Raw genomic sequence first — 144,179 nt, 5'->3', positions numbered from 1 at the left:
CTCGTCCGTCAGTGAGTCACCGTTAATGGCGGGTCCCGGGCGCTCGAGCCGCCGTTTGAACCGGGCGCCGGTTGTTGGTCCCGGTCCCCGGCCTCTCGCTGCTCCTCCCCCGGCCCGAGGCCCCGGGCCCTGGGCTCCCCCAACCCCCCACAGGCCAAGGCCCGGGTCCGGCCCCTCCCCCCTCCCCCCCGCCTCTGCTCTTCCCTTCTCAAGGGGTTACTATGGTGATTTATTGCCTGTGTTTGTGTGTGTAGTGTGTGTGTTTGTTGTGTGTGTGTTGTGTTTGTTGTGTGTTTGTGTGTGTGTTGTGTTTGTGTGTGTGTTTGTGTGTTTGTGTGTGTGTTTGTGTGTGTGTTGTGTGTGTGTGTGTTTGTTGTGTGTTTGTGTGTGTGTTGTGTGTGTTGTGTGTGTGTGTGTTTGTGTGTGTGTTTGTGTGTTGTGTTTGTGTGTGTGTTTGTGTGTTGTTTGTGTGTTGTGTTTGTGTGTGTGTTGTGTTGTGTGTGTTTGTTGTGTGTTTGTGTGTGTGTTTGTTGTGTGTTGTGTTTGTTGTGTGTGTGTTTGTTGTGTGTGTGTTTGTGTGTGTGTTTGTTGTGTGTGTGTTTGTGTGTGTTTGTGTTGTGTGTTTGTGTGTGTGTTTGTTGTGTGTGTGTTTGTGTGTGTGTTTGTTGTGTTGTGTTTGTGTGTGTGTTTGTTGTGTGTTTGTGTGTGTGTTTGTATGTGTGTTTGTTGTGTGTTGTGTTTGTGTGTGTGTTTGTGTGTGTTTGTTGTGTGTTTGTTGTGTGTTTGTGTGTGTGTTTGTCTGCCGCACCCGGAAACCCATCGCGGCGCTCCTAACGAGCCTTGCGTTCGATCCAGCGCTTTATCCCGTCTTCGAGACGTGTCGGAGCGCTTCACAGGACACGCCGTAAAGTGAAGCGACTGTGTATTTATTGTGGGTGAAGCACGGCAGCCAATTGCGCACAGCGCGGTTGCAGTCTCCAGACCTAACTGGGAATTCCATGCGTCTCACCTTACACTCTGGAAATCCCGGAGATAGATTGTCGGAATGGAATGCTCTCGCTCTCTCTCTTTCCCGGGCGGCAGGCGTCCTAATGCCGGAAAGTATGAGGCGCGGGTTGGCAAGAGTCAAGGCTTGGGGTGGGTGTGGGGTGCCCCAGCGTGTTCTGGAGTCTAACCGGCTTAAACCCCATTGCTAGCGCTGTCTGGCAAGCTTTCTCGCCGCTTGTCCGGCCGGGACCCGCCCTACCCCGTTTAGGCTTTTTTGTTTAATTTTTTTTATTTATCGACTTCAAGATCCTCACACCCGCGTTCAATCCCTTCACTCCCTGGCACCTCCCTGGCACCTCTCCGACCTCCTCACTCCCCAATCCACCACCCGGCCGGCACCTCCGCTCGACTGGCACCGACCGGCCTCCTGCTCGTCCCTCGCTCCCTCCGCCCCACCATCGGAGGTCACTCTTTCAGCCACTACGCCCTTAACCTCTGGAACACTCTCCCTGAATCCCTCCGGCTTGCCCCGTCTCTCCCCTCTTTCAAGTCCCACCTGAAAATCTTCCTCTTCGACTGTCCTTACGGCCACCTCCTCCCCCCCCCCCCCCCGCTCAGTGCTCTGAAAAGCTACCCTGCGTGGAGGGTGCGATATAAGTGCAAGTTGTTGTGTGTGTAGCTTGTCTTTGCTGATCCTGCCCTTAGGGGAGAGTCTCAGGTACCTGGTACAGACAGGTTGGATGAATATTCTAAAGGTTTTGGTTGATTTAGTTTTGATCGTTCAAGGTGTATCTAAACAACATCCTGGGTGAAATGTCAAGTTCGCCTACAAAATGCAGTCACTACACTTTACAGTGAAGATTGTGAAGCGCTTTGAGATGTCTTGCCAACCTGTTGAGCCAATCGAAGCGATGTCAATTGCAAGGATTTGCTGGCGCCGAGCATTTGTAATCAATATTATACATAGCAGAAGATTAAAACGACGAATTAAACAAAAAAGTTTGCTGTAGAGTTCACCTGCACTTGTCATTCTAGCAGTGTAACTGCTTCTAAGTGTTATGGCACTGTACTTACATGAAGGTTGATGCGGAACAGGATTACACTTATGCAGGCATATCGAGCTTTGATGATTTTGCATTTTTTTTAAAAAAAATGTAACTTGTTTTGGAGCCATAGTGAATTATTTGGAGGTAAAATCAAAGAAAGTGTTATATTAACTTCAAAGAGGACACAAAGTTTCTTTCCAATTCTTATTTGTACGTAACAGTCCAGTCCAGACCATAGGAACCATTAAGATCTAAAGCCATAATACTTTGTGTCTGAAACCAACCTGCCCTGTCTCTTAAAAGGGCAATTATGGACTTTAGGAATATGTCAGCCCACAGAACAATCACAAAATAAAATCTGTGACAATGTTGAATATTAAAATAAATATTCAGACAAAAATAGATAACAAAATGATAATAATAATCCTTGCATTTAATATAGTGCATTATCACATCTTCGAGACATCTCAAAGCGCTTCACAGAATATACTGGAAAAAAAGTGAGTTAATTTTTGTGGGTGAAACATATGTATGGCATGGAAAAGGCAAGAAAGCATTGTGATACATTCACGCTGTATTTTTCCCCATATAATAACATCTTTGAATACTAGTAATAATTAACCCTAAGTCAATGACAGGAATCCTTAATAGTTCAGTTAAATTGATTTGAATAAACCCGAATGACGCTTTTTAATTGGTGTGTTTAATCTTTCAATTTTCTCGTATCTTCACAGTCACTGTACTAATAGATTTGTCATTGTCTTTGATGGACTTAAAATTAAATGCTTGTAAATCTTGTACTTTGAGATGCAGAATAGTTTTTGTACATGTATGATTTATTTTAACCTAATGATGTTTAATTTATTTTAGTGGTGAAACAAAATACAACAAAGCAAAACTTCTTCAAGGTAAGCTTTTTGATTTAAGAAAGTTCTGCTTTATCTGCTATTGGAAATATCTCCAGTTGATTTCTAATTGTAACGTGTGGATTTTATCTCAGACCAATCCTGTGCACACATAACTGATTTTAAAAAAGCCTTTTTTTCACCTTTGCTGAGGATACAACTACCGCTTTTCAAACTTTTCCTGCACTTTTTTCCATCACGTAGAATCCTTAGAAAAATAGTCTATTCCATAGTTTTCTGCTGACGCCACTGAAGCCGGATGCAAGGAGTTGTGCCTTTTTTGAGTGACTTATTTTTCCTTCAGCCATTTGACAAAGTACCTGACATATGTGCTTTCCTTTGACTGCAAGCCTATATCCTATCACTGTCCTATTCAGCACTGCTTCCCCAATGTTTCTGACAATACTCTTGTAAATTCTAGATGGATAAATGCATTTGTAGTGTTGTACTGAGTTATGCAGGCAAGGAGGGATTCAAATTCAATCGGAAACTTGCATCACACTTAAACAAGATGCTAAAGATTGTGAGTTTGAGGGTTAAGGTTGGATCGTTCCTGGAGGCTCAGAGGAAACTGTGACCCTATCATATGTTAACTGAAAAAAAATGAATAACACAAATTGAGAAAAAATGCAGATACGCTATTGTGCACAAGAGAATTGTACAGTAGATATCACATACCAGATTGTCACTATATTTATGCTTGTATACATAAATATCTTGTATATACATACCTCCCTCCCAATCCCAACAACCAGCTCGGGTGCAGATCACTGACTGTCCAGCGCCTTGGGATGTCCTCCTGACATGAAAGGCGCTGTACGCATATAATTTGTTGTTGTTGTTTGTCTCACACTGCTGTTTAAATAATGTAATTAAGAAAACATGCTTGTAATATTGCCAATCTATGTTCCTGACTAGGGCAGGGAGTGGACGAACCACTGTCTGATACTGGCTTTAAACAAGCAGAGGCTGCAGGCAAATGTCTCAGCGACGCAAAATTCACCCATGTTTTCTCAAGTGATTTGCAGCGTGCTAAACAGGTGGGTTTCATTCCTATTCAATTGGTTTTGATCAGTGACCAAAGATCAAAGGGATTCAGTTCCAAAAGCTAGGTCAGTTATATGTACATAGATTAAATTAAAATGGGGCCAAATATTTAATTGTATTTACAGTGAAAGCAACCAAGTTTATGTATGTTTTGTATTTAGCATTTAATAATTGTTATAGTTAGAAAGTAATGATTATTGAATTATTTGATGATTCTTTTTATTTCAGACTGCTTCTACTATTCTACTGAAAAATAATCATGGAAGTGACCTCGAATTGATTCTTGACCAGAGACTCCGAGAGAGAGTAAGTTTCGAGGTGTATAAAGCTAACAAAAGAGTTTTGAAAAAGAAAAATCCTTAAACATTTTAACCAATGTAGTTTTATTTGTTTTATGTAACAGATTGTACTCAACTTTAACAGGTTGTACTCAACTTGCATCATGTTCAGTTTCTATATTTTTCACAGAACTATGGAATTGCAGAAGGAAAGCCACTGAGTGATTTAAGGGCAATGGCAAAAGCTGCAGGACAGAAGTGTCCTTATTTTACACCACCAGGAGCAGAGACTGTGGAGGAAGTAAGTTATTTGTTACATGTTCTACCTACCTGTCTTGGAATATGTCGTGTAATTCACTAAACCCTAGAAATTTGGAGTTATTGAATTAGCTCACTCATATTGTTGGATTCAATAATATCTTATACAATTCCTTGGTATTTTTATGTACACAAGAAGCAACACTTTCTTATTTAGAGATAGTAACTCTTTTTGACTACTGAAATTTCTACTTTAAAAAGTAGAACTTTAAAAAGAAGCGTTTTCTATTGCATAACCACCCAAATGAACTCTAGAAATGTGAAATATTATGCATTTACAGTATTCTAATCAAACTACAATGTTTCACAATTATTGGTGATTTCCATTGTACTCTACTACACACATATGTATATGTCTGTGTATGTGTTTGCATTGGATTTGTTGAGCAATAAAATAAATTCTGTTCTAAATGAGGACTATCGTATTTCATATATCGGGCTGATTGGGAAATGTTGTGTTTTGTTTTTCAGGTACAGGCCCGAGCTAAGGAATTTTTTAATTTTCTGTGTGAGTTTGTTGTAAAAACTGCAAAGAAAAATGTTGTTGGAGTAGATCAGCTGAGTACAACTGCCAGCTGTTTGGGAGACTCACAGAGTGACCATGTTTCAGACTCCATTGGCTGTTCTACAAATTTAGATTGTTCAAATCCTCCTGACTGTCTGGAAGCGAATATACTAATAGTTAGTCATGGTGGATATATGATGCAGTGGGTTAGATATTTCCTGGAGGATCTAAAATGTTCACTATTACAGCCTTCCGACCCTATCAAAGCACTTTCTGTGAGTCCAAATACGGGAATAAGTAATTTCATAATTTCTCTTAATCTACTGGATAAACCTCAGGTTGAATGCCTTTACCTAAATAAAAGTAGTCACCTTGTTGACATCAGTACTTCACAGGAAGTATTAGTTGTCTGAATCAATGCTACTAATCTTTGCCATCTGTAAGTATTTTCTGTTATACTCATTTGCTTGTTTAAAATCCATTTAATTAACTTCAGTGATGAAGATAAGGGCATATTGTAGATTATAACTAGTCTGCCATATGTCTGGACCTACAGTCCAATATAAGGAAAAGTGCACTGAGAAAAATGTGAGTTCTTTGGAAAAATATTTTTTTGCTACCTGCCTATAGAAATATCTTTAATGCACAAGATTATGAGTAATAAATAGACATGTGATGTCCTCACTGAAAGGATGTAAAACTTGAAGGTGATATGATTCACTCAGTCAGACAAAATGGGTTGAAATGTGCAGAAAATTTTAATTTATAAATATTGTAGCTAATGATGCAGCTGCAAATCTTGCAGGGAAAAAACTTATTCTGGCCTTCATTCTAGATATTTTAGGAAGCATATTAATATGCATTTAGTTAAGATTTGAAAACTATCTTCAGAGGTTTGTCATTAATGAGTAGAGATTTTAAATGTATGTTTGTAGGTTTGGGGCAAATCTCTGAAACTCATGTACTGTATTTAAATGTTTGTCTTGTGTTGCAAACACCTTAAGGGATGTTAACTTGTACTTATTTATTTAAATACTTATTTAAAATATGCTCAGATCACATATGCTGTAATGAGAATGACCCATTGGTGCAATGCATGGATTGATGTATGCTGCAGTAGGAATCAGAATAAATACATTACTGAAATTCAAAGTAAAATGGATTTTTATTCAAATAAACTTATACTGATTATGCAAAGGAAAATCCCTATTAAGGGCAGAAAATATTTTGCTCTGATTTAATGAAGTGCGCTCAAAAGAGTTTGGAGATTTCGGTCAACGTCAGTTTAATTTCAATGGTGGACTGAATACAGTGCACAAAATACGGCAGATGCTGGAAATCTGAAAACAAAAACAGAAGTCGCTGGGAACACTCAGCCGGTCAGGCAGCATCTATGGAGAAAGGAAAGTGAGTCAACATTTCGGGAACACCCCTTGAGTTCTAACGAAAGGTCATGGACCCGAAACGATAAAGACAAACTGAATGCAGAGCACAGTTGACCTTATTACTGAGATGGCAACAAAGAGGTTCTGCTGTATAACTTGGCTCAATGTCTTTAGCCAAGTTAAGCGCTCCGGGACGCTACCCAGTATGAAGAGTTTGTGTTTCGTTATTTTCACCATTCCTGATCTTCGCTGCATGGCTAAACATTTGGCAAGATTCCTTACTCCACACGCCTCTGTTTACCTAGCAGTAAGTAGGAACCCGGTTGATAGTTGGTTGGCGGATCAATTTTCTGGGGGTAATAATCCATTCAAAAAAAATAACAAAGTCACTCAATCCACGACTGTTTGTAGTACACTGCTGTGAGCAATTGGCTGCTGCATTTCACTCACACATATACAGTCAATTAATTCACTTTACTGTATATTCTGTGAAACTGAGATGTCTCGAAGACATGATAAGGCGCTATATCAAATGCAAGTTTTTTTAATTGTATTGTAGTTTGTGGAGAAGCAGTTCAGGACTGCAGGAAAATCCCTGAGCTGCTCTTGTGCATCCTCTCCTGGGCAGTTTCCAAAAGGGCATTACAACAATTTGATGCTTTTTCTCTCTCGTGCCTCTTATTGTACGTTGACCAATTATGCGGTCACTGTTTTTGAAGGCAGACAAGATGCAGCAAGGCAAAGCGGCTTTGGAAGAATATTCCAGGGGAATAACAACAGCAGTAAATTAATTCCTGAAATTGTTCCAGTGAGCTCCTTTTGAGGTTCGAGCTTCCAGCAGGAAGACTTCTCTGCACATATTTGGTGGGGACGGCAGGTGGCAGCAAAGCACAAAGACTAAACTCCAGTAAGGGCAATAATCATTGATCCGTAGAGGAGACAAAATGATTCTATCATCACTACTTGAGATTTCTAAAGGAAAAAAAACACGTTCTGGCTGAGCAAATTATCATTTTTTTCCTTCCCTTACTACAATGTTACAATCGTCATGCTGCTGTCATAAGTGGTGTTCACAATTACTTATTTCTGATGGGGAGATGACTAGAGATGTCCGTGGTTCCTAATGTTTTGGAGAACATATTTCATAATATTTGCTGAAAATATTTAACTATGTGACCAGGTGAATTATAAGTTGCCTTCAGGAAGATTATGGTCAATTAAACTGATGGGCCAAAGGATGGCAGATGGAATCCTACTTAAATAAATATAAGGTAATGTATATCGAAACAAGAAGCAGCTCACACATGCCTACAATGAAGAGGTCTTGATTACCAGATGGAGAAGGAAAAGGCTTTGTGTTATTACTGATCATTCATTGACTGATGTCAGACAATGTGAAGCTGTTTTCAATAAAGTTGATCAAATTCTGAGTGCTGTTTTGATGCCATTTGGACTAAATTCAATTAAAGAAATCTAATTTGTCAGGTAACGGCAGAGCACCTGATCTATTAGAGGGCTGATTAACATTAGTAAAAACTGGATGGCTATAATGTGAATGGGGAGCAAGACCTCCACTTCTTTATGTGGAGTTTCATGACATTGGAACTGCTGGTCGACGGTAAGATCTGAAACTTTCTGAAGGAACTATGTGACAGTTTCTTGAAATGGTATGTCTACTATTTATCAGTTACTATTCAGGTGAGCAAATCAGTACAGTAATGTGGCTCTGAAAGGCAGTGAGCAAGGCTGGGAATAGTTTTATGCTGGATATATAATCTGCTGGTGTCATTTCAAAACTCTATCTGATAAATGTTACTTTCACCATTGTATAGTTTCTGCTTGAGGATATTGAGTGGTGTTTGAGTCGTTAGTTAATTTTGCCTTTTGTCAGTAAAATTTTTCCAAGTGCCTTCCATTGCTGTATTTGACGTTGGCTAATGATGTTTGACTTTGATATATTTAATTCCACTACTGTTAATAAAAATAGATGTTATTTCTGATAGAATTGTAGCGCTTCTGTTTGCAGGTGAAATTGTATTGTTGGCAGACTCGCCTCGGGATCGAAAGCATTGCACTCAATATTTACAAAGTGTGAAATGATGCCAGGTGCCCATAAGTTTGGTATTATGGTCCGCAAAGGAGATCTTGAATGGATAAAATACAAGGGGTATCCATTTCAATGGTTTTTTTATTGGTGTCTGGGAGTTATAGAAGATACTAATGTTTGCTTGTAGCCTGCCCTTCGGGATCTCTTTGGAAAGACAAAGGGCACTCTGGTCGTTCTTGTCTGTCTTCAGTGAAAGTCCAAATGCAGGTTAAATTTGTTGCGTCCAAATGTGACCAAATGGTTCCCCTTCATATCTCTGAGCTGACTCGACCTCACTTTGACCACCCTGGGACATCCTCCCAAAGTGAGAGGTGCTATATAAATACAACTTGTTGTCGTTATGGAATTTCCTGACTAAACATGTACATTAAACCTACGATCACTTTCTATATCAGTTTGCTTCTATCACTTGTTTGGAATAATGAAACAACAACAACAAAATTCCATTTATAGAGCGCCTTTCACGTTGGGAGGACGTCCCAAGGCACTGTACAGTTGGGTCAGGACCTGAGGATTGGGGGAAATGGTCAGGGTGAGGGGAGGGAAGGGAGGGAGCGAGGAGGGGGTAGAGAGTCGAGAGGGGAGCTGAAGGCACGGTCACAGAGAAAGGTCTTGAGAACGGCCTTGAAGGAGGAAAGGGAGGAGGCGGCGAAGGCACTAGGGGATAGAGTTCCAGAGCCTCGGGGCGAGTTCCAGAAAGTAAATGTGATGGACTTTTTTTATCTCTATTTTTCAAAATATGTAATATAACTGCTGGAAGTATTACACGCTTGGATAAAAATAATCTCTTATGACCATATGATGTAATATGTTAGTTTTGTCATTTTTGATACACAATGCCGTATACCACAACCAAAATTTATTCTCCTAAAGAATAATAATAATAATAATAATAATAATCCTTGCATTTGATATAGCGCTTTTCACGTCGGGAGGACGTCCCAAAGCGCTTCGAGGTTATATAATAAATAAATTCAAGGTCGCAGAAAAGGTATTTCCCACAATTTTCCCACAAGTAATTTTAATGTTTTCAATTTTGAGATGTTGGTTGATCTTGGTATGCTACGGATAGTCTGCTTTTTCTATGCTTGGATGAAGAGTATCCACATTCACGTTATGCATCCTTCACCCAGATATACCCATAAATTTGAGCATTCAAGCTTCTCATCAAGACTTTGAGCTTATAGTCTAGTTTTCACGTGTGCTGCACTATCAGAGCTGTCATCCTCTGGATGAGACATTAAATCGAGGTTCCATCTATCTATTCAGATGGATAATTTAAAGACCTTCTGCGACTACTCAAAGAGAGAGAGGAGTTTCTGCCGGTGTCACGGCCAACAGTATCCCAAATAAAATTGGTCATATTCTTCATGGTTGTTTGTGGGACCCTTGCTGTGTGTAAATTGGTTGCCAAAAATATGCCAACGCACATTCTTTGAATAATCTAAATTTCATCCAGGTTGTCCAACATCTAGCCATGTTGACATTACTACTTTTGGATACAATGCTTTAAGGACTTAGTCCTGTAGCTCAGTGGTTAGAGCACTCGCTTTGCAAGTGAGAGACCTGAGTTCAATTCCAGGCAGAGGGCGAAACCTTGGGCAAGTTTCCTTACTCCACACAGAGCCTAATAATAATCCCTCCAAAACCAATAATAAATTGGTCATTTTCAATCTACGACTGTTTGTGGGACATTGCTGTGCGCAATTGGCTGCCGCGTTCGCCCACAAATATACAGTCAATTCATTTTCCAGTGTGTTCTGTGAAGCGCTTTGGGACGTCCTCCCGACGTGAAAAGCGCTATATCAATTGCAAGGATTATTATTATTATAAGGACTTGCCCTGCTAACTAATTATTGAACTGAGTTGTAGTTTGGGGACCCCCCTGAGTGTGCACTGGAGTACTGCTGGAGTTCAAACAGCTAAAACTGCACAGCTTGCTATTGCAAGCACTTCCTGTAAAGCTTCTGGCCTCTTGCCCACCTAGGACCACCCTATTCGTTAGGAGTTTGTTTTTCAGAGTTATTGGGAGTTCAGTGAGAAGAGCAGACCCTTCAAGCAGAGGCAGCACCTTGGAATATCCTCCTGACGTGAAAGGCGCTGTACAAATGTAATTTTGTATTGTATCTGGTGAAAGTGGAAATATCTTTGAAATTCAGCACTTTTCATTGCCCATCTCAGCACATCATCACGGTAATAAAGACTGAGATGGCCTCACTATTTCGGCAAACCAATCAAGAAACATTTCTGTAAAAAAAATTCAACAAATTGACACCTGTTAACTACTGTATTTTTTGTTGCAAACTACTTGTGATACTTAAACAAATACTCAGTGGAAACCTTCGACACACTTGACAGAAGATGTCCATTTAATCATCATCTTTGGCCTAAGCAGAAAGGTATTTATTTGATGGATTGGCTCAGTTGTTTCTTAGTCAAAAGGTAAACACGCCAGCTTTTAGTTAACATTTCCATGCAGCTTTGGGGGAGTGAGAGGTGTGATCTTTCAGAAGAGTCATTGAACCACCGTACTGCCTGCTAGATATCAAATAAACAACAATAATTTGGTCACTCAATCCACGACTGTTTGTGGGACACTGCTGTGTACGACTGTCTGCTGCGTTTCACCCACAACATATACAGTCAATTCACTTTACAGTACACTAGGAAGCGCTTTGAGACGTCTCAAAGTCTTGATAAGGCGCTATATCAAATGCAAGGATTATTATTATATAACCCTCAGTTCCAGTCTGATGGAGCTGCTCTGGGTAATCACAGGATGAGTAGATTTATAATACTACCATATCCTCTGCAACCTTCCACCAATAATATGAGTAAAGCCTTTTTATTGCCAACTAGCTGATGATATGATGTTGAACAGGATATAACAGGTGTAGCAATATTGCACTTGCACTGCACTCCCCTCTCCATTTGCTCCTGTGTGGATCGCAGCACTGCACCACTGTTAGGTGCTCTGAGACGCTATCCTGCGTGGAAGGTGCTATATATGCACGTTGTTGTTGTTGTTGGATGTACTGTAAATTGTATTCTTTTAATCCACGGATACTAAGAGATATTGCAGTGTATGCATGTTTGGCTTTGGACCAGGAAGTGCATTCCTTTGTGTTTGCTCAATTACAATTTATTTGATTGTGATAATGATTTAATACCGTCAACATTTTTTATTGGAGCAGTTAACACAGACTGTTGGAAATCTGGGTTCCAGAACAAAGTGCAATCTGTATTTCTTATTGCATTCATACCTAAACCAGTTGTACAAAGCTTTTGAAGTAAAAAATATTTTTTTTCTAAAAAAGAACACAGAAAAAACTTATTTGTACATAAATATTATTATAAATACTTGAACCACAGCAATAATTTAAATAAATAGGAGATAAATTAGAGTAGGCGGTGCAAATTCACAGCTGAGAACAGACCAAACCAATATATTCTCAGAGCTAACGAGATAGAAGTCTTTCTCAACAGTGAAATGAAAAAGCAATTTACACCGCCTGTTCTTGATATTGTTGTGTTAATTCATTGTGTGTGCTTTAGATTTATTTTATATATTAAAAAATAGTTCTCTTGTAGCAGACTTGACCCTGGAGGTAGTGGAATCCACCAGATCTCACTTACATGGCTGTGAAATACATGAAATAAATAAGCAGGAGAGCAACAGTGCTTTTCTCTCTCTCTCTCTCTCTCTAAGTTGAGGATTATTTTCATTGGAGGTTTTTTTTGGGGGGTGGGGAGGGGGGAAAGAAAGTCTTTTTTTTTTAAAAAAAAGGTGGGTTCTCACTATCCTCTGCTCCTGGAGATTTTGGGGCTCTCTCTCTGAACAGATCGCATCCCAAAAGGGTCAGTGCTATCATCTTCTCTGTCGGGGGCTCTTCTGATGTAGGAGGACGTGATGGGCAAATGGTTCTCTCTGGGCAGAAACATGGAGAGTGGTGGCAATTCCCTGTTGGGGACGAAGGGACGTTTGTCCAAACTGAGGCTCAACACCTTCAGGTGTGTCAGAGAGTGGTACGCGTTATAAAAGGTCTGTAACAACTCCTCTTTAAAATTGCAGTCGTCCTCTCGATACGTCGTCTATTCAATCAGTCGAGGAGGGGGGGAGAGAGGAAAAAAAAAACACACACAGCATTAGGCACACATTTATCACAGGGGGGGAAGAGTTTAAAAAGCCAGAGGTTAAACACCAAATGTTAACCAGGTTTTTCTCTCGATGGTCCTGCTTTTTTTTTTAACTGTTATATTGATTTATTCCAAGGACTATCGTACAGAAGTGGCAGAATTGACAATACTATACTTAGAAGCGTTGTGCAATGAGATTCCCCCCCCCCCCCCCCCACCCCTCACCACCCCCCAAAAAAATAATTATTGCAATCCTTTCTAGAAGATAAAGTCAGATATTTACAGATCCCAATGCTCAAGTGCTGTAAAATGAGATTCTCTCTCCCCCCCACCCCACCCCCACAAGAAAAAAAAATAACTAATTATTTCTAGAAGAGTGGAGTCCAATACTTACAGATCCGAAAATGTTGCCTTGTGCATTCATACACAGGTACCTTCCCGTCCTGACACCTTTGATCACCACATGTCCTGGTTCCACCGCTCTTATCTCCAGCAAAGCTAAACCAGAGGGAATGGGAGGTATTAGGAAACTCTGGCACTCTCTGGGGGGGAAAAAAAACCCTTTAGGCTCCATATAGTATCCCTGTGATTATGGCTAAAACTTTAGAAGGCTTCAAAACTCTTGTGTGTGGCTTTCTGCCATTCGGGAAAGTTGGTTTAAGTTAAACCAAAGCCACTCAAATACTTTGTGACTTTAAGTGTGAATGAACTTTGTCACCCAATTGTGTCCAACAGTGGGTAAGTTACGAGTAAACTGACTGTAAACTCTTGAGTGCCACTGTCCAGTTAAAGTACAACATGAAATAAAACCTCTAAACGGTAACGTTCATCATTGGAAATTGGGTCAGTCACACATTTTAGTTGCACATAAGACTGTGGGACCAATGTTGAGGATTCAAGTTCATATTAGTGTAATAAGAAGTTACCAATGCACTATTAATAATCTTTGCATGTGATATAATTGCCCATTACAGTCTCGTAGCATTTCACAGAATATACTCTTAAAAGTGAATTGACAGTATAGGGCGAAAACAAGTTAATATCATCGTAATACTGGATTACTGGTACGAGTAAACGACAGCTTAACATTTAAGGTTTATTTTGCAGTAAGATTATGATGTGATCTCTCTAAAGTGTGGAGTAAATGGGTAAAACAGCTGTGAAATAGAGTCCAATAGAGCAAAATAGAGTGAAATAGAGTGAAATAGTGGCTCCAGTCCATCAGTTTTCTACATCTGTTTGGGATTGGCACTGTTCTGTGTTGTTTGACAAGTTCTCCAGAACATTGTGCGCGCGGTGTCACTTTTGCACACACCGCAGTGAGCAAACCGTGGGCAGAAAAGTAACATAAAGCCACACCAGGACCACGATTTTGTTTCGTTTTGTAAAAAAAAAAGGAGACACACACTTTAAACACCGAGCGCCGCAATCGCAAGTCCCAAATCTCTGCACAATTGAGAGTCCCCAAAAGTACAACCAATATAATCGCAGTGCGGAGCTGTGAGATGCAAAGACGTCTCTAATGATGATTATCATTATTATTATTATTATTATTATTTTTTTTCGCGAGGAGTGTCCTCCCCATCACCAGAGACTAACACCGCGGGTCTCACGGCCGAAGCGTCACACAGCGCAAAAGTGTAACGCGGGGGTTTCGCGCACTCACTGTAGACGTTTTGCGCGTTGGAGCCGTTCACTCTCCCGTCGGGGTTGATCTGCAGGTGTTTGCTGTCTCCCTCCGTGTACAGGTGTTTGAGTCGGATCTGGTGCCCCCATCCCAGCTCCAGGGGAGCCCCCGAGTCCCTGGTCACGGCGGGAGGGGGTCTGCAAAGGGAACGGGCGAGGAAGGCACAGCCCAGGATCAGACACAGCCAATTCGCACACCTGACGCCCATCCCCGGCTCTCGGCTTCTGCCCCTCTCTGCAACCGAACAGGGCATCGCACACCCGCCTCCGCCGCTTTTAAAGTGAAATGACATCAGGATCACCTTAAACAGCCGGAGCCAGTGGGGCTGAATGTCTCCAAGTATGCGCTTCCGCTGCGCATCCTTTACCGAAAGTGTCATCTGTGGGCTTACACGCCAGGGGGAGGGAGGGGGAGAGAGGGAGGGAGGGAGGGAGGGAGGGAGGGAGGGAGGGAGGGAGGAGGGAGGGAGGGAGGGAGGGAGGGAGGGAGGGAGGGAGGGAGGGAGGGAGGGAGGGAGGGAGGGAGGGAGGGAGGGAGGGAGGGGGAGGGAGGGAGGGGGAGGGATGGGGTTTGGCAGAGAGCAGCAATGAATGCTTCTGGTCCTTCAGCCCCAACGGGACTCTCACACACACACACACACACACACAGCACTTTCCTTTCCACGTGTTTCGCTTCTGCCGAAGTTGGGCTCCGAAAGGGATGACTCGAAAGGGCGTTTGTTGGAACAATCTCCTGTCCATTATTCATCGGTTTCTCAACCCCAAACCCCGTCCCGTCTGCGAAGTGATCTGTTCATAGTTTTTTTTAAAAATTTTTCAATTAAGACGGTCACTACTTTATGTTGCCTTAAACCTCCTATATTTCTCACCGCTGTCGTTTATTTGGTCCTGGTTTTATTTTATTTGCACCCATTTTGGTGTGGTGTGGGTGTTGCACTTTTTTTTTTCCATGCTCTTTCCCCCACCCCAAACCAGTGATCTCTCTCTCTCTCTCTCTCCCCCCTCTCTCTTTCCCTCTCTCTCTCTCTCTCTCTGGCAAACTCGTTTTATTTGTTTTGTTTTATTTGTCCCCCCCCCCACCACCACCACCACCACCACCACCATCTACTTCTCATCTCTGTGTACACAATCCTTTTTGCCCTCAACAAGTTTGTCTGTACTTTTGATTTTATTTGTTCCACTATCTGCAATGAAAAAAAAAAGAATGTCGTTCACCCCATTGAAGTCCACTCGATAAAGCACTTGTATCAGGAATCCCAACTCTTTCCCTCTCTCTTTCTCTTCCCAAAGTAACAGTATTTTCCCTCTGTGTACACTTTCAGCAAATGTAGAGGGCGCTAATGTTCTGATTGATCTTGTTCTGTTGGATCAGAATAACTACAGGTGGTTCCCAGATATTATACAGAGCATTTGCATCGAATATCCCTGACTTACACACTTAGACATTTTATTTATTGAACACAGTTCCGCAAAAAGTTTGTAACTGGTTTTTTTTTTTGTCATTTTTTTTTCTCTCCTGTGGGCTGAGTATTTATGCTCAAATGATAAACACTTAAACAAAATTGCACACATTGGGATTTCTCGATGACCGTTGCACAATATTGGACATTTTTGTATTTGTTTATACATATATATATATATATACTAAAATAAGTAAATTGGTATCAAAACACACCAGCCGGTTTAATGGTGAAATAAACATAATTTAAGGCTTAAATAAAATAAATCACAATTAATAATTACAGTTTAAGTAATAGTTTCCTTGGTTTATCTGAATTGGCTCGCAATGATATGAAGTAATGATTCATTGAGCAACTTTACAGTGTTGTAAAGTCACTGTTCTATGTTATTGCATTCTCTATCTTATTCACACACACTCTCTCTCTCTCTCTCTCTCTGTAGCAAAGGATAGGAAGTATATTTTCCCGAATTCCCACGTTAGGGGTTATCGGATTGTAGTTTCCACGACCATATAAATAGACCCTTCCTATTAACGTGGCCTTTTCACACAATGCTACGTGTGCTTTGCTAACTCCTCCAAGTCCTTGGGGACAGAGAGCCTACTATTCAGCCTTAATATTACTTCTGTGTCATTTCCAGAAATATAAAATCAGTGCGAGGTCATTCCAGGAAAGAGCCTACGTATATATTAACCACATGTACACCCAGTACTGACACTGCATTGAGTGTAGTTAGAATACAGTTTCATTTGTGTTGCCTTCACCCAATCCCAAATATTACCACACTCCTCCCAAGTCTGACTCTGGAACTTTATTGTGCCTTTATTTTCTCTGATATTCATTGCAATCCTCAGACACATATGCCAAATGCGTTGAGGTTAATGGGTTAAAATGAGATGAAATGAAACGTGTTGGAAACCGCGAACGACAGAATCGCAGTTAACTCTTTAAGGAACTGTGGAGGGATTTTCTGTAATGCAAATTTTCTAAAAGTAGATTTCTTTTTCATTTCGATTTTTTTTAAAAAAAAGCGTAAGCGGTGCGTGCTCCTCCAATAAACCATTTATAGAGGCGGTAATAATCCCACCTCCCCCCAAAAAATAATAATTTGGTCACTCAATCCACAACAGCTTGTGGGACACTGCTGTGCGAAATTGGGTGTTGGGTTTTGCCCACAAAATACAGTCTATTCACTTCACAGTAATACTCTGCATCAAGTGCAAGGATTATTATTATAGTGCCGTTCGTGTCAGGAGGACATCTCCGAACTCTTCATAGTGCTGGGTGGGCATCTGAGCTAGAGGTGTGGGATGGGGGGGGGGAGAGATAACCGAACCCACGGTCAAAGAGGGTGGCCGAAGGCACTGTCGATGAAGAAGGTCTTTAGACGGGACTTGAAGGAGGCAAGAGAGGGGGTGAGGCGGAGGGATTGCGGGATAGAGTTCTAGAGTGTGAGGGCAGAGATGCTGAATGTCCGACAATCAATGATGAGGCCGGAAGTACAGGGGACCTGAAGCAGGCCAATGCCTGCCGAGCGGAGGGAGCAGATAGGCTGATATATGGAGTTAGGAGATCACAGATGTAGGGCAGAGCAAGACCATGGAGGGCTTTGAAGATGAGAACAAGGGTTTTGAATTCAATTCCCTGAATCGAGTTCAAAGATTATTAGTATTATGAAGATAAAATGGACTGTCACCATTAGTGACTTTGGAACCTGGTTACCAAATACAACAAAGATATCTGCAAGCAGCACCTGTCTATCAGCCTGGCTTTGTGGGAATTTGGTGTAACCTAATATTGGGATACATAATCTTGTTTGCTTTAGCAACTGTTAGAGCGCAGTCAGCACTGACCCTTCCAAGTCTGTGCTGCATTAGCTGCCATTGTTGGCATCAGAATGCACTTTACCTCAGCAATAACATGAGCAACTCTGCTCCAGTACACGTCACTCAGACACGATTTCAATCCAAATTGGCAACTGTTGCCTCCAAGTGAGACTGATATCCTCTAACTCCCTTTTTTTATCTGTCTACAGCCCAAACTACCCACAAAGGCTGCCCCCCTCCCTCCCCCAACCTTATTTAACTCATTAAACAGCGCATTCTACCCAGCCCCAAAGTATGTCGTGGGTTCAGAACTAGTTGAGGGATTTAAGCAGGAACAAAGGTAGGTATAGAAAATATTGGAAGATGAATATCTCCACGTTATAGTACCAGATGGGTAACACTGAGAAAGTATTCTGTTTGTGGCTGAACCATTGGAATAGATCATTATTGTAAATGAGGGTTGAGTTATTTTTACGGTCAGTGATTTATAATGGCTGTAAGACTTTATCCTGCCTACAAAGCATATGTTGTAATCAGTGTATTTATATTGCAAACATTAAAAGGAATGTATAATTGATCCATTGTATAAATATGCCCAGTTGAACCCAAGAAGACCATTACAAAGCATTTCTTTTATTTCTTATTAAAATTATATTTGTGATTCATGTGAATTACAATATGTTGCAGATTATTTTCTGAATCAATCCGGACTGCCTCAAGAATGTTTAGGATTCGAGTGAGTATATTAATGGCAATAGTTTAAGTTCAGAGTTATGAAATTGATGGTTGAGTATTATGCAAATATTAGTAATACGTGAATTATTTACTGATATGTATTTACTGTGACATTTGGCCAGTTCCATTGTGATAATTGTGTAAAACATTTGCAACCTTTAAGTTCCATATTCTGCCTTTATTGGCTGGAAAGAAACAGCAGTTTATCAAAAAAAAAGTCTCGAGGTCAAATGTAGTTTAAATTTAGAAATCCGCAATGTACTGAATAGGGAGGTATATTCACCCTGGTGTCCCCTTCCCACCCTTTCCTTCTGTCCCTCCTCCCCCAACCAGAGCACTTGAGGCCGGAGGTCAGAAAAGTAAGGAGAGGGCGGATTTGTAGATGAGTTTGAAGATCTTAAATATGATTTGTGAGGAACCAATGAAGCCAGGATTAGGGAATATTTTGCACCAAATTTCCTGTAAATCTATATACATTGTACACCCCACTTATCTTCTGAGTGGCCAAATGACAGAGTGATTTAAGTCATCATCTCTTGTCTGAACTGCAGTTACCTAAAAATGTGAGATCAGTGGGATAATTAATGGATCATATGGACAATTAGCTCAGTCGCTCAAGCGGTCTTGGACGCTACCCTGTGTGAGGAGTGCTATATACATGCAAGTTTTTGTTGTTGCCAGACAAATCCTGTGAGTTGGAATGCCTCCCTCCAGCACATTCAAAGCAATGCATTATGAATTTCTAAATTGAAACCGCACGCTTGATCCCCAATATTTATCTTTCTGCAAACGTCTGTCTGAATTAGTAGGCTTTATAAATTCCATTTACCTGGTGGTTTGTGATGCTATGTATCCCAATGCCAAGGCAGGATAAACAGATTCTTGTCCTGATTCACGCAGTCCAATTTTCGTTTCACTTGATAAACCATTGCTGGTGTTTTCCTCCCTTCCCTGGTCACTCAAAGGGTTCATACATGCTACCAAAGCAAAATCGAATGAAACTAAATTCCATGAGTTTCATTACAAACAGCATGTCTTTTTATTTCAATACAAATAAATTCTTCTGTGCCCAGCACATACATATAAAATAAAACCATAAACAGTAATTTTCGGTAACAGTTTTAGTGGAGCTCTGAAAATGTACATTAGAAACGATCACTGAGTGATTTTTGTTCAATGTAAGCATTTTATAAAAATAAATACAGCCTCACGTTTGGTGGACGGTAAACTTGGAATTGTAGATCCACTGGAAAGGCACAAAGAGTAACTGAATGCTTCGAAAGGAAACGTTTCCACCATAGAAAAGTAAATCATAAATGTTTGTATACTTTTTTTTAGGTAACTGCAGTTCAGACTATAGATCACGACTTAACCTTAAACCATTTTGTTATTTGGCCACTCAGAAGATAAGTGGGAAGTACAATGTATATTGTATATAGATTTCCAGGAAATCTGGTGCAAAATATTCCGTAATCCTGACTTCAAGTCAAATTCAAGATCCTCAAACTCTTCTACAAATCCCTACACATCTTCCTCCTCCTTATGTCTCTGACCTCCTGCCTTACTCTCCTGCTTGCCCCCTCTGTTCGACAAACATCTATCAACTGCACATTCCTCACCCACCATCGGCAGATGAGCCTTCAGCTACACTGCCTACCTCTGGAATTCCCTCCCTAAACCTCTCTACCTAGTTCTCCCCCTTCATCTCTAATTTTCACCCAGTGAGTTTGTTCAAACTTAAAATACGTTTACATAAAACCAGAGCTCATATACCCAATTAACTGCTACTTGCACATCTAATGTAGTTTGGTAGCTAATCTTTAAACTACATCTGTTCTTGTCTACCAACTTCCTGAAGCACTGACGAAGATAATCTTATCCATCAACTTCCTCAAGCGCCAATAAAGGTAAATTACATTAAACCTACTTCATTCTCTGTACAATAGTAGGTGAGGGATCCATGCTGACGGAAACTGTGTTCTTTGGAAATCCCTTTTGGTTTTACTGCTGTCATAACTGGCCTACAATGAAAATTGGATGTTAATCACAAGAATATGCAAATCAATTTATGAAATAATATTTTGAAGTATTTCTCTACACTATAAAGTCCAGGTCAATCATCTCCGTGTCAAAGTCATGATTGTAAACCTGTTGAACTTTGATCTGTGTGATTCATGGCATTATCTGAACTCCTCTTTAAATTACAGCCGCACAGATAAAACGTTGTACTGTACCTAGTTATCAAACTTAATAAATCGTAAGAGTCATGGGATGTCATTGTTCCATTTAGGATGTTGTAATACAGTGGTAGACATTAATAACACTTGTGTACTGTGTTACTCTGATTACTACCAGGTCTCATATCCTGCAATCAGTGTTTGGTTTGTATTGACTTCCTTCACCAGATTTCCCACCAGTTCATAAAAGAATTTCTAAAAATATTTTGCTAAGGCTTAAATTGTATACATTGTGAAGATTAAAAAAAAACTAAGCTTGTTTCTAGGTCACAATTCGTTCAAACTTCAGATAATGTTCACAAACTACTACTAGAATGATCTTTTGGTTAATTATGTCTCAACCCTGAGATTCACTGCCATCTTGTTATATTTTGCTAAATATCTCTTATTCTACGTTCAACTTAGTTAGTGTAAGCATTCCATTATTCTATATTTAACACTAAATGCCACACGCACATTGTTTGATTCCAGGAATAATCATTCCCCACATTCTCAAACCAAGCTATGCCTTTCGTGTCAGGGCTTTTGACAGTGACCTTGCACTGAAGCTGAATTAGATGTTGGGGTACTTTGTTCCTGAAGGAATCTCAGATCTTCTAACAGTAGTCATTTTACCGTGGTGATTGAGTGGAGGGGGGAAGGAGGCTTCTAAGGTTTTAAAGGAACATGTCTGAGCATAATAAGAAATTGTATGTTTTGCCCACAAAATATACAATCAATTCACTTTAGACTACATTCTGTGAGGGGCTTTGATAGGTTTCGAAAACGTGATAAGGGGCTATATCAAATCAAAGTATTATTATTAGGGTTTGCATTTTTGGAAAGTGGAGAACCAATCATGTCACATGCTATCTTAGAACATTTTTAATATTTTAAAATGTTTTGGATGAATCTCATTTTTTTCTCGGTTTGTACCGAGGAACAACTGAATAAGACTCTTTGGTGTTAAATGAAATACTGTATCCCAAGTACTACTGTAGCACATCTGAAATGAAATCCTGTTATTTGCATTCTCAATTTGACAGTCAAAATTATTCATTGTATTAATTGCAATATAAGTAAAATTTTGATATCAAAGTAGATTATATCAGTACTGTACTATCAAAAATGAATCATGTATATCATAATATGTCTTCAAGATTAATATATTAAAGCACTACATTTTTGTATTCAGGTTTGGTTTATATACAAGTAATTTTTAACCAAATATACACACAGATATAGAGGTATGTAGACTCACACACACGCATATATATATACACACACACACACACAGAAATTGGGCTGTATAAAACGCTAATAAATGGACAACAGTATTACCAAATGTGCAAATTAGTCAGAGTAAATAATACCCATTATTTTGCTGCCTTCATAATCTTGGTAAAAAGTGGGTCACTGACATCTTAGTAGAAACTCGGTTTCCTTTTTTTAGTTTTCCATGTTTGCTTAATGCTATATACATCCCTTTGTGAACTTCTGATTCATAGGCGTTATAATTGTTAGGCAACAGGGTTTCCCTGAACTTGCATTCATCGTGAAAATTAACCTAGAGACAAAGAGAGAGAGAAACACAATGATATGTTTGTATCTTCACTGACTTGTAGATTGCTGAGTAAAATACAATTACTTGAATGACTAACATTAAATAATGGATCGAGCAGTGTAACTGTAACTGATGTAAATGGAATAAATAGCTTGTTGCTAATGGAGAATTAGACCTCTGCTTTTGTAGAAAACGTTAGATCTACCTTTGCAGATCTATCTTGATTTCAGCACCTGTTTAAGTCATAACAGAATGCTTGACTATTTGTGTTATCGTACAATCTATATGGAAAGGAATTCAACTTTTGACTTTTTGTAATTGCAATTAGTGTTTTGTCATTGCAAAAAAGTCATTCAATTTTAACATATTTCAAATTAATCCAAAAGTGCAACAACAACTGCGTGCGTTTTATAGAGATTACACATTGATGTGTAATATGTTTCACATAGATTGCTGATGAGACTTTGCATTATGTATCTATTTTCCATCATTTTAGTTGGTTTAAACAGTGGCAAATTCCATCCATGTTCTTTAAATGCCAATTTCATTGCATTCCACAATAAACCTATCAAGTGGGATTGTATATACTGGAGAGACCAGTCACCACTTAAAGTTCAAATGAAAAACATTTGTTAGAATTTGGCACCAAAGTTTGGAAAGGTCATCCATATGTTTCTTCATAAGCCTATGACACATGGAGCAATATTTTGGAGATCCAATTTGCCTTCAAATTATAAATAATGCAAGGATTATTACATGTAATGGACAATTAATGGAATAATAATAATAATCCTTCCATTTGATATAGCACCTTATCAAGCCCCCAAGACATCTCAAAGCGCTTCACAGAATATACTGTAAAGTGAATTGACTGTATATTTTGTGGGCGAAACGCAGCAGTCAATTGCGCACGGCAGTGTCTCACAAACAGTCGTGGATTGAGTAAACAAATTATTATTGTTAATAGTAATAATAATAATCCTTACATTTGGTATAACACTTTATCACATTTTTGAGATATCTGAAATCGCTTTAAATATTTATATTGAAATGCCTATTGCATATAATATTACATTGTACATATGCATATGTACAATATGCGATGGCAATATCTTAACAATAAATTCACAAAAAATAACGAGTTAGGGTGTTGCTAAAATATACAAGTACTGTATGTAGAATCATAAAATTTTACAGCAGGGAAAGAGGCCATTCGGCCTATCATGCCCGTGCCGGCTCTTTGAAAGAGCTACCGACAAGTCCCACTCCCCCAAAAAGTTCCGCCAGGAACTTTATATATCACATTTTTATTTGTTAAAATTGTGTAGGTATTTTTTCTGTTTAGCTGATGATTGTTTCAGTGAAGCAGACGCAAATCATATGACATTTGTAGTAATAATAATACTGTGACTATACCTACCGTTCCATATAACCTCCCCTTGTTATTCATTGCCACAAATAGGCCGCTCTTTAGTCCGTACAGCGTAACGACACCTCTTGAAGCAGTTGAAATTTGTAACAAACCTAAGTAAAAAAATAAAATAATAATAATCCTTGGATTAGGTATACCACCTCATCACATCTTTGGGACGTCTCAAAGCGCTTCACAGAATAAAGTGAATTGACTGTATATTTTGTGGGCAAAATGGAGTTGCACAACTTAATGCAGGCTAACCAGTATACAATGCATGTGACAGGCCCTTAAGACTTGGAACAGGTTTAACAAAATGTACAGAGTTAGAATAGGAGTTCCAATCCCTTCCTGACACATAGCATCATGTTCTGAGACTTCCCCACCCATCCCCCCCCACAAACATTTATTACTTGCTTCCCACTGGGCGATGATTTGAAATAGCACAGGATACTGTGTAGGGATTCACAGCTTATTTATATTTATATTGAACCAAAATGACTTGACAGTGGAATGATTACAAGACGTATCGAATCCAGTACATCTGACTTAAATACAGAGATTTGTCTGGACAGTAAACATTTTTATTACAACCCTGGAATGGATTGTATGCAGAGCTATTTGTGTGTGTGTATATAAATATACATATATATATATATACATAAAAACTATCTTATGGTGAAGTATTTTGGAAAGGAAATAAGGAATCTTAATGTAACAACCTAAGATTATGTCTACATTGCAGATGTATATGTTGTTTATTAATTCTCTACATAGAAAAAAGGGACATAAAATAATAAATAAATATGGTCCAATGAGTATTTAAAAATGTACATTCTAATTCAGATGATAACTCCTTTAACATGTGTAAAATATCAAGCATCCATTTTCTTAAAACTTAAATACACTTCCTTCCTCTGGAAACCTTTAATTCTAATTAAGTCACTAGTTTCATATACTGCTACTACTAATAATAATGATACCTAATTTAATATCTGAAATTGAATGCATAATGAATTCTAATACACTCTCTGACAGGTTGAATTCAGCATTAAAGCTCATTATTGCTGCATTTAAAAAAAATACAACTACTTGGAATAATTTCCAACACTGACTCACTGTACTGGCTCTCGCTATGAACACCGTTTATCCTCGCGTCAGGCAGGATCTGAAGGTGAAACCCGATGCCAACATTGCAGTAAAGTCGCCGCAGTCTCTTGATCCCCAGCAAATAGTCAGGACTGTCCCAGTTCAGCTCTGCATTGTGCCCTGAGATCCCAACCATAGACCTGGATAGCAAAGTCTGCCAGTGTGTTCCCGAGGTTCTGTTAGTCCTGGCTGTAAGTGGATACATGTCTATAGTCCCAGCCTGAAGAGCCAGTAGAGCCAATGCAGCTAACGTCCAGTGGATAGGTGCCTTGAAGGACATAGTGAGGAGCTGTCTTTGCACTATAGACATGCAGTTTCCCAGCTACACACGTGGTTCCAATTGATGGCCCTAAAAATACCACTGTTCTAGCTTTTCTTGCCTTGAGTATCCATACTGGGTCTTATTTTGGGAAGGCAGATTAGTATTGCTGACAAGGAACTGTTGCTTTGCAAGTTGGGAGAGCCACAGAGGAAATGCCAGGAAAGATTAGGCATTGGGTGTTCTGATGGGAGTTTTCCAGCCTATTGAGGACTCTGGGTTTAGATGTTGAAACCTTGAGATTCTTTATTGTGGGATCTCTGGATAGCCAGGGTTAGTTCAACTCATGTGGCCATTAGGGGTAAAGCTGTAAGGCACTATCAACCACAGCACTGATCTCCCAGGATTAGGGTGGGATGTCTATGCAGGAGATCCTGGTGCTCAAACGAGCTGCGGGGGAAATTGGAAATTAGGGCTAAAATGAGGTTTCAGTGAATGTTCCTGCAGGGAGCTGATGACATGACAGATCCCGATCTGAGTTGCTGCTCATTTATCTGGAACGTGGCTTCCTAAATTTAGACAAAGTGTAAAAATTCACTGCAGCAAGCTTCCATGCTCACTCAACATGCGACTTAAAGGGTGGAATTCAAAGCCCTGTCCTGTATGGAAGCTGCAGAGAGAGAGATGGTGATTGGTACCAAATTATGAACATCTCCAAAAGTGATTCAGAGTTTGAATGTATTTGTGGTCTGATGAGATACACAGGATCTCCACCCAAAATATTGGTGCCTGGTTTAATTGGGAAGATTCATCATACCTTCAATATAGGATCTGACCAGATAACTTTCCTGATTTGTATTATGTTGCGATTTGGTTTGTGCTGCAGTCTCGGCTCCATACATAAAGTCTGACATCTTTATGAAATGTAGAATCCAATTCTAATGTTCGTTTATTTCACTTTTATTTCAAGTGCCAGGTTGGCACTTGGTGTAAATGCAAGGAAATTGGTACAACTGTAAATCATTGCATTTATTCACGGGGGAATATAACAGTGGTTAAATGATGATGATATTTCCACTTGCTTTTTTTAAAAAAACAAAATTCCACCAATGATAATCGCCACTAGCCTAAAAAAACAGAGTTCTAGTTAATGCTGACAACTAAACTCTGTGGGTACCACATATGATGTCAACACGATTCAGTCTTGAACGTGAAACTGATGGGGAAGGAGGTGTGAAAGAACATTGGTGATATTGTATAATGCAATCCAGTACTATTTCGATTTTACCACATAAACAGTGTTCAAGATCAGGTTTTAAAAGCAACAGCCAAGAAAGATTGAGAGAGTTCTTAACTAGAGTCAGATGATTAGTTGGAGGCTTCCTCTTGCAGATGGAAGTTAATTCTCAGGCCCTCACTAACCTAAACTTTGGAACTCTGCCCCCCCCTCCACCACCCCCAATCCCTCTGCCTTGCCACCTCCTTCCCCTGTTTTAGATCACGATTGAAGCCCTTTCCTCTTAAACTGTGCTTACGGTCACCCCTTCCCTCCCTCAGGCTATTAAGCGCTTCGAAATGCTGCCCCGAGTGAAGGGCGCTAATATAAATGCAAGTTGTTGTTGTTGTAGGGTAGGAAGCTGCTCTCAATTCTGAAGTGAAGCTGAATACAATGGAACTTTATCAAAGAAACAACTGGGACCATCAAAAGTGTTCTTATTGATAGCAATTTATCCCACAGGTTCCAAACCTTTGTTGATGACTATCCGAGACAAAGGGTAACGTTTCTTATTAATAATAATTCTTGCATTGATATAGCACCTTATGTTGTTGAGACATCTCAAAGCGCTCCACAGGATATACTGTAAAGTGAATTGGGTGTATTTCGTGAGTGAAATTTTTATTAAGAATATTTAAATATTTATCAAGATAAAATCTAGATCTAGAAATGTGGTTTTGCTGAGCCAAAGCTTTGGAGTATTTGGGCAACACACAGTGAACATCCATAGGAATAGTTAACACACTGGGAAAGTGAGCTTTAAGAAGAACATAAGAGCATAAGGAACTTAAGCAAAAAAGGGAATTAGGTCAGTCAAACTCATTCCTTTCACAGATGATATGCAAATCTCCTTATATGGATCCAACCAACTTATTTAATTTTCCAAGAAAGATGAGCAAAAAAAAAATCTCTCCCGGTTCTCAAGATAATGCATGTTTCTGCTACACATGGGTGATGAATTCTTCTGATCTACCATTGACGATAACTTTACATTCAGATTTCAATCCTTGCTTGTGTAAAAGATTCTCTGTCGTATACTCTACCTCTGAGATTCTACCCAGGTGAAAGGCGCTATATAAATACAAGCTCTTGCTATTCAATGTTCTACCCTTGCTCAATGTACGGAGAATTGCAGGCATGAACCAGTCTGTTAATATAATTTAAATACAGTGCTCGTGCCACAACATCCTGCTGTGTCATTAGGCTGCCTTTGCTGGAATGGTGCTTCTACTTTCTTTAGTTAACGTCTGAAACCACAGGACCAATACAAGTGAGATGGAAAAAGCAGGATTAAAAAAAAGTAAGAAAGCACGAACAACCATGCGTAATTTTTCTGGTAAACCTAAACCACTGATGACAGCTTCACGAATTCCATTCTCTGAAACACAAAACTGCCCTCCCATCTTCGTCTTGAAAGAAGGCAGGGATCTCTGGAGGATCACATGCAGTCTTCTGTTATTTATGGTCCAACGCCACTTGCTGCAGTCTATTTGACCACTGCTTCTGTAAACTATGTGAAAACTTTTGTGTGAGTTAATAATAATAATAATAATCCTTGGATTTGATATAGCGCCTTATCACATCTTCGAGACGTCTCAAAGCACTTCCCAAAATATACTGTAAAGTGAATTGACTGTATATGTTGTGAGGGGAAACACGGCAGCCAATTGCGCACGGCAGCGTCCCACAAACAGTTGTGGATTGAGTGACCAAATAATTTTTATTTATTTATTGACTATTCAAATTTCAATTTAAAAATCATGTAACAATTATAAAATAATTTATTTTGCATTTTAAAAAATATTATTAAATCAAACCTGATTCTCTGTGTAACTGCCTGTGCCAGCTTATTATGATATTTACTTCCATTTTAATTGACACATGCTAAATATTTTAAATTCTTTAAAAGGGACGGACACATGAGGCTGATGCGATGAAGTGGCTAAGAATAATGTGTGTGGTTAAATTTAGTGAAACAGTCTTTTTATCATATTCCTTGATACTGCTTCTGTCTAAGTATCTACCTATCTCCGTTTTAGACATCCCTATTGATTTAGGATCTACACTTTTCTGTGGCACATTCCAAATCTTCAAGACCCTCTGTATGAATAAATACTTCCTGGCTTCTCTTTTAGCTGTCTTAGTTATGATTTGAAGGCTTTGCTCCTTTGTAAAGGGTTCCTCTGTCAGAGAGAAGAGTCGTTCATTATCTAAATTGTCACTTTCATTATTTTAAATACCTCAATGAAATTGTCCCTTAATCTCCTCTGCTCTGAGGAACAACAGCAGCAAATCGCATCTTATATAGTGCCTTTCACGTTGGAAGAACGTCACAAGACACTGAAACATAAATTTAAGTCTATTCAATCTCCATCAATAATAATAATAATCCTTGCATTTGATATAGCGCTTTTCACGTCGGGAGGACGTCCCAAAGCGCTTGTTGTCGTATAGAATAGAAGTGAATAGATGTCATTTAAAACCAATGAAAGAAGTCTAATGTTCTTCCAGAGAAGAGGTGGAATTTTCCAGATATTTTTTCCTTTGAATTGGCCGTGTATTTTTATCTTTTTTTTCTTTCACGAAGAGGCGACTGAGTGACTAGCGTCAGAAGTATAGTTGGATGGAATACAGTTTGGAGTGGGAGGTGGATTGGGCAAATTCTTCGAGAAATGGAATTGATGGATCCCGGATCTTGTTCTACTCTTTGCTTTCTATTTATCAATTCCATTTATCGCTTCTTTATTTTGAGCAGAGAGGAATTCTTTATTGACTTATTTCTAATTTGTTAAATTTCAGAATTTCCCGACTCCTCCCTCCACAAACTGTAGATTATTCTGTAGATTCGGATTGGCTCGCGCCAGCGCCTCCGCACTTCAGGCGCTGGCAACATCAGCCTCCACGGCTGCACGCTCAACCTCACTAAACCATCAGGAACCTGGGTGTCTTGTTCGACCCTGAACCATCCTTTCTCCTCCACATCCGTGCCATGACTGGCACTGCCCACCACCACCTCCGCAACATTGCCAGACTCCGCCACTGCCTCACCCCTCAGGCTGCCCAAACCCTCACCCACACATTCATCACATCAAGGCTCGACTACGGGAACTCTCACCTCATCAGCCTTCCCAACTCTTCCCTTCACAAGCTGCAGATCATCCAAAACTCTGCAGCTCATGTACTCTCACGAACCAAGCTCCGTGACCCCATCATCCTCGCCCGACTCGACTGGCTCCCCATCCCCCAGAGGATTGAAGATCCTCGTCCTCACTTTCAAGGCCATCTCTGACCTGCTGACTCCCTACCAATCTGCCTGCTCCATCCGTTCAGAGAGCTCCGGCCTGCTCCAGGTCTCCCGCCCTACCATCGATGGCCGGGCTTTTAGCCTCTCTGCCCCCACACTCTGGAACTCCATCCCACGGTCCCTTGGCCTCGCTTCCTCCCTCGCCTCCTTCAAGGCCAGTCTCAAGACCCTTCTCTTCGATCATGCCTTCGGGCACCGTCCCACCTCTCTGCCTTCCCTCACCCCTACACTACCCCTCCACCATGCTCAGGCCCCAACACCTGACTGTTCAGCGCTTTGGGACGTCCTCCCGACATGAAAGGTGCGCTATAATTATAATTTTGTTGTTGTTGTTGTATTCAGAACTCTACCACACTAAGCTTCATGAGCCAATCACTCCCATCCCTGCCCGGCTTCACTGGCTCCCCATCCCCCAGTGGATTGAGTTCAAATTCCTTGTCCTCACTGTTAAAGCCATCCACGGAACTTTTTGCTCCTATCCGCTGGAACTCCATCCCGGAGCCTCTCTGCCTCACCCCCTCCCCTGCCTCCTTCAAGACTTTTTTCGACCTGCTTTTGGTCACATCCCTCCAACTCCTACCCCTCTCTGATCCAAACCTGCAGCTTGGGTGCAAACCCCTCATTGTCCAACGCCTCAGGATGTCCTCCTGACGATATATATGCAAATTGGTGTTGTTCTTGAAGCCATTCCTAAAATCCTAATCCATTTCAGGCCAATAAAAGAGTTTTCCCTTGATGACCTCTCATAAAATATTTCCTCCTCATCCAAACTTAGTTTAAAATTAAATTTTTCAGTAAGTCTTATGATGTCAATTCCTTAGCTATGTTCCTCGGGTAACATTCTTTGTGGGGGAGGGAGATTATTGATGCATACATCTTTTTATTGCAAAACCAGTTTAAACGATTGACAATTTAAAATGAATAAGTCAAATAGTAAAATAATCTGGTTAGATTTTGATAGTTGATTTATGTTATATTTCGTGTAAAATAGTATGATTTAGCTTAGATTTTTTTTGTCTTACAGCTTGTTAGTGTCACTTAAGGACACAGGTCAGATGAAAACATTCAAAAGCATTGCAGAGAACAGGAAATGTTTATTGGGAAGGCGGAGAGAGAAATTGATGTTGGCAATGTGACTGTAATTGTGGGAGAGAAAAGTTGGCTCAAACAGACAAGCAATGACGTTAAGACAGAATATTTAAAGAGGGAAAAGCCAACAGTGTGTTGAGGAAAGAGAAACCAACAATGCAAAGTCTGAATAATGGTCTTGCTTAGTTTTGTCAATTAAGCGTGCGAGTTCCCAATTTGATGTCCCCAATTTGTGTTTGAATAATTTCTAATTGTTCCATATACATTTTACTTCGATCAACTATCGAACTCGATGACTAAAAATAGTCAGTGAAATAAAAATTCACTATTTACTGCAGTACTGATTTTATCGTTTGTTTACAAAATTATGCCACCTATTTGTTCTTTCTAGTTTCGAAATGACATGTGTTGTTTAGCCCAAATATTTACCCTTTGAGCTGGAATTTGGTTTGATTCTTCCCAGAAGGATGATTGTGATGAATGCCAACAGGACTGTCCCATGGAGTAGCTTTAAGCTAGGGTTCAGTAGCTCCTATTTCTGGGAAGTTAGATTTGTATACGTTTCAGTTGTTTAAACGGCATAAAAGCAGAATCCATGCTTATAATAATGCAGTGCTTGCTTGCTTGATATTAAAAATATTTATTTTGATGAGCAACCTTGGTGAGGAGTTCTGTAGCGTGTTGGTTAGAGCACTTGCCTCGCAAACGAGAGGACCTACATTCGATTCCTGGACGGGGCGAAACCTTAGGCATGTTTCCTGACTCCACTTCCTACTGTTTACCTTGCAGTAAGCAGGAGCCCGGTTGTTAGTCAATTGGTGGATCGCTTTCTGGGAATAATAATCCCTTCAAAAATAATAATAATAATTTGGTCATTCAATCCATGACTGTTTGTGGGACCCAGCTGTATGCAGCGTGCTGTGTTTTGCCCACAAAATATATTTGAAAGGTAACTTGTTTCAATGAACTACTATCTTAATTCCTGCAATTATCAGTACATGTGGGTCAAGGCCTGGAAAGGGGTAACAATTAGACTGAACAAAAGCTTGTAGTTCCACAGGTAATTATAGCCATAAAGGAAGATCAAAGGAGCCAATTCGCTGATGAACTCGAGCGAGTGTTGGTCTATTATCCTTGCAAAGTATCAGTGGATTAATAACATGATCTCACATGTGTATAAAATGCAAATCAAATACAAGGTTACATTTGTATAGTGCCTTTCACGTCGGGAGGGTGAGTGGTTGGGGGTGGGAGGGTGGTCGAAGGCACGATTGAAGAGGAAGGTCTTCAGACAGGATTTGAAGGAGGCAAGAGAGGGGGTGAGTCAGAGGGATTGCGGGATAGAGTTCCAGAGGGTGGGGGCAGAGATACTGAATGCCTGACCGCCAATGGTGGGGTGGGAAGTGTGGGTTCCTGAAGCAGGCTGGTGCCTGTCGAGCGGAGGGAGTGGACAGACTGATATGGGGTGCCCTATATTTTTAAAAAATAATTTCTTTAAAAATTATTAGACATTGTAATGGCATTGCAATTTTTTGGTCACTCTATATAACCAGATTTGTATTACAACACAATTGATAGGAGTAGAGAGAGGTGGATAGAGAGTTGCTTGTGTAAAAGAAGTACAAAGAGGATTATTGAAAGGCTAGGGAGGTGGCATTGAGATTAAAAAATCTGTCCATTTTAATAAACTGGGAGAACAGACTCTATGGACTGAATGGCTTCTGACTGTTCCTATTTCCTATGTTCCTGTTTTAAAGACCAATGAACAAAGATCCCATCCGATTACTACAGGAAGAGTTAAAGTGTTATCAGTTTCTCTTAGGTAATTGCATTCTTGCCTCGTACCTGTGGGTTTGTCCATAAATTGTCACTGCACTTCACAGTAAATTCCATGAAGCACTTTGAGATGGCTCGATGGCATGACAAAGCACTATATCAAATGCAGATTAAGGGTAAAGAAATACTTTAATAGATATACATTGGATTATATATATATATCATTGGCACCAATTAACTCTCCACTTTCATTTGCTAAATCGGATATAAATTCCAACAATCTAAACGTATGAAGCTGGTGCCTTTTATGCAACACGTTCAGTTTCGATAGCTTTTCCTTGTCTGTATGTATATATATATATATACACACTGTATGTGTGTGTATATATATATTATACATACTGGAGGTATGGACATGCAATGATGTATATCTATAAATCCTGTACTTTAACCAGCGAGTGGTGGAGGGGCGTTTGAATTGGAATCATACCATTCCTTTCTGTCAGCTAAGCGCATGGATTTTCATGTGATAGCTGACGTGGGCAGTCAGTAATAACTGGTGAGCTTTATGCAAAGCAAGTACAGTCCATTTGGTTGTCTTAATCATGTGAAACACATCAAAGTTTTCTTCATCTTGTGAATAGAGTAAAATAAGTCTCAGGTGAGAGGTCTATGTGAGGCCAACATAGGAACTATTGGGAGGGTGAGGAGGGGAAGATACAGTACCATGTAAAGCATTAACTCTCTTACCGTGGCATCTAAATTTATTCTCAATGTCCCAAATGCTTTTCACAACTATAAACCTCTTATTTTAAGTCAGCTCTTGGGTAAGATGATGGAATCATTGGAACAGATACCCTAGCATACACTCACCTCATTCCCAATCTTTTTTGCAATGTCATAGTGATCTGAAATAGAGCAGCGAAAAACTGCAATGGCACCAAACCAAAGGAACATTTGCTAAGGTTCTGTCTCCCTGGACTGAAGAACAGTGGCATGTGAAGTTCCGTCAGCATCTATCTTGTGTTACATGTCACAGTCTACAAGTATTTGAATCTCTTAACACATTGTATGTTCATTCAACTTGTGATTTAGATTTGTGAATTTGTTAACACATGGTATCTTTACTGAATATTGTGCAATATGTATTCCATGCATTCCAGAAACTGAACTGGAATTTGACGTTCAAACAGCAAAAATTTGATTCTAAGAACGTCAAAAGTTGTTTTTTTTTTTCGCTCAAATTTATCTCATTCAAGTTAGAGGAGTGTCAAAAAACAGCCTTTTCCTCCCCCATTATGCAATTTAGAGATTATTCAGTTCGGTCATTGATTATTCAAACTAAAGTCTAGAGATGATCAAATAGATTTTGAAATTCACAGTGCTTTTGGTGGAATATTGTAGTTGCTGGGGATTCCGATGCTTTAAGGAAACCATAATTATTGTAATATCTGAAGTAGAACACCATGATTTACAGGCATGTGCATGATTTTTTTTTAAAAAGCACTTCTTTCCCAAGCTAGTTAGTCTATTTTAATAATCCTATAATAATCCTTGCAGTTCATATGGTGCCTTTGCTGGGAATGAAAAAAATAAGATTCACACAACAGTTAATGATAGAACATGCAACCATCTAATATCATACTGCAAAGTACATAAAGACACTTAAAAGAAACATCATCAGCACCAATTAACTCTCTACTTTAATTCGCTAAATCAGATATAAATTCCAGCAACTTAAACATATGAAGCTGGTGCCTTTTATGCAACACATTCAGTTTTGATAGCTTTTCCTTGTTGGATCAATACTAAAATTACTGTAATATTTTAGTTTGGAGGTATATTGATTTGAATTTTAACTCCCACTGCTTTAACCACCTCACAAGTAAGTGTTCTCAGAATTGAGTCAGTACAATTAACGGTTTTGAAGTTGTTGGATAGTCCAATGGACGACCTTCACGGTTTTGAGTGTTACTTGAGTTTGGACATGCACCACTGATCTTTATTTGTTTAAAATCCAACAGATATTCCTGGAATTCATATATCTGCTTAATAGACGTCACATAACTAAGCACATTTACAGACCTGACCTCAGCCCTTGGCAGGAGTGATTTAGAGTGGGAAATGAAATCAGATTTCCTACTCCAAATTACAACTACTGGAAACAGTTTCCAGCAGTACAAAAGGTGAATCAATCAAGAATCAACGGTTTCCTAATTGTACCTAACAGAGAAGTGACCCAGCTAATTTTTACATGGTTAATATTTAATATGAATTCAGTTGAGATTTTGATGCACAAAAATAGATGAGCGGTTAAGATGGGAATCATCCTTAATGTACAGGAAGGTTAGGTGACCAGTAGTGAGAAAAGGTAGACAAGACCCTTTTTAGTGATCCGCCACCTTGTGGTTTGATTGAGAAATGACAAAATACTTTACGTAGTAAATTGATGGATTTAAAGTTATTGGATGGATGAAACAGTGACTGGATTAGTTTTTGGTTAAAATATATTGCATATTTAAATGTATATGAAAACTATAAACAAAGGAATGTAAAATTAATCCGATTGAGTACTTTTGAATTGTATTTTGGGTGTATTTTTTGGTGAGTATAAGATCTGGAAGCAGAACAGTCAGACCAGGAACTGTAGTCTAAAGCTATCTGCCATAGGAAACCTTTTACTGACCCTTCTACTTCAGAAGAGATATACTCATATTGACCCTTGATTTCACTCTTAGGATTGGTCTCTATATCAGGCTTTAAAAATCTTCTTTCAAGAAAAAATATGGACAAAAATCCTGCACATAAGTATCTTGAAGTTTTTCATTTTTTCCACAATTGAGTAGTGAGAAAACATTTTGGCTGTTTGTTTCTCAGAAAACCCATAGGTACCAGGATGGATCAAAGTCATGGGGGTCAGCAAATGACTTCTGAGTTATGGCATCTTGTTGCTGTGTTTCTGCTGCACCTTGTGTGCTGTAGACAAAACCATGTTAGAAATGTAGTTTTGCACTGGTTTGCACACGCGCAAGTTGAAGACGGCTACAAAAATGAAAATGTACTAGGACGAGGGAATCCTGCTACCTTAGATCTGAGTAGTTAGGAATTAGTTTGAAAACAGTCTCAACTTGCAGCTCCTGCAAGTGAATAAATACTTTATTTATAAGTGTGCAAATACGAACAATGATTCCAGTTAAATGTGATAACAATAGTTTACTTAATATGAATTTGGATTAGTGATAGAACAAATTATTTTTAAGGCAGAGGGATTTTACATGACTTCTACAACGAAGGATCTGTATAATGAAATGGACAGAGATTGGAATTTGTTTGAAACTTTTAAGAAAAAAATTAAAATGACACTTGTATTAAGAATTACAGCTGTGAATTTGAATATTTATGGTATATAACCGGTGTTGTAAAAAATGCAAGTATTATGATTCTGTTACAACTTACTGCAACCATAATAAATCCAAGTATTTGTTTAGATGTACACTAAGGTTTTAGAAAAGATCCTTTATTTCCATTGCAGCATCCCATTAGCCTGATTTCTTAACACATTTTATTCTTCATTCACTTCCTGCTTCCTTCCAACTTGGCTTGAGTGTACTTGACATATCTCAGTGACTGTTGTTCTTGATCGGAGTTTTGGAGGTCAGAGTCAGGGTAGACGACACTCGAAAAATCTGAGGTAGCATGTTGCTCAACTGGTAGAACATTTCCTCAGAGATACTCTGCCAAGATAAAAGTATTGGCATTACATGGTGGGGAGGCAAGTTAACAGCATTTAAGCCACACCAGAATAGGCATTACAATTTATTACATTGTAAGGAACTTGTGCTCCTCATCAATATCATGCGAATTGTAGAAAATGTACATTTGGATATAGAATCAGGAGAGTCAAATTTGGTTGTAATTCTTTCTCCCTCTCCCCTTTTCCATAGTTATATGATCTGCTGACTCTTATTGATCAGAATCACACATTAAATTGTACTCTAGGAGGATTCAGTATCTTTAGGAAAGGATGAAAAAGATTCCTCCCTTCCGACAGCCGGGTGTCTGACCATTGGAAAACACATTACCATGCTTGTTTGAGAGTAGGCAAACCAACAACAACATTTGTATAGCGCCTTTCATGTCGGGAGGACGTCCCAAGGTGCCGGACAGAGTACAGCATTTCAGACCCGAGCTGGGGTCGGGGCGGGGAAAACCAGATGATATTCCACATAAGCAGGAACTTTCTCTATGTCTGGAATAGAGTGCACACTCTCTCCTTAGAGAGATGCACCCTGTTTACCTAATGCAATGTGTTGGGCACAGGCTCACAAGAAGTAAGGTTTCGGAATGTGTTGCCATTGTGAAAACTATCCCGTAGAGTGGTTAGTGCATTTGCCTCACAAGTGAGAAGACCCGGTTCAGTCGCTGGGTGGGACGAAACCTTAGGCAAGTTTCCTTACTCCAAACGCCTCTGCTTACTTAGCAGTACGTAGGAACTCGTTTTTAGTCGATTGGTGGATCGCTTTCTGGGGGTAATATTCCCTCAAAAAAATAATAGTATCTCAGTGATCAGAAGTAAAAGTTCAAGAAGTGTCTTAGCTGTTATTTTTAAAACTTTAAAAGAAAAACGCACAAGGCACATTCTGCTGCTTCTTGGTTACTTTCAGAGCAGATAGATCAGATTCTGTTCACTGAAGTTTGGTATGTTTGCTGCTCCTAGAAGTGGAGAGAATTTAAAATTGATTTTTGGAGGAAAAAAAATCTGTTTGAGTCAGGATAAGGGCTACTAACGAGTCTGAAATCTATGTTATTTCTGCTGCTTCCCTAATTCCTACATCAGAGTGGTCATTTGCTCTCTGAAACTGCATAAGCTAACTCCGGCCAGGCTATTTTGCCCACAAAATACAGTCAATTCACTTTACAATATGCTCTATGAAGCGCTTTAAGACATCTCAATGATGTGATAAGGTGCTATATCAAATGCAAGGACTATTATTATAATGCAGTGAAACAATAGAAATCATGTGGAAAAACTGTCAATATTAGTGGTAGCACAAATAAGCAACTTTTATACTTTTCACATCTCAAGGGTGTTACACAATTAAATTGAATTTATCTGAAAAAGGATTAAAGATACAATATTATAAATGACAAAGTTCTGCATTTATTTTCCTGGTGACAGCACAGTGTAAATAAACCTTTCAGTGCTCCAGTCTGCTTGTTCAACTGGATCACTAAACACATTATCAGAACAACGAGTTCTCCATGTCTCTTGGCTAAAGTTCCTCTCTTACTCAAATTCAGCAACAAAAAAAAGATTAATTGGGTCATTGCTTTTGGCAGCTGTTCCAGGCACCGAATAGTTGCTTCGTTTGACTTAACAACTTAAAGGTAATTTATGTGAATTGCTGACGTGAGAAAGAGCCACAAACACAAGTTTAATAAAAAAAACTGTAAGAAATCCAGTTGTATAAACAATAGCATGCTTTAGAAATACTCCAGGCTCCCCAGCTTTTCTGTGCAATAGGCTGCAAACTATCCAGAACTCTGCAGCCAGTGTCCTCTTCCGTACAAGGCTCTGTTAGCCAACTGCCCCCAGCATTGCTCGGCTCCACTGACTCATCATCCCCCAATGGATTGAGTTCAAGATCCTTGTTTTTTCATTTAATCCCTCCGTGGTCTCACCCCACCTGAGCTCTGCAACTTCTTTCACATTTACCATGCCTGCCATTCCCTTTGCTTGGCCGCACTATCCTACTCCACAACCCTCATTCTATCCACCCCCAATTATTTGTTGCTCACTCTCTGGAATTCTGTTTCCAGGTCTTTCTGACTTGCTGCCTTTCTTTCCCTCTTTCAACGTATCAAAATGTACACCTTTCACTCCTTCAGTTCCCATCCTCATCTCTGGTATCCAGCCAGAAATGTCAAGTGCTTTGGGACATCCTCTCGATGCAAAAAGCACTACATAAGTGTAAATTGTAGTGTGTACATGGATACAGAGCAAAGGAAAGGTACAGTCCTGTTTATTCCTAACCACAATTCAAAACTGATGATAACTAGCAATAAATTTCCAGTTATACTAGAACTTGCTCAATCATATTACATCATGCCTCATTCCAGATCGTGCACACATTACAATAATATTTAAATACGTATATATGCAGCACCAAAACAAAGTTGTAGAATGTGGTTTGCATCTACTGTTTCCCCCATCACATATCTTAACCATGACATCTCTAGGAGGCATCTAATTCTCAGGAATTAGGCAAGCAGGATGCAACCCTCCAGGGAGAGTGTGCGCATACCACTCCAATAAATCTCTGGAATTTCCATATACTGTAGAAGGATGCAAGGTGTAAGGAACTTAGCTGTTTTCAATGTTTAACTGCCAACCCCACTATGAAGCAGAAATCAACACATTTGCAAACCACAGAACATTTCTTGAACTATAATGTGCTTAGAATTTAATGAAATGCAGGAGCTTCATTTCTCTTCATTTTCAAATGTTTGAATATTAGCTCTGGAGAATATAATCAGGTGTGTTTATACAAAAAAAAGTGTAAATACAAAATTAGATATTGTACCTGAGGTACAAGGAACTGTACTGTGCGAGACGTTCCTCCATCCCAGGATGCCATTTCCATCATAAAACCTGTCATAACAAAGAATCAAATTAGAGAACACTTAGGACAGCATGGGTTAATAAGACAGAACCAGACTTAGATTTGCAAAGGATACTATATACTTGATTGTAATAGAAATTTAACATGGACAAATAAAAATCATGGAAACTGATAAGTCCAGTAGTGAGGATCCGATAACTCTTGCATTTGATATAGTGCCTTTTTATTTTGTGAGGATGTTTCACAGAATTTTACTATAAAGTGTAATGATTGTGGATTTTGTACATGAATGCGACAGCCAATTGCGCACAGCAATGTCTCAAACAGCCATGAAGGGAATGATCAATTTTATCTGGGGGATTGTTGGCCAGGATACTAGGAGAAACTCCTCTTTTTTGAATAATGCCATGGGATCTTTAACATCCACCTTAACAATAGATAAGACCTCATTTTAATGTCTCATCCAAAGTACGGCAGCTCTGATGATGCATTTTTAGAACTATAATCTCTGGTTGTTCATGTTTGGTTAGGTTGAAAATCATAATCATTAATGTGCAACAAGTAGGATACTAGTCTGTGGAGTGAATTCTGGAGCTTCTTTACTCCCTCAACTTCACTCACTGCTATGGACTGTTGTCTTCATTTATTTAATGAAGGAAGCTTTGCAATTGAACTATTCATTTTTTTCTGCCTGGGAATCCTACCCGGACTAGACGGAGGGAAGTCAAGAATTATCATGATGCGTCTAAGATTGGCAATTTATTTGCATTATTTATAAGGATGTATAACTTACTAACCTTTTACACACTTGAACACCAGCTCTGCTCTTTTCAAACACCAAGGTATGGTCATCTCCTTGAACAAACACAAAAATAGACTCGCTCTCAATAACTTGAAATATTTATCAAAGACTTTTATAAACAGCTTTCATTTATTTTTCAAAAAAAGTTAAACACTGTTCCTGCATTGATTGTTTTTCATTTTTACACAGTTAATGTAACCTTTGGGATAAAAGTAAAATATAAACCAAGCTGTATAATGCTTTTCAGCAGAATTATTAGATGACATGCACCATTAAAGTTGTTGACAGCAATTTGCAAGATATGATTCAACATTATAGTTCTGATGAAATATTTAGGGATTGGTTAGATTATCGTTTACATTCCTATGCTCCAATAAAATGTGACTAATGTTATGAAGTTCAGACTGGCATTGTCCAGTTACCAGAACTCAAGAGATTACAGACTAGTTATCTAATATTTTATGAATTAAAGAGATGTGTGTTTTTGATGATATGAAAAAGCTTCTTCCCTTCCCCCAGTACCCCAATCTCCCAAGGTCACACACTTGCCATCATTAATGTAGTGTGGGGAATCATGAATGCTAATGTGTTCTATTTTACATTTGTCAAATGAGCAAACAGTAAAAACAAGGCAGCATGATTTACATGAAAGGAAATAATACTAATAGTGATATAGGACATTAAATGTAGCGGAATTTTCTGCATTTTCTTTTAGTGGAGGAACCCCAAGTAAATAAATCATTATTGCTGAGAAATTGTGCACACTGATGCACAATGAATCAAGTTATTTGATCACATTCTGTGCATATAATCAGGAAAGTTACGCAACTGTTATTGAAGCGAGTCTTGGTGGAAATCAGTCTTTCGAGATATTATTTAAGTAAAAATCATGGATTAGAGAACACGAAAGGTCACTTGCTTGGGAAGTACAATAAGACAAAAGTACGTAGTTTCACAAAAAGCAGATGGAATGAGTGTTTTGGCATTCCATAATGTTGCTCTTGGATCTCACTGCTTCCAGTTAACATTTAGCTTTACAAAATCCAATAATTTTGTTGTGGATCAGAAACTACAGCATTTACTGAGAGGAACTAAATCAGATCAACTTTTCCAAGATGACACAAAGATAACTCGCCTTCTACAAAACTGATTTACTCTTTAAACTAACATTGTCCTTATAAGAGTTTACTTGTTTCTACTATTACTATGTGATGCACATTTTGGAGTTTGTTCTTTTTCATTGTTCAGTTTTTTCAACGTATTCTCAAACCCACATATTCAATTTTACTACAATAATTGCTTGTCACTTCAATCCATTTTGATTATTTCTTCCTTAATAATTTTATTGGTTTATCTAATCAATTCTAGTTAAAGCATTTCAGGTAGTAACATCCAACCCAAATTAAATGTGATAAACACATTTAATCTTTAAATGTTGAACGTAAATTACTGTTCAGTTGTAAATTAAATATGTCAGAGTAGAAACAGGTGGAGGGTTGTGTGGAATATAAACACCGGCACAGAGTAGTTGGGCCGAATGAACTAGAATGGCCTATACAGACTATGTATATATCAATATAGTGGGGTAATAAGACAGATCTAATGGTGGAATATTGCATTCCCTATGGCTAGGTGGGGATGCTTTGAGACTATATTGAGCCTACTGCTAACAAACAAAGCATGCTGACAGTAGTTGTGAAATATGTAGCCCAGACATCTTTGTACTAAAAACAATTGAGAGAAGGATGCAAGACTTAAAAAAAAAAATACTAGCATGTGAACAGAAACAAACTTTAATTTTAATCACAAGCCTAAATTGCAATACTTGAAAATTGTTCTGGCCTCTCTTAGCTTTCTCGGACACTTAATTATTTTAACTTATTTATTTCCTTGCATCATATTTTCATGGCAATACGGTCCAGCTAAATAGATACATTCACTGAGCCATTTGGAGGAAGCTTAAATTTTCCCCACTTTTGAACCATATAATTTATATGTTTCTGTTACCAAAGTTGTTATTTGCATTTTACCAAATAAATCAGCTTTATCTTTGCTTTGTCTAAATGTTGCTGCTTACCTCAGACATGTCGTGCACCAACAAAAGAGGAATAGTTATTGTAGTGATGTCATGAGTGCAACAGACTTTCAGGATATTCCTTAGGCCCATAATTGCTGGATCACGAGCATTAATGTTGTTCGATCTCAAGTTATCATCTACACACAGATGAAAGACGACATGGACTTCAGAGAGATTGGAATGTCGTGAAATGTAAAATTCTCCTGCAGATTAAATGAAATTTTTATATTTAGCAAATTAAGTTGCATTGTTTATTGTAAATAAACAAAATAGTTGAAGCTCCGAAGGAAGAAGACATTCCGTCATTAACTCATTGTATTTGATGGTCCAACCTACCTGGCAAAATATTTGATGGATTTCTTTCAGCATTCTTAGACTTATCTTCATTACCTCCATTTCCATTTAGTAGTTCTTAGAAAATAAATTCGTAGTTAATTATTTTACTGATCTTTGCAACATAATGGCTATTTACTTCCATACACATAAGCAGTTTAGTATCTCAAATGTACCTGCTGTGAGGTTCTCCAAAATACATTCCAATGTTTTTAAATAAATCAGTAACTTGTAAAAACAGTACAATGGCTGCTTGTATATCCATCTGTCACTTTGATGAGATACCAGTTGTAATTTGATAGCTTATCTTGTTGACATTGTTGAGTTACACGCTTTCTAAAAACTAAGTATCACAAAATACTAATTGCAAATATTCTAAATAGCAATAGTGCTATTTTACCTTTGGATAATACAGGATGTAGAATATTCCTACATTTCTAATATCACTAAAAGTGTTTTGAAATGTGTGAAACTGCTATCACTTTCAAGGCACTTTGCTTCTTGTGATTTGCAAGTATGAGGTACATACTCTCGCAAACCAGACTACATAACGGCTCGCTTTTATTTTACAAAAAACAAACCAATTGAAGGTATACTTGAAATTCCAGTATCATAATCCATTAATAAGAACAACAATGAAATAAGAGAGAGACAAACAGAATTCTGAGCTGGAAAGAATTAAATGAATGACAGTTATCAATTAGCATTGACACCTATGCACTAAGCAATGAAGTGGTACGGAATGGATTAATACACATGATACCCCACATGCTGAATTTTCAAGATTAGCTTTGCTGGCAAGCCATCTGTGGAACAGAGTCCAAGCGGTTCCTCAAGAGCCAAGGGATGAAAAAATACACTGGGCTGTTTTCAAGCCAAGCAATTGGCAAAACAACTTTCGTTTATATAGTGCCCTTCATTCATGGTAGCGTCTCAGAGCGCTAAAAAGCCCGGAGATGGAGAAAAATACCTTGAAAAGGTCTAACAAAAAAGTTGTAAGAGGGTGTGAATATCTGGCTGAACTAAACTGTCCTTCATGATTAATAATAATCTCGGGTCACATATTTACAAAGGTTTAAAAAAGAATTTCCAAGTAAGCACATTGCAAGCATATTTCAATATATAGTCAAGCATTCAATCAATGATTAACAACCATGTCGGATATTCAAGGGATAGTCTATGCTGGTAGGATAGCCAAGTGACTGTGCAGCCACCTCTAGTGTTACCACTCCAACCTGGGGAGAAGCGGGTAAGGTATATGCGTAACCTCCAACATGTTTGACACACAAGAAGCAACAGTAGGAGCAAAGCACATTTAACATGTGCATCGTTATTAATGTATATATTTTAAGCAGCCCATTGTGTACGTAATAAAAGTTCTGTAAGATTATATTTGTGTTGCTTAATTTTTTTAAGGCTTTTAATTAATCTTTATATACACTTAGAATGTAATCTATCCATAATCATTTAATAAGGTTGGTTTGATTTAATGACTAGCTTAGCAGGGGTTAAAAGTAGCTTTGCTGGACCGGTTGAGGTCAGCTTCTGATTACATTTCATATTTTCCTGGGAAGATGGTCACTCCTCTGAGATAATGAGCAATCAGGTCCTTGTGCAGATGTAGGAACAATGAACCTTAGAAAGTAAAGGCTGCAGCCTCAGACACCTGTCTATCTCAAGGCTGAGAGAAACTCAAGCTGGAAAAGGCTGCAAACACAAGGTGTCCATCTCTCTTTCTCCCTTTCAGTTCTTTTCCCTTTGGAAGAGTCTGCTCAAGGTCACTAGCAGCTTGCGAAGGGTGGGGCTTCGTTCTGTAACAAGGGGAGGTGGATGGAGTTATAAACACTTAAATGAAAGATGTAACTTTGAAATAGGGGGAAGTCGTCGTAAAGGGTCAACCCTTTGTCCCAGTGGGATTGGGTAATATCGATCTTACTGTATCTAGGGTCTGTTAGAAGGATAAGCTAGGCTCGTTGTCCGACTCTTTGGCTGTCTATTATTCAATAAACATTGGATTATTACACCACCGTATTGGTTGTCTCCATCCGAACATCTTACAGTTTGTATTCCCCTCCTCTGGGGTTATAAATGCTGAAAACATTTAAAATTATTAATATATATACATAATTCATCACAGATTTCCTACTTGAATGAATGAGTATTTCTAATAGGTATGATGGAAATTGCTATAGTAACATTGCTTTAATTTAGAACTTGTAATGATTTCAAACACAATACATAATCAAACAAAATAGATAAAATTATGTGACATATTTCTCCTCTTACCAGCTTTTTCTTTTGCCTTCTTGTTACGTTGCGCACTTGCAAACAGTACAACTTGTTGAACAATCTCGAGCTGCTGTTCAACCCGAGGGAAATGGAAGTCTGTACACTCGTGGCTAACTGTTGCAAAATCTGACAAGTAAAAATAAATGCAAATGCACGTACGTAAAACGTAATCATTAGGCTTCCTATACTTAAAAGGAAAAATAAAAAAGCAGCAAACCACAGGTAAAAGCACTTTCCGAATTTTTAATAAACAGGAAATGTAATGATAATCTAAATGTGCAAACTAAATCTGCATTAAATATAAGCATTGTATTTGCTGCTTTCTTACAATACCTCCCACAAAATATACAGTCAATTCACTTTACAGTATATTCTGCATATTATAAGACGCTATATCAAATGCAAGGATTATTATATTATTACCTCGTTTGATGCCACTATAAGAATTGATGCGGTTATCAACGAGCAAGACAAGCCCACAGAGCGAGGTGGAGTACAATGACAGTGCTGTCTGGAGTCTCTGAAGTTTAACTCCACTTCGATGATTTTGTTTGTGCTTGCAAAAATCAAGGATATCTGCTCTCACCAATCGCAAGTTGTGCATTGTCTTTAATTGAGCTCCTGCAAGAAACATGGCAAAAATACTATTCTTTAAATGTAAAATCTTGAATATTTTAAATAGTTAAATAGCGAGAACACTCCCAAAACTTTAAATGTAAAATAATGGCTCACCTAAATGTATCGTAAAGCTTTCTTCCAACAGACTTTGTTCTTCAAATACTCGTTCATTTGGTACATTTGATTTACTTTGTTTAACTTTGATTTCCTCACTTTATAAGAGAGGAAAGAGATGAAATATATTAAAAGATCACTAAGTGTTAACATGGCAATCAGTTTGAAGCAACTGATTTGCTTCCTTTCCACCTGTGCAAGATTTGGACTCAAATTCTTAAATTGTTCAGTCTTTTTTGTTAGTTAGAAATGATCCCTTTTCTGAAGAAACACTCACATGAGTTCATGAAGGTCATAACACATTTCCATAATTACAGTTTAAAACATAGGGTAATGGTATGATTTTCATCAGATTGTATTTTTCAATTTATTCTAATTACTCTATCGATAATAACAATCCTTGTATTTGATACTGCAGTTATCATTTATAGGTGAACTCATCAGCCAAGCTTTGTATAGCAATTATCCACAAATAGCCAAGATGTCAATGATTAATTTTGTCTGAAGGATTGTTGATCGGAACGATGGGACAGAAAGTTCCTTCTCTTTTTGAATAGTGCCATGACATGTTTAACTTCCCCCTGAACCTCGGTTTATCATCTCATTCGACGAATGATCCCTCTTACAATGCAGTGCTCTCCCAGCACTGGAGTGGCAGCTATGCTGGAAACAGGAAGAAAGTCAGTTATTGCATATTTTAATAACAACAACTTGCATTTATACAGCAATCTCCACGCCGGGCGACGCCTCAGAGTGCTTAACCTCAAAGCTTTAACCTCAAACTTCAAAGAACACTTAACAACTGACATTTTGGTTGGTTGGTAAAGATCTCATGACCTGATAATTTTACAATAATATATCAAGTGTCATAAAAACATAAGGTTGTGTCAGCCTGGCTCAGTGGTAGCACTCTCGCTGCTGAGACAGAAGGTTGTGGCTTCAAGCCACACGTTGGGATTTGGAATCACGTAGTCTAAATCGACACTCCAATGCAGTGCTGAAGCAAATGTCAGAGTGTCAAATGTGCTGCATTGTCAGAGGTGACAATGTTAAACTGAGGTCCTGTCTGCCTGTTCAGGTGGATGTTAAAATTCTCATGGCTCTATTTGATTCCACTATCTCATTGCCTGGTGTCCTCACCAATAATTCCCCTTAATAACATGGCTTCGCAGTATAATCCTGTGAAGTGCTTTGAGACATCTTGATGATGTGATGAGGCGCTAATTTATTTAAAAATTACCTGACTGAACTGTTGTTAGGATTTTGCATATCTTGATGCAGTTTTATTACCCATTCTTGGTATTCTTGTTTCTGGATAGCCATTAATTGCTTAAGTTCATTGGCCCATTTATTTTCCAAAACCTAATAGTAGAAATTATAACAAAATACAGAAAAAAAATCAGTACAACAACAACTTGCATTTATATAGCGCCTTTCATGCAGGGCAGCGTGACGGTACTTAGATATGTATAAATTCTCAACAATGTTACTGAAGTTTAAATCTCTGCAACGACAGGCTTCTCTACCGTTAGCTTATTTGTCATGCATCAATATAGTTCATTGCGAAACTCACAAATACAGTGTGAAGATACTCAGCCAGAATAGTACCGTGACAGTGAATAGAGATCTTTATAGAAAGCAGTACTCAGTTAACTGCAGATTAATCAACACTAGAGATGAATATTTAGCTTTTCTCTTCCCTTTGCAGGGCTTTGTATTAGCACCTTCTTACTTTTTGATTTTTTAAAAAAGGCATAAAATGTACAAATTATCGAATCCCCAATAGCATCAGGTGACAAAATGGATTAAAGTATAAATTCCATTTTTTTCCCATGCTTACTAAAGATTAGTAAATCCTTTTATACTAGCATTTTCCTGTGCTAACAGAATACAGGATTGATGTTATGCTCTCTGCAGTCGGAATTGCATTACCTGCTGCGATTTGAAATGCTCGGCAGCAACTAAGTTTACGTCCTGATCTGTAAGGCTATTTCCTAGTTCTTGCATCACTTTATCCATTTCCACAGATTGTCTGTTCGGAAAAAAAAAGTAGAGGTATTGATTTAATGAGAAAGGATGAAAATGCCAAACCAAATACAAAAAAAAATACATGATACACTCTGGATCAAGATCACATCAGGACAAAATAAATTTGTTGCTGGAATCCAATGACTGTGCTCAGTGTTGTCCAGTTCTCTGTTTCCCTTTGTTGGCTGAGTTTTGAACGATTCTTGTCTGGGTTTTGATGGATTATGGAAGATGAGGTAAATAGTCTTGATGATTGATGAGGGAATATAATTTAACAGTCAATTATTATTCATAAATTTAAAAAATGCACAAACCTTTCCTGCAACTTCTTTAGTTCTATATCCCTTTCACTAATAAGTTCTGAAACTCTTACAAAGTAATTGTGTTCCAAATTGAGCAGAGTCTCAGAAGCTGGAGAATGAATCAGCTCATGATAAACATCTGCAAAGTCTTCATCCCAACTCGGCTCTTCGGGCCTTGCATGTTCCAATGTGGTCTAGGAAAAAAAAATGTAAATTTAAATATTTGTAAATATAATACAATTTGTACATTTTATTAAATGAAGATATTGTAACTCGACTTGACACATGACAAAGTAATAGGGGAAAACCAAATGAGCCGACCAACATTAAGAAGTTAAGCAGCTGTCCATAAACATAAATATTAGACAATATAATTTAAACTACTCCCGTGCTCAGTTTTTTCTGACAAATACACAGACTGACTAGATCTTAAGCAATGATGGCATTAACAATCATATTATTTCTACTAGACCCGAGTTACTGTGAAGATAATCACATTATAATGGTAGCCTAAATATTGATAGAAAAGAATCATTATTCATTGATAATAGAAATTATCAACTGATCTTCCAACTATCCTTAAAAATAATCTCAGTCAAGAAATGGTACCCTTCCAGCGTGACAAGTCACCACTGAAGTCGCTTCCCGGGTGCTGTGCACGTGCTCATTCATATCACCTCACCATTTTATGAGATCACAATATTTCAAAGTCCATTTCATAATCTTTCTTCATATCTCTTATTGTCTTTATTTCCCAAGTTACTATCTATCCTCTCCTATAAATGCTTAGATTTTACATTTGAGTGCATCCGGGGCAGTGCATGACATATTCTCAGAACACAATATTTAACAAAGTCAATCTTATAATTTAAAACCATACCTCATGATAAGCTTTAGCCCAGGCATCAGTTAGCTGTTCTACACCCATGTCACAATTTATAAATTTGTCTAAGGCCGTTTCAGCTTGCTGGTCATAACTTTTATTGGTTTCTTCCTCTATAAACTGGTCAAGGGCATTTTTTAAATCTGTAAAAGAAATGTTTTTTTTATTCATGATTTTTCCTTCCCCCCTCCCCCCCAAAAAATCACTTCAGTTGATTTAATCTATTGATTTCTTTTGGATCAGTCTAATCCGATCAACTACATTTTTAACAGAACATTACACAACTGATAATATTGCGTTTTGGGAATTATGCTTTAATCTGAAGCAAATGGAACTATCTGACAAGTATAGGCACAGACACGATGAGCTGAATGACTTTCTGTGCAGTAAATTTTCTATAGTTCTAAATGCACAAGTAGAAATAGGAAGTGATTTGCTTGCTACAATCAATTAGTGTAAAACTACTAGAGGAGCACAGACTCATTTGAAGGGTATTTTGTGTTCCAATTGAAATCTGGAGTTAAAAGGCAGAAAAATATTAATAGGAAACCTAGGATATCGTTGGAAGGATAGGGGCAGGAAAATGGACAGGCTCAGATCAAGATTAATTTTCTACATTTGGCAGAAGAAAGGATTCCTGGTTGAAAGGAAATGTGTAGGAGGGAGGACTCTCTCCTAATCAGGTTAAGGCCTGTAAGATGGGTGTCCAAAATAAAAAAAATAAGCTTGAGGATTGAGGGAAAGGAGAGGAACTTCATCCTAGGAGACCTTGCTAGACCTGTAAAAACTGTTCATGCTGCATCAAGTCTCTTTTACTTGTCTGCCCCATCAATTTAAAGGAACGTTGTATCTTCATTGAACAAAGGATTGTACATACTCAGATATTCAAAAAATTGATGTTAGGAGGGAGAATTGACAGCATGAAATACGGCACAGTAGAGCAGCTCGAGGTGAACTTTTAATTGATTGAAAAAAATATAATTTTACTTACCATTCTCAACAAAACATGGAAGATTGTGTAGGAGCATAAGCCGTCCATGTAAATCACTCATACTCCCTTTCATAGGGATCCTCAGGGGCGCAGTTAATATACATGATTGCTGTCCTGCCTTAAAATTAAAGATAAAATCTTTTTCCAAAGAACGAAAACTGGCAGAACTTTCTTTCATTCTTGTGCTCGTCAACATCTCTGCAGTTCTGAAATCAACAGTTAACATATACAGAATTTACTGTAAAAAAAAATATTTTGGGAATTTCCAGCATTTTTTTCTAAAACATTATAGGTAAATTACCCATTACAGGTAATTCAAGATAAAGCTGCTACAGAAAGCTTTCCTCTCAATCCATAGAAAATAATACTGCAATCTAGATCTATTGAAGTGACTACAGTGTTCTGAAGCAGAAGAATAAAAAATACTCCCAGTAATTAAATATAGAACATAATAATGATAATTATTGCATTTGGTAGAGTCTTTTCCGTTGGGTCGATGTCCCAGCAGTGCGGCAGTCAATTTACGCACAGCAATGTCCCACAGCCAACCATGAAATGAATGACCAATTTTATTTGGGGGATTATTGCCAAGACAATAGGAGAACCTCCCTTCTCTTTTCACATAGTGTCTTCAGATCTTTAACGTGCGCCTGAACAGGCAGATGGGGCCTTGATTTAACGTCTCATCTGAAGGATGGAACCTCTGACAAGACTGCGCTCCCCCAGCACTGTATTGAACTGTCAGTATGGACTCTTGAGTTCCAAGTCGCAAAGTGGGGCTTGAATCCACAACCTTATGACTCAAGAGATGGGAGTGCTACCAACTGAGCCAGACTGACGCACTACATAGGGACTAATACAATGATAACATAACTTTATCCTGATCTCATAGGCATTAAGCGAAAATAATGTTTTGTTCAACAATAAATAACAGTAAATACAGTGCTGTTAATGCACCTAGACTAGTATGGTAGAACCCCAAAAAAGTTCAATTTCCTTCAATAACTGTACTCTCCTCCCACGTCTCAGATCCTATGGTCATCATTACAACTCATAAAAGGTTATTCAGCTATGTCCCAACCTTAAAGTTTACAAGACTCAGTCTCATTTTGCAAAGTTAACAACTTTACAGTAATTCTGAGAAATGGTTTAAGATGTCATCCTGACGTCAAAGATGCCATAGTAAATCTAAGGATTATTACTAACATTTTAAAATTAACAATATCTGAAATTATATTGTTTAAAAGCAACTTTAAAATAAGAACATTGTATTTATAAGCTTTAGGATGACATCCTGAAAGATTTGCTCAATAAAAGTGTGGTTTCAATAATTTATTAACATTGCGTTTGATTCTAAAACACCAGTTTAGTTTAAACATCAACATCCTGATCTTAAAGTTAATGAGGTAATATAAAAATGTTAGTTTATGGAGTCTGGCCACAAATATCCAGAGCTACGTTTGCAAATATGTTGAAATGTGTTGCTGAGGGCAATCAAGCTCTTAAGCACCCAACAGTAAACAGGAAACTGACAGATAAGTTAAATAAACCATTTCATTTCACTAAGAAAAGGGTCATGTGAGCTAACGCTACCATTTAGACCATCGTATCATAGGATTACTTAAAAAATCTGAAAGGGTCATTAAGCGCAAAAATTACAGTTCTACATTATTTATTATGTCCTAATACCTGTCCTCTCACCAGATCACTCAGCCCCACATCTTTGTCATGACCCGCTCTGCCTTCCCCCATCTCTGCAACATCGCTTGGCTCCGTCAGCGTCTTACACCACAGGCGGCTGAGACCCTCATACATCCATTCATAACATCCAGGTTCGACTGCAAACTCCCTGCTTGTCAGCCTCCCCAACTCTTCAAGGTCCTCCATGGCCTTGCTCCCTCCTAACTCTGCGACCTCTTGATACCCTAACGACCTGCCTGCTTCCTCTGCTCAGCAGGTTTCAGTCTGCTTCACGTCCCCCGCCTCACCATTGGCGGACGGGCCTTCTGCAACTCTGCTCCCACCCTCTGGAACTCTATCCTGCAGTCCCTCCACCTAATACCCTCTCTTGCCTCCCTCAAGACCCTCCTCTTCGACCTTGCCTTCTGTCCCCCTCCTTGCCCCACTGACCTCCACCCTCCCTGATCCCTGACCCCCAGCTCCGGTCTGAGACACTGATTGTTCCATGTCTTGGCACTTCTTCCCGATGTGAAAATGTAATTTTGTTGTTGTTCTTCTCTCTTCAGGGGAGAAAGTGCTGTGACTCAAACGCTGGATTTTTAGTGGTAGGTGGGGGGGCCATTTGCAAGCAGATCACATTTAAGATAATTTGGTTACTTAATACTTGCATGCTAAGGGCTACGTGTGAGAGATTATTTCATGAGGGCCGCACGATGGAACATTACAATGATCAAAGCTGGGTATTTAAGCAGCTCAGAATTTCTGAACCAATAGTCTGCAACAGCTCACGACTAGACTAGTCAGAGAAATAACCTTTTCCATGCCATATTTCAAAGAGTCAAGTGAAAGCTGAATGGAAATCAAACCAAGTTGGTGTAAATCTGACGTAAAAGAGAAATTTTCCACAGGACGTAATAATATAGAAACCTAGTCTTGTGGAACTTGGGTATTGCTAGACAAAAAAATACCAAGGCCCATCTAGTTCACCTTCTACTATTCTGGTAGTTGTGATCTGAATGTTAAATGAAGCCTGCTAAACCACAAGCCAACATGATTTGAGTAAAAGACTCTAAAACTACAACCTTTATTTGGCTTTCCTACCTCCACTCGGTAACTGAACCACACACACTGGGAGACTTTACAATTCTGACCTCTCCGTGACATAAAACAAAAATTGTGGGCTGATTTGAGTCTGTATTGTCTCGACTGAGTTAGCTGATTTCAGCCAGGCTGACTGTAGAGGTATTTCAATTGTTCTTATCACTTTGGATTGGGTTGGGGGTAACCACAAAATAAACTTCCCACAGATCCTTTGTTGGAACTGTGTATATTTGGAGAGGTCAGGATAATGTTATGCTGTGTTATTCTCAATTGTCATGCAGCACTATTAAGGCACATCTAAATAATATTCACTTGGACAATGAATCAACAGTACTTTTAGACAATGCTTGATGGTGAAGTCATGTGATGGAGAGATAAGGAACTCAGGGAAGGTGAGGGTGGGATAGGGAAAAGGCAAAGGAGGGATTAGGAATCAGATATGACAAAAATGGGATTGGGAAAAGTCACAGGTGAGGAAAAGCTGGGTTGGGAAAAAGTCATAGATGAGGAATGGGGTGGGATTGGGAAGAGTCACAGGCAAAATAGGATGGGATTGGGAAAGGTGTGATTGGGGAGTCACTGACGAGATGAGAGTGATATTGGGAATAATGACTGGGAAGTACTGCTGCTTTTCATTAAAACATTTTAAAGCAACTTTCGCATCTGTAAATGGCCTTTGGAATTGCATCCCACGGTGCAATTCGCCTTGTTCCCTCAAGACCCTCCTAACATAACATAACATGTAGGAGTAGGCCATTCGGCCCTTCGAGGCTGCCCCGCCATTCAATCATGGCTGATCTTCTAATCTATCTCCAGCTAATAACCTGACCCTGCCTTATCCCCATATCCCTTAATCCCTTTTGCAACAAAAAATATATCTATCTCAGTCCTGAATATGTTCAAGGACTGAGCGTCAACAGCCCTTTGGGGTAGTGAGTTCCATACATTCACTGCCCTTTGAGTGAAGAAGTTCTTCCTCAACGCAGTGCGAAAGGGCTGCCTCTGATTTTAAGGTTGTGACCCCTGGTTTTAGTTTCTCCAAACGGGGAAACAATCTCCCACTATCTACTCTATCATTGCCCTTTGATGATCTTATAGGTTTCTATAAGATCCCCTCTAATTCTTCTATATTCTAGAGAATGTAGGCCCAAGTTGGTCAGCCTATCCTCGTAACTCATCCCCTTCATCCCTGGTACTAACCGAGTAAATCTACGCTGCTCCCCCTCCAAGGCAAGTACATCCTTCCTTAAATGAGGAGACCAAAACTGCGCACAGTATTCCAGGTGTGGCCCTATACAGTTGCAGCGAGACTTCCCTACTCTTAAGACTCTAATCCTTTACATAATGAACGCCAACGCACCGTTCGCCTTCCTAACCGCTCGCTGCACCTGCGGAGGTGGACGAGGGGGCAGCCCAAGTCCCTCTGTGGACGCCGACACGTTCCAATCCCTCCCCTTTCCTTTTTTTAAAAAAAATAACCCGCTCTCCTGCTGTTGCCACCGAGAGGCGGATGACTTCGCGCTTCCCTCCGCGACACATCGTTATACTTAATACGACTCTTCGACAGCGCTTTCGATCGGCCGCCCACACCCCCCTACACACCCCCCACACCTGATCCCAACCCCCAACTCGGGTGCAGTCCCTGAGGTCCTCCCCAATGAAAGGCGCTGTACACACATGTAATTTGTTGTTGTTGTTGTTGTTGTTGCTCAGTTCGGTGGCCTCTTACCCGCAGGTCAGACACAGCAGGTGCCGGGGGGGGCGGGGCGGGGGGCGGGGGGCGGGGGGGGGGCTCCCGGGTCTGGGGTACAGTGCCTTCTTCTGAAGAGACTCGTGGGTGGAGGTTTTTTTTTCTCTCTCTCTCTCACTCTCTCTTTCCTTCCTCTTCCTCTACGGGAAGGGGATGGACGGTCGGGGAGAGTCTCTCTCTCTCTCTCCCTCTCTCGCTCCGACAGCGTCGCCGCCGCTTTGCCGCCTCCCCGATGCCGAAAGCAGCCTTCAACCCGCCACCGGGGCTTTCACCCGGACTGCTCTCGGCACCAGTTTTCCTCGTACCCCCACCTTTCAGTCGAGAACAGATCGACAATTCTGACTCCCAATAAATTTATCTTTTTTTTTTGGGGGGGGGGGTTGGTGTGGAACCCGATATGGGAGGGAGGGAGAGGGCAAAGAGGGAATGTGGCTGAAGCTGCGAGTAGCGAATGTGCGTCCGGGAGCCGACCGCTGGCTGCCGAGCCCAGGCCGCGGGCAGCGACGGTTTGGCGTGTGAGCGGCGCCTGCGCGAGAGGGCGCGCGGGGCTTCCAGCACTTTCTGGCCGTCCCCCTGAGAGCCGTTGAGAGCGAGCGGGCGGGCGGCCCGGGCCGTCACTGAGCTGCAGTCCAGTCAGTCAGTCAAGTCAGTTAGTTAAGTCAGGTTATTTGTTTTATCAACACTTATGGCCAGACCCGCAAGGTTCGTGAGTAAACTACCAAAGCAGCTTATTTAAACTGGGCCCGAGATAAAATGGTCGGTCGGTCGGTCTGCGGGTGTTTTGGCCGCTGGTCCGTGTGTTCTGTGTTCGCGCCGTTGCTGGGAATGACTGACCGGGAAGTGCTGCCTTTCGTTGAAACGTCTCAAAGCAACTTTCGCGGCCGTTGGCGTTGAAACTCGCGGCCCGCGATCCCAGCGTCCGGTTGAACGACAACCGCTTTGTATTTATTTGGGTCGCGCCCCCCTCGCACCGCGCTCGACCGCGGCGGCGGCGGAGAAAGCCCCCGACGGCTGATCCCTTCCGCGCACCTTTTCTCTTCTCGCTCCTCTCCAGTTTGCCCCTTAGTTTGGCTTATGTTCCCCCCCCCCCAAAAAAAAAATGTACAGTCCATGCACTTTACGAGTATGTTCTGTGAAGCGCTATGAGACGTCTCGATGTGTGGCCATAAGGCTCTACATCCAATGCGAGGATTATTGTTATTATTATTATTGCCCTCATAAGATCACAGGATCGATCACAAGGTCCCCCCCACACCCTGACCATTCCCCCCCCCCACTGCTCGGGTCCCGACCCAACTGTCCAGCGCCTCGGGACGTCCTCCCGACGTGAAAGGCGCTCTACAAATGCAATCTTGTTGTTGTTGTTGTTGTTGGGCCCACCTGCGCTCATTCCAACAGAACACCCGCCCCCTATCATCCTCCCATCGCAACGTCACACTTTTTTTTAAAAACAATTCCAGTGCCCTGGCCTCCACCACCCTTCGAGGCAACCTGTTCCAGTCGTTAATTACCCTCTGAGTAAAGAGGGCATTTTGACTTATTTTTCTTTCCACTTGGTTGCTGTGGGCCCTCTGGCACTTTGTGACGTGGAACCATGACACAATGAGTTGGGAGGAATGTGTGCCTGCTTCCCAAGTCGTGGGCACGGATGGTTGGCCATGCTTTTAATAATAATAATAATAATAATAATAATCCTTGCATTTGATATAGCGCTTTTCACGTCGGGAGGACGTCCCAAAGCGCTTCACAGAACACACTGTAAAGTGAATTGACTGTATATTTGTGGGCGAACGCGGCAGCCAATTGCGCACAGCAATGTCCCACAAACAGTCGTAGATTGAAAATGACCAATTTAATTATTGTTTTTGGTTTTGGAGGGATTATCATTAGACTCTGTGTGGAGTAAGGAAACTTGCCCAAGGTTTCGCCCTGACCTGGAATTGAACTCAGGTCTCTCGCTTGCAAAGCGAGTGCTCTAACTACTGAGCTACAGGACTCCACATTAAGCTTTTCATGGTGAGCTGTGCTGCTCACCCAAGACGCTTTCAGGGAATTCCTGGTACCTTCTATTCACCCAGTGAGGATTCAAACCTGTACTTGTCAGATATCTGATGACCGTAAGTGATGATCTCCCTTGGATGGATGTAAGCGAGTTTTTCTTGCCTCAGGTGATGTGCTTGGTAATATCAGAATTGGTATATCATTCTATGGTGGTCTTGATAGTCAAGTTCTTCACCCAGGCGGGTCCTCAGTATACCAAAACAATGTTAATGACAAGACAAAAGACAGTCAAACAAACACACATTTTTGGGACGCTCTTTGGTTATATGTCAAGCATCCCTCTGTACATTACAAAAGTCACAAACATTCAGACTGATGAGCAGTGGGAGGTGTGCCAGATAGTGTTTGCAATGGCAAGCTATTCTGTTTCAGCAAATTAAATTCCAGTGGCGTTCAAAGGTAAATTTTGTGAACAGGAGGAACTGTTTGGATACTGTTCACATAGTGATTGGTTGTATGAGTCAGACACCTACTCACCACCTTTGGTCTTTCTTTATGTGCCTTGGGATGTCCTCCCAATGTGAAACGCATTGTATAAATGCAACAATGAACATTAGCTGGTTTTTCAACCCTCAAATGTATATCATTGCCAAACATGATGTGATCTAAATTGCTTCCCAAAGCATATTAAAAGTTATGTTTTTGGTTCCCACACCAGAGTCACACTCTGATAAAATTCTGTTTTACACATGTTGTTCTGAGTGGGCTGATTGACTACTTTAGACTCATTACTAGTTTCTCCAGCTTGTGAATCATTAAATACACTTTGTACAATAAATAAAACATCAGTGGATTATTCAAAAAAATTATTATTCCTTCCCTGCCAGCCATTCCCCGAAAGGGGCTCGGGACCACCCCCAAAACCGAAGTTTTAATTTTAAACTGTTTTTCTCAAGTGCAAAATATTTGTGAGTTTCTTGACTTGATCATGTTTAAAGAAGAAATTTAAGCCCAGAAATAATGTCCCAATACCTACTTTTAGGGTTTACTAAATTATCAGAAAGGGTGATTGAGGCCAAGTCACTGGACTGACTCATTGTAGAGTAGGTATGCTGCAAGGATGAGATAAAAAGGTCTTCTTCATCTGAACCAAATTTGTGACATTGAGGTTCTTCCATCCTCCTTGTTTACAGTCTGGATTTAATTTCTACAAAAAGATAGTATTGTCTCAAATGTCTTACATGTTCTCTCCACTCTCTGTGGAGTCCTGTAGCTCAGTGGTTAGAGCACTCGTTTTGCAAGTGAGAGACCTGAGTTCAATTCCAGGCAGAGGGCGAAACCTTGGGCAAGTTTCCTTACTCCACACGCCTGATAATAATCCCTCCAAAACAAAACAATAATAAATTGGTCACTTTCAATCTATGACTGTTTGTGGGACATTGCTGTGCGCAATTGGCTGCCGCGTTCGCCCACAAATATACAGTCAATTCACTTTACAGTGTGTTCTGTGAAGCGCTTTGGGACGTCCTCCCGACGTGAAAAGCGCTATATCAAATGCAAGGATTATTATTATTATTATTATTATTATGTTTGAATCATCGACTTTTCCCGCTGTCTGTAATGTATCCCCAGGCCAGCATCATTGCAGACAGCGGGAAATGTTTTCAAAATTAGCTCTCTTTATCCATCTATCTGTCCCTGTCAGTGAGTGATAGGAATAGACAGGAGGTCTGATGGATATAGAGAGGAAAAGAGGGATTCTTTTAGTTTATGGTTTTGAATTTCTTGCTGTCTGTAATGATTACTTAATGTAAAGTTTAAAAATATCACATTGTGTTCCTTTTATAAGTTCTGTGCCATTACATAAAACCTGGGAAAAGCAAAAGAGAGAAGACAATTTCCTCTAAATCTAAGAAATAATTTCCCTTTATTTTTAAAATTCTTTACATTAAATATCTTTATAAGTCTGAACATATAATTGTCTGGAAGTTATGAGGCACTCGCACAATTAAGTTTTGATGTCATCCTAATCTAAATATTGTCAAATCAACTGATATTGGTATAACTGGACTGAAGTCACTTAAGTTTTTGAAGATTATGCCTCTTTTTTAAAAAAAGTTTGCTTCGATGTCCAATACCTTGGGTGTCATTTTTATCCATGATCTGTATTCCTGTCAACAGATCAAAAAGAGTTGTCGATTATTCACAGTTTGGAGACTTTGATGATGAAGGTAAATATTCTGAACAAAAATGAAAAAAATTGCTTTGTTTTAGACTAACATGTAAATTCTCTCATTTAAAAACTCATGAATATCGAAATAAAGAAAATGATTGCAACCCATGCAGTTCTCCCCTCTGGCCGCCCGCCCCCCACACTTCTTGAAGTCCTGTTCTAACTCATTGTTGATTCAAGAATTGGTTTGATTCCTTTAAGTCAGGCTTTCAGCATTTCTGCCCCTATCCTACAACCCAGAGTCTCTTTGCCTCACCCTTTCCCTTGTCTCCTTCAAGGTCTGTCTCGAGACCTTTCTCTTTGAATGTGCCTTCGGTCATGTTTGCACCTATATCCAGCTTGCTTCCTACCTCTTAAATCTATCCAACCACAGCTTGGGTGCAAACCCTTGACTGTCCAACATCTTGGGATGTCCTCCTGACACGAAAGGCCCTACGTAAATGCAGTTGGTTGTTGAAAATATGTTTTACAGTGTTTTTCACTTGTGTAAATAACAGCAACAACTTGCATTCATATTGCCCCCTTCGTGCGAAAAGTGTCTTGGAATGCTAGGGTGTGTGTAATAGAAAGATAAGTGTGTATAAATGAAAGATGTACATCAATTTTTTTTGTTATAAAGATGAAGATTTTGCATGTTCATCAGCCCCTCCAAGCAAAAAGTCACGTGTAAAAATTAAAGAGGTTCAGCAGAAAAAGGAAAAAATCATCACAAAACCTAACAGTCAAGAAACTAACAAGAAGCCAATTCAGCAAAGGTGAGTTTGATTTGTCACGTAAGCAAGGTTTGGTGAGCATTAGTTATTATAGTGAATTTCTGTTTTGCTGTTGTACTCATCAAGAGGAATGTATTCTAGGAAATAAAGTAGATTCTCTGTGTACCCGTTTGTGTTAGCATTAACTACCGGTTACCAGATTAACTTCATAATATTAGCTTAATAGTCATAAGGTGATTTATGACTAGTAAGTATTCCCTGTTTTTAGACGATAAGCATTTGATTTTCCCTTTCTCTACATCTACCATATTCAGTATGCTTGATGTATAAACATAAAAAATTAAACCATCACTTTTTTAAATTGTATATTACAACAAATACAAACTACTTATTCATGTTAAAGAGTTTTTTTTTGGTCAGCCAGGTGGAAACACATTACCATGTTTAAGAGTATCCAAACCGGACTGAGAGTTCCCCATATGTATGCAACATAAGCATGGAACTATCCTGTGTCTTTAATTCGCACTCTCCCTGGAAGGACGCATTATATTTACCTAAATCCAGCGAGTATTAGGCATAGGTTCAAGAACCAAGGTTCAGGGGTTCCAAAGTTTGTGTTGGGTTATTGCTGGATCTTAACCAGCTAAAATCACAAAGGTTGCATTAAGAGTTGTGTCTGGCAAGGTTCCTGCTACTTGTCCAGCTAGGACCACCATACCCATTAAGGCTTTGGGTTGCAAATGGGAAGAATTAATCTTCCAAGCAAAACATGAGTCCATCTTCCAGACCTGTATCAGTCATAATTTTAATTTAGAGTCCTGGAAGCAGAACACACCTTCTCCTTGTTCAATTAATAATGTTGAAAATGAACTTTAAAATAATTGTTTGAATATGTTCAGCAAACAAATCAGTGATTGCTAACAAATATACTTCATCTATTAAATGAAAAATGAAAAATATAAATAATATTGTTCTTTGTAAACAATAATTTGGGGGAGAACAACAACACAACAACAAGATTCCATTTATAAAGCGCCTTTCACGTCAGGAGGACGTCCCAAGGCGCTGCACAGTTGGGTCATGACCCGAGCAGGGGGGAAATGGTCAGGGTGAGGGGAGGGAAGGGAGGGAGCGAGGAGGGGGCAAAGGGTCAGGGTGAGGGGAGGGAAGGGAGGGAGCGAGGAGGGGGAAGAGAGTCGAGAGGGGAGCTGAAGGCTCGGTCAAAGAGAAAGGTTTTGAGACCGGCCTTGAAGGAGGAAAGGGAGGAAGCGGCGAAGGCACTGGGGGATGGAATTCCAGAGCGTATCTCATGTTTATTTTTCTTTGTTTGGCTCAATAATTACCACCACTGTTTTCATGTTTGTTATGTATTTCCTTATCACATCAAGACTTTTTTTATCCACAATCTCTGTCTGCACATCAATGAGATTGTTTTTCAAGCATTTAACGTGTTGGATTGCTTCATGTCACAGATTGCCACTTGATGAAAAGCTTTACCAGAGGAATTTGGAAACTGCCATGGTGCTATCAATGCAGACATCAACTGGGAAAGGTGAGAACTGGATTTCAGAAGACTCTCCAAATAAGTTGTTTAGTTTCGGCTGCAATTTGAAATGGAAATTCAACCTTTTTAGAAGTTTCAGGAGTAGGCTAGAGTTCATAATGGTTTTGAGGTTCACACACAATCATATTTTTTCAATATTTGTTAAATTGCCATATATTATCCTTTATTCTGGTCTAGTTTCTTGAATACAGTACTGTAGTTCAAATACTCAAACAGGTTTGATTGTATTTATGCCTCAAATATATAAAATGTTAAAACCTATATATAGAATTTGGAGTTGTATAAATAAGGGGTTAAGTACATTGTCACATTTTGTCTTGGGCACATGATGGAAGATTTCGAAAAGAGAATATTGTATTGTGATATATATTTTACACTCCAGTTTGGTTTTTGTAAAATAGGAATATAAATGTTACTCGTTTCATTTATTAAATTGAGATTTTAAGCCTCCTGTAATTTTAAACTGTTTGAATAAATTTAAACTCACCAAGTTGGATTATGGATATAGTAACAGAGTTTTCCTGAATGAGAACTTTTAGCATAGCTTAGTTATGTTTTGCAAACTTTATGGTAGTACAGTGGTTATTTGCACAAGCTTTTTAACATGCATGTTGTACAATGTTTAATAAACAGTTAATGAGGCTTCTTCAGACAAGGAAGGTGCAAGTATAAATGAATCTCCATTACTCTCCAACTGCACGGTAGACTGCAATTTACTGGGTAAGCTTAGCAAATCAAATTATGATTGGTAAAAGATAATGATTGCCCATTGTTGAATGTAGTTCAAATTGGTCACTCTCTTACTGCTGTTCTCTTTCTGTTAAATTACCTATGGGCATAATATTTTATCACTGTTGTTTCATGAGTTATAGTTAACAAATGCTTACCAGGTTGCTTACTGTCTATGCAGTAACAATTTTGTTATTCATTCCACGATGCTTTTTATCCAGTCTTTTACTATCCAGAGTGCAGCAGTCACTCTGTTCCACATCACATTTCTAACCCGTGGGGACTTATAAATAGTCAATCATCTTCACATGACAAAGGAATCTGTTATTAATCTAACTATATTCACAGTATAATGTAACTTTGGTATACAATTATTCTGTAGTGGCTATTATAAAAGGATCTGAAAGTGTACTTTAGCATTGGTGATAGAATTGGAAGCATAATAATTCTACTGCTAACATTTTACTGAATAAAATGTGTGATGAAAAATCAATTACCAATGTAGTAGTACTCCTAAGACTCTGCCTTGCCAAAGTTTACTTCTTCAAGTAGCTTTGAGTTAGAACTCAAAGTCACATTTGTACGTGTACAACAATATGTTCTTTAGTTCAGTCAGAACAATTAAGATTATCTATACTAATGAAGATGAAATGTCTGTCTGTGTGTGTGTCCCAACAGGAGTCCTCCCAACAGGAGTCCTCCCACTGAGTCTTCCCACTGAGTCCTCCCATAGGATTCCTCCCAAAAGGAAATGTGTACAAATATGGGATGCTAACGAGTTCAGTAGCATATTTTCTTAAGGGATAAAGAAGCCTAAGAAGCAAATATCAAACCTTTCAAGGACAAATAAAAATGCCAGACGAAAGAGAAAAGGCCGATTAAAATAAATCAGCTAGTTATCGGTAACTGATGTCTTTCTCCAGGACTGGATAAGATTACAAATGAAAATGAAGTGCCCTCAGTTGGATGTAAACAGAGGGAAGCAGCTTCCAAAGCCGCATCAAAGCAGAGACAAATTCTCTTGGATGATGAAAGTAGTGAAGGTGAAAAGGATGATGAAAACGCTCTTGATTATTCACCAAGTAAGTACTATATTAAATACCTTAAATGACAATCCTTAGATAGACTTTTTATTATAATAATAAAATCTTGCATTTGATACAGCGCCTAATCACATTGTTGAGACGTCTCAAAGTATTTCACAGGATATATTGTAAAGTGTAGTGACTGTGTATTTTGTGGGCGAAACGTGGCCCAAGGAATCGCAACTTGAAGTCAGCACACTAATATGGTCAGCTCGCTTATGTGCTCAGTTTTTGTAGTCTTTTTCATTGTAACATATATAGCTAAATAATAAAAACTCACCAGTGCAAGATGAGTACAGTAAAACTCTTTAAGGAAGGAAAACGTAAGTCTGATCCGTATAGATCATATAATCACCTAAGTCGTACATCTACCCAAGTTCTGTTGAATTTCCTATTCAATCCACTTACATTTTTAATAATGATTGTATCATCTCCCACTGAAAAAANGGCAATAAAATCAGGAAAGGCAACAGGAACATTCAAATAAAACATTTACAGAATAATAAAACAGGTACATGAAAATGGTTGTTCCAGAAAATTATGGATCTGAAGATGTCTCTAGCCAGTTCAGTACTTGTTATACGTAAGTCATATAAAATCCACCTTCTACATAACTTTACATAAGTCGTATATGATAAAACGTATGCAAGTTTGACATAATTTATAATTTACATAAGTCATATTAAATTTATGGTCCCGACTGATATGACTTAGGTTTACTGTAAACCGATATGTTAATCCATTGGGCCCTTTTATTGTTTTCTACTGATTAGTATTTGGCTTCAATAGTAAGTTTTTTTTTGCTCCATTTCCTTGACTGGTCATCATTTTGGCTCTCAATTTAGAGTATTGTGCAGGATAGAGTGCGAACACTTTAAAGGCACAATGCCAAGTACAACTATTACGTACTTGGCAGTCATTTCACATTCTTCTATGATGATAAATAGGTCTTCTGGCGTTTTGATATTGCACCATCATTGGAAACTCTCCATTTGATATTGTGCCATTTGTCTGACTCACAATTTGATTTTACCAAAGAATTAAACCTTATTTGCCATATGGCTGTGTGCAGGTGTATTAAAAGTAAAAACACCACAGCCCAAGAATAACACAATACTGCATGAAATACTTTGTTAACTTCCAAAACATTTTATTCTTCATTGCAGTCAGGTTATCTTTGGTTTGACACAGAGTTTCTCCAAGGTGTAAAATCCCAACATGCTGGAATACTGTAGTTAATAATAATAATCCTTGCATTTGATATAGTGCCTTAATGGTGAAAGCTACCAAGGAATTATTTAATATGCATTTTGTAGTTCAGTGCTACCCACTTATCTCTATCCCGTTTATATCGACATCCTGGGTATGTTGACAAACATTTGAAGTCCTGGGCCCTTCCCTGTTTAGGAACACATGAAACTTTATATAAATTACAGAAATTTTGGCATGCTACATCGACAACTTGTTCAAGTTCCTAACAGCATTAACTACATTGTGTTCTCACTGCTTTTAATAATAATATAATAATGATACTAATAAGCCAGAGGACTCAGGTTTGATTCCCGGTCAGGGCAAAACATTAGGCAAGTTTCCTTACTCCACACATATGCCTCTGATAACCTAGCAGTAAGTAGGAACCCACTTGTTAGTTGATTGGCGAATCCCTTCCGTGGGTAATAATCCCTCCCAACAAATAATAATTTGATCACTCGATCCAGGACTGTTTGTGGGGCACTGCTGTGCACAATTAGCTGCCACGTTTCGCCCACAAAATACACAGTCACTACACTTTACAATATATCCTGTGAAATACTTTGAGACGTCTCAACAATGTGATTAGGCGCTGTATCAAATGCAAGATTTTATTATTATAATAAAAAGTCTATCTAATAATAAGTTCTATTACACTTATTTGATCTTTTGGAAGGAACGATCTCCATAAATACTCCAAAGGTTAAGCGTATAATGTTTGGAGTATTGGAAAAGACGCAACAATATTCAGTCTTCATATCTTCACTGTTCAACCCCGTCATGCTGGAGCTGTTCACTACAAACATTTCTTCCCTTAAACTCCCCACTCCTAGGCCATAAAAAACAATGATTTTATCTTGATCTGTGTTCTGTCAATATCTGCCCCTACCCCATGTGAAAGGTACTATATAAATGGATGTTGACAGCATTATAAGGGTTAATAATGTCTTTATTCAAAGATGTGGCCAGGAACTTTTTTTTTGCATCACAATCCTGTGACAGACAGGATATTCTGTTTTAAATTAACTTTTGGGAGCAATTGTACATGAATATAACACGCAGGAGAATTTGAAGAATTTATAGCTGGCTATTCTAAGTGCTGAAAGTGCCCATTTAAAGTTTTCCTTTTGGTTAACTTTTAATTTTACAATAAATGAACATTAGATTGGAATACTTTCTCATTTTCCTTATCTATTGCTTTCTAATAGAAATTTACGATGTAAACTTATTCTCCATTTCGTTTTCTAAAATAGTGATTTCCGCTATTAATTTGATGAAACAATATAACACAAAAATGTTTTTATATTTAAATGTATGTATGCATCTTACAGTATAACATTAGAATTAAATCAGTACCAAAATATATGTCCGAATGAGTTCTTAACACTTCCTCCAATGAAAAAAANGAGGCTAGGAAAATAACACTGCATTATGCAGGTTTTGGGACCAAGGGAAGAATAGTGGCTTTAGACATACACAGGGTCAAACTACCTTTTGTTAAACATGCCATAAACAAATATTATTATCATTTATTTTATGGTATGTTTTTACATTTGAAAACTTGGCTAAATTGTCAAATGTGGCAATTCTTTTAATGAGGGTTAATATGTAACTTCCTGGAAAAGCATTTATGCACAAGTCTAAATAAAGATCTAATCAGTCTACTTCGAGGCATGTATGTCAGCACGTACAGGGTGCACTATTTACAAAGAGAGTGAGGGGAAGGTCAATGAAGTGATGCTGGAAGCAAAGACTTGCCTTGAACTCAACCAGTAGACGTTAACATTCACTTGGAAATTCAATTGTGTTTCTTTTTCTATTCAATATTTTAGTTTAAAGTTAAAGAATCAAACCTGCTCTCTTTAAATCCCATATTCATGTAATTTTGTAACTAGTTGATGGAAATTGATTTTTTCTACTTTTTACTGGATAAAAAGCATTATTCTTAATAATTATTTTCCGGGGCGACAATTTTCGTACTTGGAGGATACAAAACAGAGTCAAATTGATGAAGGACCTGACGTCAGTGATGCTTCCTGCTCAAAAGCAAAGCGCATAAAATGATGTCAGCAGTGATCTGTTGACCAGGAAATTTCTTTTGTTAGAGCAGTAAATACACAGGAGCATTTGTAAGATCTATAGAAAGCTAGCTTTCAAATTGAGATTAATTTCAGAATGATCCAAAATTATGCAGAGAATTACTTAGAATGATATAGCCCAGAAACAGGGCCATTTGGCCTAAGTAGTCTTGTTGGTGTTTATAATCCACATGAGTCTCCGCCCCTCCTAATCCCCTCTTTTATATGGTTCTCTTCACTTCTCCCTCACAAAATGCATTAAATTTCTTGTCAAATACGTTGATGCTTTTTGTTTCAACCATTGCTTCCAGCAGTGAGTTAATTCCACACTCTCACCATCCGCTATGTGAAGATGTTTCTTCGTAACTCCCTATTATATCTATTATCATATTTATGCCCCTTTCAGTTTGGACTCATCAACAAGTGGAACCAGCCTATTAAAGTTCACCTATCAAATTCAAACACCTCTGTTGTCGTAAAACGGACAATGATAATTTTAGGACTCGGGTCATTCTTTATAGTTCATCCATCTATATTACTCCCCATAGTTCATCCCAGCAATGCTGAAGATCAGCCTTGGTATTCTCCTGAATACCTCTCAGAGCCTAGGCTGGATCCATATAATGATGATGATAACCACAACTTTGCATGATGCAGGCAGCCATTTCCTTTCCTAGTTACTTTTACTTCTGAAATCTGTGTGGGGGGGAGGGAGTAAGGAGTACGTTGGGAAATGCAGCTATTACATTTATGCAACGATTAAGCAGTATTTTCCAGTATTTTGTTACATTCCAGATTTCATCAGTCTGTCATTTTTTTCTCCTTATCTGCTGGTTCCAATGACCACAATAATTGACCGGGTCACATCTATGATGCAATTACAGCAATCGTTAGAATCGGGGCTTAAATTGCCAAATTCTCCATGCAACGTGATCAGAGCACTGTACATGCATGACTTATGGGATCTGATTTGGCAATGCAGTTCAACATCTCATTCACTTTTATAAGAATATAATCCTTGCATTTGATATAGCTCCTTATTATGTCTTTTCGAGATGTCTCAAAGCACTTCACAGAATATACTGTAAAGTGAATTGACTGTATACTTCGTGGGCAAAATTTGGTAGCCAATTGCGCACAGCAGTGTCCCACAAGCAGTAGTGAGACGCCGTCCAGCATGGAGGGCGCTATATAAATCCAAGCTGTTGTAGTGGATTGAGTGTCCAAATTATTATTATTTTATTTTTTTGAAGGGATTATTGCCCGTGGAAAAGCGATCTGCCAATTGACTAACAACCGGGTTCCTACTTACTACTAGGTAAACAGACTTGTGGAGTAAGGAAATTTGCCCAACATTTTGCCTTGCCTGGGAATCAAGCTCAGTTCTCACTTGGGAGGCGAGTGCTCACCACTAAGGTCCTTTTATTGCAACCTATTGTGAAGTCCTGTAGCTTAGTGGTTAGAGCACTCACTTCGCAAGTGAGAGGACTTGGGTTCAATTTCCAGCAGGGCGAAACGTTGGACAAGCTTCCTTACTCCACATGCTTCTGTTTACCTAGCAGTAAGTAGGAACCTGGATGTTAGTCAATTGGCAGATCGTTTTTCCAGGGGTAATAATTCTTTAAAAAAATAATAATTTGGTCACTTAATCCATGACTGTTTGTGGGACACTGAAGTGTGCAATTGGCTGCCGCGTTTCGCCACAAAACATAGTCAATTCACTTTAAAGTATATTCTGTGAAGCGCTTTGAGACATCTCGAAGACGTGATAAGGTACTATATCAAAATGCAATGATTATTATTATTACCTCATACTGTTTGAATATGGTGAGCGATACGTTGACTGATAGCCTCAATTCTTTCAAGTTCCCTTTTGTCAACTTTTGTCCACGGAGTACATGTGGCTTATATTCTTACTTTCAATATTGCGTTTATCTGTACTGAACTTCATTTGCTAGTGATCAGCAGAGGTTTACACTCTGTTAGACTTGCCTTGAGGCTCCTTCTTCTGATTCTATAGTTTGTCCTCGCTTATTGTCAGCTGCAAATTTGACTACTTTGGGCTATAATATGTGAATTCAAGTTATCGTAGGAATAGCAGTTGCTGTATAGATTAATTATTTACATTTAGTTTATGTGGTTCAAAAAAATTGATGAAAAGGAATATTTTCTGTGCATTAGTCTTTAGATTGCTTCCAGATGTAGGGAAACTCCAGTCTCCCTGGGTCAAGTGGTTCGATAAGCTTACAGTCAAATGTATATTTTGGACGCTGATGTGTGATACATTTCGAAACCCATTGTTATAGTATCCAAACCAAAGGCTGAGAGTTCTACATAGTGGAGTCCTGTAGCTCAGTGGCCAGAGCACTTGGGTTCAATTCCCGGCAGGGCGAAACCTTGGGCAAGTTTCCTTACTCCACACGCCTAATAATCCCTCAAGAAAAAAAAGCAATAGAATTGATCACTTCAATCCATGACTGTTTGTGGGACACTGCTGTGTGCAATCGGCTGCCGCGTTTTGCCCACAAATATACAGTCAACTCACTTTACAGTGTACTCTGAAGCGCTTTGAGACATCTAGAAGAAATGAAAAAGCGCTATATCAAATGCAAGGATTATTATTATTATTATGTGTGCTGTAGAGATTTCCCTGTATCTGGAATGGGATGTACATTTTCTCCTTGAAGGGACACACCCTGCTAACCTAATTCTCGAGTGTTTAAGGCGCAGGTGGCAAGAGTCTAAGTCGTGCCTTTGAGTACTGTGGACCAGTCTGGCTCAGGAACCAGTGATTATTACAAATCATAGATTCAATTCTAATATTCCATCTAATATTCCACAATACTAATATTGTGCTATGGCTCAGCTCCAATGAGACACCACTAACCTCCCTACTTCGGTTTTTCCTTCCTATTCTCTGTTTTTACTTTTAAGATTAATATTACCTTTTGTCCACTTAATCTATCTTTTCTAAACATTTTCTTCTTACAAAAGGGAGTTTATAAGTTTCTTATTTTTCTTCCAGCTCCCACTGTGAACTGTAGAGATAAGAGCAAGTTGTTTTAAAAGCCTTTTTATTGGCTGATTAGAGGTCTAGATTCTAATGATTACTGTAATTGCATCAGAGATGTGACCCGGTCAATCACTGTAGTTATTGGAACCAACAGATAAGGGGAGAAAAAAATGTAGACAGACTGAAGAGATCAAGAATGTAACAATGTACTGGAAATCATTTCTCAGTACTTGTATACGTGTGATAGCAGTCACATACAGATATTCCTCCTTGTGAAGGTAAAGGGGGAAGAAGACTACTCAATGGGGAAGGGCATGTGGATCTGGGTCTGAACCTAAAGTCTGAACTGAGTGAGGCCTTTCTGATAGATTAATGGCAGTCAATACCATATTTTCTGATTTAATAAAATTTACCGTAAAATCTGGCATCTGCAGGCCAAACAAATGCAGTATAATGGGGCTGTCAATTTAAGGTTTGTATTCTTTTTGACTTCATATTTGAATACTGTTTGGTAAATGCAGGAACACAAATATAGCCCATCTTTCCATCGTCACACTTGTATAAAATAGAACTGTTAGCTGTTGCAGTATTATATTTTAATTATTTCCAAGTTCCCATTGGCAAATAATTTTAAACTACCGGTGAGTAATCCAGTGATGACAATTTGGTCGTTTCACTTGAAATGCTCAGGGCAAATCAGTAAATGATTTAATAAGAAGTAAGTGGTCAATCGGCACTGCATTCCTTTGGTCTACGTGGTGTTGCACATCACTCCCTTCCATAAATAGAAGTATTATAATAGATTTGCACCATTGTCAAACATTCTACAGCATTCATAACCACTTGTAACATTAGTGGTAAATCATTTCCTGATCATTTAGATATGGTATGTAATTTCACATATGTCCACAAACATTGCCAAAGACTCAATAATGGTGCAAAGATGTTTGTAATTTAGATAATAAATGTTATCTTTCAGCTATTGCCTCAATAAACATTTCAAGGAAGAAAGTTTTAAAGTCTAAAACAAAGGCGTCATTTTTCATTGGGTTTTTAATTGGCATTTCCTCGAATAGCTTATCCAGATTCCTGTGCTATCTGTTCAAAAGGTTCCTCAAAGCTGTGTAAGAGTGGAACATACAAAGTTGATATAAACTGGTCTGACCTGACCAAACAGAATATTAAATCTCATTGAACATTGAATTAGATACTGTTCCAGAATGTAATACAATAATTTTGCTTGAACTCATGCACGTAGTCTTGTTTTTAACAAACTCTATTAAGACCAATATAATCCCCCCCCGCGCCTCCACCACTATTTTGTTCTCTGGAATTATGGAGGCAAAGTTCTCCAAGTATAGATGAAAGGTGTATCGAGGTAGAAAATCGCTCCCTTCCTTTCCCCCACACTTAAGCGAAAAACCCCTCCGCTGCTCTGCTCCAATTTCTGTTCAATGATCCCTGATGGAAAGTGTGCCTCCAGTGAGAAGATCACTGGTGATTTGTGATACCAAATTGCCTGCCAAAATGTATATGCACCACACAGATCAATGAAATCTTTGCATTAGATATCAAACCTAAAAAATAATAAACTGTTTTGAAATAACTTCAAACTATACATACATTGCTTTCGGCTTCCCTACTCAAAATGTTTTGGAAATTTCAAATGTTCCTACACCATTACAGCCAATGTTTCCTTTTTTTATTTAAAACACTTTTAGTCATAAGAACAGAACTGCTAAACATAATGCTGTGAGAATGTGATATCAAACAGGTTTTCATGGACTACTGAACTTAAGAGGCAATTAAAGGTCAATAGAGTAGATGATGGATACTATAATTGACTTCCTGTCTAGGCTGCAAAAGCTTCAGTTTGGGAAATTTCCTGGGCTGGTCAAGGTTAAAACATTATTACTTTTTAAAAAAAACATGATCATCAAATGCAGGTTTCCTAGAAAATAATCAGTGTCCTTGGAACCTTGTGAATCAACAAGTGCTATGAAGTCTTTTGAAGTAGAGAACCAGCAAGCTCTCACTCTATCTTTTCACCTCTACGATTTGAGTTCATATTTTGCTAACATAATGGGATAAAAATATCCCCTCCCTGCTGGTAGGAAAGATCCTACATGAAACGTGGGTCACTTTCTCGAATTGGAGTGACCCACAATGCTGAATAAACTATTCACAGCAAGTGGGAAAAATTCATACTTTTGCTGTAGGAATTGCTCACCTCAAGCTTCTGTTAAAGGCACAGTGTAGAGAGTGATTGATTTTGCATCATGTTGAGTTGCATTGGGGGCATGGGATATATCTGAAATTGATATTAGATGCCTACAGGAAAAACGTGTCTATTATAATTACGTGTCTGTATACAATGCTTTTTTTTGGACAGATAGGCAGAGAGATAATGGGGTTGGCACAGTTTGATACAACAACAACAAATTACATTTGTATAGCGCCTTTCACATCTGGAGGATGTCTGTCGCAAGGTGCTGGACAGTCAGGGTAGTACAGGTCTAACTCTTGATACAACAGTTTTTTTTAGTTGATATCCAATTATATGCACTGCTGCTTATATGAGTGGAACCTGTCTGAATTAGTGTGGATAATTGTCTCTACTGTACTGGCTGTAACTTAATACAGCATCTGGCTATTATATATAGTGCAAGATTGTAAATATCTTATCTCTTAACTTGTAGCACCTTTCTAGCAACCTGTGCTATATATTCCAGATGTTTGTCATGTACTAAATGATCTCCTTCCATTGTAAGTTAGAATTGCATTGAAAAGAACTCCATAGTATAGGGAAAGGATTTTGAAAACAAAACATTTTGTTTAAAACACAACCTAAACTTAAAACTAGGAACGATATATAACTAGGTGTAATTTTATGGACACATTTTATGGCAGTCCTGTACCATTAGCAGTCTAATGGTCTTAAAATAATCTGGGAAAAGGAAATTGGTAAACCACAATAAATTGATGGTTGAGATTTCAAGAGCACGTAAATGTACTCAAGCCGGTTTGATGTGGTTTATTTTACTGCTGTTTGTTATTTGAAAGTTGAGGTAGTTATACTGGTTGTATCTAATTGGCATGAATTGCGCTTCTGATTTTAAATTCATTTAATTTTAACGATAATTTATTTTGTGACACTACAGATAATGTCAGACTCCGTAACTTAATTTGTTGAGGTGTGCCTAGCTGAATTTTTATTTATATAGCTGTTGGTACCATCTTAACACAGCCATCAGTTTAGGAATATATGATTTGATCCTTAGGATTTATTCCTAGCTGCTAAAGACTTATTTTCAGTTAGGAATTATATACACATTGAATGTAGACCTTGGAACAAAGGGTCAAAATTAAATAAGTTCAATTAAGTGGCATATCCATTTAAATAGTTTATGGTCATGGCTTCTACCAAAGTGATATGAATGTTGTTCAGACTAACGGTCGTGATGTATACATTTCGAGTTGAATTCATTTTTCTTGACAATATACTAATCTGGGACAGTTTAATGTACTCAAGTGTCAACGTGTCTTAATTGCAAGCACACTTGCCTCTGGGGGGAAGGTTATGGATTCAAGCCCCACTTTGAGAATTTGAACTAGTCTAGTCTGACACTTCAGTGCAGTGCTGGGGGATAAACCTCAGAAGTTTAGACCTTCGAATGAGACGTCCAATTTTTCTATTCAAGTGGCGTTGAAGATCCCATGCCACTATTTGAAAAGTAGAATGCTTTTCAAGTGTCATGGCTAAAAACTCCCCAGATCAATGGCTGTTTGTAGGATATTTGCTGTGGCATTCATCTACAAATACAGTCACTATAATTCACAGAAACTTGATGAAGTACTTTGCGACGTTCTCAACATTATAGACACTGTATCAAATCCAAGGCTTATTTTTCATTTTACTCCCAATAATTGACCTTTCTTTGTATAGTTTAAGCAAGGCTTTAAAGGCTACTTACGTCCAGACTATAAACAATTTGCTTTGTTGCATTTGAAGGCTCAGAAAACAATGAAAATGTAACTAGTGGAGATGAAGATGATCAATTCATATTTAAAAATCAATCAAATACAAACAAAAAGATAAGAAATGAAACAAAATTACAAACTGAGAAAAAAGGGAAGACTTCCATACCCAAGAATAGTGCTACGGGTAAGTACATTTATTCTACCATTTCTGCGTGATTGCCAGCAGTGAAATGAAATGCCTAGGTAAATGTATCCTGTACAATAAATCTAAATGGTTTAGCAGATACTATTATTTAATATTAATTTTAGAAAGTTGGTGAAGTATGTGCAGGTCAACAATAATTAAAAACATATATAGATATTTTGTATAAGGGATTTCATAAATAATAATAATCCCTGCATTTGATATAGCACCTTATCTTGCCGAGGTGTCTCAAAAGTACTTTACAGGATATACTGTCAAGTTAATTGACTGTATTTTGCGGGCGAATTGCATCGGACAATTGTGCACAGCAGAGTCCCACAAACAGCCATAGAGTGTCTGACCAATTTTATTTGAGGGATTTTTGGCCAGGATACTAAGAGATACTCCCTTCTCTTTTTGAATAGTGCCATGGGATCTTTAATGTCCACCCTAACAGGCAGACACGACCTTGGTTTATCATCTCATCTGAATGATGGCAGCTCTGACAATGCAACACACCCCAGCATTGCACTGGAGTGTCAGCTTAGACAGTGATTCCAAGTCCCGATGTGGGCCTTGAACTCACAACCTTCGAAGAATAAGATAGGAAATACCAGCAAGGAATTTTTAGCATTTTGTGGATTTATTCCAGATTTCCAGCATCATTTGCTTCATCTAATTATATGCAATACTTTTAAACCTTTTATTTAGTGGCACCTGTAGCTTCTAACCCAGTAAGAAGCAAAATACAAATTCTTCCATCATTATCAGAGGCAACACCAGATTCTCCACCATCCTCTAAACCATTGAGCCCATCTATTGGAGTGACAAAACTGAAGTGGACTCCACCAGGTAAATGTATTATTCAATAAAATGTAATCCTTTCTAAATTATGTTTAGGAATTAGAGAAAGATTTTCAACAACAATAAATTTAATTTATATGGACGTCCTCCCGACATGATTGATGCTATATAAATGCAATTTGTTTCAGCTGAGAGACTGTATTTAATTATATCCAGTTAAAATTTTCCAAGAAAAGAAATTTAAAATATTTTTTCTTTTCAAACTATCCCCCTTGTCTTTGACTATAAGACCTTTTGTCCAAAACCAATTGCTCAGAGTTGTGGAAAAACTCGTATTCAGTTTTAATTAGGAAACTGATTTTATACAGTTCTTAAAATGAATTAGCCTCTGAATTAAGACTGAATTTAAGAAGTTTTTCTCAATTTAAACATACTTAAATATTTTGGCAAATGTTTTTAAAGACTACAACTGGGTGGAATTTCAGGCCTTTAATCTGTAAATCGGTAAATGGTAAGACCGTTTTTTGCTTCAGATATAAACTAGAACTTCAGATAAAATGGGTTTAAACAACATCCCTTAAATACTCCCAAGCTATACTTGGGGAATCTTCATCCAGAGAAGTTATGATGAATTGGCATGATGCACTTCCTGTAAGGAAAATTTCCAGTACAGGAAAGTCCCCATTTGCAACTGTCGTCATTAAGAAAACGTTTTAGAAATCACTGGGTTTCACATGCTATTGAGAATAGGAAAAGGGCAGCATTTAGAGGGGGAAGAAATTGGCAGTGCCAATGATTTAAGTAAAACCTCTGCAGACTATATAAAATATGTAACATAATTTATATTTAATGTATGTATAAAGTTCATTTTAAAAAATAAATGTTTTTAATCTTGTTTTTCAGCCACTAAAGAAAGCAGGACTAATTTGTCAGCCACTGTTTCTGTTAAAAGTCCAGGCCAAGGCCTTCGATTAGGCCTGTCTCGGTTAGCCAGAGTGAAACCCTTACATCCCAGTTGAAGATGGTTTAAATGGAGTTTGGAAGAAAGATGAATCTTGCTCCTTTACTTGCCTATTCATGTGTTTCTAGTAGTGCAAGAAAAAGCAACCACCAGAAATTAAGAACTGAAGTGTGTTTTTAAGTCTCCTACAGAAATGTTGGTGATGAATTTTAGATTACAAATAATGTGTTGTACAATACACCTCTATCTTACCAGACTCCAGGTGTCTGAAATTTGAACCTCACTGGATCGAGCCTAAAACAAGTTTTTCCATGGGTCCAAAATTTGCTTATTCGCTATCTTTTGCTCACGGGATTCAAACAATTACAATACTGGTACTGACATTTGCCGGCATTTTTTAAAAATGCTGCTAATTACACTTCGCAGGAAATTCCAGCTCCCACCCCCTCCATTAGTCCGCCTAGACAGGGTTTAAGTGTATTAACAATTAAACTGTGCAAGAGGTTTGGATATTTATAACCTTTCAACTCTGACATGGAGTAATTAAGCCCTGACTGAAGGATGGAAATCTAAATTCTTCTCTTTGTGATTATTCTAACAGAGCCCTTAACAACAATCTCAATCCTATTCGTTCCAGAAATGAATCTGCATTACAAAAATAATCTGTTTAGAGATGTTGATTGGATGCATAACTTCTTGATATGTTTATAGTCTTGTCAATTCCCTTTGTCAATTGTTTCGAAGTGTATATTTTAACAAATATTAATGTTTGCAAACAGTTGATGTTTATTAATATGAACATTGAAAGAATCTGATTTATCAGATTGCTCTTATTATTGAACACTGGCACTGAATTTATGGCAGACAACAATTCTTCTATTATAACTCCACTGTGAACCACTTTCTCCGTAATGAGTGTCCACTGTATTTCACTATAGGTTTGGAACAAATAACCAATTTGTTTTCCCAAATGCAAAGGTAGTGTAGTGTGAAAAGGCTTGTGTCAGTTTGGTAGCATTGCTATCTCTGAATCAGAAGCTTATCAGTTCAAGCTCACGTCAGTGCTTTGAATTCTTATTCCTACGCAGACACACCAATAAAGTTCTGGGGAATCGCTGCATTTTGGAGGTGTCGTCCTTTGGATGAAACGTTAAACTGTAGTTCTGTCTAGCTGTCAAATGGATGTTAAAGATCCCATGGCACTCAGAAACTAAAGAGTTTCTCACTGTGTACTGGCAAACATTCTCCAGATAAAATTGTTTAATCACGTTATGGCTATTTGTGGGACATTACTGTGTCATATTGGCTGCTGTGACTGCATTCAAAATACATAGCTACTACACTTTACAGTAAACCTTGTTAAGCGCTTGCAAATTAAACGATGCAATATCAAATGCAAAGATCATAATTAAAAGGTTTTATTTTTAATGCAGAGAACAGAGGGTCTACAATAGGACAGTAGGAAAAAAACTATGATCTTCACAGTTCTCTATTAAGTATTTCTTTATGAAACATGTAAAGGATAATTTTATTTAAAGGCTGTTTTAAAATCAAAAGTAATGTTGATTCTTCATGTGTACATATTAGTATGTGGCATACTAATTGTCTCCAAGTCGTTTTATGACTTTTTCTCAATAGTGCCATGGAGGTATTTTATACTACATGTAACTCATGCTTGCACAACAAAACCATGAAAATAAATCACACATTTGCTACTTCCAGCATTTAGAGACATTAACTTGTTAGTACCCTATCTGAATGTCATAATAATAATTGTGGCAAAAAAATGGAATAGTTTCAGTTCTGACCACATATAGATTGGATTTTCACATTTCTGAAAGAATTCTTTGGTCAAAAAGGCATTAATATAAATATTCAAATAATAAAAAATCAGTTTTCCCACAATTTCAGGATATAAAAATACTTTGTACTCTACTTCAAAATTATTTTAGCTAATTATTTTGATCACCTCGTATGTTAGAGGCAAACTAGGACTTGATTTACTTTTTACTGGTGAAATGTGGCAATAAAAGTTATTCAATTTCAATATATTTGGTGTCTTCTTTGAAAAAGGCAATGTCATCCTAGTGTTTTGTTCTCATTACATCCCTGCCAATGTTAGTTATTCCTGGTTAAACCTTTCCATTCACCATTTTGTACATCAGTGAAAATATCTTCTTATGTATAGTTTAATGCAGTAGGTACGTGATCTGCTCATGCAATTCAGTTGATAACACTGTTTGGTGTGGGTTCCACAAGTGGCCTGGGTTAACTCATATTTGTTCTCCTCCACTCCACCCGCAATGGATATAAATCGTGGCTCTTATTTGGCAGTATACCTGACATTGAGATCTCTAATGTGTGGGAAAGGACAGTAGAAAACCTCTTCCTACAATCCCTTGGTCTCATCCTGAGCCAGCAGCCATATGGCTAGAATTGTTCTATGAAGTATGATTACTTGTATTCTGTTTCAACCATCAATAATGGATTTAAATAAATGGACTGACAATTTGGGTTGAAATGTTGGCATGGACTAAAAATGATTAAACAGGTTGGATTAAATGAAGTTTCATATATTTTACAGAAACAAATTATTCATGTGCTATATATGCTATATAATTTAACTTGGATAATCAAAATGTTGTACAGTACAAATATAATTTTAAAAAAAAGTTTGTAAAGAATATTTTTTTTTGGCTTGTGTTAGTGTAATGACTCATAACATGAAATCGAACATTTATGGAGTCCAGCAATTTATTGGTTTAAACCATTTGACAGTTTAATAGCAGACTGCTGATGGAGATGAGGTCGCTAAGATTATAGTGATGATTTGCCTTGCAGAAACAGAAAAGGATTTTTTCAAAAAAATTCTTACAGTAAAGTGTTTCACAATATAGAGGGTAATGATAATAAACAAACTAGTTTTTGGCTGCTCTATTGAACATAATTGATAAATTGTCTATGTGCACGAAGATGAGCTTATTTACTGACAAAAATGTAATTAAAGTTTGCTTATAACTTTGGAATTGCCGTTACCGAGCATTGACGTCAATGGAAGAACCCCACTTAACACTGCATCAGCTTTTCAAAAAGCTGTAAATCATGCTTTACATCAAATAAGTAAAGTATTATGCTGATGAATAATAATAACAGCCCCAGAAATAGTCAATATTTAAAAGTAATAATCTTAAATCTTATGTCCATTGAGCCTAGTGATGTTTTCACAAAGTTAGTTTCTTATTCTAATTATAATAGTTGAGTGAAGTAGAAATCAATTTGTTTGGGCAAACTACAATGTTTCAACTGATTGTAACATTGCACCATTATTATGTAAATATTTAGTACATTCAGTGCTACTAGTCATTATTGTGGCAGATGAATTGTATACTTAATATTTCCCCATAATTATATCTCAGTTGCAGTTAAGATGCATTAGTCGGTACGCTAAAACAACAACAACGTGCACTTATATAGTGCCCTCTATGCAAGGTAGCATCTCAGCGCTAAAACTGATTGTATGGTTTATACGTATGATAAGGGTTCAGTCGTGTAACTGTTATTAACATCTAAAACAAAAACTCCTGACTTAGACAACAAGGTCCCACACAAAATTGTTCAAAACCTTACACGAATTGGAGAGGGTAGGGGAAATTAACCAAAATATACGAATAGTCAGGTAAGATTTATCTCTCCTAAATGTGTGTTGACTTAGTTTTTTTAAAAAAGCCAGCGGTGCATACAACTTTTTTCACAAATAATAGTCTTGCTAGCACACCTCCAGCATTTGGAAGATCATAGGAAGAATTGGGTAGAGAGGTATTTTAACTGAGATCAAGCTTAATCATGTACTATTTTATGAAATTTTCTCACAAATTTCCTGAATCTCTAGACAAGAAGAATCAATGATCTGAAGTCAGAACTGGAAATGTTCCAAACAGGACAGTTTCAGTTACAGGAATTTGGTTGATCAATATTTTGCTCAACTTAGATAAATGCTTACCTCTTGAAAAATATACATTACATCATGGGCTTCTGCTCTTTCAGTACCATTGTTCCCTGTTCCACTATGCATTTTCCTAAAGCAATAGATAGGCAAGCAGCTGTTGTTTTCTTTCTTACAATTAAACAGGACAAGCGGATGTCAAAGCCTGAAGTGGTGAGTGTTTTACAGCTGAAATCCATAACAATCCAAATATGCATTGAACAAATCATTAAAACATTATTTTTACATCCGCAAGATTAAATGAAACAAATTATATAATTTATTTTGGAAATGATAAAATCTTCTAAATTTTTATTTGTAAATACATCAAACTGTGTGCCAGTCAATCGGGTGGGGAACTGAACCACAAAGCACAGGAAAGTCCAATTTTAAGTTCTGGTCTGCAGATTTACAGCAGATGTCTTCATTTCTCTTCTAGTAAGTTGAAAATATATTGTCAGAATAACCTTTACATTCAATATAGTGCATTTCGCATCACAAGAACATCTCAAAGCACTTTACAGGATGTAAGGTAAAGTGGAGTAACTCAGTTGATGTGGCAAGCCAATCTACATGCAGCAATGTTCCACAAACAACCAATGAAGTGAATGAACAATTTTATTATTGGCCAGGATACTTGGGAGAAACTCCATTCTCTTTTTTGAATTGTGCCATGGGATTTTAACGTCCACCTGAACAAGTAGATGGGACCTCAGTTTAACGTTTCATCCCACGGATGGACCTCCAACAATGCAGTACAACCTCACACTGCTTTAGAGTGCCACCTAAACTTTATGAGTTTCAAGTCCTGATGTGGGGCTTGAACCATGACCTTCTGACTCAGAGGCGAGAGTGCTACCAACTGAACCAGGCTGACACACAAAGATGGCACAGGTTCAGGGTCAATTTTGGGATAAAATGCCAGGAAGCATTTATTTACATAATTAGCAGTTGAAATGGCTGATCAGGAAGGGTGGTAGAGGTGGTTGAGTACTTAATTGTACTCAATTAAGAAACTATAATGCTGTAATGGGAAGAGGGCAGAGTGGGTATTCTGGAAGGGATAAGATCAGATGGACTGCAAATGGTCTTCTTTATCTGAACAACTTGTGATCTTTTGACCATGAGTAGTAAGAGTGCAATAGCATTCCATTAGCAGTTTTATTCTAATAACCAAGGTATTAAAAATGATTCTTGTTCTCTGAACTGTTTTCATTGCATTAATATCCTTTTGAGGTTGAGTAATATCAACCTGGTTCAGTCTGTGTCAATTCTACCAATTTGATAATTTAAAATAAACTACAACACTGTTTGTACTTTCTGTGTACTATGGTTTGTACTTTTCTGCGCCCTAGGAGCAGAAATAATAATAATCCTTGCATTTGATATAACGCCTTATCACGTCCTCCAGACGTCTCAAAGCGCTTCACAGAATATACTGCAAAGTGAATTGACTGTATATTTTGTGAGTGAATATAAAACTGCATCATGACTTTATTCTGTTTACATTTTGCTTCTGCAAGTTCCTAGCTATTGTTCTATACAGCCTTGAGTTAGATGCTTCATGTTTTACTGCGGTTTAGCAGATTATAATATTTAGGAGTACATTTAGAAACCTTTATGGTTTAAGGACAAAATTTTATCTTACCACATGGTGGCAGCATACAACTATAATTACATAAGGTCGTTAATATCAGAATTTGCATTTATGTAAGAATTACAAATGCATATTGTCAGACAATTTTTTGCAAATATAACTAGTGATTTAAAGAATACAAAATTTGGTGCATCATGGATTTACTGGGATGTTACCAGAGATGAGACAATATTACTATAGGAAAATATTTGACAGATTTTTTTCACCTGGAGATAAAAATGATTGAGAGAAGACCTGATAGAGGTGTTTAAAATTATGAAGGGGTTCAATGAACTATTGATTGGGATATCTAAAACTGAGATAAATAGATGTATAGATGCTTGGGAAGTAGGATGTACAAAGGGATGGAAGATGGAAAATGGAATTAAAACATCTGCCAAGATGTAATAAAATAGCAAAATGGCTTTGTGGGATGAATGGCTGACTCCTGTTCCTATGTTCCTAAATATTCCATCTAAAATATTATTTCTTACAAGTTAACAATGTGAGGGATTCTTCCATTATTTTTGTAAGCCTCTTCACTAAATGTAATCTTCATATCAACTTGATTATTGAAAAAGACTCTGTGGCTTTGTTTCATGCAACTATATGGGTTTTAAAGGATTGTGGTGGTCCTAAAGATTGAGACATTTCTACTCAGACATTTTTGATACTGAGCTCAGCACTAAATTTACAATAAATGGTTTCTTGAACCTCTTAGTAAGATGTCAAAAGTGAGGCTTTAGACTGCTAGAGGAGGCCGTTTGAGGAGCTGAAGTGCAGGCGGTGTGAGAGGTACGATCTGAACCAATCAAGGGAAGTGCTGTGGAGGTTGAGTTGAGAGGAGAAGCGGTGGGTGAGGATAGAGTGGCAGCAGAGAGGACCAGGAGGCCGAGGGAGCCCTGGTCGTAGATGGTCAGAATGTCATTTGACACTTTGACCGGGGCTGTTTCTGTGCTGTGGGTGGCACGGAAGTCCGATTGGAGGGGTTCGAGAAGGGAGTGGCAGTAGAGGAAGGAGCGAAGCCGAGAAGCAACAACTCGTTCCAGGACCTTGGAGAGGAAGGGGAGATTGGAGATGGGGCGGTCGTTGGGGAGTAGAGAAGGGTCCAGGGAGGGTTTTTTTTTTTTTTTAAGAATAGGAGTGACGAGAGCAGTTTTTAAAGGGGTGGGAACGGTCCCAGAGGACAGGGAAAGCTTTACGATGGGGGTGAGCAGAGGGGCTCAGAGTGGAAGGATGTATCTGGAGTGTGAACGCACGCTCACATCTCCTGGGCTTAGCATCTACACTGAGCGGTTTTGATGGTGACGCCCGGCGAGAACGTTGGGGAAAAAAAAGAGAGCAAGTGGAAAAACTGGGCAGCATAAATGGTGCTGCACTGTCCAATGACCCCCCCATTCAAACCCAACGCGGCCTCTAACCTGTCCCACCTGACCTGGCAGGTCACTCCACAACCAAACCGCGGACCCTCAGGCCCTCACACCTGCCGACCGAGCGGCTGCGGCCTCCCTCGTTCGCCCCTCACCCCCTCCCGCTCCGCCATCGGCGGCCGTGCCTTCAGCCACTAACCACCACTGCGCTCCCCCCCCACCCCCCCCAAAAAAAAAACAAACCCTGGATCTCTCCCTCCCTCAACAACAACAACAACAAAATGACATTTACAGAGCGCCTTTCACGTGCACGTTGTCGTCGTCGTCGTCCCTCGACGGTTTCCCGCTTCTCCCCTCCTCCCACCCACCTCCGGCCAACGGTTATTTGAGAGCGAGGGCCGCAGGGAAGGGGGCGGGGCGTGGCGGAGGGGTGGAGCGCGTGCCGGCGGGCCGCGCGTCACAATGGCGGACGTCATCGCGCTCCTTTGTGACGCGACCGCGCACTGAAGGTGTCGGGGTGGGGGGGAGGGAAGGGTGAGGTGTTTGGCTCGAGCGCCGTGGAGCAGGTGCTTTCCCCCCTCCCTCCCTCCCTCCCTCTCGCTCTCTCCCGCCCGCCCTCCGGTCCCCCCCCCCGGGTGGTGGCCGCTGCTGCCGCCGCCGTCGCCGTTTTCTCAGCCCCATGAAGCGCAAGAGATGCTGAACCTACCGCGTGACGGCAAGTGAGTAAAACAGTTCACTCACAGTCCAGATGTACAGTACGTCTTTTTTTTTCCCCCCCGACCCCGAAGAAAAAAAAGAAAGGCCACGGCCGGAGGGGCGGCCTCGGTTGGGGGCGAAGAAAGGACCGTTTGTTGAGACCTCACCGGCGACTCCGTCGGTCGGTCGGTCGGTCGGTGGTGACGCGCAGCGCGGCGGTGGCTGCCGACGCACCGCGTCCTCCAAAGAGCCTTAATAATAATAATAATAATAATAATAATGATAATAAAAATCCTCGCATTTGATATAGCGCTTTTCACGTCGGGAGGACGTCCCAAAGCGCTTCACAGAACACACTGTAAAGTGAATTGACTGTATATTTGTGGGCGAACGCGATAGCCAATTGCGCACAGCGATGTCCCACAAACAGTCGTGGATTGAAAATGACCAATTTATTATTGTTTTTGGTTTTGGAGGGATTATTATTAGGCTCTGTGTGGAGTAAGGAAACTTGCCCAAGGTTTCGCCCTCTGCCTGGAATTGAACTCAGGTCTCTCGCTTGCAAAGCGAGTGCTCTGACCACTGAGCTACAGGACTCCCTTCGCCTCATCCCATGTGCCAACGGGTTATTTATTATTGTGTGGATTCATTGCAGTTCGGAGAGAATTAAAACTCACTCTCCCCCCCCACCCCCCCCCCAAAAAAAAGATGGCAGAAGTTATACACCTGACTGTGGGTATATATGTGGAGTCCTGTAGCTCAGTGGTTAGAGCACTCGCTTTGCAAGCGAGAGACCTGAGTTCAATTCCAGGCAGAGGGCGAAACCTCGGGCAAGTTTCCTTACTCCACACAGAGCCTAATAATAATCCCTCCAAAACCAAAAACAATAATAAATTGGTCGTTTTCAATCCCCGACTGTTTGTGGGACATTGCTGTGCCCGATTGGCTGCCGCGTTCGCCCACAAATATACAGTCACTTCACTTTACAGTGTGTTCTGTGAAGCGCTTTGGGACGTCCTCCCGACGTGAAAAGCGCTATATTAAATGCAAGGATTATTATTATATATATATATATAATGACATTCCCTCTGGTGAGATGCAGGAAAGGCGACGCCACTGCTTTGTGATTGCAGATGGACTCCAGTCAGTCTCTCGTGGTCCTTCACAAGTTGGACGCCTGGTGCTATTTTATTATGATTTTCCCACCGCGTGCGGTTAAACGCTTCAACCTGTTATGTTTTGTGCCGCAGTATTTACCAGGAGGGGGTTTTGTTACTCACGTTGTGACCAACTGCCTACTGTACTGCAGTTTGTGCTTCGCAGTGTTTTATCCACAGGTGACAGGAGAGGTAGTTTCTCATATGTTTTGGTTTCGAACCCTCTAAACTGGACACACAAACTGGTTTCGTCCCCTATAAGTTTTTGATGGAGAAGGGAATTGCGGTTCACCGATCGTTTCAGTTAAATTGTACTTTTATTTCGTGCGAGCACAACTTCCACGAAGATCAGAAGATCTGATTTGAAGTCACCTTTTTCATCAAAGCGCAATTAGTTAATGAATGAGAAGCAGTAGGAAAGTTATACTTTAATTGCCCTTTACTTTTCTTTCTTCCCATTATTTGCATGTGTGTTTATATATATATATGTGTATGTACAGTATATACAGCTAATGGGTTTACATTTTCATTCGTCTTAATTTGTGGATCTTTATTTCTGAAACAAAGTAGATTTAAATTAAAGAAATATGCCCCAAATGGCAGCTTCTCTTTGTAGATATAGACATAGCAACCAAGCAGCTCACCAAATCATAGATGGCTGTTTTTGGTTGGTAAATTAACCCCGCAGTAATCAAAGGACACAGATTACTTTCTCTCTCAAAATTTCAGATGCATTGAATGAAGGATATGTGGGTTGGAATTTGTGTAATTGCCTCACAAAACCTGTTTGTCAACTTTCTAGGTATTGTTTTTGTGTGTTGTAAGTTCAGTGGAAAGTAACTGCAGAAACCTTTCAGCATGATTCCTTTAATGCTGGTTCAGGGTTAACTTTCCTTTGTAGTTTTGGAGAACACATTCATGCCATAATATAAATATTTAATACTGAGCCTTGTAGATTTTGTTGGGTGCAACACAAGAACTTTTAAAATTATGTTTTAGTTTCAAAGTTATATTTCATGATTATTGCTTAACTTAAAAGTTACAATTTAAGCCACATTTAAATTTTGTTTCGTGTGCAAGCTCTTGTCAGCAGAAATCTCTTGTTTATTGATTTCACTAATTATGAATCTATTCAATTTCTAATTTCTTCTCATCCAGGATGAGAAGAAATAAAGTAAAAGGGATAATTCAATAGTCATTGTGAAGTATTTCTAAGAGTTTATCTTTGTGTTAAGAACATTTTGTGATAGTTGGAATCAAATAAAATAATGTACTAATGTAAACTTCCAGAAAGTCACTCCGATGCAAGGTGGAAAAACTGAAAAAAGAAAACAATGGCACCCTTCCATTGCTTAGGAAAAGGGGGAAATCTCATCATTCTTCGATTGTTCAGGTAAACAATTCAATTCTGACCTTCTGTATAAGAATTGAGTGAACCTGAGGAATTTGGCTTAATCTTAAGGATTTAAAGTGCCGTCACACAGGATACAGTTCAAGATCCTAGTCCTCACCATCAAAGCTCTCCATGGTCTATCTCCCCCCTACCTCTGTGACCTCCTAACCCCCTACCATCCTGTCTGCTCACTCCGCTTAGCGGGCTTTGGTCTGCTTCACATCCCCCCGCCTTGCCCGCCCCATCATTGGCAGGCGGGCCTTCTGCCACTCTGCCCCCACCCTCTGGAACTTCATCTCGCAGTCCCTCCGCCGCACCCCCTCCCTTGCCTCCTTCAAGATCCATCTCAAGACCCTCCTCTTCGACCGTGCTTTCGATCACCCTGCTTCCACTCCCCTCCTTGCCCTCGACCTTCCGCAATCCCGACCCCTAACTCGGGTCTGGAACTGTGACTGTCCGGCGCCTTGGGACGTCCTCCTGACGTGAAAGATGCTATACACATGTCATTTTGTTGGTTGTTGTTGTTAAAGTGGTATGTAGATCTTAATTAATATTTGTAAGGAACAGGATTATTAATGATGTAATTTTGCTGTGAAAATGTAAAGTAAAAGTTGTAGAGAATTATTGATAGTTGGAAATGAATAATTTATTTAAAGTGGTCAGTTGATATCATAAACCTGAGAATATAACTTAAAAGATTGGGGCATTGTCTCAGTTCCACAACTAAAACAATTATCGAGACTAAATCAACTTTCATAGTACAGAACAATTGACACAATCCTCATTTTGGATAAGCGCACAACTCTGAGCACAACTGGTCATATTGAAAAGTACAAATTAACTAAATTAAAAAAAATCTATTGTTTCATCAGGAGTTATACCTTCACTATGTGTGTCAGCCTGGTTCACTCTTGTCGTCTTTGAGTCAAAATGTTTGTAAATTCAAACCCAACATTAGGATTTTGAACTAGTAGTCATTGGCTGCCATGCTTGCTTAAAAATGTAGACACTATACACTTTACAGTGAATCCTGGGAAGCAGTTTGAGACATTCTCCTGTTGTGAAAGGTGCCATATCAAATGCAAGAATTAGTATTATTGCTGTAGTACCACACTGTGCTCGCCATTTGTTTCTCTCTCTCTCTGAGTTTCTGACTTTCTCTATAACTTTCTGGTTCTAACCCTATATTGCACAAAAGTATAAACATATTTACACTACCAGCAAACCATCCAGTTATATGCATGCACGTGAGATTACTAGTTACTCTCACTGCAGCTAAATAGTGAGTCTGTTCATTTTATTTTGGTGTTAGGACTTTGCAAGTGCAAATTTAGCTGTCTTTTTTGCCTTCTTAAGCATTATTAACTTATTTTCTAATTTATCTCATTGTGTAAATCTTATGTGAAATGCTCTATAGATGCAAGTTGTTGACTTGAGTGGTAGTGGCGTGTTGAAGGTTCTTTTAATTGGATTGGGATACATATCTTAAGACAACAATAGTTTTTTTTTAACAGTTGCTTTTTCCAACAGAAACATTTTAACAATTACGACATACAAGGAAGATATTCCAACTGGTCACGGCTGTAATTGATTTAAAAACAAATGTGGCTGAATGTAGCAGTTGTAGCATTAAATTTATCACAAGTATATTTGTATGTTTTGTGAGTTCAGCTCAGTCTCGGCTGACATTCCATTGCCGTGATGGGGGAGTGCTGCATTGATGCATTGGATACAACATTAAGCTGTGGTCACGTCTGCCGGTTGAGGTGGACGTTCAAGATCACATGACACTACTCCAAAAGAGAAAGGAGTTTCTCCCGGATGACAATCCCAAATACCTGTTCAGTCGATGTTAACTCGGACTGTTTCATAGAGAGGGAAGTCTCTTCTGGTGTTGTAGCTGACAGTCTCCAGATAAAATCGATCATTCCCTTCGTGGCTTTTTTTGGGGTGCTATTATCAACTGTATTTATTTTTTGAAAATCCAAAATTCACGGTTGGCTCAATCAGCACTTCAAAACTTAGTTACTTGACGACCTAGTAGTCATCCAGTTTGGCTTCCCACATGCCAGCTGGCTTGCCATCAGGTTGCCACTGATGTGACGTGGTGATGTTGGTGGTGCTACTTGCACGTTCTCCAGGGAGATAGTGCGCATTCCATTGACTGTATATTTGTGGGCGAACGCGGCAGCCAATTGCGCACACAGCAATGTCCCACAAACAGTCGCAGATCGAAAATGACCAATTTATTATTGTTTTTTTTGGGGGAGCGATTATTCTGAGGCGTATGGAGTAAGGAAACTTGCCCAAGGTTTCCCTCTGCCTGGAATTGAACTCGGGTCTCGCTTGCAAAGCGAGTGCTCTAAACACTACACGTGTTAATACAGAAATTTAGTTGTATCCATACATCAGTTGGCAATGGCATTGTTAAAATATACACAGTGTTGCCATGTTCACTGTGGCGCTTATTATTTTGGTTTAGCAGTCAGAAGAAGATGTTGTATTTAATGCTTTTGGAGAAGTGCAGTATGTTGAACAAAAAGAAAACTCATTATGAGACTTCTGTTCATTTAATCAGCCCAAGTAAGAACCAAGTATGTTTCCTGGAGTGAATTCTTGTAAAGCTTATAACTCCTTTGCCTTATTTAGGCTACATGCCAGATGATATTACAATACTTGCCAATATATTTGCAGTGTATTCTCAATTATAGAAAATGACTGATTAACATCAGGCCATTCACGAATTTCAAGAACTTCTTGGTATATTTTTGAAGCCTTAGGAATTATTGGATTTATATTGGAAGTTGTCATAAATACATTTTAATGTGCCTAAGCTCAAACAAAGTCTGGAAGAAAGGAAATCTCAGATACCATTGACACTTGTGATTATGTAAAACTATCTGCTATATAATAATCCCAGATAATTATAGGGAACTGGTGAGGCTTTGAAATGGTGTGGAGAAATTTCAAGGTCATTTAATCATTACATACAATCTCCAAAGGAAATGTATAGGAGCGTGGAGGAACCAGATGATAATGCATTTGTGTTACCAAAAAAGTCTCCATTTTAAAAAGAACAAAACTATTACAATAATTTATTATTCAGTGAAAAGTGAACATTATGCATGTGTAATATCTGGTTTGATTTCTAATGTAAGAAAACATGTACATGTCATCACCAAATAGTTTGTTCTACAGTCTTGAAATATACTTTATTGTAAATGTGAATTTTAATTTTGAAGTTTGAGCAAAAGAATTTAGTCATTTGTTTCAATATACGGGAGTTAATTTCAAAGTTGTGAATTACCTAAAATAGTGTATTTCTTGTGAAGGATTCACAAAACTGCAGGGTAATCAATGGATAATAGAAAAACTATGGAAAAAATAATCAAAAGCTTACAAACGGTGTTGAGATGATTCCCATTGATAATAAAATACAGAATAAATACTGAATAAAGCATTCATGTAAGTTTAAATTTTTCTCCTGGAATTCTATGATTTTGATTGGGTACAGCAATAGTTTCGTCAATAGCCAGAAGCAATGTGTTTTGATCAGAAATGTTCTGCTATGATGAATTGGATAATATTGGTATTGTGTACAGTGAAGATAGTGTTGATAAATTAATGTATATTAACCCACAAAACATAGTTATTCCACTTTCTAATATATCCTGTGAAGCAATATGGGATGTTCTCCAGTAATAACTTGCATTTATACAGCGCTCTTCACACGGGGTAGCGTCCTGGAGCACTTGACAGTGGCGGAGTCTGACCCTGAGCCAGGGGGAGAGGGAGTGGGGAGGTGACTGTAATTGTCTTAAATTAGGGAAATTATCAACATCTCTAAGAAATTGATGCAGAAGTCAAAAATAAAAATGTAAATCACCATTAGGATTAAAATCAGCGATTATAATTAGGTTAAAAGAGAAAAATTCTTTGATGGCAGGTTTACAGCATGAACCTGAAGCAAGATGGGGGGCAAAGAGGATCGCAAAGGATTATTGTGATTCATGCTTGATAAATAACCACTGGTTACAATTGAGAAGAAACAAGAGAATCCTACCGCAGGTATGCACGTCTACAATAGTTTATTTGTAACTTGTGGCTTTTTTCAGTAGAAGTATAGGCAAATAATTGGTTTTATTATTTTTCATATATAAAGTAAATTGTTCAAATTCTGTTTTGCAATTTACACATTCATTGTTTTGCTACAGCTGTTGGGTTTTGTATCTGAGGATTAACTTTTTTAAAATCATTTTCAGTTAATTTTACACTTTATAACAATAATTGTTGCATTTCTCTGACCATGCCTTCAGTCACTAACCTAACTAAGAGCTCTGGTACATTGTTCTATGTGATGCACACTTGTATTTATTATTAGTATTTCAAGGGTTGTTTTGAGAGGCTGTTATAACCACATTTGCCGAGTTGCAAATTGTTTTATTTTGTCAATTTTCAAGTAATTTATGCAGTAGTATCAAGTAGATATGTGTTCAGTATATGCAAATAAATTAATCTTAAAGATTTATTTTTAAGTAAGAAATGTCTTTATCTTAGGCCACATCACCTGGAATCTTTTTACACTGACAACAACTTGCATTTATATTGCGCCCTTCACACGGGGTAGCGTCTTGGAGAGCTTAATAGTTATAATGCCTGTGATAATGGAGAAATAATAATTGGTTATTGGAAGGAGCATGTTTTGCAGTCATTGATGTTACTGTGCAATGGAAAGAACAAAATAATAGTTTTTCAAATAATAGCAAACAACTGTGCTAGTATCGGTAGGTGTATTGTATTAGCATCAATAAAAAGAAAAAATGAAAATGGTAGAAACCTGAAATATAACCAGAAAAGCCTGCAATACACACATTAAAAAAATGATCTTTTCTCTTTTCAGATGTTGATTGGCAATGCTATGGATTTCTAACATTTCTCTTGAGTTAGCATTATATAAGCAGAATGCCTGGTAATCTTAATGCAGGTCAATTATGATATTGTGTGTGTGTATGTGTGTGTGTGTATATATATACAATATATATTTTAAATTGCACCTGACTTCCATTAGCTAAATTTTCATTTGTATGCCTAATGTTTGAATTCTTTGCCTTGAACAATCTGGGGGAAAAAACCTTGATCAACTTGTCACTCCCCATCCTAATTTTAACTAAAAAAAATTAAAAGTACCTTATCTCACCTCAAAGCAACTGTCTTCTTTTCCAAAGAGCAGCTTCCTTAGCTTTTCCTCATAACTGATATACACCATCTTGCTGTTTTCTGTGTCTGTATACTGTTAAGGGCAATAATATGAAAGAATAGATGACATTCAGTACTCACCATGGGGTTTGACTGATGTTTTGCATGGTCTATGTTTGTCCTATTTGATGCATACTTCCTCCGTTTGTTAGACAAACCAAAGGAAGTGATTTTACCACAAATTGTACTGAAATAGCACAACAGCTTCAAAAATAAACCATTGTTTAGGAAAAATCACACTCATTAATGGTGATGAACAACACGATACAAGCTGTAAAGAGGAGACAATGTTAGTCCATGGTACCAAATAATAATCCATGCATTTGATACACTGGGAGGATGTCTCAAAGCTCTTCACAGGATGTACTGTAAAGTGTAGTGAATGTATTTTTAGCCAAATATTTTTTGGATAGATTAACCAAAGAGCCTTAGTCCTCTCATCATATTAGGGCACAGGGTTACAAGGAGGTACTTTTTAAAAGTGAACTTTATAATCTTGAACTTGTGCTAACTTGTCATATCTGAAATTATTGTTCTGGGTAACTTTTTCTATCCTGATTAGCATCTTAGTATGTTGGGAAAGAAAGGGGAATTTGAGGGGTGGTGACCAAAGGCAGGCATGCTGAAAATGATTGTTTTTAAAAAGGTTTTGCAAGAGAGAGAGAGCCTAGCAAAGGAATACTTACTGTGAATAAATAACTTTTGAATTAGATAAGCATTTGAACCTTCTAAAATTGTATCCTAATATTGTATATTCTGATTATCTCAATTTAGACATCTCAGAATTGTTCAAAACAACTGATCCCTGCAGAAAAAAATCACTTGGGTACCAGCAAAACATACCGAAAGGTAAAAATATAAGTATCCAAGATAGCATGGTATCAATTTATTATTATTATTCAGTCAGACCTCATTATAACAATGAATTGGGTCCATAAAATCATGTTATAATGGGGGCAGGTTTTAATAAAAAGTTTGCCGGTCAGCATTTTTGGATTGGTAGTTGTTGCTGATAATCATTTCATTGCTGGAACATCTTGAGTCACTGGGCAGCCTTCAGTGGACTGAATATGTGATGTCTCACGGGTTTCATATTTCTGTTTTGTTAGAAGCATACCTCCAATATTGGCTCCCTCCCCCAGTTGGAGCCCCCTATCAACCACTCCACGCTTACTGCTCTCAAAGCAAACCAAGACGAACGTATCCTTCCTCAGATAACCAATAAAACCTTGCCATATGGACAGAAAACACACCAGGTAACCAAAATCTATTAACATTTTATGAGGCTGCTTTGTGATACAATGTGCATTTATTACGGTCCCCTTACTTAAAGAGTCATGTCTCGTTGTGCTTTACAGAGACTTTCCCAGATGTTAAGCAGAGACAGTAGGGGGACGAGTAAGATGACCGTACGCACTGTCAGATAAGTTTTAGGCAGCTTTTGAAGGTAGAGGAGGGGTAGACTTCCAGGGTGGGTGCATATAGAGGCTGAAGGCTCAGCCAGCGATGGGTTGGGTGGAGGGGGATGCACAGCAGATCCAAATTTGCCAAGTGGAGCAAAAGTGAAGCTGGTGGTGATCAGAATTGGGGAAGAATGAGGGCATGAAGGAATTCGTAGGTGAGTATGATTATCTTGAAGTTGATCAGAAGCAGCCAGTGGAGCCTGGCGAGGACAGGAGTGGTCAGCATCTGACGTCTATTTTTATCCTTTTGTGAGTGGAAGGCAGAGACTGAAGAGCATTAAGAGTACTTATGATAGTAATGAACACTTTCTTAGCACTTAGCCAGAATAGATGGGGGAGCTTGTTTTATCATAACTTTCAGTCATATTGTTTGCGTAGATAGTGACCATAAATATTTTATTTTTGTTTGGGTTCTTTTATTTGTTATCGTTCATATTCCTGAAAGTAACTAAAAAAAAGTATTGTACCAGTGGAAGCACAGTTTAAATATGTTTTAGAAGTAAATTATTCTTATATGATTAGCACATTGTGTCACGATACCTGATTGAGAATATGATAATTAAAATGTTAAGAAGAGGAAATGAAGTACTGTGACTTATTATTTTTATTTCTAGGATGAAAGGTTTTGCAGCTTTAGTCGACAACAGATAACGAGGTTGGGGTTAATCGAGAATTTTCAAGAAATTATTAGCAAAGCACAGACAAACAAGAATGAGAAAAGAACATTTCAAGGTCTTAATTTGCCTATGACATCTACAGGTATAGTATTAATCAAATCAGATATAGCCAGCAATTAGTGCTTACATAAGACTTCTTTGAGTTGGTGTAAAGATGTCTAATTCTATTTAAGTTTGTCTTTATTAAAGATTTGCTTTATTTATACACGTGCTCGGGTCATATTTGATTCAAAAGTTTCAATTGAAACTCAATGAAGAGCTAATAAAGAATAAGTATTGTTGACTAACTTCCCTGAGGGTTGTATGGAATAAAACATTTCAATGCTTGGTCTTCTATAAACACAAGCTTTTGTTTTTATCTATTTAGAAAAAGATAAGCTGTTGGAAGCATGTAATATTTAAATAACAAATAGTGTATTATGTGATGCAATGAATGTTTTAAACCGGCCTTAAGCATCATACAGTGTTTGTTTGATTTGAATAGAAGCACTGAAGAATTTCAAAAGTGGCCTGGTAAATTATGAATGTGAGGAAATCCAAAATTATCGAGAACTGTGGTTTCTTGGACTGGATGCCGAAAAGATAGATGCTGTTCCTGGTGGACAGCAAAACAGTGGTTATGATGATGTCCACGGTTCTTACATCAAGGTATGTGAAGGCTCATAGGTGTCAGATCCTGAATATTTTGGGCAAGTTTCCTTACTCCACACGCCTAATAATAACCCCTCCAAAACAATAATAAATTGGTCACTTTCAATCCACGACTGTTTGTGGGACATTGCTGTGCGCAATTGGCTGCCGGGTTGCGCCTACAAATAAATAGCCAATTCACTTTACACTCTATTCTGTGAAGCGCTTTAAGACGTCTAGAAAACATGGAAAGCACTATATTAAATGCAAGGATCATTATTAATAACATTAGTTGGTCCATCTAAGCTTTTTTTCAAATTGGCCCATGATGAAGAGAATGCCTTTAAACAAGGGTCCCCGTTTCAAACAGAAACATGTTTCCAAAATAATACAAACCATTTGTTCTGAACCACTCTGAATATTTTTTCAGGTGTTACATGACCATTTATCGTATCGATATGAAGTTCTTGAAGTCATAGGCAAAGGATCCTTTGGGCAAGTGGTAAAATGCTTGGATCATAAAACAAATGAATTGGTGGCTATAAAGATAATACGAAACAAACAAAGGTAAGTTCTCTTAATATTATTTGTAAATCAATTTTAATTGTAAACTACAATATAGAAATACTGCAGTAGAACCTCATAAGGTGGTAGATGGATTCCAAAATGTCAACTCACTTTATAACTGGGCACGATCATGAAGGGTTTCCAGTCAGCACATTGAGCATGCTCAAAGACGTGACCATCCTCCAGGGCATTTGGGTTGCTGATGATATTACTTCCTGCATGCTGTGCACGCACACTTTATGCTGGAAACTTCCTAAACTTAACCAACTGACTCCAGGTCATCAGATCACCGCCAATGTCACTTCGTAAATACCCTTTGCAAGAAAAATGTCGTCAATGACCTGGTACCCTAGAAGTTGGCTGTTATTTTTGTAATGCAGGTTAGACAGCCTGCAGGAAGCTGGGCAGTTCAGGGAAGGAAAACAACATCGGGTTATCTGCTATATAAGTAGGTTCTACTCTGTTGTTTTTAGATTTCCCACCCCAATTTGTTGACTTGAGTGTTTAACTAAGTCATAACAATTGTTACTAATCCATTTGTGCAAATGGAAGGATTTTCATTCCAGCTAATATCTGCTTTAAATTATACCTGAGTGAATTTCACTGGTCAGAAAAATATATTCCCATGACTTTCAATTCATAACAACTCTTGAAGTAAATGCATAAAACCTTGAACAGCCAAAACAGTTGTACTATATGAACTGTCCTATTCTTTTTAAAAAAAATAGATTTCACCACCAAGCTTTGGTGGAGCTGAAGATTTTAGATATTTTACGCAAAAAGGACAAAGATGGCAGCCACAACGTTATTCATATGCTGGAGTATTTTTACTTCCGAAATCATCTGTGCATTTCCTTTGAACTATTAGGGTAAGCTACAGTCACTTTACTTGTCTCCTTGTATCTAATTCTGGTAGTAGCCCAATTTAATTTTAAAGGACAACTTTTGTTCAATATAAAAAGGGAGTTTTTCCTGGTGTCCTGATTGAATACGAGGGAGAAAGGACAGGTGGGGATGTAACCTGATGTTTCAGTTACCGCATAGAGGCTGATTCCCACAGGCCATTACCAATCTACCTAATCATAAGTTCTATTACACTCATTTGATCTCTTGAGGGAACAATCTGCATAAATACTCCAATGGTTATCTTGCAAGACATCCCAATATTCAATCTTCATATTTCCACTATTCAACCAAGTCATGCTGGAGCTGTTCACTACAAACATTTCTTCCCTTAAACTCCCCACTCTTAGGCCATAGCAGCAAAGATTTTGTCTTTTTCTGTGTTCTGTCAATAACTGCCCCTATAACCCATGTGAAGGTGCTATATAAATGCAGATTATTGTTTGATTAACTTATAGAATGTAACCCAGGAATGAAATGCTATTAAGCTGCAAATAATCATAATAAAACAGCCAAAAATATAGTTCAATGGTGTCTGAAAACTGGTTTGTTCAAATTCAATTATAGGTGACGGGTTTAGTTCCAGACTGAATATGGTATAGTTTCAACTAGAGTAAATAATCTAAAGCTGGACTCTGGAACTATAGTTTATACAACAGGTTTCATACCAGTATGATTGTTGTGGTACAGTGTAACCAAAGGGTCTGCAACTTTTAATTTGTATCAGATTTTTGGTATTCTTTCAGTTTTGAAAGTAAAATTAATGTTTTACTTTGACAAATAAAAAGTCTGTTTCTGGAACTTTGAAATATTGTCTTTCACTTCATTCACAAAGTTTGCACACAGGTTCATTATATGTACAGAAATAATGTCTTAAATTGATAACTACTGGTGGGGTGGGGGGTGATTTGATAAAATAATTGTCAATAAGACTGTGATTGGATATATGTCAACCCTCCAATCTTCTGGGGTTCACTTATGTGTAGAAGCTCCTTGCACAAGAAGTTTGAAATTAAGATAATTGCTTTACATCTCATCTTAAGATCTCTAGAGTTATTTTAGATCTACATTTTTAACAACTGAAAAGGCTCTAACCTCTCAGCGACTTCTCAGTATAGTTCATAACTGATTCCATTTGAACTGGCATTGACTATAATAATCTTGTTTATGTTGCCCCCAACTGATCATTATGAATTTTATGTTTTTTGTAAACCATCCACGTATGGGACACAATTCATCAGAAGGGAAAATATCAGTGCTCTAATGTTTCCTTCCCTGTGATGTAAGCACAAGATATACAATGTAAAGAGTCTCACTGGACCTTAAACTGAGACAGCCTCACGATCATATGACTCAGAAACAAAATAAACGTGGTATTTTAGATGTTGCAGCTAATAGGTTTGACATTCTAGTGTGTTTTCTTTAAATTAACTGGTTGGTAGCAAGTCTGCGTTTGTGAAAGCTAATTTTCTACAAAAATGTATATCAAAATCTAGCACAAATTAAATATGACATAGCATTCTTACCACATAATCAGATTGAAATTATACAATGCTAACCTATCATTTATTTTATATTTTATATATGTATGCATGATTAATAATTCAGTTTATTTTCTTACAAGGATTTAGTAATAATCCTTGCATTTGATATAGTGCATTATGTCTTTCAGACATCTCAAAGTGCTTCACAAAATATACTGTAAAGTGAATTAACTGTTTTAGTACCAGAATTATGACCGATAGTTTCTGAGTTGATTGTTGCACAGTAGTATTTATAATGCACTCCTCTGCCTGATGTCTGCCCTTAAAAAGACAGACAATGTTGGAAATGCTCAGCAGAATGTTTGAAAGAGGATAGGTTCAACTACCTCAAGATATATGACTTTTGGCATTGAGCCACTTGATAAACAAATGCTAAAAAGAAGGAAATTATAATAGCAAATGTGAGAACGTGCACTCTGTTGCATTTGCTGACTAATAATAATGAACAGGACGATCCCTGGAGCCCAGTGAAGGCCAGAGCGTTCATCAGACTATGGGAACTTGGAATGACACTGGAATGAAAATAATTACACACCAGCTGTTTCAAACTTTGCAGCACACGGCCTCTTTGCAGCAACAACTCCATAACCTGTTCTGTTTGAACACTCCTGACTACTGAAACAAAATGGATTTTGAGTCGGTGTGAATTCACAAAAATAACCACTGTATTTGCAATTTAATACACATCAACTATTACTGTAAATAATTTACAAAACTTTTAAATGTTCACTTAAATATATCTTCCAATCTCTCTGGTGGGAATCTTGTTTTTCAGCTTTTTTGTTCATTTTTCAGGTGACATTCCTCAAAGTCCAGTGACTGCATTTCTATCTTAACTGTCTCTTTCTCTTCTCCCCCGTACCCCATAAATTATGAAGAGTAGCTCTTGAACGCCTTCCATGACAGTGCAACTATATGGACATGGCCAGTGATCAGCATCAGATTGCCCCTGTTTGTTCTATATACCAAATCTCTAGGAATGTAGATTAAGTAAAAAAAATGTAGTTAATACTTAACTACTTTAATATAAAATGTTATGTAAATCAGTTACACCCCTATAGCTTTGTCTAGAACACTTCATGCCTTCTGATGTTCTGTCATGCTAACGTTAACCAGGATAGCAACATAGATACAAACCTGACGATCGCATAAACGAGTCTCATTCACACAAGGGTCGCAAACTTTTTAATTTTTTCCCCAAATAATAAAAAATTATATCATTTATATTATTGTTTTGTAAGTTACTACTTTTGCAAAAAGAAACTTTTTTAAACAAAAATGTTGGATTGCTTTTACACATAATGTAATTCATTTGGAGACGAGAACAAAGTACAGTAGTATGAGCTCAGGGACTTGACCCTATTGCTGGATAACGTGCAATGTCAAGCTGACCGTCACGGTGAGATGACGCAGACCACAGGAGTGGTTGTTTTCAGATATGTGGAAAGGTTGTTAATAAAACAATGATACATTTTTCTAAGGTTATGGAACCAGAAGGTTTTGCCCAGCAGTTATCTGGAAGGTTTGTTGCAGTGAGTGAGTTAGTGACTATGATATCCAATGCTCTGCACACCAAAAGGGTGGAACGAAGAGTGGATTATGAGAATATTTCTAGGTGACTATTTTTAATGATCTTCTAACAATAACTATAACACATGAATAACGCTACAGAATGGGTTAACTTAAGAATAATATCGACCAAAGAATCCTAATAATAACAATCCTTGTTTTGATATAATCCTTGTTTTATCATGTCTTTGAGACGTCTCAAAGCGCTTCACAGAATATACTGTAAAGTGAATTGACTGTGTATTTAGTGGGCAAATGAGGGAGCCAATTCCATGCAGCAGTGTCCCACAAACAATCGTGGATTGAAGTGACCAATTTATTATTATCCAAATTTGGTACAAATGGTAGTATGGCGTTATCAGCAAGCCCTGATCGCTTTAGATTCATGATTGTTGATAAAGGTAATAAAATGTGTTAGGATATTACACATTTTCCAGCATGGAGTTGTCTCTTTAATATGGTGAATAAACTCAATGAGATGTTTCACATAATTGAGACACTTGCTCAACAACATACAGGTAGGTTTCGCCATGTGTGCAAAGTTTCCTATTTTTTGGTCAGACAGGTATGGAAACATCACCATATTTAAGATTATCCAAACTAGACTGAGTTCCACATATGTAAGCCACCTATACGTGGATATTTCCCTGTGACTGAAATAGAATGCACACTCTCTTCCTGGAGGGACGAATTCTGTTTACCCAATCCCAGAGAGGAGAAGGTGAAGGTTGGGGGAGAGCGTGTATCACCCAGCTGACTAAAAATAATTAGTGCTCTACTTATGATATTTAATATACATTGATAGATTGGTCAAAATACATCCAATTTCACTGAAATATCACTTCATTATTTTAACAGTGCCTACACCAGAGGACAAAGTGGTGTTAGATTTTTAATAGTTGCAATCGTTCAACTGATTTGAGGAATGTAAAATGATAACTGAATTGCAATCTTTTCACAGATTAACCCTGTATGAATTAATCAAGAAGAACAACTTCCAAGGTTTCAACTTATCGCTTGTTCGTCGTTTTGCATTTGCTTTACTAAAGTGTTTACAGATGCTCTCCAGGGAGAAAATTATTCACTGTGACCTGAAACCAGTGAGTAACATAATACATGGTGTAATCCTAATAGATTTAAATATGGTAGGAAAATAGGAAGCTTATAGTTATACTTGTGTGACTTGGAGAGGTGGCAGAGCTGCACGTAACCCTTTTCTGGGATAAGTCATGAGTAATTTCTCAAATGTACATTAAATAATTTGCAATTAGGATGTTTGCGTACAAATGCAAATTCTGCAACAAACACAGACACACACCATAATTTACAGAAACGTTGTGAAGGGCTTGGAAACATTCGTGATGTTATGGATAATGTGTCAAGTGCAAGGATAATTGTTAGGATTATAATTATTTGTACTTATTGTATTGCATCTTTGATAGTGCCACAGTAAGACTCTTTAGTTATATACAGTATGTGATTGTGCAAGGCTGCCATCCAGTGGCAACAAAACAAAAGTAGATTTGACGTCTGTTACAATTTCATTTCATTTCAATCTCTCAGTAATCCATTTCAGAATATTTCTTGATGAATTTGAATTCACGTAATCACAATCATTTTTTCAGCAAGAACCCTCATGCATTGAATATAGTTACAGTCAATGTTGGGATGGATAGCTGTTACCAAGACTGACCAAAATGAGAAGTAAATTCGTTATGCATTATATATTACAAAATATTTTTTAAAAAAGCATGATTTAAATATGTAATAATGGATGTTTTTTTTCTATGTATAAAACAAGAAGCACACTTTACATGGTTATTTGTATTAGATTGTATAAATTACTAGTTAAAGGAGGAGTCTTGACTCTAGTCCAGAGGCAGCATTGATGGAGGTCGAGAAGCAGATCGCTTCTTTGTTTTCTGAGGTGATCAGTGTATATAGTCTGGAGGAAAGTAGAAAGATTTCATACTGGAAAAATTAATATATTAAACTTTTGCCTAACGCTAATTTAACTACTCTTTTAAAGCTGTTATTCTGTTACTTTGTTAGGAGAACATATTGCTATGCTCTAAAGGACAAGGAACAATAAAAGTAATTGACTTTGGATCAAGCTGCTTTGATTATCAAAAAGGTTTGTACAAATAGGAATTTAAAAAAATCTAAATTCCAAGACATTATTTAACACAAAAATAAGCATTAATCAAGCAAATGATTTACTGAATTGCAATCACTTTAAATATTGCTAAAACAAATAATTTTATTGCATTTTCAGAATTTATTTAGTATGTGTAAATTCTTTTCTAGTACTCTAACATGATAAAATGCCAGTAGTATAATCTTAATAATTATAAAAGTGTTTTTATCAACCATTGCATGCTATTTATTAATCAATAGCACTCCATCAGCATAAGAAACTACAGACCTTAAATGGGTTGAGACTTTATACTGGTCCAATATTGTAGCTGAGTTGGGATGGAGGGCAGAATGGAAGATACGTCACAGATAAGTTCACAATTATGATTGTAATTTAGAAGATGGATAATTAGAACATGGATTATTGAGGTTCCATTATATTGCGTTAATCTGTTAGCAAGCTAAAACTTTTAATTTTCATTCAATTATTCTATTTTAGTTTTTAATTTTTTTAAAATAGTTTACACATACATTCAGAGCAGATTCTACCGCTCACCTGAAGTAATTCTGGGTCATCAATATACCATGGCAATTGATATGTGGAGCTTTGGCTGTATTCTGGCTGAGCTCCTCACTGGCTGTCCCCTCTTTCCTGGGGAAAATGAAGTAGAACAGCTGGCTTGTATAATGGAGGTAAGGAACATTTTAATGTTTTCATTATTAATTGTCCTCAAAATAAATACAATGTTGTAATGCAATAAACTTTCAGATTAATTTATTATAATTTATTAGGGTTTTATTTCATTTTTAAGATATTTGGGGTTCCATCAGATGCCTTCATTCAAGCTGGACAAAGAAGGCGATTGTTTTTTGGTAGGAAGTACAGTGAATTACAATAATGAGGTTTATCGTGTTCAGATTACTGGTGATCTTTTAATTGCAGGCTCAAATATGTGATGTTTTTGATTGGCACAAAGTAACCCTAATAATTTGTAATGTGCAATAATAAGACATACTCATCCTGAAAGAAAAGTTTGTCAAGCAAACTAGTACTGGCAAAATATCTGTGTTTTTAAATCTCTTTAAACATTGATTTTACTATTAAAGGCATTAACTTGGATGCATTCAGGCCTCTGTATCATCAGAAGTGTCATATTTTGGATGAAATATGTGGAGATGTTGTCTACCTGTGAATATCAAAGATCCCATGACACTAATCGGGAAGAAAAGGAAGTTTCTTCTGCTGTTTCTTCCAGATTAAATTAGCCATGTCTTTATGTGGGATCTTCCATTACAGTGAATTCTGTGAAGGGCTTTGTGAGACACGTTCTTGACATGAAAGGCGGTACACCAAATGCAAGGATTATTATCAATATTGTTGTAAGAATTGTCTTATGTTTTCAAACCCTCATTTTTAGTTTAAGATTACAGTAGTTTTTTTTGAAGATTCTAAGGGACACCCTAAAACCATCACAAACAGTAAAGGAAGGAAGAGGCGCCCAAATTCCAAGAAGCTTGCCAACATACTCAGAACCAATGATCTCCTTTTTATAGATTTCCTGAAAGGTTGTTTCACGTAAGTTCTAACTTTAATTCATACAACAGTAGAATATCAACAGTGATTTTTATTATATATTTGCCACTAACCTCTGAAACAAATACATTATGCATCATGGAATCTGAACATTTCGATGTCCACAGGAAAGCAACATTATAGTTGATCCAAAAATATGATTAATTTTGTACTTGTTTGAAACTGATATCGAGTTTTAAAGTTTAGGAAGTCTTAACTTTGAGTTGACAGCAAAAAAAAACATAATTTGACACAGGTAGGCATTTGATTTAAATATGCTCTTCAGGAAACATGGTTGATGAGATGTTGACATAAGAACGCAATGCCGAGCTCAGTTGTCCAAGCCTTACCTAGAGATGTAAAAGTTCCAAGTCTCTGCTTAGGTTCCAGTGCAGTGCTGGGAGAGTGCTACATTGTTGGAAGTGCTGCACTATGGATCAGATCATTACACCGAGGTCTGTATACTTGTTCAGGTGGATGTTAAAAATCCCATGACATATTTGAAATGGGACTTTGTCCCAGTTTCCTGCGTAATAATCCGTCAGCTAAAATCGATCGTTCATTTTATGGCCATTTCGGGACATTACTGTCTGCAAATTGACTGCACAGTTTCTACACTTTGCAAAATTTCCCTGTGAAGGGCTTTGAGATGTTTCAACATTATAGTTGCTATAGCAAATTCAAGGATTATTATTCAAAGTTTTTGTTTTAGCTTTCTACATCTGTTTACAAGGTGGGATCCTGAAAAGCGTATGACTCCAGATGAGGCTGTGCAACATGAATGGATTAAGGAGACCAGGAGACTGAAATTTCATCTAAAAAGTTGTTGCCCAAAGAATGGAATAGAAATTGTTCCTACAACTCAAGATAACTGCAATTACATATCCAAAAAGTCCCAACCTCTTAAGACAGGTAGAAACAACCTTCATTTTTGTAGCACCTTATGATATCAAATAAACTCCTTTCACTAGGAGTTCTCCAGTACTGCTCTGTACACACAGTCTTCTGAAACTGGATACATGGGTGCTATTAACTGAGTCAAAAATAATTTTGAAAAAAGACAGCAGCTCCACTGATGGCCTATTGGGTAAAGGCATGACAGGTTTAGCTTGAAGCAATACAGACTGGAGTTCCCAGGTTCAGTTCCCAGGCTCTCCCTGTGAGTTAGCTGATCCTTGGTGGGGCAGCACTTGGAACAATACCAATTGTCTGCGGAGGGAATGTCAAGGCTCCTGATCAATGTTCTTTGATCCTCGCTGGAAAGTTTGTGTCTATTGATTGAGAACAGGGTAAGACTCTGTAGCAATACCTTCCATTACTGAATAGACTCACTGTCTAGGCTCACACATTAAATATGGCTAATCAGTTGATCTAGAATTAATACTTCCCAGCAAAAGGTTTAGATATTTGATGTACAAATATAAGCATTTCATTTTTTGATATACAAATGTGAAACATTAACAGTCGTGCATAATGAATACAATTATGTTAAAGTTGTTATATTTAGTGCGCCAAAAATAAGACTTTAAATGTATGAGTTGATGTAAGAATAATTCTTAGACTGGCTAATGGTTCAAGTCATGAAATCAGTAGATGTGGAGGTATATTTGTATTCACAATACAATATTCCAATCATGAAACTGAACTTCAACAACAATTTGTGGATCAGTGATTAATTATTTGCCTTAAAACATATTTTGATGGCATTAAAATAATTAAAAATTCAACTATAGATTCTAATAAGTTTTTTTGCATGATGTGTTTTGCCACAGAAAAAATCCATCATGACAAAGGTGATGTACTGAAGCATCATTGCAACGAAATTGAAGAAACTGTAACATTAGCCGAACGCTTGAGGCCTCTGGGGGCTTCTGCAGAAGGAGATACAACGGAAGATATAAAACACAAAAGTGAGAAGCCACCTGAAGAAAAATCAGAAGACACATCATTACAAAGTCAAAAAAAACATGCACAAGTCAGTTCTGAAGAAATCAAGTCACAGGACCAGATACAATCTCCTCCAACTACCTTGTAGGTCGTGTTAATAATCACAATTTTAATAACCTGGTATTTCATTGAAGGAAACTACAATTTAGAAAGTCACTTGATTGTGATGAAGATTGTCATTAAGCTTTCATGCATGCTTCTTATAAAATCTGCAATATTTTACAATGAATTTGGAAAACTACCTCATCCCCTCGAATATAAACTTATGATATATTAACTCTGCTCAACACAAAAATGTTGCTGGTCCATTCAGTGCTCATTTTTGTGGAAGAATCAAAATGATTTTTATAATTCTTCTGTGTGATCAACCAATGGTGTACTTATTGAGTAAAAGCCTATCTCTTATACAAACATTATTTGTTTTAGAATGATGCATTATTGTGTGACTTTAATGCTTTAATCTTTATCCCAGATGTTATTTTGTAAATTATACTTCAACTTTCATGGACTATCAAATCTTTTTTTTCCTTTTTGTAAATCTAATTTTGATATAGTTTCCGTCAACAATTTCAACCTGGCAGAAACACAGTGAGGCAGTAATTAATCTATAGTCCTGTATTCAATTACTGTGTTCTAAACTGTTGACTTTAATTAGTAAATGGTTTTGTGAATAGTTATGCCTTGAAATGTTCAATCACGATAAAAATCAAGATTAATATTGTAGCTTTAATGTAGTTATGTTGCAAATTTCTTTGGGCAGAAAAGTCTGTTTAAACGTTAGTGAACTGAATATATAAGCTACTTCAAATCTGACAATAAATTTTACTCTCAAGCAAAGTCAAGGGCCCACCTTTGGTGCTTTGACCATGTGTTGGGGATTTTTTCTTCCATTTGTTTTGTCACAGGCCTTTCCAACACAACTATTTGACAAGAATCACATAACATCTGTCACATTACTTCAAATTTAAATGCATCATCTTGGCCACCATTGTCACCCTTCCAACTAATATGTTTTCTCACATAAGTCTCAAAATCAGTTCGTGACATGAAAAGCTATCTACCCATTCAGGAGTTGGAAGAGTGTAATTTTGGATGAACAAATTATTTCAATCTCACCTAAAGTGCATGACCTTGAAGTGAAGTCAATCACATTTTCCACACCTGACTGAAAATTAACTAAAGACATGATCAATGTTGTCAGTAGGTTTTCACAAACTTAAATAGTCTTTCATACACCACCCTAAATGCCTAAAAAAAAGCACAATTTGAAATGTAGTAACTGTTCGTGCAGCAAGCACAGCAGGCAATCAGCGTTAGCAACATCTTAGAAAACAACAACTTGGATTTATACAGCGCCCTCCACGCTGGACGGCGTCTCAGAGCGCTTCACAGTAATGGATCCCGGGGCCGAGCCGGGGGGAGGGGGAGGAAGGTGACCAAAGGCGCGGCCGAAAAGGAAGGTCTTCAGCCGAGACCTGAAAATAGAAAGAGGGTGTGAGGCGAAGGGTGTGAGGAAGGGAGTTCCAGAGCCTCGGGGCGTAGTGGCTGAAGGCACGGCCGTCGAAAGTGGAGCGGAGGACTCGGGGGACGAGGAGGAGGCCAGACCCGGAGGATCGAAGGCAACTGTTGTGAGGAGAGAGGAGGTCAGAGAAGTAGGGGGTTGCAGAGGAGTGGAGGGATTTGAAGACAAGGGTGAGGATCTTGAAGTCGATCCTCTCTGGGACAGGCAGCCAGTGCCGTCTGGCAAGGACTGGGGTAATCGGGGAGAGGAGTTTGGTGCGGGTGAGAATGCGGGCGGCAGAGTTTTGAATAATCTGGATTTTGTGGATGGCAGTGGAGGGCGTTAGAATAGTCCAGCTGAGAGGTGACAAAGGCATGGACCAGGGTTTCAGCGGCTTTCGGGGAGAGGTATTGGCGGAGACGGGCGATGCGTCGGAGGTGGAAGAAGTGCGATGCTGGCGAGGGACCGGATGTGAGGGAGGAAGGAGAATCGGGGGTCGGACCCGACGCCCTAAGGCTGCTTCCCGAGCCCGGACAGGTTTGGGCGCCGGGCGGGTGGACGGGCGGGTGTGAGCCGTGAGATTCGAAGACGTCGGCGTTTCAAGCCGAGGGGCGGCGGCTTCCGTCGGGGTCCGCGTTCAGCCGCGAAGGAAGGAAGTTTGCGCTCACCCAACCCCTGAGGTCTTGACCGTCGGAACATCAGGGGACTGGGGGAGGGGGTGGGGGGGCGAGAGAGAGAGAGGGGGTGGGGGGGGGTTAGTCAGGAAATAATTAGCCCAGAACCCTGGGAGGAGCAGCAGCAGAGACAGACAGGACCTCAGTCTAACAACTCATCCACAGGTGAACCCCTCCCAACTGCTCAGAGAGTGAAAGACACCATCACCAGAGATGGGTCTCTGTGACCTCTGTGTGACCCCTGTGCTGTGTGTGCGGTGTGCGCATGCTCGGCGCTGGCTCCTCCCCCCCGGGCGCGGTGGCTGCTGGGAAGCGGACAAGATGGCGGCCGTGGCTGCGCTGCGCCCCCGAGGAGCCGGTGCTCTGCGACTGTCAGGTCAGCTCTGCTCTGGGGGGGGTGGGGGGGGGTCGGACCGGGTCCTCACCTTCCCTACAGCGGCACCCGGGGAGGAGGCGCTGTGGTGGTGGGGGGGTTTCGCGGGGCGGAGGCCCCCCGGGGCCGCTTCGGGCCTTTGCCCTTCGCGTCGCTTTGAAAGGTTATTGTGTGACGGGGGCGCTTTCCTGTGCGCACGGAGTCGGCCCTCTCGCGCTGCTGCTTTTATCTTTCCTTTTTAAACCCGAACGTTACGTACTCTGCGCTGTGTGACGCTGGGAATCCCCTCCCGGAGCCGCCCCCCCCCCCCCCCCTCCCGGTGTCCTTGTCATATGGAATATGTACCATGTTATTCTACATGTATGTGTGTATAGGATTGTTTCTCTTGTTCACTGACCCGCTCCCTCTCGGGTCTCCTCACTCGCAGCATTCCCCCCAAAGCTCCAGCTCGTCCCGAACTCCCAACACCCACCCCCCACCCCACCGGCATTCCTGACTCGCACCCCCGAAGGCTGCCAAATGACTCCCAGTCCCCCCCACCGGCTCCATTCTTGTCTTCCCTCGGCGGCTGGACTTCGGAATCCCGGCCCTCGTCTTATCCACCGCTTCACCGCCGGCAACGTGCGTCTCTACAACAAAACCAGAAGCGGCACCTGGACGCACTCGGCAGGTCAGGCAGCAGCTGTGGAGAGAGGAAAGTTGAGTCAACGTTGCGGGTCCACGACCCTTCCTTTCTGACGAAGGGATTGTGGACCCGAAACGCTGACTCGCTTTCCTTTCTCCACAGAGGCTGCCTGACCTGCAGGAAGTTGGTGTCTGGTCTCGCCTGGACGTGATGAATGCACGGATGAGGGTCTCAGTGGCCTTAAGGGTCTCAGTGGCCTGAGGGTCGAGGCAGCGACAAAGTCATCTGCCTAAGAATTTGAACCCCGAACACCTCCCTCTCTCTGATCCCTTATGCCACTCTCTGCTTGTATATTCTGTAAGGTGCTTTGAGATGTCTCGTTGAAGTGATCAGATGTATCAAATCCAAGGATTATTTAATATCATTACATCTGCTCACAAATATACGGTCAATTCACTTTACAGTCTATTCTGTGAAGTGCTTTGAGATGTCGAGAAGACGTAAAAAGCACTATATCAAATGCAAGGATTATTATTATTATCCCTAATCTCTGGAACTCCCTCACTTGCTATCTTGTTTTTACTTCTGCCTTAAAACCTACCGGTACACCTCTGTATAGTCCCCTTCCTTTGATTGTTGTCCAATCCTAACATTTGTGAAGCACGCTATATGAGGGTTGTTTTATAAATTTGAGTTGTCTTTTCAGTCTTGGAGCAGATAACAAAGCCAATGTGTTACCATATTTGCTTAGAATTACATTAGATTTGTGATTCTTAAAGATTTATGTTAATGGACCTCTATAAACTGCTGAATTTTGTATTTTATAATATTCAAATACTTGATTTAATTATCAGGTACTATATCACCAAGCGTTGTTACAGTAGAGTCCATTCGTATTCAAAAGAGGAAGCTTCATCAAGCTATTATTCCTCGTGGAAAAGGTGGACGTTCTTCTTTCAGTGGGATTGTGGCTACAGTTTTTGGAGCAACTGGGTTTCTTGGTCGCTATGTGGTTAACAGACTTGGTGAGTTACAATATGTGTCTCAATGTTGATATGGAATACCATTTACATTTATGTAGCTCCTTTCGTGTTGCGAGGATGTCTCACACCACCCTGACACTTTGCTGGCTGGGTACCCGAGATTGTGGTGGGAGCCAAAGAGGGTGGGGAGGTAAGAGATGACCGAAAGTGCAGACTAAGAGGATATGGATTAGGCCGGTGTTCGTTGAGTGAAGGCAATAGCTTTGTCGGAAGGGTCACCCTACCCAATCACAAAGGTGGGATAGGGTGAAGCGGTTGCATGATTTAAAGGTGAGGATTTAGATTTTCATTCGCTGAGGGGTGGAGAGCCAGTGGAGCCAAGCGAGGATATGAGTGATAGGCTCATGGATCGTGGTCTGGGAGAGGTACACTCACACAAATATTGAGGACTATGGCGAGGCCCTGGATAACTCCTAAATCAAAAGTCAGTTTTCAGCAAAGGAAGAAATAAAAAAATGTTTTGGGGGATGTTGAAAATTCTGTTTGGCACTAGTATTCATATGCCTTTTTGAATATGTTGTGCTCTGTATCCATTATGTTCAATATTGTTATAAAGATAATCTGCTTAAGTATTTCAATTTGTGCAACGCTGACATTTTTCACCCAAGCACTATCTTTACTTTTAGGGCGCATTGGTTCTCAGATCGTGATCCCCTATCGCTGTGATCCTTATGATACTATGCATCTCAAGCCAATGGGTGATCTTGGGCAAATTACTTTGCTGGTAAGGCTCACAGAAACTGTATATGCAATGAAAGCCATGTAATGGTGAGGTTGTCATGCATGTTACAGTTAAACTGTCCCTTCATTCCAAAATAATCAGTATATTTTTATGTTCTACCAGCACTGGGATGCCAGAGACAAAGATTCTATAAGACGAGCTGTGGAGAATTCCAATGTTGTTATTAACCTTGTTGGAAGGGAATGGGAAACATGGTAAGTGGTCCGCAGATTGAAAATAACGAGATTTTGACCATATTTTCTTCTTCAATTTTCTCCTCTCCTGTCACCAAGTGGTGACACAAACTAGGGTATGGTTCAATAAATACTGGTAATATTTTGGCCAGCTGGTTAGTTCTGAGGTTGGTATTTACAAATATTTTTGGAGAGCTTTATCTAGCCACTACTGTACTTGCCAATGCTCGAAATCAAGAGACGCAGGTTCAGGGTTTTGAAAGGCAAAAGGGCAAGGATCAGGATTTATTTTTTACAGGCACATAGTTGATTTCATTTTAATGGAATAATAATCATTTAATAAATCAGAATTTAATTTTATTATATTAATTATTTTATCTTTGTTTTATGTAATAAATAAAATTACTCTAATCTTTAATAAACAGCTTAATCCTATAAAGGGAAGGTGTATTCCTTTGTGGTGACTTCTTTGCATATATCAGCCATTAGAAACATATTCTTTATTTTAGGAACTACAAGTTTGAGGATGTCAATATCAATATCCCAAGACAGATTGCTCTTGCAGCCAGGGAGGCTGGAGTTGAAAAATTTATCCACATTTCCCATCTGAATGCTAATATCAAGAGCATTTCCAAGCTTCTAAGAACAAAGGTAGGAAGAATGATAAGACCAATGGGGCAATAAACCAAATAATGTTGTGTAACACTGCTCAATTGAGACCGCTGTAGTGCAGCCCATTCAATAACATGCTTTTTATAATGTGAATTTTGGTTATAATAATAATAATCCTTGCATTTGATAATGGCATAATGAAGTTGCAATGTGAACCCCTTTACATCCCTGGCTGCACATTACAAATCTGACAGTTTTTCTGAAGCTATCGGGACAGCTTGCGTGGAAAGTAGGAAAAAACTCACACTGGTACAATATGGCTTTGCAATAGATGAGGATGAAGCACAGTGAGGGGAGATTTGCTGTTCAACATGCCTCTTCTTATACGGAAATGCTCGATTGTGACACAAAACGGTTTCTCAGTGCTGTCACCCTCTAAAGGGGGCAGATATTCACCAATACATAAATGTCAATCCAACATGTTGTAATTGTTTTCTTCTGCAGTATCTCATTCAGGTGACCTCAATGCATGAGCTCAGCAAGGTTGCATTTGACTAAATGAGTTTCAAATTGTCTGGCTTGCCCACCTCAATTGCAAAATCACACTGAACACCACACTTTTAGTATTAAGCGATTATATGTTCGAGAAATGTGCAATAATTTATTTCATATCTTTCTTGTCAGGCTGTGGGCGAGCAAGTTGTAAGAGAAGAATTCCCTGATGCTGTCATACTGAAACCATCTGAATTGTTTGGAAGAGAAGATCGATTTTTAAACTATTTTGCAAGTAAGGACCTCTATAATGAATAATAAATAAGAAAGCGACTTTGAATACCGATTTTGAATGATTGTATTGGAGTTGCATGACCATTGCAGACAGGTGTTACTTAATTCAGTCCATGTTTCCTGTAATGAATTTCTTTCGGATTCATATTCTACTATTGTGTATTTTGTTTTTAATCATATGTCCTGTAGCTCAGTGGTTAGAGCACTCGCTTTGCAAATGAGAGACCTGAGTTCAATTCCAGGCAGAGGGCGAAACCTTGGGCAAGTTTCCTTACTCCACACAGAGCCTAATAATAATCCCTCCAAAACCAAAAACAATAATAAATTGGTCATTTTCAATCCACGACTGTTTGTGGGACATCGCTGTGCGCGATTGGCTGCCGCGTTCGCCCACAAATATACAGTCACTTCACTTTACAGTGTGTTCTGTGAAGCGCTTTGGGATGTCCTCCCGACGTGAAAAGCGCTATATCAATTGCAAGTATTATTATTATTATAGGATTATCTCCGGAACCTGGACAGCTTCAACGATGGTTTTGCAGTAAAAAAAATTAAGATTTAGAAAGAGGCTTTTTACCACAACAACTTGCATTCATATAGCGGCCTTCACGCCACGGATCACTTGACAGTGGCAGAGACTGATCCCGAGCCAGAGGGAGTGTGGAGGTGACCGTAAGCACGGTCAAAAAGGAAGTTCTTTGGGCGGGATTTGAAGGTGGGAAGGGAAGGAGGGGGCAAGGTGGAGGGATTGAGGGAGAGAGTTCCGGAGTTTCAGGGCGTAGTGTAGTGGCTGAAGGCACCTGGTGTAGTATTGAGTTGTTAGTCTTCTTTATGTGAACCATTGATCTTGACAGATGGGATTGATGGATTATTAAACTATTTCTAAGACAGCGAGCTAATTTGAAAGAAACTTAAAATGTTTTTGAAATTGAGCAGGGAATTTGTGCATGTATAATTGTTCTCATTTTCAGTTCTAGAATTTGTTTTCTTTCCCAGATATGCGCTGGTTTGGAGCAGCTGTACCACTGATTGGCATGGGCAAGAAGACGGTGAAACAGCCTGTTTATGTGAGTACTGCAACAACAAAATTACACTTGTATAGCGTCTTTCACATCGGGAGGACGTCCCAAAGCGCGGGACAATCCGAGCTGGGTGTCGGGATCAGGAAGGGTGAAGAGCAGGAGGGAAGGAAGGCACGATCTTGAGATGTGTCTTGAAGGAGGCAAGGGAGGGGGCAAGGCAGAGGGATTGCAGGTTGGAGTTCCAGAGGATGGTGTCAGAATTGCCTGCCAATGATGGGGCGGGCAAGGTGGGGGATGTGAAGCAGGCACAAGATCTCTGAGCGGAGAAAGTGAGCAAGATGATAGGGGGTTAGGAGGTTGCAGAGGTAGTGGGGAGCAAGGCCGTGGAGGGCTTTGAAGGTGAGGACCAAGATCTTGAACTGTATCCTCTGTGTGATGGGAAGCCAGTGAAGTCGAGCGAGGATGGGGGTGATAGGATCACGGAATCTGGTGCGGGAGAGGACATGGGCTGCAGAGTTCTGGATGATCTGTGACCTACGGAGGGAGGAGTTGGGGGAGGCCGACAAGGAGGGAGTTTGCGTAGTTGAACCGGGATGTTATGAATGCCTGTATGAGGTGGGGGAAGGCAGAGCGGGACATGGCACGGATATGAGGTAGAAAGGATAGTTGAGGGTCAAAACAAACTTACTGCAGAAATTTTAAATAATCAGCCAAGAGATAATTATAATCCTGCAAAATTTCAGTTTCATTAACAAATTATATAAATATATCTATTTTTTATTTACAGGTTGTGGATGTAGCCAAGGCGATTGTAAGTGCAATAAAAGAAGCTGACGCCAATGGAAAATCTTATGCTATAGTTGGGTAAGTGTTAAATCTGAGCTGCAGGAGACTAAATCGTAAAAGCTGTTCATCATGATTTTAAAGTTGCTATTTGTGACTGCTTATAGCTGCTGTATCCTCCCCAATATCTTGGTAAGATTTGTTACAAGTGAGCAAAATGGCTTTGCTGACAGGGTATGGCCTTGATGTGATCTTGTAGATGAAAACAATCAATTTAAACTGGCTTTTGGAACCCCAGGATGTAATACCATCTTATTTGTATTTGCGAGGTCAAGCTGATTTTTGAACAGCATGTGTGTGTTTTGTAGAATCATTTAGTTGTCTTATTTTGAATAGGAATTTGCAGTGCTCGAGGGACCATTTGGAGTTTACCAAATAGCCTAACCAATTCAGTTTTGATCAAAAGAGCATAATGTAGCTGGTCTATATGCATGAAGAAAGTTTCACATTGTATTTCTCCAATCGGCCTCACTACTAAAACTGTTACAGAGGCCGGGAGCTGGACCTGAACGTCAGCTTAAGGCTGAGCAGAAAGAGCTAGTAATACTATAACTGACCCACTAGGAGTGCATTATATTGAAACTGGGTGCTCAATGTGAGAACGGCTTCCAATTTCCATGTTAACCTCATGTACTTGGACTGGATTTCAACCAAGGCCTAGAAATAAAATTCCAATATCTTAATTCACTGCAAGATCCTGTTTGAACTGTTCTCTTCCATAAAAGTGTGGTCACTCAATCCACAACTGCTTGCGGGACACTGCCGTGCGCAGTTGGCTGCCACGTTTCACCACAAATTATACAGTCAATCAACTTTACACTATATTTTGTGAAGCACTTCGAGATGTCTCAAAGATGTGATATCAAATGCCAGGATTATCATATTATTACTGTAATTTCTTAGCATGATGAGGTTTTTGGTTCTTTACATTCATATTATGTTCATGTTATTCTGATTTATTTTAATAGACCCAATCGATACCTCCTTCATGACCTTGTGGAATACGTGTTTGCTGTTGCACACAGATCATTTATTTCATATCCGTTGCCCAGACCTTTCTATCAGTAAGTACCTACAGTGAAATCAAATTTATATAAACTTTACAAATTTGACAAGTATTGTGTTGATAAAACTGTTATTTCAAAAATAACTCTTAGCACACTGTGATCTATGTTCATTCTGGTAATTTGTGTCTTTCACTAAGACAAATGTAAGTTCGCCTTTAAATTGATGCTGAGTTGCACTACTGTATAAAATCATCTGAAATATTGCCTTTAGCAGTGGTTTCACACGTACTGAGGCCACCAACAAATTTGTTTGAGAACCTCTGTCCTCCAGGGAAATCTATATCAATATTATGCATCATGGTAAACATTTTAAAACTAAATCCTTGTTTGTCTTCTGTACTACTAATTTCTTTGCTACATGATGTGCAAGTCTTAACAGAAGATGAGTTCATGAGTCACGGAAAGGCAAGTTAAATGTGTTTCTTCTAAAGAAATTGTTTTAAGACTGAACAATGGCTCTCATTTATCTTCCAGCTTGATAGCAAGGTTTTTCGAATTGAATCCATTTGAACCATGGACCTCTCGTGACAAGTTGGACAGGGTATGTGATATTATACTGTGAATTATGGTTCAATTATGTCAGTGTTTGTTATTTGGTGGCAACCAGTTTGAAACTTTTAGATGAAAATGAGTTGTTACTTAATCAGCTAATGGCTTTTTGTTTGAAAAGAAGAAAGTTTTCCTGCCAAAAGACTTGCAAATACTCTGAAATGACTGTTGCAATAATGTTTTTGTGTGAATCATTTCAGTTCCACATCACGGATATGAAATATCCTGACCTTCCTGGTCTAGAAGATTTGGGAATCACCCCAACCCCTCTTGAGCAGAACGTGCTCGAGGTTCTGAGACGCCACCGTAGTTTCCGCTGGTTGGAAGCAGAGTTGGAGGAAACTAAACAAGCCACGCCTGTGAATTACTAACATACGCAGAATTAATACAGTCTGTTCCTGAAGAGAGACCATCACCCATTTGTAGTGTAAATAAAAAGATGAAATGCTTCTACCTTAAAGAAATAAAATATTAAGTATTTAACTTGTGTTACTTGTGTTTCAGTACATTTTAAAATGAGTGTGAGAAGTCTGGAATAGTATGTTTAATATGGGATTATGGAAATAACAGCAACATAATAACAGTTGTATAATGCCTTTCACGTTGGTAAATATTCCGTCCAAGTGCTGTTTTATATGAAGTGATGACATAACGTTGATAAGTTGCTCAGTGCAAAACCTTAAGCTTAGAGTTTCAATGTCACTTAAGTAAAATAGTTGTAAAACTATTCAAACAGGTTAGCTTTAATATGGTTGTTAAATCTAAGCTACTGAATACTATTAAAACAATTTCACACATGTGTCATTTCCTTCTGTTCTCCCTTTTTAAAAAAAATATTACTTATTCCAACTAGTTAACCACAATAAGGTTACAAATGCTTTGGAGGAATTAAAAAATTCTGTATGAACCTTTTATCTTCTTGTATCTTAGCCAGGAATGTCAGTACAAACTCCATGTTGGAATTTGGGAATTTTCTTACAAAATACATAGTTACTGCACTCCACTAATTCCTGTGAAGCACTTTGAGACATTTTGATGGTATAATAATAATAATATTCCTTGCATTTGATGTAGCGCTTTTCACATCTTCCAGACGACTCAAAGTGCTTCACAGAATATACTGTAAAGTGAATTGGCTGTATATTTGTGGGTGAAACGCGGCAGCCAATTGTACACAGCAGTGTCTCACAAACAGCCGTGGATTGAAATGACCAATTATTGTTTCTTTTTCTTGAGGGATTATTATCAGGTGTGTGGAGTAAGGAAACTTGCCCAAGGTTTCTCCCTGCCGGGAATCAAACCCAGGTCTCTCGCTTGCGAGGTGAGTGCTCTAACCACTGAGCCACAGGATTCCATGTACAATAAGGCACCACCTCAAATGTAAGGATTAAGTTTTTTCAAAAATGAATAAAACCATTGCTTAAACAACAATAATAACAAAATTACATTTGTAAAGCGGCCTTCACGTCAGGAGGACGTCTTAAGGTGCTGAAAGTCCCAACATGGAACTTGACCCCACTACCTTCTGAATCCGAGGCGAGATTGTTACTACTGAGCCAGGCTGACACCTGACATATAAACATCTAGACACTTAAGTAACACCTGGTATAAATTCTGTATGCCAAACAATAAAATTCCAAATAGGTTTTCAATCTACCTGGTTAGGATCCCAGTGCAAGAAGAATTTATTTTTGGTTTGCAATACCTAGCGACAATATCAGTTTCTATTTCCGTAAATCCAGATTGTGGTGATGTTGCAGGTTTGAGTGTGTGTGAGGCAGTTATTTATTAGGTTTAACAAGCCATGAGGCAATTAATCAATCACAAGTACTGAAAAGAGAATAGCTTATTGTGAACAGCTGATTCAAATAACAGGTCTTACACAGACATAGTAGAGTGACAACACAACCAGGGACAGTGAGACATTGTGCCTTTGGCCAAATTTGCCCTGTCTTAAGTTCAGCAAGAAAAATAACATTCTAAAACAGACACACTCATCAGTAATACAGTCAGTAATCCAGCTTCTCCAATACTGCCAGCATCAGGAATAGTGGTGAGTTAAATTTATTTTAAATATATGTGTTCCTGGCTTTGGTTTTCAAAACAGGCTCACCCTATCTTGTGGGTTAGCATAGTCTGGATTGTCTTTTTGGTTGGGAGTGTTTGGAGGTAGAAAGGCAAGAAAACAAGATCCTGGAGGAGGCATTAAGTGACTATTGAAAACAAATTCAGATGCTCAGATGCCAATCTGCTAATCCAGCAGTTTAAGCACTTTGAGATATCTTCCTGACGTGAAAGGCGCTATATATAAATGCATATTCCAAATATGCAGGAGTCCTGAAGCTCAGTGGTTAGAGCACTCGCCTTGCAACCGAGACACCTGGGTTCAATTCCAGGCAGGGCGAAACCTTGGGCAAGTTTCCTGATAATAATCCTTCCAAAATAAAAAAATAATAAATTGTTCATTTTCGATCCACGACTGTTTGTGGGACACTGCTGTGTGCAATTGGCTGTCTCGTTTCGCCCACAAATATACGGTCAATTCACTTTACAGCATAATCTTTGAAGCGCTTTGAGACGTCTAGAAGATGTGAAAAGTGTTATATCAAATGCAAGGATTATTTTATTATCATTATATTGTAAGGTAATTAGTCAAACGTATAGCTCACTGAAAATGGGTTATGATTAGAGACTCATTTGCCAACGGTACCATATTTTAAGAGCTAAACTGGTCCCTAACATCAAAAAGATAGAACATAAGAACTGCAAGATGAAAAAAGACCAGGGTCCATCTAGTTCGCCCTCAACCTTCCTGGTGGTCACATGCACAATATCCCGAACTCCCTATGTACTACATCCAATAATGTTATTTTTTTAAAAAAAAACAATCGAATCTGTGTTTGAAAGAATCAACACTTCCTGCTTCAACCGTCTCCCGAGGGAGCCTGTTCCACAGGTTCACTATTCGCTCACTGAAATAGTGTTTGGATGGATTCGTTCTGAATGTACCCGTTTTTAATCGCTGGCCGCGTCCTCTGGCTTTACTATCGTGAAACAATGATTCTGATTTGAGTGGACGTCATGAAACCGATGCACGAGTGTGCCACACGATGGCGATGCTTGAGCATACTGTACGTGTGATTCAGCGATAGCAAATATTTAACAGAACGTTTGTTCAGTTCTCATAGTTGGACATCTCGGGGGCACTGTTTATGTGAATTTAAAAACAAGATTAGTACGGCTCCACGGGAATTCTTAACTTTCAAATACAAGGATTAGCACAATTCCTTCTAATGGACTTTCCTTGTCTTTTGAACTGCGGACATAGATTATAGAAAATGGGTCACGTAATGTACCTTTGAAATAATGGTGATCCTTGTTGCTGTTTGAATTTGGAATTGATACATGGAGTGCCCGATGGAATGAAATTATTCAAGGGTGTGAAGAGGATGAGTGCTAGGCATTACTGGACTCAACTGATAATCACACGAAATAGGTTTTAAAATTATGTGATACATTGTTTGTAGATTTTATTCCAAAGGTCAGTGATCTTACTTTGTCATAGAGTTTAATTATTTTGGGAATAACATGGTGGATTTACCTTGTGTAAGGGACAGAGGGAGCTGTTTTTATAGGAGGCAAACCATGCATACTGCAGAATTAACATTTTCAGTTCACTAAGGCAGTCGATGAATTTAGCAGCTCACTAGCCAGAAAATAATCTTGTTAAGGAAATTAATTCATTTATGTATAAATAGTAAATTGAGGAACAAAGTGTCAAAACCCCAAGTCACTCCAGTTTACACTAAATCTTGTGAAATGCTTTGACATCCTCTGAATGTGGAAGTGCCATATCAAGTGCAAGGATTATTATTATGTGTATTATCAATATTAGTTTCCGCCAAAACCCTCATATTCATCATATTCATATTCGTGTTCATCACCTCAAGGCTCGACTAGGGTAGAGAAATTGAATAGGATAAGAATAACCCGAGAGGAGGCATTAAAACCCGGGAACGACAGCCAGTCAGCCTAACATCAGAAGTGGGAAAACTTCTAGAGACAATAATCCAGGACAAAATAAATTTTCACTTAGATGGGTTAATAAAGGACAGCCAACCCGGGTTTGTTAAAAGGCAAATCATGCCTAACAAACCTGATAGAGTTTTTTTGATGAAATAACGGAGAAGGGTGGATGAAGGTAGTGCAGTTGATGTAGTTTATATGGATTTTCAAAAGGCATTTGATAAAGTACCACATAAGAGACTCGTAAGCAAAATAGAAGCCCCCGGTATTAAAGGGACAGTGGCAGCGGATATAGAACTGGCTGGGAGACAGATTACGAATATCTATATAAATGACCTGGACTTGGGTTTAGGGAGTACAATTTCCAAGTTTGCAGATGATACCAAGCTCGGAAAAGTAGTAAACAGTGAGGAGGACAGTAGCAGACTGCAAATGGACATAACCAGATTGGTAACATGGGCAGACATGTGGCAAATGAAGTTTAATGTGGAGAAATGCGAAGTGCTGCATTTTGGGAGGAAGAATGAGGAGAGGCGATATAAGCTGATGGTACAATCTTAAAGGGGGTGAAGGAACAGAGAGACCTGAGGGTTCATATAAGTAAATCTTTGAAGGTGGCCGGACAGGAAGATAAAGCTGTTAAAAAAGCATACGGTTTAATAGGCTTTATAAATAGGGGCACAGAATACAAAAATCAGGAAGTTGCGATGAACTTTTATAAAACACTGGTTAGATCTCAGCTTGAGACTAGCGACTGGGTTCAGATCTGGGCCCCACCTTCAGGACTCAAGACCCTCCTTTTCGACAGTGCCTTCAGCCACCCTCCTACCTCTCTGTCCTCCCTCATCTCAACCCTGTCCCCCCACGCTCGGGTCCTGATCCCCGACGTGAAAGGCGCTTTACAAATGTAATTTTATTGTTGTAGTATTATCATCATCTAGTTCGGTAGACTGGACAATTAGTAACTTTCAGAATACCCTTCCTCCCATCCTCTCAACACAGAATTAAGCTTTTTCTTAAACAAGTCTCGTGTCCTGGCCTCCACCACCCTTCCTGGATACCTGTTCCGTTGTTAATTACCCACTGGGTAATTAAATATTTCTTTCCTTCTGTTCTGAAATTGCCATTTGCAACTCTAAACCTGTGACATCTCGCTTCCTGTCGCAGAGCATCCAAAAATATTGCTCTGGGTTCACTTGATCTTATTTAATTTCTTATATACTTCTAAAAGGTGCCCTCTAAGATGTCCCCTTTCAAGACTGAAGAGTCCTAGCTTGCTTAATTGCTGCAGCTTATTTGTCAGGAGGAGTAAGATACACTGGTTATCTCTTAGCTCTGAGCTTGCACCTTCGAGGAAATGTCAATGACTGCTCAAGATACTGTTTCGTGTCACAGTAACATCCACTTCACCTGTGTAGATGTATGTGACAATGAATATCAGCATAAAAGTAGCAATAAATATAGCTTAGGGATTTCAATAGACAAGTTTTAATGAACATTCTGTTAATCGCTCCGAGATGCTACCCTGCTGGAAGGATGCTAATATAAATGGAAGTTGTTGTTGATGATGATATTATGGTTGATGATTGTTGATGATGAGTTTCCGTATTCCAATCGTTTAGCTGGAATCACCTTCAAATCGAATAAATAGTGTTTAGTTTTCAATATTATAGTATGTGTATGACAAGGTTAGCTTTTGAAATCTATATATAGGCAGGTAAAAATGCCTCCAGCATTAAGTCTTGGAAGATTTTCATATGAGCTCTCGATTAGACAGCTGAGGAAGTGCTGTGTCAAAGTTGATCTCTGTGTCTGTCTGTCTTTGTGTCTCTCTGCCTTTTGCTGTAAATGCTGATTCAGGTCTGTGATCCTTGTTTTTCCTCTGTGATCATCTTTCCAGTTTTATTCGTACTGTTTGAGTATTTTTGTGTTATTAATCATGCATACTATAAATTAATCTATTTTGTCCAAAGATTTGGATGAATTATTAGCTCCTAAACTAATAATTAATCCAAATCTTTGTACAAAATAGTAACACTTTAACACAGTATTCATGTACAATCAGGTACTACCTTGCATGTCATCTAAGTACTCTTATGCAAAGTACTATCACCCCTAAGAAGCAAAAACCACCGCCTCACGCAATCTGATCAATTTCAAAAATGTATTTAATAATAATCCTTGCATTTGATATAGCGCTCTTCACATCTTCTAGACATCTCAAAGTGCTTCACAGAATAGACTGTAAAGTGAATCGACTGTATATTTGTGGGCAAAACACGGGAGCCAATTGCACACAGCAATGTCCCACAAACAGTCCTGGACTGAAGTCACCAATTTATTTTATTATTGTTTTTTTCTTGAGGGATTATTATCAGAATTTATTTATTCACATCCATCTTTAAGGCATAATCTGAACCAACTTTGAAATTGTAACAATCGCCTTCAAAACCCTCCACGGCCTTGCTCCTTTCTATCTCTGTGATCTGCTAACCCCCTATCAACCTGTCCGCTTCCTCCATTCATCCTGCTCCATGTCACCACCATGGGCGATCGGGCCTTCAGCCGATCTGCGCCCACCCTTTGGAACTCCATCCCACAGTCTCTTCGCCTCACTCCCTCCCTTGCCTCCTTCAAGGTTCGTCTCAAGACCCTCCTCTTCGACCGCACATATGGTCACCCTCCTACCCTCACCCTCCCTAATCTCCCCCCCAAGCCCCACCCCAGCTCAGGTCCAAATCCCTGACTATCCAGCTTTAACCCACTGGGGGACTCAACTGAACAGACACGCGCATATTTTGGCAACAATTGCCAATTTCTTTCAGAGAGGCTGTAAGTGTGTCCGGGTCAGAAAAGGACCCGACTGGAAAGTTCTGCAAAATGGTTGGAGTGAAGGCAGCAACTGAGACCCCAAACTTCTCCTAGTCTTAGTTTTGAAATAAACTGGAGGAAGATCAGCTTTCAAAACAGCACTCATGATATTTAAAAATTCTGCACAATCAGAAATGTTATGGCCTGAGGATTATCAGACGTCTGTTTGTGTAGTGTAGACAAAGCTCTGCTGTTGCACTAAGTGGAGTCCTGTAGCTTAGTGGTTAGAGCACTCGCCTCGCAAGCAAGAGGACCCGGATTGGATTCCCGGGCAGGGAGAAATCTTAGGCATGTTTCCTCTCGCCACACTCCTCTGTTTACCTCGCAGTAACTAGGAATCTGGATCTTAGTCGATTGGCGGATCGCTTTCCTGGAGGTAATAATCGCTTCAAAAAAAAGGTCTTCATTCATTCATTCATTCATTCATGATTGTTTGTGCACACTATTGTGCGCAATTGTCTGCCATCTCAATGATGTGATAAGGCACTATATCAAATGCAAGGATTATTATTATTACGCCTGATGTTGATGTGCTTGATGCCAACACTTGGTAGCCTAAATACGATTGGGATGAATACAGTGATGGGGATAAACCTTGTAACATTTCATAACAGATTCATTGGCACATCAAATCAATTATGAAATTTTACAAAGTTCAGGCAACAACAAGGTTCAGCAAACATAACCTTTAGTTGAAGTCAAGAGGCTTAAGACCATAAGACGTAGGATCAGGAGTAGGCCATTTGGCTCCTCAAGCCTGCCCCGCCATTTAATAAGATCATGGCTGATCTTCTAACCTAATTCCATTTACCCGCCCTATTCCCATATCCCTTAATCGCTCTATCCTTTAGAAATCTATCAACCTCAATCTTGAATATGTTCAAGGATTGAGCATCCACAGCCTTCTGGGGGGGTAGAGAATTCCACAAATTCACTACCCTGACCTGAAGTTGAAGACTCAGCAAACAGTCATTTAAAATTGCAAACTGTGTATTTCTTGCAAACAGAGTTTGGGGAAGTGAAAACTGATCAGATGGAAATGAAAATGCCAAGTCATTATTCAGCCCAGGATCGTCTAACAAAGAAACTGTTCGAGGAAATAAAAGAGTGGTGTTGCTAACATGCTTTCACAAGATGAGACATATGGGTGGTGATATTGAGACACCCCTAGTTTCAGAACAAGTCAATTAAAGAGGAACTGAACTGTCTTAAGTATACAACCTTACAATTTTTTTCACAAGAATACATGACTAATAACTTTCCATCAACTAGTGGTGAATGGAGGAAGAAAATCAACAAGTTAGTGAAAGGAACCTCTCAGTTTAGCTTTCATCCACAGAGCCAGAACTTGGGCAAAATATGAGATGGCAGTTAGAATCTGCGGAACCACAAAGCTATTGAGATTCAGGACAGACACCAAGAAATGTTTCTTTATCTACTGCATAATTAACCGCTAGAACAGGTTATTAGAGGTTGTGGTCAGTATATGACTCATTTACAAAACAGCTTGATGCTGTGATGGAACGATGGTAAATCCTTAAAGTTGGGAAGGTAGGTGGACAAGCTATCAAGAAAGCCGAGTTGGTAGTCTATTGTGAATCAGATTACAGTTACAACATTTGTCCAGTTTTGGGCACCTCACTTTCGGAAAGATGTCAAGGTGATAGAGGAGGAGATTGACTAGAACGAGAGACATTTGACCTGCGAGCAGAGACTGGAGGAACTGGGACTTTTTCTGTTGGATCAAAGAGGTTGAGGGGTGACCTGCTAGATCTCTTAAATTGCAGGGTTTCGATAGACAATAGGGCGAAATGATTTCCTCTGGTCAGTGACTAGTGGACATCGATTTAAGGTAGTTAGCAAATGGTGAGGTTTGGAGGAATTTTTCACAGAGTAGTTAGGATGTGGAATGCACTGCTGGGAGTGGCAGTTGAGGCAGAATCCATATTGGCTTTCAAAAGGAAACTAGACAAATACTTAAATAGGAGTAAATTGCCAGGCTTAATAAATAATAATCCTTGCGTTTGATAAAGCGTCTTATCACGTCTTCGAGACGTATCAAAGCGCTTCACGGGATATACTGTAAAATGGATTGACTATATGTTTTGGGAGGAAATACAGACTTATAGGAAAGGACAGGTAAATGAAACTGAAAGGATTGCTCTTAAAAGTACCAGCACAGACACAGATGTGCATCTTTGAATAGACATGTGGCCTGACATAGACGAAGCTTATCTTAACGTACGTTATTATCCTGTCTCATACTGCAAATGTCAAGCCACATTGTTTTATTTGTAGTTTAAGTGCTCATAAGTAATTTTTCTTTGTTACATAGCCAGAAAGTCACTCACATACTATGCAACCTATAATTTAAAGACTCTCCCTGCACAAATTGTACGCGGTGTAATTTTTAGAAACGGGTGTGACTTTTCTTTCCCCTCGTGAGACTCCTGAGACGAGATGTCTGACAGAGGGAATTTTTGGAGTGCTGGTTGGAATGAGAGCATTTTTTTTTACTAGTGCAGAGGAGAAGTGCACCCAAAACTGTCTTGTCTATGACAGTCTATACTGTGAAATGAATTGACTCTCTTTTATGGATGAAATGCAGCAGGCAATTGCACACAGCAGTGTCCAACAAACAGTAGATTGAGTGACTAAATTATTATTATATTTGATGTGTACAACGTACCTCTAGTTACCAAAAGGAGTTCCTCATAGCACTTTCTAATTAAGAAATTACAAAATAGAGCCAATACTATTTGTACATGAGATTACCTTCAGTACTGATTAGATTCCATCATGAGAGGAGCAGAACATCTGGATAAGTACACTTTAAGGTGATTACCGAGAGTCAGCATGGGTTCATCTTGTTTAATTAACCTAATAGAGTTCTTTGACAGAACCAAAAAATGTAATAGCCTGAGGAATATCTATCAACATGATCCATTGAGTGCATTTTCATTTCAGTGTAAACCACATAAAATGATTCTAAATGATTCTGAATTTTAATTCCAGATGTAACGTGCGGCACACAATACACAATCCAACTGAGCTACTGATGTGAATTATCAGGAAGGATTTGATACAGTTTCACACAGAGATTACACGCTAATATTTTGGTGCGTGGAATTGGAGGCAACTTAATGGCTGCTCCAATTCCAGCAGGAAATTGGTTGATTGACAGAGTTGAGGGTAAAATACAGAGTTTCAAATATATTGTAGTCCTTTCAGCCAACTCTTGTTAACTATAGGGGTTTTTGGTGATGAATGTTTTCGTTGCTGGCTTAGTGTACAGTGGAGCCTGATGTACTTCAGAGAATTGGAGGTAAATTGATAATCAGTACCTGTATTGTATTATGAGGCTTGATACTGTGCCCTGATCTACATCTGGTATAAGACTCCAGAACAATTTAGAATTGGCTCATGTGGTTTACACCAAAATGAAAAGGCAGGAACTTTTAAAGTCTCTAAATGCATGTGAGGTTTTGCAGTCAATCCCACAGTGTGTATTTTATAAAGTGGTACAGATATTGGTGTTGTATTTAATTTTCAATCCCACAATACACAGACAATTCATTTTGCAGTATATCCTGTGAAGAGTTTTGAGACATCTCAATGACATAAGGCACTATATCAGTTGCAAGGATTATTATTATTATAAATATAGTGTGATATTAGGTACCCTGTCCAGATATCAGCCTCCCCTCTAGCCCTAACCCTAATCCCCTCAGCACAGCACAACCCACTTGGGTCATCGGCAGGTCCTGGCAGACTGGAAGCAGGGAATCCTCACACTCAGCTCCCGATAACCCTGCAACCCTATCGGGTAGGGTGGTCCTAGATGGACAAGTAGTGGGAAAGCTTGCCAGACTGCGCTATCAATGAATGGCAAGCTATCTCGTTTTAGCTGGTTAGACTCCAGAGGTAACCTCAATGCACACACTTCACCACAAGCACAAGCCTTAGCTCCTGCCAACCTGATACTTTCTGGAATTAGGTAAGCAGAATCCGTCCATTCAGCGAGAGAGTGCACAATCTATTCTAACAATCTATCTCTGCAATTTCCATGTATAGGTGGGATGCAAGGAATTCTCAGTTTGTTTTGGATACTCTTAAGCACGGTGATATAAAAATAATAATCCTTGCATTTGATATAACGCCATATCACTTCTTCGAGACATGACAAAGCGTTTCACGGCATATACTGTAAAGTGAACTCCCTTTATATTTTGTGATGAGTTTTCACGTGTCAGACACACGGCTGACCAAAAAAAAAATTGGATTTGCGGTGAGGATAGGATGAACTACCCCTCATGCCAAGTATAGCCTATCAGCAATCAGTGGCAAGACTCAAACTCGAATACTGGCCGTTTGGTTGAGGAATTTTTCTAAGCCGAGTTTGACCAGATAATCACGGCTTTTATTTTCTTTAAGGTTTAGCCTGGGCCCGAGTAAGTGATCTTTTCAAACAATGATTTCGGATAAAAAATGGGAACTGACCAAGCTCTGCTGGGCTCAGCTTTATATTTGAGTGCTGACAACAGCCCCTCCATCCCACCCTGAAGCAAAATTAGATACTTTACTGCAACGATCATTGCTTTGGTGATTTCTGGTCTGTCACTCAGAGGTTATTTCTGACTCTTTAAGCTGTGGTGACACATCGTTCCATAAGCATTGTTGGCACATGCCCGGTCATCATTGTGTAAGAGAAACTATCTCACATCCACAAAGAACCAGGGCTGAAAAGAAATAAACTTAGCAGAGGCTGGAAGAAAGAACCTGTATTTTATCGCGTCAACCTCTCAAAGCGCTTTACAGTAATCTCTGTTAAGTATAGTGACTGCTTTTATAAGCAAATATGGCAGCCATTATGCACACAAAGTCACAACAACAACCCACCTTGTATATTATCATATCTTCGAGACGTCTCAAAGCGCTGCACAGGATATTCTCTAAAGTGAATTGACTGTATACATTTGGGGCAGAACACGGCAGCCAATTGCGCAAAGCAGTGGCCCATGAACAGTCGTGGATTGAGTGATCAAATTATTATTATTTTTTCGAGGGATTATTACCCCCAAAAGTTATCTGACAATCGACTAACAACCAGCTTCCTATTTACTACGAGGTAAACAGAGGTGTGTGGAGTAAGGAAACTTGCTTAAGGGTTTGGCCTGCCAGGGGATCGATTCCAAGTCATCTCGTTTGCGAGGATAGTGCCCTAACCACTATTCTACGGGACTCCATTTTGGACAGAATTGTTTCTTCATACAGTTACAGAAGAAAGGAACTGAGAGGGAGAGAGAGACCTTTTCTTTGTAATCCTTAAAATTTTAAGTGGAGTCTTGTAGCTCAGTGGTTAGAGCACTCGCTTTGCAAGCGAGAGACCTGGGTTCGATTCCCAGCAGAGTGAAACCTTGGGCAAGTTTCCTTATTCCACGCGCCTGTTAACAATCCCTCTAGAAAAAAAAACAAGAATAAAAAATTGGTCATTTCAATCCACGACTGTTTGTGGGACACTGCTGTGCGCAATTGGCTGCCGCATTTCGCCCACAAATATACAGTCAATTCACTTTACAGTCTATTCTGTGAAGCGCTTTGAGACGTCTCGAAGACGTGAAAAGCACTATATCAAATGCAAGGATTATTATTATTATTTTACATTTTTTGCATTTGATGTTGCACCTTGTTAAAATGTCTTCAAGCTCTTCACAGGGTTTACTGCAGAGTGTAGTGACTGTGCCATTTGTAGGCGAATGTGGCAGCTAATTTACACACAGCGATGGCTCTCAAACAGCTATGAAGTGAATGACCCGGTTCCCCCAATACTGGAAGAAACTCCCATCTCTTTTTGAGCAGCATGTGATTAGTAACAGTCATCTAAACAGGCAGATGGAAGCCAGAGCCATTTTCACATGTAAATGCCATATATACGTAAAACTGTCTCCTTTGGATGCTCTTAACTATAAGGGTGAGCTTTCCCGTCTGTCAGACATTCGGCTGACAAACAAAAATACGGATGGGCATGAGATGCCCTCCGATAACTTGTCTAAGTGGCCATTGTTCATCTTTCCCTTGGGAGCGAGGGCAGTGAGTGTTGGCAGACTGTATGACCGCAGTACGTCTCAGAGCCGAGCTCTATCCTCTCGACCAGATGCCCACACGTATGCTCCTCTATCAGGGTCACTGCATAATGATCAAGAGTGTGAAGCGTGAATGTTTTCTCTCCTCCCTGGAGTGGGACACTGAGACCAATCCTTTGCATCAATCTGGTTGAGATCAGCAAACTGGGCAAAGACTGATATCTTCCCAGTCTGTACTGCTGAACCATTATTGGAATGAATTTGAAACTCTCCCTTTTGTCTGGAGCCATTTATTGATGATTCTATCATTGTGATTTTTTGGTTTAATAGCCAAATAATATTAATAATACTTGCATTTGATATAGTGCCTTATCACTTCATTAAGGCATCTCAAAGCGCTTCACAGAATATACTGTAAAGTGGATTGACTGTGTATTCACGGCTGTTTGTGGAAGATTCCTGGGTGCAATTGTGCTGCCGTCTTTGTCTACAAATACAGTCAATCCACTTCACAGTAATTTCTGTTAAGAACGTTGAGACGTCCTTCCGATGTGATAAGGCTCTACCAAGTGCAAGGATTATTATAACTATGTAAGACTCCTGCAGGGGAGAATACAACTATTTGTGGGAGGAGGCAAGGTTTGGTATATGCATTCACAGTAACAGCAGTCTGTTTAGTTTGAGGTAGAGAAGCCACATGCAAGTGGTTTGAATATGCATAAAAGAAATAATAATAATAATAATAATCCTTGCATTTGATATAGCGCTTTTCACATCGGGAGGAAGTCCCACCTCCCAAAGCGCTTCACAGAATATACTGTAAAGTGAATTGACTGTATATTTGTGGGCGAACGCGGCAGCCAATTGCGCACAGCAATGTCCCACAAACAGTCGTAGATTGAAAATGACCAATTTATTATTGTTTTTTTTTGGAGGGATTATCATTAGGCTCTGTGTGGAGTAAGGAAACTTGCCCAAGGTTTCGCCCTCTGCCTGGAATTGAACTCAGGTCTCTCACTTGCAAAGCGAGTGCTCTAACCACTGAGCTACAGGACTCCACGACAGGAAATGTTGGTTTACGGTGGGCAATTTTGAAGAAGATAAGGGAAAATATGAATGTCACAAGATCGCAAGATAATTATGGATGAAGAAGGGAAGAAGGCCCTTCGCTCCAATTATTATTAATTATATATATTTATATAAATATACCCACCCTTTTGGAAAGAAAAATTGAATTCTAGAAAAAAGACTAAAGGAAATATTTAAGATATCAATTAATTATTTTGTCCATTTTGTATGATTTGGTTGTAATGTTTATACTGCAGGGAATGTTTTTTTTATCAGCAACAGTGTTATCTTCTGAACTTAAATACATGAAACTAAGGGTACATGTTGTTCCCTTCTGAATCACCACCATTTTGTCACTCCTTTCACTTGGCTGGTGCAATTCTTTTGGAAGCATTCACCGATTGCTTCCAAGAATTAAAATGACCACAAATGGCATGATATAATGCTAATAAAATTATCCACGGAAGATATAATTAGACTGCCTTAAGGCTCGTGCTTGCAGAATATGATGTATTAAAACATTGGCAGAAGAATGCAGTGGAAACCGCAGGCTGAGAAAAAGGAACAAAATCCCATTCCATGAGAGACTTGAACAGTTTTTGGTAGTCGAGGTGACATAAGGCCAAACTCTCAGGTCCATTGCAGAAAGTGCAAATCAATAGGTCTTTGTGGGCAAAACGCGGCAGCCAATTGTGAACAGCAAACTGTCGAGGATTGAGGGACCAACATTTTTTTTTAGATATAGTCCAAGTTGATACTCCAATACAGTGCTGGGAAGAGTATTGCATTGTTGGAGTCGCTGTTCTTTGGATAAGAAGCTAAACCGAACTCCATGATGTATTCTTTTCGACTAGGGCATGAAAAGGAAAAGGATGAATAAGGAAGGATACACCAGAATAATCTTGAACTCCAGTAAACGGTGTTGTGACTCAAAGAAGTTCAAGGAAGGTTGTTTCAGTTTCATAATTTAATGATTACTGCATATATCATGCCAACCTTAGAATAGCATTCCTGTATGGATACATGCTGAAACCCAGTGACAAGCTGAAAGGTATCCAAACCAGACAGAGTTCCACATATGTATGCAAGTAACTGGATTATCCATCATCAGCAGTGCCCTGCAGTACTGTGGACCTACCTGGCTCGGGAACTGGACTACCGAGATTGCCACAGGACTTAACTTGATTCCGACAGTCCGTAGTCAAGCCCGTCACCTGGGAATCAGCTCCAGGGCGACCCCATTTTCCTCCCTGTAAGGAGGACCGTCCCGATTAATTATAAGGTAAAAGTTAAATAAAGGACATGGCTGGAACAAAGCTGGTGGGTATACAGTATTATTTTACGCTGGGCGTTAAATGCTACGATTGATGTGAACATAAGTACTCGGGTGGATTTACAAGAAGTGAAGTCAGTTGATGATAATATCATCTGTTTGCTAAGTCTACGCTGCTTTGTTTCATAAGTACTTACATTGAAGATTCACAAGCTGACATGGAACTCAGCCAATGGAGTAACTTCGGAACAGCTGTTTTAATTGGAAATTTTGCTTGTGTGTCTTATTCATCAAAGAAGCCAATATTCCAAGTACAAATACTGTGAACAGAAATCATCACTTCTTCACAAGCAAGCAATAGTTGAGACTTTTTTTGGTGTCTGAGGCTTGAGCCAAAATATTTGCAATAGATTAAGTTAATATGCATAGCGTAAAGCAAGCCATTCGGTCTTGTACTATGAAATCATTTCAAGAAGATTATGTATGAAGAAATCCAGCCCACTGGATGGCCATCCTTCAAAGATTTTATTTGTGGTCTTCTGTCAACAAGTTGAGGTTTGCTAAAACCTCGGAAAAGATTCAAAAAAAATATATGAAAGTACTCCTAGAACATAAAATTATATCCTGCTATTACTTTAGCAGGAAATACTCTAATTAAAATGTTTAGATATGTATTGAGGTAAGACCAAGCGTGCAAATAAAGTTCACCATGATGTTGAACTGAATTCTATGAAAGAGTGACTATAGTCAAATAGACTGATGATTGTCAGGGGTAGCAATGGAATTGTTCTTGAAGACAGTTTGAAGCAAACCTGTAATGTTGGGGAAAATATTTGTCTGAGCTCCTTAACATGCCTTGGTTCATTGCATTTTCCAACTTGTGAACTAGTTCAGGACAAATGTTTGAGGGTGGAAAGAAAGCATTCACTGCTAAATGGGTTAACGTCAGAGTCAAAATATAAATTCATCACATGCATGGAGTGTCTCCTAGATTAATACAGGCATATCAGTGTCTCCTCCCAAGAATTTGTAGTATGCATCAGCTTCAAATTCACAGAAGACATTGCGATTGCTGATAATTTTGGCATTGAACAGTGATGTAACAGTCAGCTGAATATACATTGCAAATCACTTATATATTGCATCAACATAACCTAACACCAAGCTTGTGAAAATACATATGTATGACTGGATTATCTAGATTGTCAAATCTAATCAAACCGTAAGCAATCACTAAATTCTCGTCCCTGGCATCTTCAGAATCGTAAAGGGAAGTTCTCGTCATCTCAGCTAAACTTTCACTGGGTGCAGTGGCGCCGAAACAGGAAGGTCATTGCTGATGTTATTAGCTGAAGGCACTTTTATACTCTGTTGGCGTAACGCTGCTAAATAATATGGTTCTCAATATGGTTAGCTCCGACACTTGAGTAATGTTACTCTCGTGGCATGCAGTGAAGTGCCTCAAATTAAACAAAGCAAACGATAAGCATTTCTAATAATAATCCTTGCATTTAATAGAGCGCCTTAAAACTATTTTACAGCATATTCTGTGAAGCGCTTTGAGACGTCTTCAAGACGCCTCCAAGCGCTTCACAGAATATGCTGTAAAATAATTTGATTGTATATTTTGTTGGCGAAAGTATAGAGAACGGACCATCTTCAACATAACATAGAGACTTCCTATATATATATGTTTTATATATATTATGTGTGTGTATATATAGATATATATACATACATACTTGACAGATAACTCTGAGAATTTGAATTGCTTGACGGATAGCATGCTAACGTTTCCTGATGCTCCTTGTCTAAACCTAGGAATATATTTTTAAACTTAACAATGTATTTTGTCACCAGGTACATTCATAATACCTGGTTTATAATTTTACTGAACTGCTGCCTATAAAAGACCAGAATAATATCAAGGAAATTTCAGCATCTTACTTACTATAAAATTACAATTTTATGCTTGGGATTAATCCAGAAATTGTTGTTGACCCAGATGCCTTGTTTGGAACTGAACGGATAAGTAACACGGGATCAGTTAGTGATAACATCCAGTTTCAACATTAAAATCAGTTACAAGCTAACAGAGAACATGAACTTAGACAACCGATATAACTAAAGTAACCCTTACATCTCGACTGTATATTTTGCCTCTGAATGTGTTTTTAAGACCAGAATGATAATAATAAGCAATGATAATTAATCCTTACGTTTGATATTGCGCCTTTCACTTCATTTCATCTCTAAACGCTTGACTGTAAAGTGTAGTGACTGTGTATTTTTATAGGTGAAAGCCTAAATATTATTTTGCAGGATCCCTAAATTGGGGGGTGGAGGGGGAATGTTGAAGCAATGTACCTTGTGTATCGAGAGTCTGAGCCCTAGCTGTCTCCAGATTAACATTTTACAAGTCCAGTGGTATGTATGCTGGAATGGTAATGCAGAAATATACTGGGAAGCAAGTTGAAATATTTCTTGTATAAGAAATCTGAGTGGGGACCGCTCCTTGTAACTGGAAATATGTTCCGCTGACTCAAAGGAATCCTGATCCAAAAATAGATAAAATTGGGATGTTGCTTCCACGAGTTGGGGGGAGAGAGGGGAGATTTCTTAATTAAGAAATCCTCCAAAACCCAACCCATGATCCCCTGCCAGATACCCCAGAAGTATCACCAAAGGTGATATTCTTCTCTGCACAATGATGTTCTTCTCTGGCGCTAGAAATATATGAGCAAAGAGCTGCTGACAAAAAGACCTTGCAATATCAGTTTCCAAGTGAAAATAACTCAAAATCCATTGATGTTCTTATCAAGCTGGCTATCTCTTTTGCGTTACAGGTGATTCAAAGTAATCAGCTTCTCAAACAGGACAATTCATAGTCCTGGGGCTTAGTTGACCTTTGCTGTGTTCTGAATTGTCCTAAAACCGTTTTGTATACAATGCATGTCTAAGGGTTAGAGTGATTCTTTTTGGAACCAAGGAAGGGTAACACATATCCTGCTTTGTCCAGGATAATTACTTAGTCTCCTGGCCATTCCACAAGGGATGCTCTCACATGAGTGACCCAACAGGCAAAAGACAAGATTATCTGGGATCTAAATATGTACAGTCTGTTGGATAGCATCCAATACCTCCCCCAGAAGGACACTTTGTGGATAAGCCCAGAAGATGTACAGATGTGTTCCTTCCCCCAGCATCTGGGTGTTTGATTTACGTAAGATGTTTAACTGCTTGCTTTTCACTCTGCTGCACGTTGGAAACTGATGAGGAAAGATTCCTCTTTCATTCTCAGCATTTGGGAATCAGGTGTTCCCCGTGCCTCCTGGATTTGAGCAAATCTTTCCACTTGATAAAAAAAAGTCGACTCTGCATTTTTTTTTGCTTCATTCAGAATTTTTTTAAAAAATCATTTATTCAGAATGTTGCTAATTCTCCAGTTCAGTGGAGCGGTTAAGCAGAATGTATGTAAATACGAAGGGAATCCTCATCTTGGGAATTTTGCTGAAATGATGTTCCCATCGTGACTTGTAATAACATGAAAACAGCTTTAAAAGCCTTTAGGGCTTGAGTATCAGGGACGCTCCAGTGCAATCACAGAGCCCTGGGATGAGAGTACAGGGAAGAAAGTCAGACTGGGAAAGTTAGGCTGATTGTTAAAATATTCTCCCTCAGCAACCAAGTGCCCGATCCATCTCGGTAACTGAATGAGAGTAAGTAGTTTTTACAAAATAACTATTGGGTAGAGAGAAATGATTGTTATCTATGGTGTTAAAGTAATAATAATAATAATAATCCTTGCATTTGATATAGCGCTTTTCACGTCGGGAGGACGTCCCAAAGCGCTTCACAGAACACACTGTTAAGTGAATCGACTGTATATTTGTGGGCGAACGCGGCAGCCAATTGCGCACAGCAATGTCCCACAAACAGTCATGGATTGAAAATGACCAATTTATTATTGTTTTTGGTTTTGGAGGGATTATTATTAGGCTCTGTGTGGAGTAAGGAAACTTGCCCAAGGTTTCGCCCTCTGCCTGGAATTGAACTCAAGTCTCTCACTTGCAAAGCGAGTGCTCTAACCACTGAGCTACAGAACTCCATATTATTTCTCTCCCTTTGAACAAATTGTGATTGTTTATTCTGTGAAGCGCTTTGAGACGTCTCATCGACGTGATAAGGCGCTGTATCAAATCCAATGATTCTTATTATTTAATATTGTGTGTATACAAATCCCTTTTATAGTATTGCTACAACACTGAAACAGCTCTTAAGCCCAACTTGTCCATGACTCGGCCCCGCCTAACTCCTTCTCATGTACTCACCCCTCTATTCCCTTCTCCCTCATGTATGGGATTTGACTAAAACTAGGGGCTGGTAGAAAAGCTAAGAAGTTGGGAAATAGAAAGTAAGAGCAAGACTGAAAAGAAGAGAGCAAAAAAATGGGTTTGGCAGTAGAGAGAGAAAGCAGGAGGAGGAGTTGATATGACAACGAAAATAAAGAAGTGTATTGATTGAAGAAATGCAGTATGAAATTGTAAAAGAAACAGGGAAAACAGCGTTCATAAAATTCAGAAACCAGAGAGAAAGAGTGGAAAGAAATTGGAGAACTGGAGTTTATGGAATAATAGGAGCAAGGGGAAAAGTAAAGAAGGTTATCAAAGAATACTGAGATTAAGGAGGAATAACTTATAAAGAGGACATTCCAAAGTGAGTTGTAACCCAAGACAAGGAGCCAGGAGTGTGGAAAGTTTGGAAGAAATTTCTCACATAATGTTTATCTGTAGGTGGCAGCAAAGTAGCTGTTCAGTACATCATGACTGTCATTGCATTCAATATGAATATTAGAGAGTTCACTCTCATTTGAAAAAGCAAAACTGGTGACATCCACTTTTGTGCGGTATTCTGAATATGCTCTGAAAGCACAAATGGGGTTTGACATCTTCTAAGATCCCTTGATTCTTTCCTTTAAAATACCTGCTATGACTATTGTCATTTATTGACGCTCTCTGTAATTCAAACATCGTCGATCACTATAGTGATTATATTATGCTGTGCGCAATTGGCTGCTGCGTTTTGCCCACAAAATCCAGTCACTGTGCAATATATTCTGTGAAGCGCTTTGAGACACCTCAGTGACGTGAAAAGGCGCTATATCAAAATGCAAGGATTATTATTATTAGTATTATTATTGCACAGTATTGAACTAATTCTAATTAAATCTAGTACAAGGCAAAAGACTTCTATGTGCACTGTGTAAACGAAAATCCGTCATCTGTTTTATCCGGCTATTAGTTAACCCAGAAGAAAATTGGAACAAACATTTCTTGCATATACTTTGACCTATTTTGGGCTTGACCTCATAGTCTAGCCAGGGTGTCCAAATGGTGGCCCGCGGGCCGGATCCGGCACAGGACTGGCCAATCAGGAGACTGTCACCAAGGTCTCAGACTCTGCCCGGCAATGGAACTGGACAATCAGGTTAAAATATTGCTTATGTGGCCCATCCAGCCCTCCGCAGCTAAAAGATTGGACCAACCTGGTTGAGGCAAATATTCCATTGTAATATTGGGGGAGTTCTCCATTGCCAGAGATCTGTCTTTCAGATGAAATCATGGGACTATTTATTTGTTCAAGTAGTTATTAGATATCATTATTACTTGTGTTTAAATGTTCAGCAGTGACATCAATACCATCTTTGAAGGTAGGGTGCCCAGAAGTATTCCCCAGATATTCCAAATACCTTTAGAGATGCATCCGGGGGGTTTATCAGATTTGTGTAGAGCAACTTCATTGAGACTGGATCCTTTCAGTCGATGGTCAAAAATCGCATTCAAATCCTTTTCCTTTTCAAAAAGACATTCTTTATCACTTAACCATGTTTCCTTTTTCATCCACATCTTTTTGTTACAATCAATGTACCATTCCTCACTCTTTTCATCTTATTGTTCTGCTTTATGTCATTAACAAATATATTCAAGAAGTATCTTTCTGTGTATTATTTATGAATTATGACAACAACAGATGCTTAGAATGATAGCTCACTATCTGTCACCAACATATTCTTTCTACCGTATTTAGCTGTTTTTTAAAAAACAAAATTCTTTCTGAACAAGAATAGAGTTGCAAAGCATAACTACAGAGTACTTGTTGTCATGGAGTTCTTGTATATTATCATCCTGAATATACTGAATGATGGGAAAGAATTACAGTAGTGCCTAGTGCAATGTCTGTCATACACTTGATTTCTCTATCATCACTGCATGTTATTCAAAACAATTGGCTTAGGATACTATAATCATAATCACTTGTTGCAATGTGGATAAAATGTAAGTTCTCTATTAAAATAGGCACAAATTGTCATTTCACAGTTCATTCCAGATACAGCAGAGGTGAATGAACTTTGTTACACAGCCAAATTATATTTAGAATAAATTTCTAGGTCTGGACATAAGCACCTGTTGTTCTAAGATAAAAATAAAACTGATGACATTGTTGTACATTTGTGTCCTTGCAAGAGTTCATTCCAATGCAGGTTCACGTATGAAGATTGTTCATATCAGAACATCCAGAAGGACGCTTCAATAGAAATACTTAATAGTAATCTGTTAAATCTCCCCAACCTCACTGAACAAATCTAATCCTAGGCGCTTTAGTACTGCAATTGAGACTCGAAGCTTCTGTGTCGTAATGTAGTCTCCACACACCTAGAGTTCTAGCTAACCATTCCTGTTTATTTTGATGGCACACTGTGTAGTATATTGGCAATCCTGCCTGCTTATTTCTCAGAGCAGTGATAATTAGATTGCACAGTAGTATAAATTGGTTATGCCAGAATCACTCAATATCATTATTCACTTCTTACATAAAATATTAATAGAGGCCGAGAGAGAAATGTATTCTTATTTAGGGCAGTGATGATCTGTAAGGGGCTATATTAGACTATCGAAGGTTAAAATCAACAACAACTTGCATTTAATATAGTGCCCTTCTCGCTGCATAGAGTCTCTGGCTATTGATAACGGTTTTGAGGGGGAATGGGACAGAGCCTGAGAGAGGGACTGGGTGACTGTGTCTGCCAGAAGGGGGCAATCAAACCCCTCAGCGTCCGTAGTTTTAAAATTGTTTGTCAACATTCAGAAAGTACCTCTCATCTCATTGTTCATATTCGCTTCTTTTCTGAATGGTACTAATGGAAACGACATGATACCTTAGAAACATAGAGTTTTACAGCACAAGAAAAGCCCATTTGGTCCATTGTGTCTGTGCTGGCTCTTTCTGTACACCTTTTTTAAATGGAAAAAAAAATGGTTTGTGCCGTGAATATTTTCACCGTAACTCGGCTTAGGACTTGAGGGATTTCAACCAAAATAAGAATTGGTGTTTCGTGCAATTTCAATAAGAAAGTAATTGGTTTTCCCAACTTATAGTCCTTGCATTGCCATTCAATATAACAGCATGTCACGTTGCCAAAATATCTCTCATTGCTTCACAGGATTTTACTGTGAATTTACAGGTGAACTTGGCACACAATTCCTCACAGCAATATGGCACAACGAGTAGTGAAGTGAATGATCTATTTTATCTGGGGATTGTTGACTGGGAGAAAGCTCCTTCACCATTATCCTTGTCCTTATGCTAACAATAAAAATTATGAAGATTTAAAAGCCAACTTTACCATTGAGTTGACAAGCGGTTTGTAATAACCGGATGAAGTGCCATTTGCTGAGTTACATTACTTTCACGCACCGAATGGCCTCTTTCTGTGCTGTAAAATTCTACTATTCTATAAGCTTCCTTACTCCACATGCCTCTGTTTATCTAGCAGTAATAATAATAATAATCCTTGCATTTGATATAGCGCTTTTCACGTCTTCTAGACGTCCCAGAGCGCTTCACAGAATATACTGTAAAGTGAATTGACTGTATATTTGTGGGCGAACGCGGCAGCCAATTGCGCACAGCAGTGTCCCACAAACAGTCGTGGATTGAAAATGACCAATTTATCATTGTTTTGTTTTTTTGGAGGGATTATTAAGGCAATAAATAGGAACCCGATTGTTAGTCAATTGGCAAATCTCTTTTCCGGGATTAATAATCCCTAATAAATCCCTAATACACTTTTGCATTTTAGTTTGTAATTGAGTCCTTCAGAGCTTGTTATATTATATAATGGGATAAACTATTATATTAGACTGCTGTGTTTCTGTCAGAAATGATTTGTCTATTAAAGTAAAGTCACAGATTTCAGTAGTGTGAAATTTATGACTCTGACAAGGCATGTCTTGAATTTATTAAATGATTTAACAAATTAAATGTTGTTGTCATTGCAAATCAATAAAATAATAATTTGGTCACTCGAGCCCTGATTGTTCGTGGGACACTGCTGTGCGCAATTGGCTACTGCGTTTTGCCCACAAAAGTTACAGTTAATTCACTTTATAGTATATTCTGTGAAGAGTTAGGCAAAGCCTCGAAGATGTAATAAGACACTATATTTAAATGCAAGGATTACTAAGTTTTTTATATATATATTGCATCAGGCAATAAAAATAACGATGTATGAAATTTCATTCCTTAGAAGTTATTCATATCAGGGTAGGCAATCAAATTAAACCAATTATATCAAGAATTCAGATTCTACTTTATAACCTTTTTTAATTGCATAAGAACAATGATATATATAAGACCAGCCTTGTCTCCTCTCTCCGATCCCATGTCACAGGCACTGTATATCAGCTAGTGCCTCTTTTCACAGTCAATAGACAATAACACTACTGAAATCTGTGACTTTATTTTGGTAGACAAATCATTTATGACAGAAACACAGTACAGTCCAATATAATACTTTTATCCCATTATATAATATAACAAGCTCTGAATGACTCAATTACAAACTAAAATGCAAAAGTGTATATGAGTCAATTATGCAGGCAACGACAGCCTAGAATTCCACTCAGTCTTAGCCTGTAAGGTTGTTTTGTTTTGAAATGTAAGACTGCACAGAATTGTGGAAAATTCTTAAATGCAATCTGGATTTGGAAACCGGCTCTTTTTTAACACTTTTTTATAGCTGATTTCAAATTAAAACCAAATTTAAATGTTGTCCACAAATGTGCCCTTACAATTTTAAGATAAAATATCCTTCTTGTGCAATTGGCTCCCGCATTTCATCCACAAAATATACAGTCAATTCTGAAGTTCCTCGAGACATCTTCCTGATGTGAAAGGTACTTTGTAAATGTAAAGCTGTTGTTGATTTTGTCCATTTTCTACTTCAGCTTTAGTTTAATCAATTGAAAACCTATTGGCAGAGCAGGACAGAAAAATGCTGGTTTGTCCAGGGACAAACATAAACAATGTTGGCAATGGGTATGTGTTCCTGTCAGTAAAACATCAATAATGGCTATTAATTAGTAGGTAGATTCAATTAAACATAGCCATGTGGCAATTTCTGACCATTTAAGTGAACTGCACACATCTCTTCTGGAAACAACCTAGTGCTGGTGAAACAAAACACTTCATTAAACCAGAAAGGGGATGGCAGAATAGCATGTGCTCCTATCCATGGGTGTAAATGTGATTTTTATTAAGTGATGATTTCTAACTGGATTCCTTATTGAGTGGGTACAACTTCTGTTGCTGAAAATGCATCTGTGCTGTGATGTGTGCAACTGCGTTGCCAAAGTAGTTTGTGTCAGAACAGATTTCCTAAAGGTCTGCGTGATACACTTCTGATTTCCTTATTAAAAATCATTGCATATTAGACCCAATTATTCCTCCTGATGAGGAGTTGGATGAACAGGAGGCTGTGATACACCACAGATAGATACTTAGGACAAAAACGTGTGTGTGTGAGAGAGAGAGAGAGAAGAGGGTTTGCACAGTCAGAATGCTATCCTAGGATAAATGAAGGACCTTTATCGAAGCCTCAAGGAAAGGAAGTGCTGAAGAATTTGGATGGCAGCATATAACTCAACAGTTCAGTTTATGACTGTGAAGGTCACAATGGCCTGAATATTTTTTGCAACCGGATCATTCTAATTACCTCAGAGGTTTGGTTGGGGACCAGCCAAAATATTATGTTCACTTGCATTCAAGTGGTGACCAGCACACTGTTCCAAAGGAGCAGCAGGCAAATGCACAGTTAAGTATTTTACACGTGAATGTTTTCAGCACCTTGGAACGTCCTCCCGATGTGAATGCTGGTATACAAATGTAATATGTTGTTGTTGTTGCGTAGTGCAGTCCTGTGAGACAGGATTGATCATGACAGGCCTCATTCCTTGCTGAAACAATAATAATAATAATCTCTGCATTTGATATAGCACCTTATCATGTCATTGAGGCATCTCAAAGCGCTTCACAGGATATACTGTAAAATGGATTGACTGTGTATTTTGTGGGCAAACCCGGCAGCCAATTGCGCACAGCAGCGTCCCACAGTCTGTTGTGGATTGAGCGAGTTTTTGATCGAGATTTTTTTTGAGGGTTTATTATCCCCTCGAAAAATCATACATTTCTTATTATATCATTTTGATATTACAATGCTTTTAATATCCGAATGACTGGAATTTCTAAGTATTTGTTGTTCGAAAGTTGTCATCTGTTTAATTTGCCTGCGGAATATTCCAGTCGTTCCATTGTTACACTTCTGTTGGGCTGTGCGGCTGGCATTGCCTCTCCAAATGAAAGACCAGCTTCCGAGAGATTTGCAAACTGAGATCTACAAATATGCTGTGGAGCAAAATGATTTCCGAGCTACAGGTTAAGGCAGCAGGGTTGAATAGTGGAGATGGATAAATATTCTGTAATTTTTCTTTGATAAACTGAGTCCCGTAGCCTATTGGTTAGAGAATGTGTCTCAAGGACGGCACCCCAACAACCTAACACCTCTCTATATTGCAAGTTCAAAGCCTGATATGGGGTTTGAACACACAACCCTCTGAATTAGACCTGAGACCGCTACCAACAGGATCAGCGCGACGTTTCAATTGCTGTAAAGACCGCAACGCTAAATGATTGATTACATGAGGTCAATTTTAATATGATGATAGTGGCAAGAACTGCCCCAATCTCCCTAGTGGACTAATCACATGTTGCACTCTGAATTACAGTAACTTGCGTCTTGTGGGATTGTGAAGAAAGTGAATTGTGTACGTCATGGCTTCAGTTAATAAGAAAACAATAATGGCTATAAAGTAATGGTTACCCTCTGTTTGACACTCTCTTTTCTATCGTTATTTGGCCATAGGCTGCAAAGGTAGAAAGACATACACAGTGTAACACATCTCTCCCTTTGGGCAACAGATAGGAATAGATTTGGACATGTAGTTGTCGCAGCAATTTTCTAGCAATAAACATATCTATGTAAATGCATTGCTTGCTGACAGTCTCAAAACATATAAGGAAAGTAAGGCAACAGGTGCTGAGTTAATGAACAAAAATAAACAATTTGGCAGGCGAACAATTACTTCTGAATTCCGGATACAGAGACAACACCGTATGTAAGATTAAACATGAAAACAGATATGATATAATTGGATTAGTTTGAGTACAAAAAGAAATTTGTCCTCATGCCGGTTTTGAAATCGTATCTCTAAAGTTGTAAGTGAAGTAGAGCTGAATATGAAACAAGGATATAATATTTAAAGTGAAAGTTGCTACTGGAAAGAGCTCAAATCCAAAGCAGTGATTTCAGCTTGCATCTTCCAGACTTCAAGGGAATCACTGAAATTATAGATTCAACGTCTTGTGAAACAGTAACAGAAGTGCCAGAAAAAGGTTGAATAATCACCATATTGTTACAGCGCTTTATCTAGGAAAAAAGTTAAAATAACAATAATCCTTGCATTTGCCAACAATCTATCTCTGGAATTTCCATGTGTAGTTGGGATGCATGGAAATCTCAGCTTGGTTTGGATACTCCTGTCTTAAGCATGGTGATGGGTTTCTGCATATGTCAGCCACTTGGCTGACAAAAACAAGTACATTCACTACACTTAATTATATTTAGCTTTGCCTTTAGCATTGAAATGCCTTTCGCATTGAAATTTCCAGTTGATTCAGTGTGTCAGCCTGGCTCAGTGGTAGCACTCACGCTTCTGAGTCAGAAGGTTGTGGGTCCAAGCCCCACGATGGGACTTGGATCTCATATAGTCCAAGTGTCTCATATAGTGATAATATCACATGCTGCATTATTCTCCCCTTAACCATTTTATTTCCATGTTTATTAATTGTGCTTCACAATAAACATCGACATTGATGTTACATTGTGCAGCAAACTATCTAATTTCTGCACATGTACTCATTCCCCACTAAACATACACTATATGTATAGTGTTTTCTATGGCCATTGCACATAAGTTCTAAGTTAGAACTTAAAGTGTAATGGTCTATTCTGCTCCTACACATTTCAGTGTTCCTAATATCCCACCCTTAATAAAGTTATTCTTTGGACTTAGTTTCATTATGGAAAGAGACTGTATGTTTCAGCAGGAAATGATTAAATATCAATGTGCTCTTACCACACCAGATGAAATCAGCTTAAAAAAAAAGTGTACGACATTTGTATTTACCTAGTGCCAAGCTCATTTTTATGCTACTACAGCCAATTTTCCATGATGATAAAGACACCAGCATCGAGGAGCTTCTGCTGCTTTGAAAACTAGTCGAAGGCTGAAAGCTAATTGTGAAAGCTTTTAAATGAATAATTTCAACTGATAAAGAAGGGGGAGAAGTTAAATAAGCTTGTCAGGGGAGGAAATGGATTCTCTCCCATCACCCCCGTCTCCTTTTCTCAATTAGCTGGTGACATTTGTGTCAAGTAACCTTTGTCCACTGGGTTACAAATATAATAATCCTTCTATTTGATATAGCGCCTTATCACATCGTTGAGATGTCTCAAAGTGAGTCACAGATTATGTCGTAAAGTACGCTCACTGGGGACTTTGTGGGTGAAACTATAACAATCAACAATTTGTAACATTCATCTACTTACAAAGTTACTGACTGCTATAAAGTTTGCTGTACCCTCATTAGGCTGGTAATATTATTAACTTGAAGAAGTGGCATTTTCATCAAGGCCATTACGGATTTTTAACCAACCAATTAAGACAATTGACGGTTGCAACAGTGACAAAGTCCACTAATAATAATAATAATCCTTGCATTTGATATAGCACTTTTTCACGTCTTCTCGACGTCTCAAACCGCTTCACAGAACACACTGTAAAGTGAATTGACCGTATATTTGTGAGTGAAACGCGGCAGCCAATTGCGCACAAAGTGTCCCACAAAAAGTCGTGGATTAAAAATATTGTTTTGGAAGGATTATTATTAGGCTCTGTGTGGAGTAAGAAAACTTGCCCAAGGTTTCGCCCTCTGCCGGGAATTGAACTCAGGTCTCTCACTTGCAAAGCGAGTGCTCTAACCACTGAGTTACAGGACTCCACACTAGTTCATCTGTGGAGTGTAAAAGCGTTTCACAAACTATATTGTACTGCGTATTTTGTGGACTGCCAACTGTGCACAGCAATGTCCGAAAACAGTCGTGGTTTGAGTGACCAAATGTTCCCACCTAGAAGCAAGTTCTGTAAATGCACTCACTCCAATTTGACTTTGTTTCACACCAGTTCTTATTGCAAAACCATATAATTCAGGCCAGCAATGCATGAAGAAATTTAGAAACTGTTCATAATTCACAGCTCCTTTGCACTCTGGAATTATGATGCTATCTGAATCTATTGATGTATGCAATCTATGGGACACTTCTGTGTGTCTGTTGTCTTGTATTTAAAGCAATTCCTTCAACTAATGCACAAAGATAACTCCAGATAATCTCCAGGTGTTATCTGAATTTTACGTACAACTTGAATGGATTATAAAAGCCCCGGCTGACCAAAACAAATCCATTAAACCCAACGTACAGGACACTGATCATTATAAAACTTGTGAGAGAGCTCAAGTAGAGACACACACTCTACTTAACTAACACATGATGCACCGAATTTGTATCACAGAAGGATAAACATGGGTGTGGGTGTCAACGGTCGTTTTAAAAAGCAAACCATAATAACATTTTATCAATGGCAAATGATTATAGAAGATTGATGAATAACCTACACATGGAGAAACCAAGGACAAAGTTGAATATGTGAATCAAACTGAACAGGAAGACAGTGCTGACACAATAGTTCTGATCATTTCAAATGAGTGCTGGACAGATCCTTGAGAGAACAGATTAAGAATCTAAGAGTATGAAAAATCATGAAAGAGTTTCATGGAAGTGAAATTTCTCATGGTAGTAATACTGGTCAAGAAGTGGCCTGCTGAACATTCGCTGTAATCTAGGTAAGTCTGTGTTAAATCAATATTTTGTTTCCAGTAGCTACTGAGTGGCGATATTTATGGTGTGGCCATCAATCAAGAAATGTGTTTGGTTGCCTATCTAGGCCTAGTAGGTTATTTATAATAAACCTAATAGTAATAATCCTTGCATTTGGTATAGTGTCTTATATTTGATATAGTATCTTATCACGTTGTTGAGATATCTCAAAGCGCTTCACAGAAATGCATTGTAAAGTGGATTGACTGTGTATTTTGTGGGCGAAATCGTAACAATCAATAATTTGTAACAATCATCTGCTTTCAATCACCCGCTTACAAAGCTGCTGAATGTCATAAGGTTTACTGCACCCTCATTGGGCTGATCATATTATTACCCTGAAGGAGTGGCACTTTCATCAAGGGCATTAGGAATGTTTTAACTACCCAATTAAGACAATTGACTGATGCAACAGTGACAAAGTCCATTAACCCGTTAGTATCTTTCAAATGTATTGTCTATAATACATGATTTGCAGTAAACATTTGTCACTGGGGAAGATATGTTAGATAGCTACTGTAATGATGTCTGGAGTATAAAGAAAGATGAAAGAAACCGGGGATATTTATACTGTACATATATCATCACCTGCTGACAACTAGTTTCTTAAGTGAACGGAGATTTGTCTGCTCTTGCATGTGCAGTTGTTTCTGATTCCCGCCTAATAACTAACAGTTTATGGCTTTAGCCATTTCCTAATCCCTGTGGAATGCCAGTAAGTGAAAGCAAATTATTGTTGAGATAGACTAACTGCCAAACCCACCCTTAGGTTGAAAACCATGGTTGTCAACGCACATGAGATCAGCATTTGAATTGATGTACGGGTTGCCATTACCTCCAGCAATGAATAAGAATCACTTAAGGATCCAGTGGTAGCATTTTAGGAAGTCGCACTCTATACTCTAGAAAAATGCTGCTAGTAAAGTCATATTAATATGGCATGGGATAGTAATATAATGGTATGAGCATTCACCTACAACTGCAACAAGATGTAATACTTATCACCTGATTGAGATATGTGGTCAATTAAACCAGTCCAGTAAGAAGGCTGCTCATGAATGTGAATTTATTATTCAGAGAAAAATCATCTTCACTATTTATTATAAGTTAACAATTCACAGAAAACCTCATCCAAATAACTTCCTTTGCCCAAAAAATCCAACAATATGTCTATACTGTGTTGTTTTTGAGTTGGATAGAAGAACATGTATTCATTTATCCGCTTTCACTGCCAATTTTCTCCTCTTTGCTTTTCCTCAAGCCCTCTTCCTCTCTTCTGCCTCTCGTCAAAGAAATCTCACCA

General features: G+C 38.8%; 7 protein-coding genes across 14 annotated transcripts in view; 4 read left to right on the top strand and 3 right to left on the bottom strand.

Annotated features, from left to right (window-relative positions):
- Window positions 1-6,244, top strand: part of LOC103185577 (fructose-2,6-bisphosphatase TIGAR) — a 6,288-nt gene extending 44 nt beyond the window's left edge. Inside the window, exons 1-6 of the mRNA XM_007904172.2 lie at window positions 1-11; window positions 2,904-2,941; window positions 3,857-3,978; window positions 4,214-4,291; window positions 4,454-4,564; window positions 5,053-6,244. The exon at window positions 1-11 is cut by the window's left edge and continues 44 nt beyond it. Of these exons, the coding sequence (XP_007902363.1) occupies window positions 1-11; window positions 2,904-2,941; window positions 3,857-3,978; window positions 4,214-4,291; window positions 4,454-4,564; window positions 5,053-5,499 (807 nt within the window). The 3' untranslated portion in view covers window positions 5,500-6,244. The remainder of the gene's footprint in view (window positions 12-2,903; window positions 2,942-3,856; window positions 3,979-4,213; window positions 4,292-4,453; window positions 4,565-5,052) is intronic.
- A 6,079-nt stretch (window positions 6,245-12,323) lies between these two features.
- On the bottom strand, window positions 12,324-14,757 carry LOC103185576 (fibroblast growth factor 19). The gene is made up of 3 exons (XM_042335589.1): window positions 14,382-14,757; window positions 13,110-13,213; window positions 12,324-12,670 (listed from the first exon to the last, which is right to left on the bottom strand). The coding sequence occupies exons 1-3, from the start codon at window positions 14,692-14,694 to the stop codon at window positions 12,377-12,379; spliced, it is 711 nt and encodes a 236-aa protein (XP_042191523.1). The 5' UTR covers window positions 14,695-14,757; the 3' UTR covers window positions 12,324-12,376.
- Window positions 14,758-22,028: 7,271 nt separating this feature from the next.
- Window positions 22,029-25,072, bottom strand: LOC103185575 (fibroblast growth factor 4A). The gene is made up of 3 exons (XM_007904170.1): window positions 24,733-25,072; window positions 23,623-23,726; window positions 22,029-22,205 (listed from the first exon to the last, which is right to left on the bottom strand). The coding sequence occupies exons 1-3, from the start codon at window positions 25,070-25,072 to the stop codon at window positions 22,029-22,031; spliced, it is 621 nt and encodes a 206-aa protein (XP_007902361.1).
- A 10,719-nt stretch (window positions 25,073-35,791) lies between these two features.
- Window positions 35,792-54,081, bottom strand: cunh12orf4 (chromosome unknown C12orf4 homolog). 2 transcript variants are annotated; one of them, XM_042335546.1, is made up of 14 exons: window positions 54,037-54,081; window positions 49,527-49,732; window positions 48,533-48,678; window positions 47,665-47,846; window positions 47,255-47,354; window positions 46,563-46,684; window positions 45,323-45,420; window positions 45,014-45,211; window positions 44,588-44,716; window positions 42,305-42,379; window positions 41,969-42,171; window positions 39,887-39,944; window positions 39,051-39,118; window positions 35,792-36,200 (listed from the first exon to the last, which is right to left on the bottom strand). In XM_042335546.1, exons 2-14 carry the CDS (start codon window positions 49,720-49,722, stop codon window positions 36,087-36,089), a joined length of 1,689 nt encoding a protein of 562 aa, XP_042191480.1. In that variant the 5' UTR covers window positions 49,723-49,732; window positions 54,037-54,081; the 3' UTR covers window positions 35,792-36,086. The 2 variants fall into 2 exon arrangements, with proteins under 2 accessions (XP_042191480.1, XP_042191479.1); XM_042335545.1 differs by having other exon boundaries at window positions 53,985-54,055.
- A 459-nt stretch (window positions 54,082-54,540) lies between these two features.
- Window positions 54,541-76,701, top strand: rad51ap1 (RAD51 associated protein 1). 3 transcript variants are annotated; one of them, XM_007904167.2, is made up of 9 exons: window positions 54,543-54,759; window positions 58,240-58,289; window positions 58,911-59,046; window positions 60,477-60,556; window positions 61,202-61,288; window positions 62,221-62,379; window positions 72,737-72,889; window positions 73,601-73,741; window positions 74,597-76,701. In XM_007904167.2, exons 1-9 carry the CDS (start codon window positions 54,743-54,745, stop codon window positions 74,710-74,712), a joined length of 939 nt encoding a protein of 312 aa, XP_007902358.1. In that variant the 5' UTR covers window positions 54,543-54,742; the 3' UTR covers window positions 74,713-76,701. The 3 variants fall into 3 exon arrangements, with proteins under 3 accessions (XP_007902359.1, XP_007902358.1, XP_042191481.1); XM_042335547.1 differs by having other exon boundaries at window positions 54,545-54,759; window positions 58,935-59,046; XM_007904168.2 differs by lacking the exon at window positions 61,202-61,288 and having other exon boundaries at window positions 54,541-54,759.
- A 5,492-nt stretch (window positions 76,702-82,193) lies between these two features.
- dyrk4 (dual-specificity tyrosine-(Y)-phosphorylation regulated kinase 4) lies at window positions 82,194-103,990 on the top strand. Of its 4 annotated transcripts, none has more exons than XM_007904164.2 (16): window positions 82,280-82,361; window positions 84,786-84,888; window positions 90,919-90,993; window positions 91,254-91,400; window positions 91,503-91,553; window positions 92,222-92,366; window positions 92,769-92,932; window positions 93,345-93,481; window positions 94,210-94,350; window positions 98,459-98,597; window positions 99,550-99,631; window positions 100,154-100,326; window positions 100,446-100,506; window positions 101,080-101,209; window positions 101,940-102,118; window positions 102,979-103,990. In XM_007904164.2, exons 1-16 carry the CDS (start codon window positions 82,336-82,338, stop codon window positions 103,239-103,241), a joined length of 2,016 nt encoding a protein of 671 aa, XP_007902355.1. In that variant the 5' UTR covers window positions 82,280-82,335; the 3' UTR covers window positions 103,242-103,990. The 4 variants fall into 4 exon arrangements, with proteins under 4 accessions (XP_007902356.1, XP_007902355.1, XP_042191477.1 ...); XM_042335543.1 differs by having other exon boundaries at window positions 101,068-101,209; XM_007904165.2 differs by lacking the exon at window positions 91,503-91,553 and having other exon boundaries at window positions 82,194-82,361; window positions 101,068-101,209.
- Window positions 103,991-105,632: 1,642 nt separating this feature from the next.
- On the top strand, window positions 105,633-113,964 carry ndufa9a (NADH:ubiquinone oxidoreductase subunit A9a). 2 transcript variants are annotated; one of them, NM_001292690.1, is given in 11 exon segments: window positions 105,633-105,704; window positions 107,181-107,351; window positions 107,996-108,093; window positions 108,214-108,305; window positions 108,794-108,935; window positions 109,581-109,683; window positions 110,679-110,749; window positions 111,492-111,568; window positions 112,516-112,611; window positions 113,089-113,155; window positions 113,364-113,644. In NM_001292690.1, coding segments are annotated over 11 exon segments (1,143 nt in total). In that variant the 5' UTR covers window positions 105,633-105,649; the 3' UTR covers window positions 113,535-113,644.
- The last annotated feature ends 30,215 nt before the right edge of the window (window positions 113,965-144,179 follow it).

This window comes from Callorhinchus milii, unplaced genomic scaffold, assembly GCF_018977255.1.
Source record: "Callorhinchus milii isolate IMCB2004 unplaced genomic scaffold, IMCB_Cmil_1.0 Scaffold5, whole genome shotgun sequence".
NCBI lineage: Eukaryota > Metazoa > Chordata > Chondrichthyes > Chimaeriformes > Callorhinchidae > Callorhinchus > Callorhinchus milii.
Note: the sequence above shows the minus strand (reverse complement) of the source record. Positions and strands in the feature narration are given on the sequence as shown.

What these genes read in the sequence shown, in the direction of transcription:
- LOC103185576 (XM_042335589.1), bottom strand. Translation starts at nt 14,694, where the DNA reads ATGTCATTTCACTTTAAAAGCGGCGGAGGCGGGTGTGCGATGCCCTGT. An exon ending in CAACGCGCAAAACGTCTACA is followed by an intron (nt 13,214 to 14,381) that starts GTGAGTGCGCGA and finishes CCTCTGGTTTAG; the next exon opens with CTTTGCTGGAGATAAGAGCG. An exon ending in AAGGCAACATTTTCGGATCT is followed by an intron (nt 12,671 to 13,109) that starts GTAAGTATTGGA and finishes CTGATTGAATAG; the next exon opens with ACGACGTATCGAGAGGACGA.
- LOC103185575 (XM_007904170.1), bottom strand. Translation starts at nt 25,072, where the DNA reads ATGTCTATAGTGCAAAGACAGCTCCTCACTATGTCCTTCAAGGCACCT. An exon ending in TCATAGCGAGAGCCAGTACA is followed by an intron (nt 23,727 to 24,732) that starts GTGAGTCAGTGT and finishes TTTTTTACTTAG; the next exon opens with GTTTGTTACAAATTTCAACT. An exon ending in AGGGGAGGTTATATGGAACG is followed by an intron (nt 22,206 to 23,622) that starts GTAGGTATAGTC and finishes CTTTGTCTCTAG; the next exon opens with GTTAATTTTCACGATGAATG.
- cunh12orf4 (XM_042335546.1), bottom strand. Translation starts at nt 49,722, where the DNA reads ATGTTGACGAGCACAAGAATGAAAGAAAGTTCTGCCAGTTTTCGTTCT. An exon ending in AGCATTTCAAATCGCAGCAG is followed by an intron (nt 46,685 to 47,254) that starts GTAATGCAATTC and finishes TTCTACTATTAG; the next exon opens with GTTTTGGAAAATAAATGGGC. An exon ending in AAGCTTTACGATACATTTAG is followed by an intron (nt 45,212 to 45,322) that starts GTGAGCCATTAT and finishes TGTTTCTTGCAG; the next exon opens with GAGCTCAATTAAAGACAATG.
- rad51ap1 (XM_007904167.2), top strand. An exon ending in AAGAAGCCAATTCAGCAAAG is followed by an intron (nt 59,047 to 60,476) that starts GTGAGTTTGATT and finishes TTCATGTCACAG; the next exon opens with ATTGCCACTTGATGAAAAGC. An exon ending in ACTGAAGTGGACTCCACCAG is followed by an intron (nt 73,742 to 74,596) that starts GTAAATGTATTA and finishes CTTGTTTTTCAG; the next exon opens with CCACTAAAGAAAGCAGGACT.
- dyrk4 (XM_042335543.1), top strand. Translation starts at nt 82,336, where the DNA reads ATGCTGAACCTACCGCGTGACGGCAA. An exon ending in AACCTACCGCGTGACGGCAA is followed by an intron (nt 82,362 to 84,785) that starts GTGAGTAAAACA and finishes GTAAACTTCCAG; the next exon opens with AAAGTCACTCCGATGCAAGG. An exon ending in CTGCTTTGATTATCAAAAAG is followed by an intron (nt 99,632 to 100,153) that starts GTTTGTACAAAT and finishes TTTTTAAAATAG; the next exon opens with TTTACACATACATTCAGAGC.
- ndufa9a (XM_007904163.2), top strand. Translation starts at nt 106,659, where the DNA reads ATGCCACTCTCTGCTTGTATATTCT. An exon ending in ACTCTCTGCTTGTATATTCT is followed by an intron (nt 106,684 to 107,180) that starts GTAAGGTGCTTT and finishes TTTAATTATCAG; the next exon opens with GTACTATATCACCAAGCGTT. An exon ending in CTCGTGACAAGTTGGACAGG is followed by an intron (nt 113,156 to 113,363) that starts GTATGTGATATT and finishes GAATCATTTCAG; the next exon opens with TTCCACATCACGGATATGAA.